The sequence below is a fragment of the Tasmannia lanceolata genome, unplaced genomic scaffold (assembly GCF_043159265.1).
Source record: "Tasmannia lanceolata isolate RefF3 unplaced genomic scaffold, GAP_Taslan_0.1 ptg000013l, whole genome shotgun sequence".
NCBI classification, from domain to species: Eukaryota; Viridiplantae; Streptophyta; class Magnoliopsida; order Canellales; family Winteraceae; genus Tasmannia; species Tasmannia lanceolata.
Genome location: NW_027518690.1, coordinates 7075708 through 7185516, shown reverse-complemented (window position 1 = coordinate 7185516; position 109809 = coordinate 7075708). Strand labels below are relative to the sequence as shown.

The 109809-nt window shown below is 38.1% G+C and overlaps 5 protein-coding genes, 5 non-coding genes and 1 pseudogene across 16 annotated transcripts; 3 read left to right on the top strand and 8 right to left on the bottom strand.

Annotated features, from left to right (window-relative positions):
- Positions 1 to 841: 841 nt before the first annotated feature.
- LOC143889649 (heat stress transcription factor B-1-like) lies at positions 842 to 3531 on the bottom strand. The gene is made up of 2 exons (XM_077393931.1): positions 3034 to 3531; positions 842 to 1761 (listed from the first exon to the last, which is right to left on the bottom strand). Exons 1-2 carry the CDS (start codon positions 3235 to 3237, stop codon positions 1171 to 1173), a joined length of 795 nt encoding a protein of 264 aa, XP_077250046.1. The 5' UTR covers positions 3238 to 3531; the 3' UTR covers positions 842 to 1170.
- Positions 3532 to 12207: 8676 nt separating this feature from the next.
- Positions 12208 to 28302, bottom strand: LOC143890749 (cold-regulated protein 27-like). 2 transcript variants are annotated; one of them, XM_077395432.1, is made up of 6 exons: positions 27971 to 28094; positions 26258 to 26357; positions 24098 to 24307; positions 23711 to 24008; positions 12732 to 12853; positions 12208 to 12615 (listed from the first exon to the last, which is right to left on the bottom strand). In XM_077395432.1, exons 3-6 carry the CDS (start codon positions 24296 to 24298, stop codon positions 12514 to 12516), a joined length of 723 nt encoding a protein of 240 aa, XP_077251547.1. In that variant the 5' UTR covers positions 24299 to 24307; positions 26258 to 26357; positions 27971 to 28094; the 3' UTR covers positions 12208 to 12513. The 2 variants fall into 2 exon arrangements, with proteins under 2 accessions (XP_077251547.1, XP_077251546.1); XM_077395431.1 differs by lacking the exon at positions 26258 to 26357 and having other exon boundaries at positions 27971 to 28302.
- Positions 28303 to 31161: 2859 nt separating this feature from the next.
- Positions 31162 to 33947, top strand: LOC143890748 (photosynthetic NDH subunit of subcomplex B 4, chloroplastic-like). 2 transcript variants are annotated; one of them, XM_077395430.1, is made up of 6 exons: positions 31162 to 31387; positions 31473 to 31520; positions 32250 to 32409; positions 32511 to 32566; positions 33481 to 33552; positions 33751 to 33947. In XM_077395430.1, exons 1-6 carry the CDS (start codon positions 31172 to 31174, stop codon positions 33880 to 33882), a joined length of 684 nt encoding a protein of 227 aa, XP_077251545.1. In that variant the 5' UTR covers positions 31162 to 31171; the 3' UTR covers positions 33883 to 33947. The 2 variants fall into 2 exon arrangements, with proteins under 2 accessions (XP_077251545.1, XP_077251543.1); XM_077395428.1 differs by having other exon boundaries at positions 32211 to 32409.
- A 1257-nt stretch (positions 33948 to 35204) lies between these two features.
- Positions 35205 to 38777, top strand: LOC143890747 (thioredoxin-like 1-1, chloroplastic). 2 transcript variants are annotated; one of them, XM_077395426.1, is made up of 4 exons: positions 35205 to 35575; positions 36857 to 37039; positions 37689 to 37853; positions 38307 to 38777. In XM_077395426.1, the coding sequence occupies exons 1-4, from the start codon at positions 35384 to 35386 to the stop codon at positions 38520 to 38522; spliced, it is 756 nt and encodes a 251-aa protein (XP_077251541.1). In that variant the 5' UTR covers positions 35205 to 35383; the 3' UTR covers positions 38523 to 38777. The 2 variants fall into 2 exon arrangements, with proteins under 2 accessions (XP_077251541.1, XP_077251542.1); XM_077395427.1 differs by having other exon boundaries at positions 37689 to 37827; positions 38307 to 38438.
- Positions 38778 to 51567: 12790 nt separating this feature from the next.
- On the bottom strand, positions 51568 to 55809 carry LOC143889648 (large ribosomal subunit protein P1 pseudogene; annotated as a pseudogene). The gene is made up of 2 exons (XR_013254878.1): positions 55653 to 55809; positions 51568 to 52135 (listed from the first exon to the last, which is right to left on the bottom strand). The product of XR_013254878.1 is annotated as a large ribosomal subunit protein P1 pseudogene (transcript).
- Positions 52398 to 52471, bottom strand: LOC143891476 (small nucleolar RNA Z267). Its single transcript, XR_013255358.1, has one exon. It is a non-coding gene; the product is annotated as a small nucleolar RNA Z267 (small nucleolar RNA).
- On the bottom strand, positions 52811 to 52896 carry LOC143891480 (small nucleolar RNA R44/J54/Z268 family). Its single transcript, XR_013255362.1, has one exon. It is a non-coding gene; the product is annotated as a small nucleolar RNA R44/J54/Z268 family (small nucleolar RNA).
- LOC143891479 (small nucleolar RNA R44/J54/Z268 family) lies at positions 53362 to 53445 on the bottom strand. Its single transcript, XR_013255361.1, has one exon. It is a non-coding gene; the product is annotated as a small nucleolar RNA R44/J54/Z268 family (small nucleolar RNA).
- LOC143891477 (small nucleolar RNA Z267) lies at positions 53712 to 53771 on the bottom strand. Its single transcript, XR_013255359.1, has one exon. It is a non-coding gene; the product is annotated as a small nucleolar RNA Z267 (small nucleolar RNA).
- Positions 55810 to 68906: 13097 nt separating the features above from the next.
- Positions 68907 to 80104, bottom strand: LOC143889647 (KH domain-containing protein At4g18375-like). Of its 3 annotated transcripts, none has more exons than XM_077393929.1 (8): positions 79981 to 80104; positions 75633 to 76235; positions 72770 to 73192; positions 72224 to 72481; positions 71537 to 71806; positions 70256 to 70329; positions 69962 to 70033; positions 68907 to 69014 (listed from the first exon to the last, which is right to left on the bottom strand). In XM_077393929.1, the coding sequence occupies exons 1-7, from the start codon at positions 80080 to 80082 to the stop codon at positions 69988 to 69990; spliced, it is 1776 nt and encodes a 591-aa protein (XP_077250044.1). In that variant the 5' UTR covers positions 80083 to 80104; the 3' UTR covers positions 68907 to 69014; positions 69962 to 69987. The 3 variants fall into 3 exon arrangements, with proteins under 3 accessions (XP_077250044.1, XP_077250043.1, XP_077250045.1); XM_077393928.1 differs by lacking the exon at positions 68907 to 69014 and adding an exon at positions 69088 to 69607; XM_077393930.1 differs by lacking the exons at positions 68907 to 69014; positions 79981 to 80104 and adding an exon at positions 69088 to 69607.
- Positions 80105 to 102124: 22020 nt separating this feature from the next.
- TRNAR-ACG (transfer RNA arginine (anticodon ACG)) lies at positions 102125 to 102198 on the top strand. Its single transcript has one exon. It is a non-coding gene; the product is annotated as a tRNA-Arg (tRNA).
- Positions 102199 to 109809: the final 7611 nt, after the last annotated feature.

The following is a 109809-nucleotide window of genomic DNA, read 5'->3' as shown; positions in this document are numbered from 1 at the left end:
TTTCCGTTGAAATATTATTTTCTTTCCCCCCAGATCTGAAACACCCCCTGCTTGGATTGAAGTACAAATATTTCTTGCGGAAAATGTTTCCCCAAAAAAATTTATGTTTCTATAATTTTGAGGGAAATGATAAATCTATAAAATTTGACGCCCACACCAATTTGTTTCCACGAGTTCGGTTTTTTTCTTTTCGGTTCGGTTCGGTTTTTTTTTTTTTTTTGGAAATTCGGTTATTCGGTTTTCTCAAAAAAAAAAAAAAAAAAAATTATGGATGAAAACCATTTTTTTCCAAAAAAAAAGTGCTATATGTGCACTCCGTAGGATGATCAAAACCGTCCATTTGATTGATCAAAACTTAATTAGGTTGTGCTCAAAAAATCATTTCGATCGGATGATCCTAGCCCTCCGATCCAAATAGAGATTTTGATTTTTTTTTCCTTCTTTTTCTCCCACAATTCTGTTATTCAGTTATAACCGAATAACCGAATTTTTATTCGGTTCAGTTTCTGATAATTTCGGTTCGGTTTCAGTTACCGAAATTTGGTAACCGAAATTATTTCGGTTACCGAATTTCGGTCTATTCGGTTCGGTTTAAACCGAATAACCACCCCTAGAGGCAAGGTAAACAAGCCATGTCCCATAGAAACAGATCAAACAATCCTATCCATTGGATCAACTGAATTGACCGTTGATCTTTTGGATCTCCCATGATGAGTAATAATTGGAAACATATTTAACATGCAAAGAGATTTATAAATCCTAAACATCTGACCAAAGTTAACTTCAGATGGACAATTATATAATGAACGGCCAATATTCAGCCACAATCGAAGATGAGATATCCTTGTAAAGACATCTTTGTTGCTCAATAAGTACACAAAATAAAGTATAATATAAACACTTGTATATGTCTTAAGAAACCAAAGTTAACTTCAGATGGACAATTATATAATGAACAGCCGATATTCAGCCACAATCAAAGATGAGATAGAGGGAGTAATTAACCCTTATAAACACATCTTTGATGCAGAGTATCATATAAACACTTGTATGCCTTAAGAAAACTAAGCCCATTTGAGCTCTAAGCTGTTTTTCATGGATGGTTGCCAGGAGTCTTTACTCTTTGGCCATTTCTAAGCTTTTTACTAACAAAAGATTTAAGGAAAAGAACTAAGTAGCACAGGGTGCGTACGTGCGCACCACCTCAATTGTAGACCTTTCCTCTCTCCCTCTCTTCTTCTTATTCTTCTTCTCTCCCCCTTCAAACCCTTTCAACCACACCCCAAATAACTTCAATTTCTCTTCATTTTCTTCTTCTTTTTCATATGGACCCACATAGTGATCTGGGTTTGAATCTCCACCGTTGATCATGATCCCATTAATCTTCTCCTTATCAACGTGTTTTGAGAGAAATGTGAAGAGCTCCTCACACTGCTTCTTGGTCCGAGTCAGTTCCAAGCTGAGGGCAAGATTGTCTTTTCTCAACTTCTTGTTTTCGTCTGATAAATTGGAGACTTGGGTTGTTGTCTTAACGCCCGAAACATTGTTTTTCGGGGAGGATGAGGTGGAGGAGACTTGGCCTTGGTCCGAATTCGACGTAGGCGAAGGTGGGCCGTTGGATTTTGTGATGGTGGGAGCCTGCGCCGTTGATGCTGCTGATGCTGATTTTCGACGGTGGATTTCGTAGAGGAGGGCTTTCTCTCCCCGGCGGAAGAAATCGTTCGCGAATTCCCATCTGTCCGGCACAACCTTTCGGAAACCCTGCGTGACGTGTCTGAAGAAGCCTCTTAGAATTGATGATACATACGTACACGTATTTGAGCAAATACATAATAGATATAGTGAGGAAAGACTTGAGGGCTAGGAATATAACACAGAACATGACATTAGATAAGAGAGAATGGAAGAAAATAATCCATGTAAACGAACCCAACTAGTGTCTGCAGGATTAGACTTAGTCAATTTGAGCCGGGTATATCCTTTCACCTTCTTCATGAAAATTTTCTAAATGATTCATTAACCGGCCCCAACTAGTTTGGGTCAAAGGTTTAGTTGAGTTGAGTTGTATACTTATGGAAATGATATCGACACAACAATGTTTTTATAATTGCACAAACACAGCTTGTCTTTTAATTCTTAATCGGCTAGTGAGAGCTTTCTGGAAACTGTAATAACCTCTGACTCGATACCCTGAAATTATTTTATATGAAATATTGCTTTTCCATGATCCCATGATTTGTATTCCCTAGACCCAAACACACCGAACATATAAATAGTGTTTTGCCAAAAAAAAAAAATTGTATTCCTTACAAGTTAATCAAATGTTGGAAAATTCAGTTTCTACATAAACAAATTTCTTGGAAATTTTATCTATAAGCTGTTAGGTACGTACTCACTTGATTCCAAGTCAAATTGGATTGCTGAAACCATGAATCAGAATAGAATGCCTTTTCCGATTCTATTGGTAACATAATGGAAATTTTTGTTTATTATTAGTGGTTACAAATTAATATTTTAATTAATTTTTTTATATTTTCACCTGCCTATCGATTCTCTGGAAACAAATTAGAAAATGGAAAAGGAAGGTGGGTCCTTCTATGGTCCAAAAATAAAAAAATTGAACGGGCTTGTAGTGGGTGGCAATATCATATCCGAAATCTTTCTGCTAAACTGCACCAAGTGGTGCACGGAATTACCCTAAGCTCATACATCTCGATCGGAAAAGAATCAATAGAAAAAGAAAGAATCAGAATTGATCGATCTCTTTCTCGAAACAAATAAAAAGGAAAAGAAAGATAAAACATAAATCATCGATCAACTAACATCCAGATAGATTACATATGAGTCACATATATCGCGTACGTTAGCTTAGCCTGATGCCTAAGAAAGAAATGATATATCCACCCACTTTTCAGCACCTTCTTCTTTTTCTCTGTCTTTTTTTAAAAAAACAAGACAAACTAAAGATGCTCGAAATATGATACCCACATAAGAGAAAAAAGAAAGGAGAAAGAAGGAGAAGAAGTAACTTACGTATGTGTTAAGCTGGCGAACAAAGCTTGAGAAGTTATTGTGTTTGAAGTAATTTGGAAGCAAATCTCTTGCAAACTCAGCTGGTTTCCACACCACAAAATTCACCCCACTTTCATTCCACGATATAATAGAATCCAAGCTTGGATCTTCCACTAACTGATAAGTTTTCATCAAAAAAGGAGCAGTATTACATCTACTCCCCATTTCTCTTCTTGAAAATGGAAAAAGAAGAACAAGAAGAAGGGTTTTTTTTTTTTTTTTGGGTTATTTTTTTAGAGAGAGAAGAGCAAAAGGGCTGTTAAGAACTCCCAATCCCAACAGTAAAACCCACAAACAAAACCGAAATTCATCAGAATCTCTAATGAAAAAAAAAATTAGATCAAAGCAAGCCCTCTCCTCCTCTCATAACAAAACCAAAACTCTCCGAAGAAAATTCGAAACCATGATTATAATTCCAATCTGCGAGAAGATAATTTCTCTTTTGTCTACCAGATTTATAAATAATCAGAGACCCACAAAAGGAACACAAGGATGCTTTCTAAAAGTTCCCAGAAATAGAGAGAAATAATAGATTAGAATTAGCTCAATATAAAGAAAGAGGATAAAGAAGGCGCTTTTGTTGAATTATATTTGTCGTTTCTAAGAAGCTTCCACAAAACAGTACTTATCCGACGGCTGTGACTGACACACGTATCGTAAAACTATTCTATCTATCGTCCCCGCACGTTTGCCCTGCTTATTTTTCTTCTCTATCGTTTTTCTAAACTTATAATGTTAAAAGAAGCTTCGGCACTTTTGTCCACCTAACTCCTTTTTCTCTCTCTAGAATTTTGGAATTTTCTCACCGGTGAACTTGACTTTTGTGCAAAGCTTTTTTGTATGATAAAGATGTGTATCTATACGATGAAAGGCCTTATAGTCCATTATTTTTCAGAATAGGTTGCGACCCAAAAATCATTTCCATAGGCTGATCCTAACCATCTGATCTATAGAGGGTTAGGATCACGCCTCTAATGTGCGGTCCCTCTATAGACCAGAGGTTTAGGATCAACCTGTGGAAATGATTTTTGGGGCACAACCTATGGACGGTTTGGATCATCCTATGTTGTGGGACTACAACGCAATTCATCATATAAAGACTCAAATTTCCTTTGCTAATTAAACTTGTAATGAAAATTCCATACAATTTTTTGCCAGTGAATCAACAGTTACGGCTTCACGGCAGAAGTACTTTCTATATTTCAGATAACGTCGGCAAAACCCAAATGTTGACTATGAGAGCCTACAAAGAAATCAAGTGTTTTTTTTTTGTAGTCTCCTTTTCACTTTGATACCCAGGAAGAGGAAGTTTTCCTTTGAAGTTAATTTAGCCTTGAATTTGTCAAGGCAGTTACGTAAGTTATAGGTCATTTGCATGTTAATTTTATTTCGTGATAGTAAGAAACTCTCTCTTGTTGGATTTCATATAAATAGGGAACTTTATATTTTGTGAGACTCTTTGGTTTTATCCTTTGACAAGATAACTTTCTAATAGAGGAGAACGTATGGGAATTTTGTTTTGGCTTCTTTCCTGGGAGAGGTAAAGAGAGTATTACGGCTAACACGAGAAATGAAGATTTGTGGATATTTCTACCCTCTCTTGTGAGGAAAGTTGATGAGGAGATCAAAAGCTTCTAGATTGTGGATCTCTTGTGGGCTAAGGTGAGATTGGGATCTCTTGAGGAATCAAGAAGAAGAACGGTCAATAGGAAGAGCATTGATGGTTGGATTACGGGTGCAACTAGGGCCGGGTTGGGTCAGGTTGAGGCCAACCCTAGCTCAACATGAGATAGCATTCCCTCAACCCTAACCCAACCCGAACCTCGGGATGAGAATGGTCAACCCTAACCAAACCTGCCTGGAAATCTCTCAACCCTAACTCGACCCATCTAACCCGTTCTTTTTTTCCAAAAGAGGTTGGATTGGGTTCAAGTTAGCCTCGAACAAAAATAGGAAAAATACAAACAAAACATAACCTTAAGATTATAAAATGGGCGATGATAAATTTGCATCCCACTTTAATGCTTTTTAACGTCGATTCATGTTAAAGGGGTGCGAATTTATCATTCCCCTTTAAAAATCACAATAAAATTAATTAGAGGATGGAGGTCAGGTTCAAGTCGATCGGGTCAAGTTGCCCAATACCTCAACCTTAACCCAACCCGAAATTAAATGGGGTTTGGCTTCTCCCAACCCTGACCGAAGAAATGCCAACCTAACCCGAGCCAAAATTGGGTTGAATACATTGGGTTTGGGTTAAGCTCAACCCAAGTTGCACCCCTAGCTTGGATCCTAGACGGCATCCAAGCATATTGGGTTTGTGTCTTGTGTTATATGGTGAAAGCTTCTTGAAATCCTCTTTTTTTTTATTGACCACATAGTGAAATCTTCTGAAGTTTTCTCCCATGGGTGAAACCACACACTGTAGTGAGTTATCTGGTGTAAGCACATATATGCTATGTGCTTTAGTTGTGTTTGTTTTGCACTTCTTTATGTTTGTTCTTGCAAACCTAGTTCGGCAAATGTTGCATATTGTTAACACACAAATCTGGAAACACGCTTTTGTGTTTGGACTATTAATTGGTCCTTGTAGTAGGTTGTTTGTGGCCTGAATTTATAAAAGTGGTATCAGAGCTTTGGGTCTACAATGAAGGTGATAATTTGGAGTACAAAGTTTGAATTGGAAAGATTTTATGGAAAGAAAAGTTTTAATCTGTGATAAGTCAATGTTAGAGATTTGTTGGTTCAACAAGGACCGCATAAAGCACTGTTAGGAAGGTTAAAAAACCTGGAGATATGTCAGATGGTGACTGGAATGGCATGGATTTGAAGAACATAAGTTCTATTCATTTGTCTTTGGGAAACGATATCAAATATCATTTCATGTATGAGAAATCTAAAGCTGATATGTGATTGAAACTTAAGGGCTTGCACATGACAAAGTCTCTCATAACCAGGTGTAATTGAAACAACAACTCTACACTGTGAAGATGAAGGAAGGAATCAAACACTTGAATCCATACAACAAAATCATTTGTCAATTAGCAAATATTGATGACAAAATTGATGATGAAGACAAGGCCTTGATTATGTTGACTTCTCGACTTCCATCAGATGAACATCTGGTCACAACTCTACTTTATGGTAAGGTTACTATACAAGTATAGGAGGTTACAATTGCACCTCTTTGTAATGAGATGAGAAAGAGGTCAACTGGTGAGAAGCAAGCATAAAGTTTAGTTGGCAGATGTAGACCAAAGGGAAAGGAAAAAGGGAATAATCGATGCATGTCTATGTCAAAATCAAATACAAGAAATGGCAAGAGAAAATGTTTCTACTATCGTAAAATCATATATATATGAAGAAAGACTACTGAAAAGAAAAGAAAGATTTGAAAAAGAAATAAGGAGAGTCTATGTAACATACAAGTGTGGCAGAAGGAAGTTCAGATGAGGATCGCGGCAAGATGCTCACCATCGCATCATGTATTGATTGTTAACATGACGCATGAATTCTTGATATAGGGTATTCTTTTCACATGAGCTCACATAGACATTGGTTCTCTAAATACGAGCAGTTGAATGGTGGCTCGATTTTGATGGGAAATGACATTTCAAGCAAGATAATTACGATAGGTGAAGTGAAGATAAAGATGTATGATTGAACTATTAGAACCTTGATAAGAGTGAAACATGTTCCAGAGCTGAGAAAATTTTGATTTCTTTAGTATTTTAGACTCCAATGGATGCTAGTATACTGGAGATGATGGAACTCTGAATGTCCTAAAGGGTTCTTTTGTTGTTATAAATGCAGAGATGGTTAAAATTGTCAATATTAGTTTTTGAAAAATACAGTGGTCGGTGGAGAAGTCATTTCTACAAAATAAGATGGTGTGACTGATTTGACACAGCTTTTGAAAATATTGTTAAGGCATAAGAGTTAACAAGGCTTGAGAGAGCTCAATAATAGAGATCTACTTAAGGGTGTTAAGAGTTGCAGATAGACTTCTGTGAGCATTGCATCTTCAAGAAGTAGTGCAGGGTGAGTTTCAAAACTTTAATTGATCGAGGTTAAGGCATTTTAGATGTGTGGGGACCAGCCCCAATTACTTCAAAGGCCGGTGCCTCTATTTTGTTACATTCGTTGATGATTATTCTAGAAAAATATGGATTTACTTTCTACATAGAAAATAACAATAGAAAACCCTGATTAAGAAGCAAAATGACAAGAAGGAGAAGTGTCTGAGGATTGACAATAGAGGAGAATACAAGTATTATGAGAGTTTTGCAAGGGAGAAGACATAGTTCACCAATTTATTATAGCAGAAACTCCGCAATAGAATGGAGCTAGAGAACAACTTAACATGACTCTTCTTGAGAGGGCTTGGAGTATGTTGCGCAATGTTGAATTAGAGGACTTCTAAGCAAAAGCAGTTAATACAACAAATTATTTGGTCAATGGGTCACCTTCAAAAACTAATTAGATCCACCTATATACATAGTAATTAGTTATATACTGAGGCCTAAATAGAGGGCCCAATAGTTGGAAAGACAATGTACCCACATTTATGCTAATTAATGATCTACTAGTAGGTTTAATAAAGATGTAGGCCCCATCATCCAAAAGACTAATCAAAATCACATGTATATTAAGAGGAATTCTAGACTGAAGGGAGCCCTTGCAAAAAAGAGGTGAAAGGGCTCTCCAATTGGTTGCACATCACCATCATGCATTAATAACGGCTGAAAAGTCAAACATGATGGTGATGTGCAGCCAATGGAGGAGCCCTTTCACCTCTTTTTGCAAGGGCTCCCTTCAGTTTAGACTTCCTCGTATATAGTTTTATAATAGTAGGGCCTACATAGATGGCCTATGTCCAAAAACAGTAGAGTTCCCCGTGTATATTAATCGCTAATCTACTCATTGGGCTAAGATGGAGAGCCCAATGGCTAAAAATCAATGGGGTTCCTTTATGGAAATGAGTTACATACTAGTGAGGCTCACATAGAATATATAATTGTCAAAAAATAACGGAGTCCACATTGTACAAACCAATAATCTATTAATAGGGCCCACACATATGGTAACGAGCTAAATACTATTGGGACCCACTAAGAGGGTATAATGGTAAAAAAATAATGATCTACTAATAGGGCTCAATAACATATCTTCCCAGATGGAAAGGAAAGCCAAATTGGAGGTATTATCATATGGACCTTTCCACTGTAGAAAGCATTTCCTATCGCAACAAACAAAGGAAAGTTATGAAAACATGAAAAGGGTTTTCTTTTCCACTAGTTTCGACTACTTTCCTGCTAACCAAACATTCCAAATGGGAGCCATCTGCCATGGGAGTATTGTGTTAGGCTATAAAGTTAGGGCCATGTTTGTATTGCCACAATCAGGAATCAGAATCGGATTCTGATTATGTATATACTGATTCTGGCATTTGGATTGACATTGTAGGTGTAACTTGGACGGAATACTTGTCAGAATTTCGGGAGTATTTTGACACCTGCCGAAGAGGTGGTATCCTTTAATTACTGATTCTAATGCTTACCCAAATAGTAGAAATGAAATTTACATTCCTTTAAATCTGGAAAAAAGCTGGTTCCGATCACTACATGTAGGTTTTATTACTTTTTTGTCTTTAGGGCCTCTATATAGGCTCCACTAATATGTAGCCCATTAGCATATATTCAGGTCCCATTACACATAATATAATACTGAACATAAATGAACTGTTTATTTTTATTTTCAGATAAAAATCATCCAAACAGGAGAAATACTTTTCTAGTAAAAGGTTTTCCCTTTTAGTCATGTTTGTCGACCATGAAAAATTATTCAATGGAATATTAGTGCACCCAATTGTGTGAGAGGGGCGGACAAGGAGGGAGAGGAAGAGAATTGAGTTGGCAAGCAAAAAAATCCCTAGAAACTAGTTAAAAAATTACCTATTCAGAAGAGAAAGTCTAAACTGAAGGGAGCCCTTGCAAAAAAGAGGTGAAAGGGCTTCCCCATTGGCTGCACATCACCATCATGTTTGACTTTTCAGCCGTTATTAATACATGATGGTGATGTGTAGCCAATAGGAGAGCCCTTTCACCTCTTTTTTGCAAGGGCTCCCTTCAGTCTAGAATTCCTCATTCGGAATTGTTTTTTTTTTTTTTTTTCCGTGGTTTCTAGGAGATTTCAATGCTTTGCTTACTCCGAGCATCTCAAGTTTCTTCTTCTCCTTCCCATCTCTCACATATTTATTGAACTAAAAGATTACAACTAGTCCAACGAATATTCCATGGAATATTTTTTCATGGTTGCCAAAAATGTCTTACATATTTATTGAACTAAACAATCAAAACATTTTTCAAGAAAAGTAACGAAAAGGGAGTAATAATAGATGCAAGGTCTTATTCCTGCTTATGACTCATTAGTCAAACTTCCTTTTTCATTTTACTTTTTTTTCGTTTTTCTCTTCATGTGGTGTTTATTCTTCTCTTAATGGGTCGGTCAATAAGTCAATGTCTATGCTACAAGCAAATTAAAACCGAAATTACTCTGCCAAACAATGCAATTGCCTTTTGAATTCCACTAAAAGAAAGCTTCCACGTGCAACATGATGAGAGAAAAGAAACGAATAAACATCATTTCAGTGTCTTACTATACCCACTAATTCTACTATAATATTATAGGAAGGACATGGTGTTTCCACCCCCTCTTTTTTTGTCACTTCCACCCTATCAATCATTCACAATTTTTCTCTTTATTTATTTTAAGCTCTTTATTTGATTTGTTGAGTTATAAGAACCTATCAAATAGCTTACAAAATAAAGAGACAGGCGGAACAAGCATAGCTATTTTATCCGTCCCTCATTAATTTACAATATATTAAATTTGAGGAATGATATATGCAAGGGCCCTCTTTATGCAAGGGCAGGAGAAGCGCCCTTGAATAGATCCACGTCATTTGCATAAAGATGGCCCTTGCATCTATCATTCCTCTGTTAATTTTTATAGATATTGTCTTTATATTGCCTAATTGGAACGAGACGTATCTCTAATATTTTTTTCCTATAATCTTGGTTGGCCCAACCCCAGCTTATCTAACAAAAAGATATAATAATAATAATAAGGGATTTGCTAGTGTCCATTGCAAAAGGCATTTCGCGGATGGCTGTTTGCTTGTGAGAGCAGCCACAGTGGCTCACTTTTCAGCAGATTTTGTCTTCATTCACTATGTGGCTGCTCTCACGTATAACATGACATCCGCGATGGACTAATAATAATAATAATTTGTTGTGAAAAGAGGTTGATCACAAATAATCCTTTCTAGAAAATAGAAATCTACCAAGAAGCCACTCATCTTTAAGGGAGGTCCCTAAGAGCCCTTTCTTTTGCACATGTCAAAAAATAAATTAATAATTATTTTTGGGCAGTGATAAATCGACTCCCTAAATGGATAAATCGACTCCCCATGTGTCTATCTCTCTCCTCTTTCTATCTCTAACCTAGAGGAGAGAGAAAGACACATGGGGAGTCGATTTATCACTTCCCTTATTTTTTTATGTTAGAATATTCTTACTTTTATGATAAAATGACAAATATATTCTTACTTTATTATACTTTTAACATTAGGGTGGCTATTTGGGGTTATCCTGAAACAAAGGGTTTCTTAATATGGTTTTCCAAATGTCTATAAGAAAATAAACTTAGTGAAGTGAATGTAATGAAACTGATGTACCTAATATTCAGGGTGCAACTCGAGCCGTGTTGGGTCGGATTGAGGCTAACACTAGACCGACTCGAGATATCATTCCCCTAACCCTAACCTGAGCCAAAATTGGGTTGGGGAAAGCCAACCCGATTTAATTTCTGGTTGGGTTAGGGTTGAGGCCTTGAAACCGGGTTGGCTTTCCCCAACCCTAACCCTCCAACTCATGTTGAGGGAGACAGAGAGGGAAGGGGGTACTTCCTACTGGAGGGGAGAGGTTGAGGAGCAAAGAGGGTGAAGGAAACTGCCAGATCTGTGGATTTCCAATTACTTATTTCCACAGCATATTTGGAAATCTGATTTTATTCACTATCAGTTGCTTATTTGGAAATCAAAGGATTTGATCCACATCAAAATCACAACACAGAAAGGGCTGCAAATGTGATAAATCCGAATTAAAATCTTCACGGCATCCAAACGGGCCCTTAGGGAAATGATATCCCCCCAAACGGATAAAATCCCCCCCTTAACGGTTTCTGTGAGAATGGGTCACTGCTGAGGATAAATTCACCCCATTTAACGTTTTTCTTTGCCTTTAAAACTTGACAAATAACGTTAAAGGGGAGGATTTTATCCGTCAGGGGGCCGGGGGATATAATTTCCCTTATGTTATTGTCAAATTATCTAACTTTGTTATAGAACCCCATGAGTTGTTCTAGCTAAGGGTTCCTCAAAATTAAACGGATTGAATCAAATCAAGAATAAATTTAGGACACGGGGAGAATCTGTATGAAGGCTTGTCTACTTCTAGGCTTCTTCAAACTCTTTCTCTAACTCTGTTCATTTGAGCTTATTGGAAATATCATGAAAATTAAGCTATAATGAAATTTTTCATTTTCAAGGGTAGAAATAAATAAGAACCAACAAGAGTATATGTGGGGGACTTCTCTTACCTAACTATGCAAAACCTTTCACCTACTGGGGCTGCTCTGACATGCAACAGCCCATCGAACGCGTCCATCGCATAAGGCATGTATATTTATACCCATCCATTTTAATCTGCACAAATGTAAAGGTTAGGATGATCCTATGGAGCTGATTTTTTGTGCACACCCTATCTATGCAAGGGCCTATCAAATGAATGCTTTGCATCATCCAAATCAGGTTAGCCACATGATTTTTTGAGGGGCAGCGCAGATAAGTTATCTGCGCTACCCCGCAGAAACAGTTTTCCCTATATAACCTTCACAAATTGAAGGATTAGGATGATCTTAAGGAGATGATTTCTCGGGCACACCCAATGTCAGGGCCCATCATATGAATGGTTTGGATCACCCAAGCAATGTGGGCCCAACGTAGTAGAAAATGAGAGCCCTTATATATAGGGCTTTATTTATCTGGTCGACTATATCTTATAGATATGTATGTAAAAACGCTCCAAGGATTTATAGGAAGCCACCAACTATCAGCATCCCTCACAGTGAGATGATTGAAATGCAACAGTGATCAGTTCATCCAACTAGTGTTCCTAATAACAGCTCCTAATAGCATTTAACTATGGCCATTTCTCATACTGACCGTTCGTTGCTTGGTTTCGGATGTGTCGAACTTATCGTCTTCCCAGAGGTCATGTTGTGATCAGAAAGCAGCATAATTTTGTTGCAATTGGGTTTTCTTCCGCTCCCATTAGTTGAGAATAGTTGTTCTAAACCAGCATCTGAGCATCCTCTCCTTCATTCAGCTACTGGTCTTCTATAATCTCGATCTTTCCTTCTTTGAAAAGTATAGTTCTCATTGGGATTCGCTGTTATTGGACACTGCCCAAGTGGAACGACCTGAAATGCAGGTAAAAGAATACCCAAAAAAAAAAAAAAAAAGTGAGATTTTCCAACACCCACATGACGAAACAAACTTATAATTGTATGTAGTGTCTAATGGAACAACGAATTACTTGATTTTTGCCAGAAACATCAGCAACTCTAGTCCTCGCCCTTTTCTTCCTGCATGGATTGCTTAAGTTTTTCCCTTTATCACTGCCACAGCTTTCATCCACAAAGTTCTGATCTGATACCTCTGCAGAAGCCCAAATAGATTAACCATTTTTAGCCAAAATTGAGCTATAATATAACATGACAGGGATTATAGAACATTTTTCTTTGCCCCACTTATTATCAGCAGCTTCAACATTCAAAAAACCATCAATTATGGTAAAGTAGACTTTATATCCATGGAATGCCCTTCACAGACTTTTTGAGGAAGCGTAAGGCAGAAAAGAAGAGGGATTTTGTCTCTAATGCCATCAAAGATGCATAAATGCAGATATAGGAGTAGGGTTTGCTCATGATTCATTTGAGTTGTTTTAATCCACAGCTTCGTAGTATCAGTATATGTAGTCTACAAATTGTGTGCAGGCTTCCAAGTGTTTATACTGGAACACTTTCAATACATATGTTGGGATCCTATGTAATTTGTCAAAATGTGCACCAAGACATATTTAAAACCCATGTAAAAACAGAGTAAGACAGAATTTGTTAAGCAGTTGAATGAAGTTATATCCAGCTGACATAAACTAAAGACACGGTTTCAAATGTCACACCCCAAAACATTGTTTTTTTTAAGTAAGGTAAATTAATTACAGAAATTTATTGATGGATGAAACCAAATTACAGCAGTTCACTGGGCCGCTTTCAGTAGCCCACTTCCGACCATCAATCACTGATTACTACTCTTGGTTGGATTTTTTCCTACTCCTTCCTTTGCAAGCCGATCGGTCACATTATTCGCTGATCTCATATGAGTGAAGTCTGGATTTAGTATCCGGCAAGATCCCAAATTTCTGAGATTATGTTGGCTAAGTTCCACGACCCTGGCGCCTTTTTGCTTGCCCATGACAAAATGTTTGCAGATTCCCCTTCAATGATTAATGGTAATCGCAGTTCTTTTAAATACCATTGTGAGCCTCATCGGAGCAATTTTGCCTCCGCCTCATTGGAGTCGCAGACCCCAACTGGTTCGGACCAGTCCCAGGATTCTTTAATATGTTTTAAACTGATACTTTATGATCCTTTACAGATTTATTATCTGTAACAGATTTATAATGTCAACAGTTTTTATCCTATGATATCCTATAGATCTTGATTACCATTGTTAAAATCTTGTTCTGGCTTGAACATTGCTTCCCATCCATCAGTCGATAACCTCACACATTTCAGACCTTCCATACATTCTGTTAAAATTCTGTGTATGAAAAGTTTAATTTTGTGAACTGTTCAGGCGATTAACTTTACCATCAGAGTCCTAAGCATGACCATGAAACTATTGATTAACCTTTCCCATACTCTGAAAATGCTACCATTTGAATTCCAGGTTAACTGTTAAAACTACTAATTATCATTGTCATAACAGTCCACTTCTCCCACCTGCAACAGTCTTATCATTAGATCGCCAGCCCTGTCTTTGGACTTGACTAACATGTTGTCTACATATACTTATACCTCTTAAAACATGTCTTTCATACAGATTTATCCTATCCCTAAGCCACCCTAGACCTGTTCCCTTAATCCTGACAGTTTAATCAACCCAAATCTGAGCATAAGACCCTAAGATATCCTTACACTTGATTGTCCTACATAGGGTATCAGAGCGAATTATATGTCCCTTCCTTCGATCATCCTGCATTAGATAAAAGTTCATCCCTCGAGCTCTAGATGAAGAAGCATACATCTTGTCCAGGACAAGCCAAATTGCACCAGATGTGTCGAAGCCAATAACATGCGCAAGGGATGTATTAGAGAGCGAGGAGATGCTCCAGCTCAAGATGAGCTGGTCTTCACGAAGCCAGGTCTGAAAGGAGGGACTCACTGTACGGGGATTCTCGGAGATCTAACACGGGAGATGCATTGGGGAGGGGGTAGCATTTAGTGTTGCCCGAGACAAAACCAAAAAGACAACGAACGCAAAGAAGCAGAAGGAATTGTGGTCGCCATAGGAGATGCTTAGTAATGTCTATTTTGAGGGGGATGGGATGATGGGCGTCTCAAAGGATTGGACTGAAACTGATGCCATGAAGACTGAAGGAGTAGCAAGTAGCGTGGAGGTTGTCGTGTAGGATGAGTCAACCATGTAGAGTGATGATGGAGAAGGAAAGTGGATAGAGAATAGCATGGAGGTTTCTCATGCCAACAATGAAAATACCAGTACTCGTAGTAGATCATGATACAACTGATGCCAAGTAGAACTGTTGACTACGATGACAACAAAAAAAAAAAAAAAGGGCGGCCCAGTACACGAGGCTCCCGCCATTGCGGGGTCTGGGGAGGGCTAGATGTACGCAGCCTTACCCCTGCTTTGCAGAGAGGCTGTTTCCGTGACTCGAACCCGTGACCACCAGGTCACAATGGAGCAACCTTACCGTTGCGATGACAACAGTGAAAGGTAAAATTCTGGCACTGCTCATGGCAAAGAATGTGTGGCTGAGACAAGGTTTCCTGGCAGAGATAACAGGTGATGTCCCTGGAGTTCTAGAACTAGAGGAGATATGGGAGTTGTATCTTATGAAAATACAACCTAATGACGAGTGTATCTATTTACTGCAATGAACTTGGTGGAAGGTGCTCCAGCTACTTTGCACACAACCTTGGTGGAAGGTGATCCAGCTACTTTGCACACAACCTTGGTGGAGGTGCTGAGAAAAGGGGTCTGGTGGAGAAAGAGCGGATCACATCGATGGATCATGGGAACTGGAGCCGCGACCATTATGGAGGCAGAAACAGGGAAGAACGGGTAGGCGAGAATCAGACCTAAATGTCTGATACCATGTAACGAGAGATGGATGCTCACCATGATGCCCATTTCAGACCCCATTCTCTCCATTTTATCCCTATCAAGGGACGATGATCCCTCAGTCGAATCAACCCCCTGAGTGGACTTCACCATAGCCTCCTTAATTTTTTGGTTTAATTTGCTATCTCTGTTCTCTTCGATTCGGTTCATTGGAACGAGAGATGGATGCTCACCATTGTATATGGGCCAGCAAAGGCAAGGGATCGAAGTGATTTATGGCCGGAATTGATGATGATTAGGGATAACTGGCAGGGTCCGTGGATCGTAGGGGGGGATTTCAACACCATCAGGTTCCCATCCGAAAAGAATAAACCGGGGAGGATAACCACCAGTATGCGACATTTATCTAATTTCATTCAGGACGGACAATTGATTGATTTACCCTTGGAAGGCTCTAGATACACTTGGTCAAATAATCAAGAATCTCTGGTGAAGAGTAGAATTGATCGCATCCTCGTATCGAGGAGTGGGAAGAGGTCTTTACTAAAATCTTCCAGAGGGCTCTTCCAAAACCCACCTCGGACCACAACCCTCTTCTATTGGAAATCTCAAATTACTCGGGGGGCCCAAGACCTTTCAGATTTGATGTGGACTAATGCGAAATCCCAGGGTTCGATGACAGAATTAGTGGGTGGTGGAAGGAGTTAGAGGCGGATGGTTGGGAGGGATATAAGTTCTCTAAAAAACTGAAAGGGCTAAAGATGAAGATTCGGGAATGGCAGAAAGTCGAAAATGAGAGGGGTAAAAATAGAAAAGAGGAGTTACTGCAATCCCTACAATCTATGGAAACCAATGAGGACACCAATCCACTGAACCCATCGGAGAAGGAGGACCGAATTCGATTGAAGGAAGAATATGAGGAAATCATACGGAGGGAGGAGATTAGGTGGCGGCAGAAATCTCGTGCAACCTGGCTGCGGGAAGGTGATCATAACTCTAAATTCTTCCACAGAATGGCAAATGTTCGTAAAAGGATTAATGCCATTAATTGCTTAAAAATGGGGGATAATTTGGTTGAAGACGGAGAAGAAATCAAGAATCTCATCATCTCCTTCTTCACCAAACTGTACTGCAAGGAGTACGACTGGCGTCCTAAAGTGGAGGGGCTGAATTTCAGATCTACATCGAGAATACAGGCTGCTGATTTGGAAAGGGCTTTCAATGTTGAAGAAGTCGAAGCTGCAATTTTTTCTATGTCAAAGGACAAAGCACCCGGCCCCGACGGATTCCCCATTGCTTTCTTTCAGAATTACTGGAGCATCATTAAGGAGGATGTCATGGCTGTGCTACATGAATTCCACAATCGAGGTACCTTTAATTGGGAAGCTAACACAACTTTCATCACATTGATCCCTAAGAAATGTGGTGTCCTTGGTCTCAAGGATTTCAGACCTATTAGCCTTACCCATAGTATCTCCAAAATTATTTCCAAAGTACTTGCCAGACGTTTGAAATCGGTTATGGGAGACCTGATATCGAAGTACCAAGGAGCATTTGTAGAGCGGAGACAGATTCTTGACGGCGTACTCATCGCCAATGAAGTCATCGCTTCGGTTAAGCGGGGTGGGAAAGGCGAGCTGTTGCTAAAGATCGACATTGAGAAAGCCTATGATCACGTAGGGGATTTTCTGAGTTTCATAATGCGAAAAATGGGATTCGGGGAGAAATGGTGTGGATGGATCCGAGCGTCAATATCTACAACATCTTTCTCTATTCTGTTGAACGGATCAGCAGAAGGTTTTTTCAAGAGCAGCAGAGGATTGAGACAAGGTGATTGCACCTTATCTTTTTATCATGGTTGTGGAAACTCTAAGTCAAATGATAAAAAGAGCGGAGGAAAAGCTATACATAAAGGGACTGAAGGCTAGTAACAATTCAGAAACCATCACTCACCTTCAGTTCGCAGATGATTCGCTGGTCTTGATCGAGGAAGATGAGGAAGCGGTTCGGAACATAAAAAGATTATTCAGATGGTTCGAAACTGTATCGGGACTTAAAATCTGTTAGAAATGAGATTAGGGTTAGAAGAGAGGAAGAAGAAGATGAGTGAAGGATGGAGAGTCGCCACTAGGGAGCTCCTCATGAATATGATGTATATATAGGCCCAAACTAGGGCAACAACATACAATGACTACAATACCCCTAACTAATAGAAGTAATGTCTAAACTAACCTAATACATTATTCAACACTCCCCCTCAAGCTGGAGTGTATATACTATGAAGCTCCAGCTTGCTACAAAGAACTACGTCAACAACTTAAAAAGTACAAGAAGCTCATGCACATCCAGCTTAGTATAACACTCATCCTCAAGCTGGTGTGGTACATACATAATGAAAAATATAAACAAAAAAACAAAGGCCACCATGAACAACATCGAGATCAATGTCCATCAAAAGAGTAGCTCCCCTGAAGTTGCACAACAACGAGAGCGATCAAATAGGGCCTCTCCTTGAATGAGAGCATGGTGAATATATCCGCATATCGAGGGCAATGGAGGCACCATGGCAAGAACAACTACAATTCAGCAAGCAAAAGGGGCACACCAAAGGTGCGCGCAACGAACATTGGCGAAGCAGCACAACGCCAAGTGAAGAGGATAGCAACTGATGGGGAAACCATCATCTGGAGACTAGGTCGACGGCATGAACATCGTCACCTGAAAAGATAAGACAATAGGAAGAGAATAACCAACCAGCGATGGGGAAACCATCGTCTGGTGACAACGTCGACGGCATGAACATCGTCACCTGAAGATAAGAAGAGGAAGATAACCAACCAACGATGGGGACATCATCGCCTGGAGACAAGGTCGACGGCATGAACATCGTCGCCTGAAAAGAGCCGACCAACGATGGGGAACCATTGCTCGGAAAGGAGAGGTCGACGGAAAAAGACAGTCGCCTGTAAGAGAGCCGACCAACGATAGATATGGAAGCCATCGTCACCTGAAGATAAAAAGAGGAAGATAACCAACCAACGATGGATATGGAAGCCATCGTCACCTGAAGATAAAAAGATAAAGATAACCAACCAACGATGGGGACATCATCGCCTGGAGACAAGGTCGACGGCATGAACATCGTCGCCTGAAAAGAGCCGACCAACGATGGGGAAACCATCGCCCGGAAAGGAGAGGTCGACGGGAAAAGACAGTCGCCTGTAAGAGAGCCGACCAACGATGGATATGGAAGCCATCATCACCTAAAGATAAGAAGAGGAAGATAACCAACCAACGATGGGGACATCATCGTCTGGAGACAAGGTCGACGGCATGAACATCGTCTCCTGAAAAGAGCCGACCAACGATGGGGAAACCATCGCCCGGAAAGGAGAGGTCAACGGGAAAAGACAGTCGCCTGTAAGATAGCCGACCAACGATGGATATGGAAGCCATCGCCCGGAAAAGGAGGAAGAAGATAACATGAAGAGATAAGGCATAAAGCCGAACAATACGAAGAGATATGAAAAACAAGACATAAACACAAGATAACACTCCCTCAAGAAGACAAAGACAACACTAACAACACTCCCCCTCAAGAAAAGACAACAAAGTGGACAACACTCCTAAGAAAAGACACAAAGAACTACATGAAAACACTCCCCCTCAAGTTGCAACGAAAAGAATACAAACAAAGCACTACACCGCTTTCGGACATTTGATCAAACACTTGGTGTGCGCCGTAGAGAAGAAGACAAAGGAAAGATGACAAACAAGGCACCACACCTCTCTTAGACATTCTATCAAATACTTGGTGCGCGCCTTGAAGAACTACATAAAAGACATAGAAGGTAATAGAAAGAAAGAGATGATAAGAAGACGACAACAAGACAAGCACAAGAGAACAACAAGAAACAATACAAGACAACACTCCCCCTCAAGTTGAGGCCTAAGGCCTTCAACTTGAAACAAAAATAACACTTTCAAGGCACACATTTCATCAAACACTTGGGTGGCACCTTGACGATAAGATGAGAAATACAAAGGCCATAGGCCAAAAAAGCTATAGAGAAGAGAAAATAAAGAGAACTTTGGAGTGGAGAACCCAAAATGGGTTTACACAAGTAATACAGACATGATTTTTGTTTTGTTTTGAGATATACGATAAAGGGAAAATGGGTTAAAAACAAAATGGGTTTTACGAAATGAGAGAGAAAGAGTGAGATTTCTAGGATATAAAAATGTTTTTTTTTTTTTTTTTTGGTACTGTAGAGGGTTACTGTAGCGATTTACTGTAGCGGTACTGTAGCAGGTTACTTTAGCGGGCTACTGTAGCAGTTAAAAAGGGTTTTAAAGACAAGGAAAGAGAGACACTACGAGAGAGATATTTTAAGGATTTGAGATTTGAGGGAGAAACTATAGAGAGATAAAGAGAGGAAAACAAGATACGAGAGAGATACGAGAAAAAGGGATGATGGCATGGAGGGAGATACTCTTCTTCTTTCCTTCTTGAAGGATCAGCCCATTGGCTCTGATACCATGTTAGAAATGAGATTAGGGTTAGAAGAGAGGAAGAAGAAGAGGAGTGAAGGATGGAGAGTCTCCACTAGGGAGCTCCTCATGAATATGATGTATATATAGGTCCAAACTAGGGCAACAACATACAATGACTACAATACCCCTAACTAATACAAGTAATGTCTAAACTAACCTAATACATTATTCAACAAAATCAACTTTAGTAAAAGCGTGGTGGCCGGAATAAATATTGCCGAGGAAAGAATTGATCGATATGCTCAAATTATAGGATGTAGCTCTGGAACCCTCCCCATATCATACCTGGGACTTCCGCTGGGTTTTGGAATTCCGTCTATTGCTCAATGGGATCCGGTGTTGGAAAGGATGGAGAGAAAACTTGCCACATGGAAGAAGAAATATATTTCTTTTGGGGGTAGAATCACCTTAATAAAGGCGGCGTTAGCTAATATGCCCGTATACTTCATGTCACTATTCCGTATTCCTTCGAAAATTGCACAAAAAATTGAGAAGCTGCAGCGTGACTTTCTGTGGGAAGAAATCGAAAGTTCTTAAAGACCGAAACACCTGATTAGTTGGAAGAAGGTCACTAAGTTGAAGACACATGAAGGTCTTGGCATTGGAAAAATAAAGCTCTGCAACAAATCTCTCATGGGATCGTGGCTTTGGAGATATGGAGAGGATAGATATTCTTTATGGCATGCCGTTATCAAGGACAAATATGGTAGAAATGTGGGCGAGTGGTCTGTCAAGAAACCTAGTGTAGGAAAGGGATCCGGTGCTTGGAAATCAATTGCATCATCTTCGGCGGAATTTGAAGCTCCGACTCGATTTCGAGTTGGAAACGGAGAGGATGTTCGTTTTTGGTTGGACTTATGGGTAGGAGATAAAACTCTGAAAGAGGCTTTTCCAAAACTGTTTTCATTAGCTACAATGAAGGACTCTCTAGTGTCTCAAAATATGAGTAGGAACACCGAAGGAAGATGCGTCTCTTGGGACATCAGGCTACGCAGAGATCTGAAAGATGATGAAATTGGCGATCTGGCCGAGCTCCTTACGCTGCTTGAAGACCAATATTGCAGAGATGTACCGGACGAGCGTGTATGGGTCCCTGAAGAACATGGTGGGTTTTCCGTCTGATCTTTTTTCTCTGCTTTAAACGATGGAGGGAAGAAAGCTTCTAGTCGAGCCTGCATTTGGAAGTCAAAAGCACCCCCAAGGGTCACTGCCTTTGCTTGGACTGTTGTCCACAAGAAAATAAACACATGCGATCAGTTAAAAAGGAGAAGTATTCAAATGGCCAGCAAGTGTGTACTGTGCAACAACGCTAAAGAATCAATCGACCATTTATTACTTCACTACCCATTTTCTTTTCGCTTGTGGAATGGGCTGATAAAATCATTTGGAGTGAAATGGGTGTTCCAAAAATCTATCGGCAAGGTGCTATCTGGTTGGACGGGCGGAGCTTTTGGGGAAGTGGGTCAGCTGTTCTGGAAACTGCTTCCATTCGCAACAATATGGTCCATTTGGAAAGAGAGAAATGAACGCGCCTTTGAAAATAAAATTAGGTCTGTGGACAGGATCATCATTGAGGTCAAAGTCCTCCTTATAGCATGGGCAAGAAGCATTAGAGGAGTCTCTTATGGAACTAGTTCGATACTAAAGCACTGGAATGCAATCATTTTCGAACGGAAGTTCACAGAAAAGATAACACCAAAATGGGAACCTCCGGTGGAAGGATGGCTAAAATTGAATTTCGATGGAAGTGCTATGGGTAACCCGAGGCCGGTCGGCATTGGAGGCATTATCAGAGACGACAAAGCCAGAACGATCATGTCGTACTCTAGCACTTGGCAAGACGGATGCAAATGAAGCGGAAATTAGAGCACTCCTATTTGGCATTAAATGGTACGCCTCCAATCTCTCAGGGCCCCTTGTAGTCGAGGGGGATTCAACTAATGCGATTGTGTGGGCCACCGGCAAATCTAAGGGACCATGGAGACTACAGAACTATATCGCTGAAGTAAGGGACCTTGTACAGATTGTCAGGCCTTCGATCGTTCATAGGAGGAGAACAGCGAATCTGATGGCAGACGAATTGGCTAAACAGGGTGTTACTTTGGATACAACGTGCATCATTATCCCGTGAAATGTAATGGGGTGGGGTCTGGGTAGGAATTACATCCTGAATTAATTGTTAGATGTACTGGGCTGATCAGTCCTCTTTCTGTTTTTAATCAATAAAGTTGTTACCTTTCAAAAAAAAAAAAAAAAATTTTTGCAAAAGAAGTCTTGATCTTGCTTGACCTGGGAGATATTATATGCATGTATATTTATTCAGGAGGAGGATGAGATCCCAGTGATCAGCATCAAAACCAGTTAGGAAAGAGTCCTAACTGGGATGAGTACAAGGATAGAAATATTGTTCTATCTAGAGGCGTGATTAACGATTGGAGATATATGATAATCATGTTGGATCATTCATTCTATCTTTAGCAAGAATGACTCACTTTATTAGTGAAAAGGTAGAGAATGGTGAGCTGACACCAACACACATCTCCAATATTTACTTTATTGACAAGATGAAAATGTTTAACGGAACGCATCATCTTGAGGAGTTTTGGAGATTTTATTATACAAGACATAGGGCCATCTTTAGTCATTGTATTTGTAATTGAAATATAGGTGATATAATAGTATCCTTTTTCTACTGAATAGAGAATACCCCGTGTATTTTGTGTCTCCCTTCTCATTCTTTCTCTTCTCCTTCGCTTCAACACTTCTAAATTTGTAGTTTTTTTTCGCTCTTTGCTAATTGCTAATACAATACATGTACTAGAAGATTGAAAAAGGAATTTGCATTGTAATTCTTCTGAAAACAGTTTCAAGCCTTCAATATGTGACTGGATCCACGATCTGAGGATTGAAAATGCTCATTCCTCATCTCAGCAATAGATTATTTGACAGAATCAGTATGTTAACATAAATACAAAAAGAGACAACCAAAACACGCTTATTCCCTGCTATTGAGTAGAGACAATCAAAAGACACTTATTCCCTGCTATTGAGTAGAGACAATCAAAACACACTTATTCCCTCATATTCCAGTCTCTTTGTCTAGAAGATACTACATTCTTTTAATACTGAAGCTAAATATAAAATGGTTAAGTTGAATAATTCTCGTCTCGAGTAATTTCAATGTGTAGTTGAATCAAGTTAAATAGTGATCATAATTCATAGATGAAAAGTTAACGTTCAAGCATTATTAAGTTATTCCTTCACAATAATTTATTAACTTGAAATAGTTTATGTTAGTGTTTAACAATTACTGTAAATAACTTTCTCATCTACTTTGACTACATGGAAAACTGTGGTCACAATAATTATAGACTAGTAACGTATGCCTCTTAAAATTATGATTCGTTCAATGGTACCTAATTTGAACAATGTGGGCACTAAATTCAGCCCGAAAATAAACAGAACAGAACTGTAATCACTAAGCAATTGGATGAAGAAAAATGGATACTTGAAGTCCAATTGGGGACGTGGAAAGGAAGAAAAGAAATTTCATCAAAGATATTAACAACAACCCAAGTTGTAGCTGAAATCTACCTGTAGTGCTGCTAACAGAGTCTTGATTAATGCTAGAATAACAAGCAGAAAATTGCTTTAAGCTTGTTGGGAGTTCACAGGTTGTGGTTGCATTTTTCCGCCCTTCTATGTGAATTGTTTCACCATTTTCTTGCAGTTTGAGTGATGTCACTTCTAGCCCTTTGCTAGAGGAGGCTGACCTGAAGTGCTGGATCCACGGGTTTGCTAAAAGAACACGAGACTCATTTTCAGTGTCTAGCCAAGTCTGAGCCTTTTCAAACTCAGGTTTCTTCCAGAGGCCGCAGCAGAAAACCTTAAACTAGAAAACGATAACAATGCATTTAGTTAAAAGAGGGATTAGTTTATGAGAGAATTGTGGACAGAAAATATAAGGATTTGATTGCGAACCTGGCCAGAAGAGGATTTAGTGTTGGGATTTGAAGGTGATGACTTTCGATCTAGAAGTTTCTGTCTTCTTGAGAGCCAATCATGCGAATCCATCAAACGGTGCTCGTAATTGTGTAACTGTTTAACAAAGGATGCTTCTATGGAATTGAGATATGATCTGTGCTTCTCATCTGTCCATTCATTGGGCAAAGATTCTACCATCTGACGGCCCTGATATGAAGGTTCCATCAGTCAAAACCAGAATTTTCTCATCAGCATTGAATGATGCACGTGGCCAAGTCCCAGTGTTTCAAAATGCGGATGCAGCTTAAAATGTGTCCAAAACAAATCCTACTCGACTCGGGGCAATGCGGTCGAGTACTTGGCTAACCCGGCCAAGTAATCGGTTAATTTGGCTGAGTACTCAGCAGAGTCAAAGGGGTTTTGATTGACTTTGTACGGAAAAATGCGGAATCGGAAAGAGCACAGGAGTCGACTCGGGCAAGTCAACAATGATGCAGGGAAGTTTTGAAACTATGGGTCAAGCATTTCGGTTTCTGGTAAATCAAAGAACAACATAGAAGAACAAACCAGTGACCAGAAAAACATATCATCCAACTGAAAGTGTTGGTCAAGTTTCCATATTAGTTCGAGGTGAACTCCACTTAAAGAATTCAAGGAACAATATCCTAGATATCCACTATGTTTGCAGCACACTAAATGGAGTTATGAAGAAAAGAACAATAGGTTGAAGAGATTCTTTTATTGGCACATCAAAAAATTATCACAATGACTGATGCAACACACAAATTTAAAGAAATCTCTAGCTTAGGCTATTTTTCTTCTGATCGATCTGCGAAAAATGCATTAATAGAAAGTCACAAGAAATTTTTTAAGTATAACCACATTAACAAAAAAAAGGTCCGGAACATATAGCACATAATCTTTGAAAATGAATAAATATTGATCAATAAAAAAACTGAGAAACACAACAAGTAACAGTAAGTTTGCATCCTTAATAAGTAATCAATTGCTTTATTCGAAACGATGTGCACCAGAAAGGTCTATAATAATATGAGTAACAATAACGAGAAAGACCAATTTCACAACATCTAATATCCGTTCTCAAATAGTCAAACCAAGGTTTACACCATAGTTACCAAGGTGGGAGACGAATTTGGGAAGCGAAATGTGAAATGGAAACAGGAAACACAAGGAAAAAATATAGGGAAACGAGAAATGAGAAAATGATAGAAAAAGAAACGTCTTCAGAAACGCAGTAGAAACGATTTAGAAACAATAGTGAAACGTCAATGAAAAAGGAAATGAAACACAGGGAAAATACAAAATATATGGTTTTGTATATTTAAAATTTGTTAATCTCAAATTTGTATTTGAATATTTCTTATTCTTATTTTTAATTATAATATATGTTATTTTTTCCTTTTTAATATCTATTCCACAATTTTTTGGTGTGCTTTTTTGCAAAACGATTTTCGTAAGTTTGAGTTTTCCATACATTTCTCTCGCATTTCACAGATGTTTCTCACAAGTTTTTCATTTGTTTCCCATGCGTTTCGGAAATGTTTGCCATTTTTTATCACGTTTCGGAAACATTTTCGAAACGTGTTGTAGGGTAAACGAGTTTCCCACTCACCCAAGGAGTTTCCGGCTACTATGGTCAAGGTTTAAAATTTCGGTTTTGGTACCGGTTTCGGACCAAGGAATTTCGAAATTTCGGTCAAAATCTGGTACATAACCCAAAATGATTATTTTATTTAATATTAAATTTTGGACAAAATTTCGGTAAAATATTAAATTAATATTTAAAAAACAGTTTTTTTTGGTCAAATTTCAGAGAAACCGAAATTTCGACCGAAATTCCGAAATTTGAGCCGAAATAAATGACCGTTTCGGTTTTGGTCAATTTCGGTATCGGTCTCCACCGAAATCCGGATTTCGGTCGAAATTTCGGATTTCGGTCGAAATTTCGGATTTCGGTCGAAATTTAAAACCATGACTATGGTTTACACTAGCCCAAGATCCACAACCAAAGTGGAAGAAGAACAAATACCAGCAAAATATACTCCAATATATGATAGAAAGAACAACACTACATGATAAGAATAATAAAAAGGAACGTATAACCATTCAAAAAAAAAAGAATAATAAAAAGGAAACCTTCAAAACAAGGAGAAAATCTGGAGCAAGTTGGCACTTTGCTTCACAACACAAGCTTGCACACAAAAGCTTCAATGGAGGTCTTCCTACTGGAGAATCTCTACAAAAACGAGCAAATGGAGATTGGTTTAGTTAATGGAAAGTGGAGAATTAATTACTTCGGTAAGTGGTAGTGGGCAAGGAAAAGTGGAGACTTAAATGCAGAGGGAAGTGGTAGTGGGTTTAGAGTTTCAAGTAGAGTTTGAATTTGAAATAGAAGCGATTGAAATAGGAGGGAAGTGGGAGCGGAAAAGATGGAGCAAACATGTGAGACTCACACATGTGCAAGCTAGGCCTAGGGGTGTAAAATTCGATTACCGTCCGCATCCGAATCCGTTTAAAGCGAATATTATCCGAATCCGTTTCAAGCGGATATTATCCGAATCCGTTTATGAGATATCCGGCTCTTAGCGGATGCGAATCTGGTAAATGGAACATCCGATCCGTTTAACATCCGAATCTGAGAAGTAAATCCTTTTTTTTTATTATTAATAATATCATTAATATTTATTTTTAGTAATGACACACCATCTTTTGTTTCTATAAGAAAAATGAATATTCTTTTTAGAAAAAATAAAATAAAAACAAAAATAGCCCAAACCCATTCTATCAAAATAACCCAAACCCATTCCATCATATACAAAAAAAAAAAAAAACCCAAAGACCACTACCAACACTATCATCCATCCCCATCCCCTCCCTCTCTCTCTCTCTCTCTGCCTTTGTTTTAAAAGGAAGAAGAGGATCTCATATATTTTAGGGTTTGAGAGTTAATTTTGTGAAGAGAATGTAGAGGTCTAGTTTTAGGGTTTGGAAAATTCATTCGAGTAAGTAGGAGAAAAAATATAAAGTGCTGCAATAAAATGTTCGAATTTACCGGATAAACGGATACGGATAATATCCGAATTCGAACAATATCCGACGGATACGAATTCGGTAATAGTTATTAAATATCCGTCGAATCTGAATCCGAATCCGAATTCGGATAGTGTATACTATAATCGAATTCGGATATAGCCATATCCGCTTCGAATTCGATCCGTTTACACCCCTAGCTAGGCAGACAAAATGACCAAAATGCCCTTAAATACAAAATTACATTTTTGTCCTCACTATATCTCTCAAAAATAACATTAAATAAAACTAAGCTAAATTAGCTTCCAAAAAATACACTATAAAATTTAACAAATAAAAGATCTTGATGATAATTGTGTTGAAAAGTGATGTTTTGCAAATTCCACTAAAACTTAAATAATCTAATAAAACCATGAAACACAAAATATTAAAAAAAATAATGATAATAAGAGATTAAAAGATCTTGTACCATAGCCAACCCAAAAAAAAAACAGGAAACCTACTAATATGTAGCTAATTCCTCAAGAAAAACTTGAATTCCTAATAAGAATGATGAACCAATTCAGATTCTCAACTCATACCTAAAAAACCCACATATTTCAATAACTACATAAAACTAACCCATCATCCATCTTCCATTTTCGACCCCCAAAAATGTCCCAATAAATCCTCACCTTTTTTTATGTATAATAAACCCCAAAAACTAAAAGCAAGAAAAGAAAATTAATCAATGCAAAACCCAAATGCCCAGATCGATTTTAAACAAAACCCATAAATTCATTTCATTTGCAGAACCCAAAAAAAAAAAAAAATCATTACCAAGTTCCCCTTATCTTCCAGTCCTGAAAAATCCCTCAAATTGTTTTCTCCATCCGTACCGTTCATTGCTTGATTTGAATGGCCAAGATCTCCTTCCATTTCTTCCAAAATCTTCTCCAAATTCTGTAAAAAAACAAAAAAAAAAAAAATCTTCCCAAAATGCTTTGAAAGAAAAACCCAATTTCTATGTTTTGGACCCTTTTTCACCTTCTTGAAGAAGAAAACGTGAAAAGGAAGAGAGGGGTTCGGGCCAAAAAGTCCTTCCACATGGCACAACTTTACACGTGGAGACACGTCAGCTGCTTGCCACGTGGGCAGGGTCGATAATTATTAATAGATATTTTCACCAGTGGAAGATCTTTAGGAACAAGGGATGATGTGTGCAGACCTTTTGGGGCTTTTTCTCGTGTATGATGATTGTTTCACCCCCCCTTGTAGGATGACGAGCCTCACTTTTTATGTGATTTGACGTCAGAAAGCGTTAAAGTCTGCCCACAATTCCGTTAACAGTGGGGCGCATAATCCTACAAGGATGGTGAAATTGGTAATTTCGTAAGATACGGTTCAGGAAGGTTCCTCACAGCTCTTCCCTTTTGGATAGCATGACAACCAATTAAAGGGGTGTTATTTAGAGTGTGTTTTGATTGTGGGAATCAGGAATCACATTCCAATTCAATTCCGATTCATTTTTAAATGGAAAATTGATTCCAATTCTATTATTTATGTAAGTACTAGAATTCATCTAGAGAATCAATCGTGATTCTGATTCTAACGTTTGGTACAGTCTAGACCAACGTCGTCGCGGAATCATATTATCAATAAAATATTTTATAAATCATTGACTTTCTTTTTTTTTACAAAAATGTACAACAATAGGGCAGTGATTCCCCCCCCCCCCCCCCCCCCACCCCCACCACGTTTTTCGTTAAGTTTTAGAGGTCAAGGAAAATGTTAAAAGCGGTGAATTTATCCTCGAGCAGTGAACCATTCTCACGAAAAACATTAGAGGGAGGGGGAGATAATAGCAAAATCAAATCCATTACCGTAATTTCACTCGAATAGCAATTTAAAGGCCATTTCAATGACTAGGCATTAAAACACACATGGCATATGCAATAACATGCTTGATCATCACATTTTTCTTGACTAGTGGCACTTTAGTTATTTTCATGACTGAGAGGTATTCTGCTCAGTTTTACCCGATTGGTGAATTTTGATTATTTTTTATTTCATGGAGGTATTTTAATCATTTTCCACAACTTAGAGGTATTTTTCTAATTTTTACCCAATATAGGAGTATTTAAGTTATTTTTCCATAACTCAAGGGCAGTCTGGTTATTTTTACTGATATGGGGTATTTGATCATTTTTATGTGTTGGGGTTATTTTAGCCATTTTTCATGACTAGTGATATGCTGCTCATTTTTACCTGATATGGGGTATTTTGATTATTTTATACCATAGTGCTATTTTAGTTGTTTTCCACGATACAAGGTACTCTTATTATTTTTACCCAATATGTGGTATTTTGATCGTTTTTATGTTATAGGGGTATTTTAGTCCACGAATGAAGGGTATTTCTATCATTTTGCTCGATATGAGGGTTATTTCTGTCATTTTCAGTGACTTGGGGTTGTTCTGGTTATTTTTATCCGTTACGAGGTACCTGGATCATGTCATGGGGGGTATATTTTCCATTTTCCATGACTAGGGATATCTTGGTCATTTTTCATAACTCAGGGAGTATCGTAGTTATTTTTACACGATATGAGGTATTTGATCAATTTTATATCATGTGGTGATTTTACTTATTTAGCATGACTAATTGGTATTTTGGTCATTTTTACCTGCTATAGCGGTATCTCCGTTATTTTTTATGACTCGAGGGTATTCTAATTATTTTACCCTCTATGGAGGTATTTTGATCATTTATGTCATAAGTGTATTTTATTCATTTCCACGACTTAGGGGTATTTTGGTCATTTCACTTGATATGGGTGTTTTGGCCATTTTCCATGATAAGGGGTCTTCTGGTCATTTTTACATGATTGGCATATTTTGATCATCTTTTTATGTCGTAGGGGCATTTTAGCCATTTTCATGTGGATTTGGTCAAGTGCTCTGGGAAGAGATTTAACACAATTTTTTCTCTCCATTCCACGAAACAAAATACCACCCCTTAGGGCGGGAAACAAAAAACTCCAAAATATTCCCTTGTTTTGTCCAATCAAAGTCAAGTATCATTTTCCATTCAATTTTGCAAACTAAACAAAACATGGAAATCGCCTAAATTGGAATCGGGTACCGATACCGATTACCGATTCTGGCAATCCAGACGCACCCTTTGGATAATCTTTAGGGTAATTTTGGAAGAAGTTGTTTTATTTCTCATATGACCGACTATTTATTTTAAATTCGCTTTTGGAAATGCACGGTAAGAGGCCCTCTTCTTCTTCTTTTTAAAATTTTTATGTCTTTTCATCGCCACCATTGTCGGCGACTACCGCTAGAACTCGGAAGAGGAGGAAGAGGAGAAAGAAAAAAAAGAAGAGGAAGGAGGAAGAAAAAGAAAGTAAAACTCCTAAAAAGTGACTTCGACGACAAATTCTAAAACTCTTATAATTTCTCCACTTAAAATTTGTCCAAACTTAAATTCCTAACAAAAATGAATGACAAGCTATTTTTAACAAATAATAAAAATAAACACAAAATTAACTAAAACACTTAAGCTTTGTGATCAATGTGGGCCATTGATCTGGTCACCGTCCTGATCTGTGGTAAATCTGAGGTGATCGACGTAACATCTGATGGCTTGGTGGATATGATCACGACTTTGAAGGTATTGGTTATTGATCTGTGAGATCCGATCAATCCGATCGTGGATCTGGATCTTCTGACCTTTGAAGGGCTGAGATGCACCTGCATCACCATCATTGTGGGCCATGGCCTTAATCTTCTGCCACACCATCCTTCTCTGCTCGTTGATCGACAATTTAGGACCGTCCAATCAAAGAGTTTCAATGATGTTCGGTGATATCCCCACCAAATCCACGATTTGAATCCTGGTCAGGATAAAGACAGGAAAATGATGCCTCTTACAATTCCCTTCTCAGATTTTGAAATGTTGGGACTTAGAAATGTGGGGGCACATTGGTCATTTTACTAGGAAACAATGTTATGGATTGCATTTCTTTAGGTGGAAATGCTTGACGTCCAAACGTTCTACTTATCCTCTACTTCTAAGCAGAACTCCAGGCAAAAGAAAGATCAAATTCCCTCCAAGAAAAAACATACCCAAATCTTTCTCCAAGTCAAAGAAATGGCAGAGGCAGTGGTGGGTTTTACCATGCCCAAGCCACCTACACACAATCCTGCTCTTAATGCAACAAAAATGGAGATGAACCCATTTCCAAAAACAGTAATCTCCTCCTCTTTCACAGTTTCTTTAATCTAATTCATGTCAATTCTTCATTTCCAAAATGGGTTTTGTTTGTTCTTTGCAGAGGATGACAAGGTGTTCAAGTTCCAGGTTGAAAACTGGCTGGCTTCAGGTAGATATTTGACGAAATTCATGACTCAAAGCTATTTGATATTCTGAATCCCTATGATTTCTGTAAAAATTCCCCATATTAGTTCATGGATTTGATATCAAATTATTGACAATTACATGTAAACACTATGCAAATTAGGTCCAGTTTGGATTGCAGGATAAACATTTCTTGAGCAAAAATTTTCCTAGGAAAGTTCTATCTATGTCCGCGATTCAGATGGAAATGATAAATTTTAGGACATAAATATCAACTAAAAGTCCCTCAAACTAATACTTGAACCATTCAACTTGGACGGTTCAAGTTACTTCTTCCATGTGTAATCAATATCAGAGCATGAAATTCATGGCACTGATTTCTGTAAAATTCACCTTATTAGTTCATGGGCTTGATCTCAATTTATTGATAATTACATGTAACCACTATGCAAATTAGGTCCTGTTTGGATTGCTGATAAACATTTCTTGAGCAAATAATTTTCCTAGGAAAATTCTATTTGTGTCCACAATTTAGATGGAATTGATAAATTTTAGGATAAAAATACAAATTAAAAGTCCCTCAAACTAATACTTGAACCAGTCAACTTTGATGGTTCAAATTACTTCTTCCATGTGTAATCAATATTAGAGCATGAAATTTTCAGAAGTTTTTTCTTTTTTAAACATTTCAAGAAAATTCTTGCTATCCAAACAGGGCCTTAGTTTACATCTCATGAAGGATGAAGGATTGCAGGTTGAAGGGATCAGTAGAGAAAGAGCCTCATCATTAAAGGTAAAGGCTTTCCCAGACTTGCCACTGATGGCAGTTATAGTTGAGCATGTTGAGGGACAAAGAGATCTTGTCCTCCATAAATCAGTTTGGCATCTCAATGATGAAACTATGAAGAATGTTTGTAAGTCAACTAAGTTTTTTTCTTTCCTTTTCTCTTTCTGTGAACTGTGAAGAGGTGATTAGATGTTGGGTTGTTGAAATATCTTATGATTGCCACTGCAGATACTATGTACGTAATGTTCACTTGCTGGGGATGCTGTTTCTTTGGCTCCGCAAAAGTAAGCACTTTGTTTGTTTTGTTTGCCTCAAGGACTGCTATTTTTTTTTTTTGAACGATGATTATATAAATGAAAGGTCAACAAACGACGTGGTCAAAGACTGAGGTGGTCACCTGGCGGATTACAAGCACATGAAACCGAAAAATAAAGTCTATGTTGAAGCATAAATGATTAAATAACACTCTCTAACAGCTTAAGCTTTTTGAGTAACTTGTTGTTTCACATGGTATCAGAGCAATTGCCTCACGGAAGGTCCTGGGTTCAAAATCCAACAACTCCAAGATATTAAAAATCGACGTGTACGGCAAAAAAGAGGGGCCACACGTGAGAGAAGTGTTGGAAGTATAAATGATTAACAACACCATCTCTAACAGCTTAAGCTTTTGTAGTAATTGGTTGTTTCACAGTCTACAAACAAAAGTGTCCACAATCGAAGGACACAATCCTGAGAGTCCCTAAGACAAACTCCCTAGGGACGCCCACTCAAGGAGGTGGAAAGTCAAATATTTGGATTTCCTCTCTACTAGATCCTTCGTGAGCAAGCCTATCTGCCTCTGCATTGTCTGATCTCCACACGTGAGCACGTCCCCCTCAACGTGTCCCTAATCTCATCAGTGGCATCTGAGAACCCCCACGGGCATTGGATCCCGTTTCTCACTCATCTGACAATGTTCAAGGAATCTCCCCCAATGGTCAGATGCTAAAGCTGGTCCCTCGACGCTACTCGAATACCACATAGGAGAGCCCTGACCTCCGCCTCAATAGCTCCCATCTCTCCAATGAATTCTTAATGTCTGCACGTTGGCATGCTAGTCTCACATGAGAATACAAAAATATGCTATATGAGCAATGGAATTTTCATGCATGCTTGATTCTTGATTTACTAGTTAGTGATAAAGACAAACTTGGTGTAGGATCCATTTTATGATGGGGAACAATACAGGAGTGATGGAGGAGATGGAACAGGGCATTGGGTTTATGAGAAGGTATTCTTTCTGTCCCTTTACAAGTTAATTTCATTGATTTATCTGTAGAATAAATACCGGGATAAAAAAAATTATGTTTCAATCTAGTCATGTGCTATAAATTTCGGAGTAAAGTTTGAAAGTTGAAAAACAAAAGAATTGAGAGAGTTGAGCTTAAGATTTATAAGTAATGACAACAAAGTGAGTTTGTGAATGCAGCAAGAAGACATTGAAGAGAATGCGAGATCAGAGTTGTGGCGAGAGGAGCTGATCGAGGAGATCGAGCAGAAGGTCGGAGGGCTAAGAGAGCTTGAAGAAGCAGGCAGGAAGGAGGAAGAACTTGTCAAGTGAAAATGGCTTAACAGAATCTCTTCCATCTCTCACAATCTATCTACCCTTGCCTGCAACCTCCAAAAACAATTAGGAGATGAACATACTTACTGTATATATAAACTCCATTTTATATTCAGTTATTGTTTTTATCTACAAATTATAATGTTTCATGTTTGTGTTGCTGATGCAAAATATCTGTATGATTAAGCACTGGAAAAAAATGGTGGATAGCTCAATAATCACAGAAATCAAAGGGATTTGATCCATTAAAAAAATAGTAGAAGTCTAGTCTATACTACCAACGTTGATCAATCGATGAATCATAGTTACTTGGTTCTGGATTTTCACTTCTTGTTGATCAAAGCTGATAAGCTATTGGAATGCTCTGAAATGATCTCCTCTGCCTGCAAACCAACCTGTGATCATGTTACCTTCCTACTAAATGTGAGATATCTTCTACAGTTCCACAGGAGACCATTCCAGATGCCTTTGATGCAGTGTTGGAAACAATAGCTAGGTTGGAGACAGTCAAGAAGAAAAACTGAAGATATGAAATAATGAAATGGTGCAAGGCAAGTCAATTAAGACTTTATCATAGGGGGGGCATGTTTGGAAGCCATGCAATTTTTTTCCATGGAATATAAGTTTATCAAGTTGTGGGAAAAGGGCAAGTAGAGGGTGAGATAGGGAGAGATTATAGATGGCATAAGAGAGGAGATGATGCCAAAAGGCTGAAAAAAGGAAAACACTTTATTTTGGTATCATATCCTCACTCATGCCCTCTCAATTCTCTCACTCTCCCCCTTCCCTCGATACCACTTGGTAATCTAATATTCCATGAAAAAAAATATCAAGGTTGCCAAACATGGCCTTTTAGAATTTTATTGCTCAAGTTATTCTCACTGGAATAAATCCCCCAAGATACAATGCCCAGACACCTACGAGGGCTACACCTCATGAGCATTAGTGAACCAGTAATGCCCACACATAGACAATGTATGAGAGAAACAATCTGGAGGAGGAATGAAAATAACATTGGAATTTGTTGTTCTTGTGAGTAGGACTGGTCTTTTAGTATTTAAAGAGGGGTCAAAAAGGTTATTGCAATTCCAAAAAGCTCTCAAAAAGCAATTAAAAAAGAAAAGGATTTAAAGACCCCACCACCACTCTTCCCTTCTTTTATTCCCACTTCTCCTCTTTGCCTCCTAAGCTTTGTATCCTTCTTTAAATACTTTCTTTCCCAAAAACAGTATTAAAAGAAGGAATCTTTCTTTCAAATCTCATGTTTCTGCTTAAAGCTGACTGGTTTCTTGAGGGAATGTGAATTGGATTTCGCTGGGTTCTTTGCTTTTCTATTGTTTTTTGTGTTCTTGAACATCTCTATTTCAAAGAACTGTCCAAAAAACAAGAAAATTTTGTTAAAATCCTCCATTCTTATACAAAAGAACCTGTTCTGAAAGGAAAAGAGAAGTGGGTTTTGGATTTTTGATAGAGTTTGAGAGGTCCTCTTGTTTAAGCAATGGCAGTTTCTTTGAGAAGCGGTTTTGACATTTCTAATTCGAGTGAATTTGGGTTTAAGAAGAAAAGATTCGCTCCATTTTCTTATTCTGAAGGCTTTCAAAAGCTTATTTTGAAGAGCGATTTTAAGGGAAGACAAGTTGTCCTTTCAGAAGAACAGAGCTCTAGAGGCCATGCAAATTTCGCCATTCATGTATGTAAGATTTATTTTTCTTTTTGGCTACTGATATCCACACTACGTTGTTTTCTTATAATTGCACTGATTTACTTTGTCTTTTTCTTCTAAAATAGCTTGTAGGATCTTTTCTGGGAATTGTGATAACCTTTTACAGTTGAGTAAATATAAAAGACAGGGTGACTTAGTGCAGTTATTTAAACACTATCAGTAGCCTTCTTTTTTCTTGATCTTTATCTATCTGAGAGCAATGTTTTTCTAATACCTATTTTTGGATATAGCCTATCCCTGCCATTCAATTGTTTTTTTTTTCTTTTCAAATTTGCTTTCTTTTTCTTTTCAGTTTTAATCTCTATGTTTTGATCTGATTTTTGTTTAACTTAAAACATCCCCACTTGCTTTCTTTTTCTTGTTTTGTGGTGTGGTGTTTTCTCTCTCTCTCTGAGTTGCATTGCAATGCACTTTTTTGGCCTTTTCTTTCCCCTGATATCAATGTGTTGATTCCTTGTTTAAGTTCATATGTTTTCTATTGTCTACCAAAAGAAGAAGAAAAATCCGAAGTCACTGATTTTAATTTGTTGAAGTTTCTTGAGATAATCTTTTCCTTAATTAACCCTTGGAGATTCGATTCGCTCTTCGATGAAGTGTTTGATCGGATTGGGTCATCGCCCATAGTTTTCCAACATGTTAGAAGATCCGCTAATTCGGTGGCGGATAGAATGGCGAGAGATGGTGTCTCCAAAGAAGCATTAGCTTTATTTGATCCTCTCCCACCTTGATTTTGTTTAGATTTTCCTCTGTTGTCTATGTCTCTTTTACTCTTTGTATTTGACCATCTCGGTCTTTTTTTGCTTAATATATTTTTGGCTATCATTAAAAAAAAAAATTCCTTAATTTACTAATTGATCAGATCCACTTTGGTCCTGTTTGTTTTTGGATTTTGAGAACTGATTTTGAGTCCAAAACAGGTTATTGGACCCAAAATTACATTTATGCCCTGTTTGTTTGGGATTATGACAACCGATTGCCATCCCCCAATCTGATTATTGGACCCAAAGTTACATAATTAATTTTGGGTCCAATAGTTGGATTGGGGGTAACAATCGGTCGCCACAATCCCAAACGAACGGGACTTAATTTTGAGTCCAATTATCAGTTTTGGACTCAAAATCAGTTCTCAAAATCCAAAACAAACAGGACCTTAGCATTACCATTTTTGAAATCCATCTACGATTTTTCTAGCTAAATTTCATTTTCTTTTGTTGCACATTCTAAATCATGTATTTTCTCTAATTTCAGGCTAAGAAATTAATATGCATTAGCCGAGCTTTGCGATGGTGGGAAAAAAGCCCTAAACCCAACATGAAAGAGATCAAATCAGCGCAAGAACTCGTCAATTCGTTGTTAAATGCCGGTGATAATCTCGTTATAATCAACTTTTATCTTCCGGGTTGTGGGGGTTGCAAAGCTCTTCATCCCAAGGTAATTTTTGCTGAACAATTTTCTGTGACTCTTTACACTCACAAAAAAAAAAAAATTAAAAATATAAGGGAAATGATATCAGCAAAACCATGTTTTTAAAATTGCACTAACACATCCTGTCTTTTATTATTTAAAAAGCTGTCAAGGGTTACTACAGTTCCCAAAAAACTCATACAAACCAATTAAAAATGAAAAGACAAGCTGTATTTGTGCAATTATTAAAACATGATTGTGCTGATACCATTTCGCAAAATATAATATTCCTCTTTATTTTTCGGGATTTGCTAGGGAACATTGCAAAAGGCATTTCGCCGAATGGCTGTTGAATCAGAAAGCAGCCAGATAGGATGAATTAAATGAATAAGACAAAAAGTGAGCCTACGGGGTTGCTCTCTCATGCAACAGCATGTCCGCAAAATGCCTTCTATGATGGTCCCTAGCAAATCCCTTAATTTTCTGGTTCATAAACAAAAATATTCCATTGAATCATCATAAAGAAATCAAATCTGAGGTATGTGATCCCAAGTCCTCAGATATGAGAGACTACGAAGCATACTCAGAACACAAATGGGTTCTTCAAAGATCTCCATTTTGAGTTCTCTGAAATGAGATTTATGGGAAATTTTCTTATGTTTTTCTCTTCTTACAGATCTGTCAGTTTGCGGAGTCCAACCCAAATATTCAATTTCTCCAAGTTAATTGCGAAGAACATAGATCAATGTGTTGTAGTCTCCACATTCATGTACTGCCTTTCTTCAGATTCTACAGAGGAGCTCAAGGCTGTCTATGTAGGTTCAGCTGCACAAATGCAACTGTAAGATATGATCCATTCGACAAATTCGTGGGCGCAAATTTCTCAAATTAATCAAAATATGAGATTTTATTTGATGTGTGGCCTAATAAACCCGTAGTTTTCAAAATGTACGGTACGTCCCACGCCGTAGGATGAACAAAACCGTCCATTTGTTGGGCCCCAACGTGAATAGGTAGTGCCCCAAAATTCATTTCCATAGGATGAAACTACTCTAGATCGGAGTCTTAGGATCATCCTATGGAAATTATTTTTGGGGCACAACCTAATAGGTTGTGACCCAACAAATGGACGGTTTGGATAACCTATGGCGTGTCCCGTACCGTACTTTTTGGAAAATACAAGTGGCCACACATTAGAAAATCTCTCAAATACTACACGGCCGAATTTTCTTTTCTTTTTATTGCTTTTAATCTAGGCATTTTTTGTTGATAACATTCATCTGTTATTTTACAGATAAAGAAATTCAAAGACGCATTAGCGAAGCATGGGAGCGACAGATGCAGCCTAGGACCAGCGAAAGGTCTAGAGGAATCTGAACTATTGATTTTAAAAGAGAAGTTTGGTGTACAAGACACAAATACCTGCAATTCTTCCAGCATTATAGACAATCCGATGGAAGAAGAAACTGAAGAAGAAAATGCAGCATATCCAGTATCAATTTTTCTATAATGCTTTATCGCAATTAATTTGGCGTTAAAGGGTTCCTATTTTTTTTTGGCCACTTGTTTGTAGTGTACATATCTGTTTTTGGTCATTCCTAACCGGACTTTCAGCTTTTTTACTTAAGCCGGCGGGGATTTTTCAATCTGTATTTGGATGGTATGAACTGATTTTAGAGTGGTTTTTATGGTAGGAAATGAGATGGTGTTAGAAAGCAATACATACTACTGAAAGGTGAATCTACACTCTCTTGAATTGTCTTCATTTTGGTTATGGGAATTAACTTAGATTCTACTGCATTTAGTCATTTTTTAGTGAAAAAGGTGAATTTCAGTGGAGTTTAAGGTTATAATATGCAATGTCCGAATTAAATTGCTGATTGCTTAACTGGGTCAAACCAATTAATAAGCTAAACTAGAGCAAAGTAGAGCGTAATTCAGTGTTATATTTGTTGAGTTGGGTGTCTTGAATTCAAACCTATTTAGGGTCCGAAATATTGTGTGCTATCCAGATTAGGCCCGTTTATTGGTCCGGGAGCGAAGCCCCCAGCCCGTTTTATGTGCTTTTGGCCCGATAAGACTAACTTATGGCTTGCTTTATATAAAGGGGCTTTTAGGGCATATTTCGTGAGCAAGTCTTGAAAAGAGGGTTGAGAGCTCAAAAGAATAGGGAAAAAGGGTGTGTTAGGGTTTCTAGTGGGTTTGGTAAGAGAGAGACTGATCTTCTCTTGTAATCTCTAAATCTTATAGTGGATTTTCTCGTCGCCCCTGCCGTGGAGTAGGCTTTTGCCGAACCGCGTAAATTTTTGTGTCTTTGTGTGATTGCTTATGTTTATTCTTTCGTTTTACTTTGCCATTGAAATCACATATTGCTATTTGGGGTTTTTCACTACAATATTTATTTCTCTAATTCTATGGCATGTATATTCCTGTGAAATTCGTCTACAATATGGGCTCAGAGATATTAGGGGTATTTTCATTAATTGAAAATCACATATTTGGGTATTTGGGTGAAATTTTTATGAGAAAAGATTGTCAATCCCAAACTGATTATTGGACTAAATGTACATTTGGTTATCACAATCGATTTGGACTCACAATCAGTTCATCATCTAAAACAAATAGGTCCTAAGTTTGGGTCCAATAATTAGTTTTGGAATTTGGAAATCTAAGGAAATCTCAACTGCAAATGTGAGAAATCCAAATCTAAATCTTGTGGGTATCCAAACGTGGGCGTGGCCATAATGTCTAACAATTTTGATTTGGATTTTGCATACAGATTTGTCACGGGGCTAAATTTTTCACGTTCCAAATGCCCGGTGATGGAACTGAATCTTCCAGAGTTAATCTCAGCCAACCCACACCCAATGCACAATTGAGGCTTGCACAAGAAAGGGACAACAGCGCACACAGAGGTACAACGATTTAACGTGGTTCAGCCAACACTTGCCCACCTCCATGAGCTACTAGATTATGGCACTTGGGATATCTCTCCCCCCAAGCCAATTTTACAACAGTACAAGGGACTTTCTCAAAGACCCAACAACTAACCCTCATGGGCAATCTACCTATGTAAAGGCTACATTTACAATTGCCTCTTAGGCTAATTACACAAGTGCATCAGTTAGTTACATACTTACATCCCACAACCTTCCATGAGAAGAAACCATGATGCTCATCCCACAACCGTCCACTTGCATTAGCCTTTCCGCACCAAGGCCTTTTGCCCATGGCCTTAGCCCACCTTGATGCATCTTGTCTTTTGCCTTATTGGCAAGGGTGCAAGGTGCCGCCACAAGCCAATGCCCGTGCGAACAAATAAAGGCACTCACATATAGCTACTCGATCAGCATCTATTAGGTTGTGGAAATGATATACTTTACCTCCCAATCGATATGCTTACCCTCTTTCCCTAGCAATTATATAACTAAAGAGACACAAAATCACAAATCAGTCAATTGAAAATCATACAGTAAAACTTTTACATGCTAAAAAAAACCTCCATTAATTTATATGGCAGTGTAATTATTTTACTTGTATGTACAGTTTGGATCAGATCACCTGCTTACATGCTAGTGATGTGGGTTTGAGGTCACATGCCAAAATTAGATGCCATCCACTTGTTCTAGTGCTACAAACAATAAATCATTTGAATTTTCTAGGAAAAATGACGACATGTTTATCACCACTGGCCAAGCAGTTAGGATGATCTCAATCGACAAGACTTGGAGTGGCCCACCAAATCAACTATACTGATCACAAGATATCTTTGCCAAATGTACGGTGGGAGATCATCCATTCAACATTTTCTATGTTCTGAAAGTATTTTGTTCAAACCGTTCCAGAGACAGAGAGAGAGAGAGAGAGAGAGAGAGAGAGAGAGAGAGAGAGAGATGTTGTTGCTTTGAAGATGATATTGACAGACATGAATACTAAGTTGCTTTGATGAAGATATTAAGATACTTAAGTTGCTTTCCATATACACTCAATTGACCATGCAAAAAAAAAGGAAAGAAAGAAAGTTAAAGCAAGTAGAAAATCATGACCATGACTGTTTGAGTGGTAGCAAATAAGGGAGGGGGTCCACGAGACAGCAAGACAAGAGAAAGTTTAAGGTGAACTGCACCAAAAAACACTTGATCTTTTCACTTGGGAAAACCTGCAAGAAGAGATATGAAAAGAAAGAAAAAGAGCAAGTTCCAAGATATTTCTAGCAAGCATATAGATCAAATGTTACATAAATAAAGATCTTTAATTGGAAATTTTTAACTTCCAGGCAAAGCACCCCCAAAATGTTTTAGACTGTTTCATTTGCAAAACTTGCAAATGGAGGGAAGAGGAGGAAAGTTTGGAATGAAAAAGGCAAGCTACTAGTAGAACTCATATCATGCATAGAATAGATGTCACAAAAGAAAACTACTCTCAGATTACCATAACCATAAAATAGTACTAGAGTCTAGAAATTCACCAAAGATATGAATGAAAAAAGTTTCAAGAGTAGAACTGTGCAAGTAGTGACATACTGCTTATCGTGTATATTTGGCACTGAAAAAAAATGTAGAAATTTATCCAAGACACACAAGAAGGAAAATTCATAGAATGGAAATGTTTAGCTGCAATGGAAATCACAATATATATATATATATATATATATATATATATATATATATATATATATATATATATATATATATATATAGAGAGAGAGAGAGAGAGAGAGAGAGAGAGAGATGAACTAAAAGTTTGTCATCCCATCCCACCATCACCACCATATCATCACAAGGGTCTAGCATGAGAAAAAGAGGTAGAAATGTAGCCAAGGACCACTTGCCGGTTAGTTTTTTTCGTTTCTCTTAGGCATGGGTGCCAAAAAACCATTAGCCAGCACAAACCCAAAAAGGTTTTTCAAATGTTTGAGAAAAAAAGAGGGATAAAATAGACCCACTAAGGAAAGATTTCCGGCAAGTCATCCTTGGCTGCACCTTAAAACCTCCACCCCACATGCCAGACCTTAGATGAATAATAGAAATAAAAAAGTCATGAAATCCACACATTCCACATTCATTTCCCTCTACATAATGCAGTCTTTCCAACCAATCCCAAAGGAGAAACCTTCTATTCCCTACAGATAAAAAAAAAAAAGAGACAATCATATCTCCCTTTTTAATGCAAGAGAATATTGCCCCAAAGAGAAAGATTGGGAAAGAGAATTCCATCGGACTAAAGAGATTCTTGACAGAGAAATGGACGAATGGGGCTTGAAGGGAGATGGTGTTGGGATTTGTTTATAAAGAATTTTGTTGGGGGAAATGCCAACGAAGGTATCATTAATACTTTCTTGTATGGAATGGGTGCATGCAAAGATCTGTGTGATTTGGGTTTTTGACCAATGGGGTAAAAGAGGAGGGATTGGGTGGTGATTTGAAGGCTTCATAGACTTAGATTTGACGTTGCATTCAGAGCTGAAACTAAGGGAGATTTAGCCTAAGGAACTGTACCCTTCACCTACTTATAGCTTTTCTTGTCCCATTACACTTCCTACCTGTTGACTTCCTTATGCCTATATTAGGGTGCCTCTAACAGTCATTCTTAGTTAGTTAATTCATCTTTCCTCTGATGATCTTATTTTTACTTATGATACAATAGGAAACTAGACAGAGCTTCTGCTCCTCTCATACTTACTCAACTAACAGTCATTATTCTTGGGCTGCCTCTAGAAACATGTGTTAATCAGTTTTTTGGCTTTTAGTTAGATGACTTCCAATTTTTTCTTAATATAATTGACTAAATCATTAGCAACAAACCTAGAAATTAAGGCTTTGTTTGGATGCCAATTGCACTAGATCCTCAAGCAATCACTAAGCAAAAAAATGTACTTCTTGGATTACTTCGTATGTTTGTTCACCTAACACTGAAATCCTTAAACATTACCGGACAACAAAAATGTATAATAATTGCATGTCTAGTGACGTGATGTCACTTCTTTTTCCATATGAAATATCTCAAGAAAAGACAAGATTTCATAGGTAATCCTCCTCTCCTCTCTCTCTCTCTCTAACATTTTTCTCTCTCTATCTCTCCCTCTCCTGGTTAAGTTGCATCCAAACATCTTAAAAATCATGGTTTTCCCAAGGTTTACATAGCACCCAAAATCCTGCCTCCTGCCATAGACTTTACTTCCCTAATAAAGAATGCTTAAGCATCCGAACAGATTTTAAAAGTTTTCCCAAGTATTTAGTGTGAAAACAACCAATTACTCCAGAAGCTTAAGCTGTTAGAGTTGGTGTTATTTAATCATTTATACTTCAACAATCTCCCTCATGCATGACCATCGTTTGGGTTGGCAGTAGAAGTGGAGTTGAACCCAGGACAGCCAATAGGCAATGGCTCTGATACCATGTGAAACAATCAATTACTCCAAAAGCTTAGTTGTTTCACAGTAAGCTCGGAAATTCTTAGCCTTATATTATTGTCCGAAACTTGCATTAATTATGATTTAATATGGTATAGTTGATGAATGATTTCATGATTCACAGTAGCAAATTGCAACAATATCTGAAAACATTTCCCAAGTTGGTCCGCTTATTTTTATCTTTACTAGATGTTTTTATGATAAACTAGATGATTTTTATTAGGAATCCTAAGAACAGGATTAGGCTGTAGGGAGTTTCCAACCTGGGTGTTATCCACTACTTGTTCTTTGATGTTTTATTTTTACCTTCTAAAATTAAATATAAGATTTAGCTAAGTTAAATAAAATTTTCATGGGGATTTAGTTTGGTTCTTATGGATAGTTTTGGTCCATTTGAGTTGTCAAGTACCTTTTGTGACCTTATAAGACTAAAGTAGTGTTTACTCACAACGTATTTTTTGTAACCTTACAAGACTAAAAAAGTGTTTACTGTCAAATGTTTCAGCATCAGTCCCCTATACAAGAGTCTTTAGAATATATAATCCTAATATAAAAAGTGCGACCAAAGAAACTAAGGAGGGGATGCCAACTTTTCCCTACGTTGCCCAAGAAGCCATTAAGTATAAGAAAAGGTTTTGGAAGATCGATGGAAAGACAGTAAAGCTCAGTACAATTACTAAATACCAAACATGCCGAAAACAACCCTCTAGAGGAGCATCCTTTTGTAATTTCATTGGGTTCTGAGAGAGAGAGAGAGAAACTTGTAAAATTTAAGTGGGTTTTCTCGTGAGGCAGAGACAACAATCTACGTGAAATCGTAAATGAGAGAGCTTGTGAAATTTAAGGCTTTATTTGAGTCGGCTTTCTGCTTAATGAAGAGATATACTCGTGGTCTCTATATGTGAAATCATAAATGGGCTTTTTAGAGAGAGAGACTAGGGGTGTCAATGGATCCACATTGGATAGGATCCACCCATGTCTTAGTCACCATCTATTGAATCAGAGAGAGAGAGAGAGAGAGAGAGAGAGAGACTAGGGGTGTCAATGGATCCACATTGGGTAGGATCCACCCATGTCTTAGTCACCATCTATTGAATCTGAGAGAGAGAGAGAGAGAGAGAGAGAGAGAGAGAGAGAGAGAGAGAGAGACTAGGGGTGTCAATGGATCCACATTGGATAGGATCCACCCATGTCTTAGTCACCGTCTATTGAATCTCTTATCGGTCAAATCAAGGTCAGGACCGTAGTTTTAAAACTCCCCCACGTCATCGTGGACTACCCCGAGTCGACTCCCTTTTACCTTGGCCTCGTTCCGTATTTTGACCTACAAATTTAATAAAAACTCATTTGACTCTCTTGAATTATCTCCACATCAACCGAGTACTCGACCGCATCATACCGAGTAGACTAGGATTTTCTTAGCCGCGTTCTATGCCAATCCGCATTTGGAACAAAATCATAATGTTCTTCGGATCCGATTTCCTATGCATCAGTCATCTTTCATTTTTAAATTGGACTGTCCATCATTGTTCTAGTAGGTCATACTTACGTTTTACATAGTGAAAATTCTCATTAAGAGGATGTGGGATAGGGCGAACGAGAGCGAGAGCGAGAGCGAGAGCGAGAGCGAGAGCAGGAACAGTAGCTACAAGAGTGAGCTGCTAGGTTGGGGACAAAGTGAGCTAGTGACTTAGGGTCAATGGTTAGAGAAGTAAGAGATGAGGGTCATTCGGGACATGAGAAATAAATGAAAAAAATTATGAACTATTCTAAAAATTTGCATATGCTTTATTTTTACTAAATTACCGCTAATACTTGTGAAGTTATAAAAAATTAAAGCCCCAAATGTCCATCAATCCTGGCAATATGTTTAGATCCTATCCGTTTAAGTTCGGATTCGGATGGTCCATCAGATCACCTCAGTACATTGACAACCTAGAGATTCTTATGAAATTTAATGTGGGTTATTTAGGTGGGATTTCTCCCTTCTGTGAAGACACGTGATCAATGTGAAATCGTAAAAGGGCTTGAGAGAAAGAGAGAGAATATTGAAATCTTACTTGAGCTTTTGGATGAGAGAAAAGAGACCTTTCTGAAATTTTATTTGGTTTTTTCTCTTTAATCGAGAGACATATACATACTCAATAATGTGAGATGTGTGTGGTGTGTGGTGTGTGGTAGGGCTGCAACTCGAGCCGGGTTTTACCTTACTCGCATCGACCCGACCCGAAAATAGCCTGGGTTGGGTTCAGGTTTCATGGGTTTCGGGTCGAGCCGGGTTGAGCATTCAAAAGCCCGCATGAATCTCGGGTCGAGCCGGGTTTGAAGGGGCCCGACCCGACCCGACCCGAGTTACATAAGTTATAGTATGTACATTTTTTTCTATTGTTAGGTAAAAGTTAAAAGTGAAAACTCACGCACCCACTGCTATTGTATGTGAGTGTAATTTCTGCTTCTATGAGTTGAGTTGATCAAGTGTTTGATTCAGCATTGTTTGATTGTAATTACAACATTGTTTGATTACAACATTGTTTGATTCAAGTGTAATGTGAGTGTAATTACATCATTGTTTGATTCAAGTGTAATGTGAGTGTAATTTCTGCTTCTATGAGTTGAGTTGCCTTGCCAAACAAGAATTTTCCTTAAAAAATTGCGTCAATATGAAAAAACCCGACCCGACCCGAACCGACCCGAGATTTATCATGGGTAGGGCCGGGTTTGGGAATCGTGGGTTTTCCGAAAAAAAACCCGACTCGCCCGACCCGAGTTGCAGCCCTAGTGTGTGGCATGGGCTTCTTTGCCTTAATACTCTAGCAACAAGCCCCCTTAACACTCGTAAATAAAAAGAAATGAAAGAAACCCCTCGTTTTGATACATCCACATCTCAATTATTGACAATTTGTCACTAATATTTGTTTAATACCAAGCAATTACTGACAAATTGTCACTAATATATGTTTACCATCATTAACATCGAAGATTAGGTCAATCTTTAAACCTAGAAATAGTGAATAAAAAAAATATAAAGTGACCCATTCAGCAGTGAATGATGCATTTGGATTGCCGGAGTAAGGTGCTGGAATCGGCATCCTATTCGGATTCTGCCCGAATCTGGCATTATGTTCAGAAAATTGGGAAAAAAAATCAGGAGATGGAAATGGCACAACCCTCTAATATTCAGTCCTTCAATATATCAGAGGGTTAGGATCAACCTATGGAAATGATTTTTGGCGCACAACCTATTTAGGCTGTAGCTCATCTGATGGACGGTTTGGATCATCCTATGGTGAAGGTCATACTGTACTTTTTAATAATGTGAGGAGTGCGAACATCAAAATAAGGTAGTGATGATATCATTTCCCTAGTTTAACTACACATTGATCTAATGATTTTAATTGTCTGATCAAAAGACTTTTTCACATTGAATGTTGATTATAGTTCAATCTTCTCTTTATTACATTACTATATGGCCGTTTGAATAATGTTATCAGTGTGATTTTTTGGCTATTGCTCATTCATGGCCAGGCCAAATGGATGAACGGTTCAGATAACAACATTAACCTCTACCTCATCAGGTGTTGAGGTAGGGAGAAAAGAAGAAAGCATTTAACAAAGGATCCTTTACTAAAGGCAGACATTGAAGTAGGGAGAAAAGAAGAAAGCATTTAACAAAGGGTCCCCTTTACTAATTAAAGACATTGAAGCTTGAGCCTGTCCCTTACTAAACCCATGTCTTAAAAGGACAAAAGTGGTTCTGAATTTTGGAAAACTCCCAAGAGGGCATGATGCAACTTAAGAAGGGCTAGAAGGCTATTATTGAATGATGATGAAAAAAGTTGCATGTGGTCACCTTCCTCCCTCACTTCCCACATTTATTTCTTCAAACAGCCATACACTATTAGGTGAATTTCATTCAATTCTTAGACACAATGTACTAATGGTGTGCAAGACAAATGCTTTTAATAGTCCCCACCATATTTCTACATTGAAGAGGGCATTGAATAGGGGTCTTAAATTATCAATGGGCTTTGTGGGCCCAACCCCATGTTAGGCTGACTGTGGGTCTCACTTATATGATCACAGGAATGTTGGACCCACTCAAATGTTGGCCTGGTATGACTTGGTTAGGGCTTACATTGCTCTCTTCATTTTACAGGTGCCTGCTGATTTTGGCATTAAATGTTGAAAGGAAAATGCTAGACAGATGGTGGTTGTTAGGCTCGTTCCTAACTGAACACTGTGTGGGCCCAGTTTGAACTCCATCGTTAATTCATATTGAATTCGGTGAAGGAGGTGGAATTTTTGTGATAATAAAACCTTCTCTATCTCGTACTAAAAAATTGAACTTGAGGATTTTTCCTCTAGCAAGACAGAAAATCTTGCTTCTTTTTATTTCTTTAATTCTTCTAAATTATTTCATTACAATGTAAAATTCTTTAGGGCCCTGTTTGGATACCTCATGCATTAGTATTTTGATTTGGATTTGAGTTTTGGATACAAAACACATCAATCATCTTCATGATCATGTTTTAAGAGAGAGAGTGAGGGAGGGAGGGATGCCTCGCTTGCCGGAGCAACGATGGTGACGGAAGTTGCCACAAACGTTGATTTCCAAATAATGTCTCGCAGAAAAGATTTGAAAATTGGAATTTTTTGCACTGTTGTTACTGATTTGGAAATTCTAAGGATCTGATCTAGTTCAAAATATCAACTAAATCCAAATCTAAATCTTGATGGTATCCAAACGTGGCCTTATTTTCTTTAGCATTATTTATTATTCATTCCTCCTTGGAGCCATGGGAGTTGAATTTTAGACGTTCCCCTAAAAAATCGGAGAATAACTACTTCAAATTTCAAAGGAATAGTTCTTGAAATCGTATCATCTCTTATAGATTGGAAATCTTTGGTTTTCTAGCTCTAAGCACATCTCTAACGCATTCATCATTGGTCCTGCTTGGGGTGACAACTATCAAGTAATAAATGATAAGATGAGATATCTTCAACATCCCACTAGTTTAATGGAATTACATAAATCTGCTAATTTTATGTGTTATTTAGCTTGATAGAATTCATTTAATTGTTAGTAGCTTCTTTCAGCATGGTTTAGCTGAAGAAAATAGTATAATCATCTAAGAGATATGTATAAAATTCTAGAGCAAAACTAGTTTCTTTCCAAACCTTCTTTTTTTATAGGTGGGTTCTGTCAGTGGGACAATACGCTGGCCATGTTGACAGATATGTGATATGAGGAACTAGTTCCGACACCGAGGGCAGTCAGTGTAAGTAATAACTTGCTTTTTGGACTAAGCCAACGACCTTGAAGTGGTATTGCTTTCGGTTCACTGTATTCAGTAATACCTTATGATTGTGACATTCTTTGATATTGTAGACCATGCTTCCTATTACTTTACTGTACTCATTGCAAATATTTGATCCATATTAGCCCATTTCATGTGTAACTTTGTACCCTGTTTTGTTTACCTGATTGATCACCTTTGTTGCTAGCATGCTTGACCCAACTGTTGTAGTACGTCATTATGTACTAGGCTTCGGCTGACTGCGGCTTAATAATTTCATATTTTAATCCCCGTGGTGCAGACGAGGGAGCGGAGGTGTGACATTCCTTCGCTATTTCTTGGCTCTATTTAATTTTTTGAGAGTAAGTATTTTGTGGACAAATGTAATGGAAGACGTTTTATTGTTATTTTGGGCGGCAAGAGAGAGTTTGAGATTGATTTAAATGACTTATGTAATACCTTATTATAGCTTTAGAATTTATTGCCATTGATGGTTATGGTACTGTTTTGCTAGCCTTGTATACTTGTGGAGGTTTCTTGCGGGTATACAGCATTGTCATGCCTCAAGCCATGAGTACAGGTTGGGGGCGTGACACAAAAAAAGGATACCTACATGATTTAACGCGGGGGGGGGGGGGCGGGGGGGCGGGGGCGGGGGGGAATGTAAACATAAGGCCCTCTTCGTTTTAGATTATGACAAGGGATTGTTACTCTAAAACCAATTGTTGAACTCGAAATCACCTCTTGCCGGACGCGATCAGGATTGTGAGCCCCATACCGATTACTCGACTCAAACATAATTTTGAGTCCAATAATCGGTTTGGCACCCACAATAGGTTGTCACAATCTAAACCCAAAAAAGCCCTGTTTGTTTTAGATTGTGATAACCAACTGTGAGCCCTATTACAACCAATTGTGAGCGCATTTCACAATCTAAAACACACAGGTACAGGGCTCACAATTGGTCGTCTGGCAGGGCCTAAAACGAACATCACCAGACTGCTGCTCCAAGCAATAAAAGCATAAAATGATGACCTTAAAAGTGATCCATCTATGAAAACATCTTGAGTCCAATAATCAGAATGTGGCTCACAGTCAGTTGTCATAATCTAAAATGCACAGGCAGGTAAGCAAACAAAAAAAAAAATCAATTGCCAAAAGAAACACCCATTTACTCTTTGAATCCACTATCTCTTTACTTAAATACAACCCCCTTAAAGTACCAGCATGACCTTTTTGGGAATATGAAATATTGAGAACCAAGATAAACTCCCCTTCTGATTGGTCTCATTTTCTTGAGAAGAACCATGTAGGATGAGATATCACTTTCTATCAGTTCAACCCAGAACTTAAAAAAAATAAAAATTAGAGGGTTTTGAAGCTAAATCCCACTACTGCTTTCCATGTTTCTTTCCTTTTAGTTATCATTTAAAACTAAGATATCAGTCATCACCATATGTTGGTTTGACTGTTTGACAAAATCAAGAAAGAAAGCAAGATTTTGATCACCCAATTGAGCCTTGTTTGGATTGCAAGAAAAACCACTGATGAAAAAGTTTTTCCTGAGAATTTTTTTATTCCCATGATTTAGAGGCAAATTATTTTACTATTGTTAATTTGGAGGGATATTATCATAAATTTAAGGTCTCCCCAAAGTCAAACTTGAACAGGGCTGGTTCAAGTTATCTCTTTTCATGTGTTAAAAAAAAGGTAGGAAAATTTAGAAATATTTTCCTTTCCAAACTTTTCTAGAAAATTCCTGGAATCCAAAAGGGGCATAAAGGTCTGCTCGGATTGCAAGAATTTTTTGGAAAAGCTTGGAAAGGAAAAACTTTCTAAAATACTTCTTTTTACACATGAATAAACACAACTTGAACCAACCCTATTCAATTTCTATTTAGAGGGACATTCAATTTATGATGATATATCCCTCTATATTAATCATATAATCATACTTCCCTCTAACCCTGAGAAATTTTTTTTCCATGAGGAATGGTTTTCTAGCAATCCAAACAGGGCCTAGATATAAAAACACAATGGAATGAAAATCAACCATAACCACCGTATCTTGATTATTTTTATTTTTATTTTGAAATATAACCACCATATCTTGATATCAAGATAAAAAAAAACCTACAAGAACATAAAATAGAACAGACTGATTGGGGAAACCTAACACCATGCCAATAATCGGTAGTGACAAACAAAGTCAGTCATCATTCGTCCGATAATACGTGCATATGATACATCATTGGTAAGTTCTTTGAACCCACAGTTAAACAAAACATTTAGGCCTATAAGAGTACCATAATGTTCTCCAAATGAAATTATGTTCAACTACTCAAACCTAATTCGAATTGGTTCTATGGATATCTTGGAAATGCATAACATACCAAACAAGTTCAGTGAAAGTAAGGGAAAAACAAACAAAAGAGACAGAGAAATAAGATAATAGGTAAACAATGACACGAATACAAAAGGGATTCAATAAGGCATGTACATAAGTCACCAGGATACAGTACAAGATGAGGCCTGTGTGTGGGAGAGATGTCCCTGTCTGTTCTATCATCACTTGTACACACACAAAATTCACAAATGGATCATTAGAATGTGAGGAGTTCTAAACTGAAGGGCGCCCTTGTAAAAGGGATGAAAGGGCGCCCCCATTGGTTGTAAATCACCAAAGTGCACTAAATGTTGATTGACTTTTCATTCCATTTAATGCACCTCGCTGATTTACAGCCAATGGGGGCACACTTTCAACCCTTTTTTGCAAGGACGCCCTTCAATTTAAAACTCCTCTTAGAATGTACATTTTAACTTCATTAATTTTTTGCTCATGCCACTATAAAATCAAGTAACAAATTCAACACAAAAAACTAAAGATCCAACAAAGAGAAACATGACACCCTTAAACTCCTTCAAATCTCAGTCATAAACATACCATCATTAAGAAGAAAAGTTCCCCCAGAGGCACTAACAAAATTACCAGAAACTAATCCTAATCCTACATCCGCAATAGAAAGAAACACCAAAAAACTAATCAAATAGGCTGAAACCCATGTCATCATCACTTTCTTCTTTGGGCTCTTCCTTTTTCTCTTCGGGTGGAGGCGGAGCAGCTGCGGCAGCAGCCCCACCACCACCTCCTGCCGGAGCAGAGGCCATAACTGGTGCTCCTCCTCCACCAGAGCCAACATTCATGATGAGATCGTCCACACTCATCTTTTGTAGGAGCTTTGCAAAGAGGCCAGGCCAGTAGGCTTCGACCTTCACTCCAGCCGCATTCACCAAGGCAAGGATTTTCTCGGCGGTGATGGGAATGCCATCGTCGTGGAGGATCAGAGAAGCGTAAGTGCAAGCAACCTCTGAGATAGACATTGAAGAAGAGAAAGATATGGATTGGTAGTCTTCCTGCAAAAGTTTTCAAGACCTTTATCGTTAGAATGTAGATTGAGGTTGCAATAGAAGTCATTTTAGATTGCAATTAGCAGGTGAATTGCGGACAAAGATCGCAGTCCAAATTGGGATTTAAAGATAAAACAAAGCGCACCTTAAAAGATGAAGATTTGATTACAAAAGTGACTAAGGAGAACAATAATTGCAATCAATAGTGCAATTCGTACAAGAAGGGAAAAGACTCTTTCGGAGAAATAAAAAAGAAAAATGAAAAGAGCAAACGCCTCAGAGAAATTTCTTTTCAGAGTGGACAGACACTCAAAGTATATTTAAACCCATCATAGGCACTAGAGGAATTAAACTTAGAGTAAACTCAGGAAGGAAGGTGCAGGTTGGGATTTTTTATTTTTTATTTTTGAATGGCAACGACCCAATTCAATTATAATTTGACAACAGAAATAAAATTAGGTAAAACAAAATAGCCAATGTCCAACAAATGGAAATAAAACAATAAAATAGCCAATGTCCAACAAATGGAAACAGCAAATAAGCTAAAACAAAATAACCAAATTCAAGAGTAGATCCGACCAATCCCGTATAGACGGGAGGGAAAAAAAATCCAATTATGAAGAATTTATATAATGAATTATTAATCATTACTACATAACTGTCAGTATAAAATGATCATTTTTTGCGCCAGAGAGATACCAAAAGACCAAGCCATCAATGTCAACAAGAGTGCTGACGTCCCTATCTAGTTTATCATCATTTGCAGTTTCTTTTCTATTTTCTTCTTTTCCCCTAGAGGATGAACAGAGATCAAACCCATAAGGCCATAACTATAAGAGCAACACATACGTCAAAACTCAAAACCAACGAGATTAACATTTCAAAACTTGTCTCAGACTCTACAAGTTTTTAAGATTAAAAAAAACCACATGTAGTCCAAATTCTCAAGTTCCAAGTACAAAACTTTTCAATTATTTGGCAATTTTTTCTAATTTTTAAAGGCTCAGTCCTGTTTTGAGATTGCTCAATCAAGTTTTTCAATCTCAACTACTGATTTAGTTAAGCCAAGACATAGGATTTTAGAAAACTCTGAGAAAAGGCTATAAATATGGACAGAATCGCTTTCTATAGGAAGAAATGGAATGAAAATATCACCAACCACAATGAAGCGAATACAAAAGGGTTTGGGTGAAGCAAATACAGAAGTGACCAGGATACAGCAAGATTAAGTATATGCATCAGAGAAATTTCCAAGATGATTCATCATCCCCCATAGAAGTGCAGATCTCCCTCTCTGTTTTGTCATCAATTGCACAAATAAAAACCCACGAATGGAAAATATCATTTGACTGTACACTAAGGATGCAATTGAGGCCATTATAGATTGCAGTTAATGTGTGCACTGCAGAACGAAATTGCACCGCAAATTGATTTAAACATACAGCAAAACACCACACTAAAATATGATGGTTGGATTACAAAAGTGACATAGATGAGCATAATAATCCAAATTCATGTTGCAATTCAGAAAAGAAGAAAAGAGAAATAGTTCATAGTAATGGAAAAGCAAAAGAAAAGAAAGCAAATGCCTTCTTTTCATAGTGGACACTCAAAGTATATTTAAACCCATCATAGGCACCTGAGGAATTCAATTAGTGTAAACTAACGGAACATGCATGTCAGAAAAATTCAGAATACAAAACAATTAACAACCAAGTCAATTATAATTTAACAAATATTATAAATAATTTATGTCACTAGGTACAATAAATAGCCAATGTCCAACATATGGATAAAACAAACAAGCTAAAACAAAATAACCAAACTGAAGAGTAGATCCAACCGATCCCATGTACACAGCACAAAAACCTCAAGTAATGCAGAATCTAAAGGTTGAATTATTCATCAGTATAACATTATCACAAAAACTTCATTTTTTTCGAAGGGAGATGTACAAAGACCAAGCCATCACAGTCAAAAAGAGTGTTGACGTTCCTGTGTTGATTATCATCATTTGCAGTTTCCTTTCTATTTTTTCATGTCAAAACCAAGAATTAACACTTACAAAACTTGACTCAAACTCGACAAGGCTGTTTAGATATATGGATTTTATAATCCGGGATTTTATTATCCAGGATTGTAAAACCCTGGATTTTACAAGCTAAAATCTGATTTCATAACCTAAAACCTGGATTTTAAAAGCCTAGGCTTGTAAAATCCAGGTTTTAGCTTGTAAAATACAGGATTTTAAAATCCTGGATTATAAAATCCATGTGCCCATACAGGGTGTACAAGTTTCTAAGATTAATAAGAACACATGCTCGGGTACAATTTCTGAAGTAAGTTTTTCGATTACCGGGTGATGTTTTTCTAATTTTACAAAGGCTTAATCGATTTTTGAGATTGCTTGATCTAGTCTTTCACACTTGACATATGCTAGTGATAAAATTAAGCCAAGACAAAAGACTTTAGAAAACTCGAGAAAAATCTAGCAATTGTCTAACATCGTTTTCTATAGGAAAAACAGGAATCAAAATATCACCAACCACAACCAAATATAACTGTACATGGAAACAACCAAACGTCTCTAAGAAAACATAATTTCATAATAAAATGCAAAACCCAAATGCCTCTGATCAAGTTCTTTTCATGGTAATTACTCAAAAGTAAATTTAAACACATCATAGACAGCAAAACTGGATTTTCCAATAACCCTATGAGAACCCAATTCCATACACAATCAAATGAAAGGAAACAACAAAACATCTCTAAGATAGCATAATGTTATAATAAAATGCAAAACCCATCATCAGATCAATTTCTTTTCATGGTAATTACTCAAAAGTAGATTTAAACACAACATAGACAGCAAAAGTGGGTTTTTCAACAACCCTATGAAAACCCAATTCCATACACAATCAAAAGAAAGGAAACAACGAAAAATCTCTAAAATAGCATAATGTTATAATAAAATGAAAAACCCAAATGCCAGAGATCAATTTCTTTTCATGGTAATTACTCAAAAGTAGATTTAAACACATCATAGACAGCAAAACTGGATTTTTCAACAACCCTATGAGAACCCAATTCCATACAGAATCAGAAGAAAGGAAACAATGAAACATCTCAAAAATAGCATAATGTTATAATAAAATGCAAAACCCAAATGCCTCTGATCAAGTTCTTTTCATTGTAATTACTCAAAAGTAGATTTAAACACATCATAGACAGCAAAACTGGATTTTTCAACAACCCTATGGGAAGCCCAATTCCATAAACAATTAAAAGAAAGGAAACAATGAAACATCTCTAAGAAAACATAATTTCATAATAAATGCAAAACCCAAATGCCTCTGATCAAGTTCTTTCCATGGTAATTACTCAAAAGTAGATTTAAACACATCATAGACAGCAAAACTGAATTTTTCAACAACCGTATGGGAAACCCAATTCCATAAACAATTAAAAGAAAAGTTGAAAAAAATTGGCTTTTTTACGGGGGAAGGAAACAAAGAGAGATTACCTTGGGTGAACGAAGCAGAAGGAACAAAACTGGAAAATTAAAAAACAGGGAACGATTAGGAGGCGGAAAAGAAGAAGATAGTGTTTAGGGTTTTTTTTCCTGACGTTGAGTGGCGTTTTATATGGAGATTGGATTGTACGCGAAATTTTTTTTAGGGGAACATTAGGGCAAAGGGGCAAATATTTACACCTTATATTTTGGTAGATACACCCATTTCTTTCAATAGGCTAATATTGGCACTACCATGTTTTAATTATCACTCTTTTTGTCTTTTAATATTTAATATTATACACCCATTTCTTTTTCTTTTTCTTTTTGAAAAGGATTGACACCCATTTCTTTCAATAGGCTAATATTGGAACTACCATGTTTTAATAATCACAATTACTCTTTTTGTCTTTTAATATTTATAAACCGCTGTCAATGGTTGTTATTCCAAAAAGCTTTGAGAAGGCAATTCAAAAAGAAAAGACAAGCAAAGTTAGTGCAATTATAAAAAAAATGATGGTGCCTATATCAGTAGCCTTTGAATATAGCCAAACGATGGAAAACCCATTTTCCTTAGAATAAATTTTCCAATATTAATTACTCTTTTCCAAGATAAATTCCCCAGATCAAAACAGCAAGGAAAATTTGTCATGAAGGCACTGTTTCTAAAATGGATGTAAAACAAATTCTATGATCATTTTTCAGTTTAAAAATGAGTGTAAAATCTGTTTCTACGGCCATTTTAGGATGAAAGAAGAAGAGTAAATAAACAAAATTCTCACATTTGAATTCTTGTTGTGTAGGAAAAGAGAATGAGCACTTGTATTATAATATGGCAACTAGACTCACATGTATAATCATAAGTTATATACAAATGGGGCCTACGTGTTGATAGCGCACATGTTTACTATTATCGGATCTACTATTGAGGCTAAGATATCGACTATATTAACTAAGGGAAATGATATTTTCCACCCCCTTCTTAGCATTTCTTCACCCATTTGTTTGCTTTTTCTTGAACAAAACAAACAAACAAACAAATAAAAGGAGATGAAAATGGAACTATTTTTAGCAAAATACAAATAACATGGGGAGAATTTATATGATGAGTGGCCTTGAAAACACGTGAAGTCTAAAAAAGTAGGTACGGCTCACTTTTTTTTATGATCCAAACCGTTCATCTTTTTGGTCACAGAGTAAATAGGTTGTGCCCCAAAAACCATTTCCATAGGATGATCCTAACCCTCCGATCTATAGAAGATTCCACAAATGCCATTTTCAGATCAGTTCAGATCGGAGGGTTAGGATCATCCTATGGAAATGAAGATTCCATATAGCGGGGTCAACCATTCTATATCCAGGCATTATCCCCTCCAAAAATTCATGCATTCGGTGCGTCACAACATTTTACACCTCGTTTTTTATAAAGTTGGCCAACAATTTCACCCATGTTTTGATGGTATAGCTCCCAAAATCATTCAAAAGAAAGCCAATTTCTAAAATCAAATCAAAGGTTTCTACTTGAGATAATTTCCCAGCCCTTTTACACCCATGCACCATTTACATGGCATGTGTGGGGCCACCATTTTACACCAATGAATGGCCCTACTTTCCACACCCAAATCCATGCATATAGGACCCACCATTTGCATCATTTCATTGTAGCGGATCCTACCAACTCAACTTAAACCAAAGCAGTACAGGGGCAGCCATTTTATCCCTCACGTTTTGATAGTTTGGGCCTCGTATTTTACACCCATGCATAGCATGGGCCAAGAATGCTAGTGATAGCATAATAATTGACTTGATTTTGGGAGCCAAGAGAAAACCAAATTTAAGCCTTCCATATGAATAGTTCGGATCAACCATAGGTGGGCCCAGCATACACAATGCACAATAGGTTTGTTAGGGCCGTTCAACACCCCGGATTTGGCCCGAAGATTAGAAATTAGAGCCAAACATAACAGCAATTTTATTCCACAGATTGGTTTGGGTTCATTAAAAGTAAGGCCCATGCAAAATGGACAATACATTCAAAAATCAATACTTCTCTTGGCCAAGTTTGGCCACAAGTTATTCTTTTCCATCGAATAATAACTTGTCAAATGGTGTGTAATGGGTGAGAGGTGATGATGGAGACTTGACATAGCATCAATGAGGAAAAGATGCAACGTTGTAGAAAACATAGGGAAAACAAATTGTATTTTGAGGGGAGTTTTTGAATTCCTTGTTTTTCAGCTTTGTCTAACCCTCTCCTCACCCATTCCCTTCCAGGTATTTCCTTCCACAACTCTCCCTCACCGTTGGATAAGCTAATATTATATGGGGAAATATTTTAAGGTTACCAAACATGGCCTTAACCAAACTCTTACCAACTAATGAAGAATATCTCTGATGGAAGAAGAGGTGGAATGATATCATGAACCCTGGTCATTTTGGCAGGCCCAAATCCTGCCACCAGAACAATCTATTTGAAAAGTGTGTCATCTCTACAGTAGAGGAAAATGCAACTTTTCTAATTCTGCTGCCAAAACAACAAACTCTCATCAAAAGGAAGAGTAAAATAAGAAAGCAGAGAATAGAGTCATCCAATGCAAACTTTCACATGCAAAGGGTATAAAAACTGATTCTTACTCTGCCCATCAACATAGAAATAAAAACAATAATTTGTCATAGGAAATTAAAAGCACACCTGTTTTGATAATGTGACTCATTGCTTTGGTAAACATTTTTGTGATTGTCAGAATATTTAAGAGCGTATAAAATCTACTTAAGGAGTAAATTAAAGAGGCGTGTAGGAACTCCAAAGGCATAATAAAGTGATAGCAACTGTAAGAAAGCAAGATGTAAATGTAATAATCATGACTAAATAAAATCATATGATTTGTAAGATAGCAAGATGTGCATGTACATTTATCATGTCAATACTCAGACAAAGAAAACTCCTGTCCTTCAAAGACGATCCAATGTTTTATTGTAGGGTATGTTTTGCAACCATGAAAAATTATTCCATGGAATATTCATGGTCCCAACTGTAAATGATGAGCTGAGAAGGGGAGAGAAGTGCTGTGGCAAAAGTGGAGAGCGTGGGAAATCACTAAAAGAACTGTGGAAAATAATACACTATTAGGTTCTTTATCGATGTTTTCGGGGGCTTTTCATGCTCCTCATCACTCCCATCCTCTCAAGTCTGTCCCTCTCCGCCCATCTCTCCGCACTGGCCCTACTAATATTCCATGGGATATTTTTTTCATGGTTACCAAACATGCCCGTAGGGATGTACAATATACAGAATAGATAAAAGAGTAGAACAGAAAACTAATGTTCACAAAAAATGGCATGGAGAGGTCTTACCAACAATTAAGTGAAGACATACAATTTACAAAAAAAGCTAGTAATGAGTTTATTTATGATGTCCACACTTAGCTGCATGTAATTTAAAAAATAAAAACAGAACAAAGTGGAGCCACATTGTTCAAAGATCAAAACCACTGATTTGTTGGGCCCCAACATAAATAAGTTGTACCCTAAAAATCATTTCCATAAGATGATCCTAACCCTCCAGTTGCGAAACCGTATACAAACTTCTACAGGTAAGATGGTTAGGATCATTATTTGAAGATGATTTTCGGCCTATTCGACAGGGCACCCTCGTGTGGGAGATATCTGTGGCAGAAGCCAGAATCTCACGCAGGAGCCAGTCAAGAAATAGAAGGGATGGAGTTTCAAAGAGAATGGATACAGGGGAAGAACGGGTATGACAGATCACCAAAAAAAAAAGCAGTGTTTGGAGTTTTGGATACTGAGTTTTGGGCCTTCATACAATCATCATGACACGTCTGAGACCCAAGGATAGTGGAATCCAGGTCAAATGCTGTGGGTTGCTTAGAACACCAAGGCAAGGGTTTAGTCAGAAAGTAAGAGGTCCAATAGGTTTTTTGAGTGAGGTAACAGCAAAGAAGGCCAGCAATAGTGAGCAGAGGGCACAGGTGGCAGTAAGACAAAGGAACTAGTTTAGTAGTCATAGTGTAAGGATATGTATCTGCTGAGAATGGACAGGATATTGGTGAAAAGTGAACAAGGTCGACGTTAGGTGTCTTGACTGTCTCCTAAGTAATAAAGTTTTGCATGGTACGCAAGGATTGCTGGCAAAAGTAACCTGCAGAATGAAGTGTTCAAACATACAAATAAAAAGAATAGGAAAAATTTAAAGACATGTCTGTCTTAAGGATGTCCCAAAGAGCATTCTTAAAGTTACCTAGTACACTAAAACATAGGGATTTCTTTCTGTTGCCTTAAAAAAAGCTTCAAAACAAGGAATCAATCAAATTTTTTTTATTAAAAAAAGGCTCCTCAAGCATGCAAGGAGCCTTGAAATCATAGATTCAAAGGCAAAACTACAGTGCCACAGTTAAGCCTTAAAAACATCAATGAAAGCGGAGATTCAAAACAAAGTAAGAGGAAGTAGGGGCACTAGGACCCAAAATGCCCAACCAAAGATCCCATGAAAATTTGTTATCCTTAATCCAATCATTTAACAATTAAAGGAATGTTCAACAGACATGAAGTACACTAGCATCAGGGAAAAAAAAAAAAAAAAAACAAAGTTTGATCCAAGTTCGCCAACAAGTATGGCATTACTCATCGAAGAAAGGATTACCAAAATTTATTTTTAACTTAAAATAGGTCAGCTCACTATAATTGTTCCTACGCAAGCAAAATGTTACATCAACATATGCCTGACAGCTACAAATATAATGTAAACTAGTGCCAAAGAATAAAAAATACAACGAACAAAAAAAAATGAGGGAAATAAAGTAAACCACCAGGCTCCGCCCGGATGGTTCTCTAAGAGGGAAAGTCTTATGGAAGGAAAGAAATGCAAGGGTCTTCAAAGGCATAGCTAAGAGCACATCCTACTTATTTGTAAAAATGATTGCGCTTTTGACATCATGGGCTAAATCTCTTCCTTTGTTCAAATTTGTGTCAGCCTATGATCTGTCTTTGGTAGAGGTGGAGAGAAGTTTGTAACAGTAGTGAGAGTAAACAGAAAATAGTTCTTCAGTGGAAGCCCCCTCCCTTAGGTTCTCTAAAGCTTAACTTTGCTGGTTCTAGCTTGGGTAATCCGGGACCCGCTGGAGTAGGGGGCGTTCTAAGAAATGAGTTAGGCGAAATTCCTTGGGCCTATTGGGACGGTGGATGCTACGGAAGCGGAAGTGCGTGCGTGCTGTGCATCAAGGATTGGAGCTCATTAGGAAAAATCGCCTCAATAATGTAGTAATTGAAAGCATTCTTCCAATGTAATTCGACGGCTCAAAGGACCTCAAAAACCCCCGTGGAGATTTGATAGATGGCTCGATGAAATGTTTGATTAGGTAAAGTCTATGGAGGTTGTCCTTCTTCACGTGCGTCGTTCCGCTAATCAGGAAGCGGATGGTTTAGCTAGAGTAGGAGTTTACAAGGACTCTATAGCTCTCTATGACTCTCTCCCGCCGTGATTCACTATTCTTGTACTTTTATATTGTTGTTCGCATTGTACTCTGACCATCTCGTCTTTTTATTAATACATCTGGCTACCATTTTCTAGAAAAAAAAAAAGAACAAGAAAAAGAGGGAAAGTGGAGGTGAAACCAATGCAAAGTAAACTTTCCGTAAGTTTGGTCGGTTCTCAAAAGTATAAGGACAAGTAGGTGCCAACTTAAAAAGTTAGGGGAAAGTGGATGACAACATCTAACCGACAAACTTAGTTTTTGGGGAAAACATGTTTTTCGAGGAAAAGTTGTACTTTTTGCTATTTTGAGACGAAAAGTGTAACGGTCTGAAAGTGGGAAAGTAGTCGAAGGAGTAATCAAAAAAAATTGAGGAGCCCCATACGTTGCAACTTGCAACCAAACAACTGTGGGAAATTTTCACACTTTCCATGGAAAGTGACTCAACTAGATGAAGCCTAAGTCTATAACATATAAAATAAAGCAACAGCAGAAGAAACGTCTTATTTTGTCTCTCTTTCTTTCTCTTAGGCTCTGTTTGGCTGTTTTCCTAGCGAGTGAAGTGGGGCCCATGTGAAGTAGAAGTGGAGTGGAACTAAAGTTGACTGGAAGTTGGGATATTTGCTGGTCAAAAGTGGTGGAAAATTAAGTGGAATGAAGCAAGGAGTCATTATAAGAACAAGTTTCCGAAGGGGGTGTCATTATCAAAACTAGCAAAAAGCTAGCATGACTATCAAATATTGAAGAATTCGAAAGACTTTTCAATGAGACAGTTGCAATTTCCACTTTGTCGAGTCCGAAAGTGGAATCAATGAAATTGGGTGCCAACAAGGCAAACAAGGAGCTGAAAAAGAATATTGCATTTTACAATGCAGAAAAAAGTAATGAAAAGTTGACTTTCAAGCAACTTTCACTCTAACATCTATGAGAAGTGATTTTTTCCTTGCAATCAAAATGTCAACTAGTAGTTTGCCATTCAATATATATATATATATATATATATAAAGGAAAAGGACTGTGAGCTTGAGCGTTGGAACCTTATGGTGAGCTTGAGCTCTCAAACTAATGAGGCCCACATTGTTAGGATGATCCAAAGCATTCACTAGAAAGGGCCTTACATAGATAGGGTGTGTACAAAAAATCAGCTCCATAGGATCATCCTAACCCATCCATTTGTGGAGGTCAAAATGGACAGACCACAAATCTGCCCATTTTTGCCCTCCACTTTTGGAGGGGTTAGGATGCTTCAATGGAGCTGATTTTTGGTACACACCCTATCTATGATAGGGCCTTGCAAATGAATGGTTTGGATCCTCACAGAAATTGTGGGACCCATGTAATTTGGTGTACTCAAGCGCACCATTTCCTATTAGAGCTTGAGCGCACGAACATATTCCTCATATATATATATATATATATATATATATATATGAGAAAACATTTTCTACACACTACTAGCTTAAAATACAGTGGAGGCCCACATTGTTTGGGTGATCCAAACCATCCATTAGAAAGGCCCTCACATAGATAGGATGTCCACAAAAAATCAGATCCATAGGATCATCCTAACCATTCGAACTGTGGAGGCAAAAAATGGACTAATTTGTGAAGGTTTAGACACGTCCATTTTACCTCCGCAAATCATAGGGTTAGGAAAGTGTGTAGGAACCGTTCTCTCTCTCTCTCTCTCTCTCTCTCTCTATATATATATATATATATATATATATATATATATACATATATATATATATATATATATATATACATATATATATATATATATACACAGAGAGAGAGAGAGAGAGGAAAGGGATCCTGCACATTTGTGCAGAAACAATGTGGGGGCCCACATTTTTTTGGGGTCCAAAGCATTCACTTGGAAGGCCCTTCCATGGATAGGGTGTGGCCCAAAAATCAGCCCCATAGGATCATCCTAACCCTGCGATTTGTGGAGGGGAAGAATGGACAGAAACATGGACACACAGTGTCTATCCATTCCCCCCCACACCCACCTTTGATTGGGTTAAGACGATCAAATGGGGCTGATTTTTGGGCCACACCTTATCCACGGAAGGGAAAACCAAATGAATGGTTTTGATCCCCACAAAAATGTGGCCCCCACGCTGTTTCTGCAGGTAACTTACCTGCACACGTTTATAGGAACCCTTTTCTCATATATATATATATATATATATATATATATATATATATATATATATATATATGAGGACAAGGATTGTATGCTCGAGTGTACCAAGCTTATGGTACGCTCGAGTGCCCAATCACATGTGGGCCCACTTTGTTAGGGTGATCCAAAGCATTCATTTGAAAGGCCCTTACATAGATGGGATGTGTACCAAAAATCAGCTCCATAGGATCATCCTAACCCATCCATTTGTGGAGGTCAAAATGGACAGACACTGTTTGTCCACAAATCTGCCCATTTTTGCCCTCTACGTTTGGAGGGGTTAGGATGATTCAATGGAGCTGATTTTTGGTACACACCCTATCTATGATAGGGCATTGCAAATGAAAGCTTTGGATCACCGCAAAAAATGTGGGACCCATGTGATTGGGCACTCGAGCGTACCATAAGCTTGGTACGCTCGAGCGTACAATCCTTTCCTGTGTGTGTGTACACACACACACACACACACACACACACACACATATATGTGTGAACTAATAGTTTCAACATATTTTGCAATTTTATTTTAACCACCAGCTGCCCAAATGGCAATGTTTTTCAACTTGCACTTTCTGTTTTAGGAGTGTGAAACCTCATTTTTTTTATAATGCCACCCACTTTATGCTCTTCAATTTGAAATTGGCACCCACATAAGGCTTCTCATTTTGATAATGAAACTCACTTTAACTCCTTATTTTGAAAATGAAACCAACTTTTATTCTACTTCACTTCCCTACGCAATTTGACAACCAAACATCCACTTTCAATCCCACTATCAGGGGCCCACTTCACTTCAACCCCTAGGATTGCAACCGCACAAAGTCTTGGGCTCTGTATGGTTGAGTCACTTTCCATGGGAGAGTGCAAAAGTTTCCCACAAAAACACTTTTTTGTGTTTGTATGGTTGGAAATTTGCAATCCCAGGGACTCCTCAATTTTAGGAATTTTCCCCGTCAGCTCGAACTTTCCCACTTTTGGGCTATTGCATAATGCACATTCTATCCCAAATGAGTAAGAACTAAGAAGTGCAACTTACCCTTACATAGCAAGCATGCCCTCAATCAAGCTTGATACGGGCACAGACTTTGCCTGGACTTTTGAATTGGCACAAACTTCCTGTACTTTTGACAACGACACACACCCATAGAAAGTTCACTTCCCATCGGTCTTACTTCACTTTAATCTCCTGGGAAAAAAATCAGAGAGAGCCTTACATATGAAGCCCTAGATTTGAAAACTCCTCCACATGAATTTCCCTGAATTTTCATGAAAATAAAAAATAAAAATTATTAAAGTGCTCCCATTAAGCTATTTAAAAAATAAAATATCTACCCTTTATTGGCAGTCACTTGCGAACCAATAATCTTCTAGCCACCAAAAACATAGCAAAAACAACTTGTTTAGCACAAAATTTGACCAATATGCTGTTGAATTGATGATGATCTTTCACTCCATTTCAACTCATATAACATGGTCCCACAGTAATCATCTAAAAATTGACAGAATTCTGAGAACACACAAATCATCTCCTTTTTTCCTTTTTCATTTTTTTTTGAACAATAACTAAGTTACTAAAATTTTACTAAAAAGCAGAAAAGTAAAGGCAAAAAAGCCCCTTTTTTCTTCTTGTCTTGATCCTTGTTCTTGTTATTTAATTGACGCATGAAACATTGATTTGCACCAGTCCCTCCTAGGGAAGAATTCATCCCTGAGTTCAAGGCTTCAAATACCTCCCATGTCTTCACTGTGAAGCCTTGTTACTCTTCCATTAAAACACATTGCACTAAAAATTTGGCCACATATCCATCATTATCCCCATCCATGTGTTTCTCAAGGAAGCAACCGATATCTTCTTCCCCTATGGAGACTCGATAAGGAAGGATGAGTCCACTGTCATCACTCAAATGCTCTAATAGTTCAAACTTATAAGCATTGCCATATATTTGCTTTTAACACCTTGCATGAACCAATGTGACAACGTTCCAACTTCGGATGTCTACTCAAAGGATTTCAAAACTTCCTCATAACCATGTCGACTTCTCCAAATCTGTCACAAATATTGTTCTCGGGAATTTCTCGGCAAGGGAAAATCACAGGATACATTAAAGTTTTTAAATTTTTTTCAGGTTTATATTGGGAAAAATGCTAAAAAATTATTTAAAAATATATAAAATATAAATATAAGAAAAAAAAAAATGAAAATATCGTGATAAAACGCTATATTTTTAAAATAATTTCTTTGGCCTTATGCTGCATTTATATCTTCAATCTTTTTTATGAACTTCCTCATGCAACTCAATCATGCATCGAGCCATTTCTTCTGCTTCCTCGATTGCATTATGCAAATCAGGTAAAGGAGTCAAGCTATATTAATGGCTTGGCTGCCTTCCATAGACATATTCAAATGGGCTCCTTCCAATATTGCGCCTACTTTAACAATTGTAAGCGAATTCAGCTAGGGTTGGAATAATATCCAATTGCTTGGACTTCAAATCAACAAGGCTTCTTAAAAGATTCCCCAAACTCTGATTCACCACTACTCAGAATCAGTGTGTAGATGATTGACACTATTTTATTGAAACAGAGTTCCAGATCACTTCCACAAAGCCCTCAACAAGTGAGAAACTGAGTCAATCAGCGGAAACGGTTTTTGGCACTCCACATCAACACAGGACCTCATTGAAATAAAGATTTTCCATGTTGGTTACCTCTAGCGTCATTGGTAGGTAAGCTGGGATCGAACCTCACCTCTAGTGTCTTCTTACAAGCAATAAAATGTGTTTATCTTATAAAATTGTTCAACAACTAATTCACCACCTCAGTTAGTGCAACTGTTTGTAGATGTTAGGCACGACCAAATTGGAGTAGGGTTCCAAATCACTTCCACAAGGTCCTCAAAGAGTATGAGAGAAACTCACAATAAGACGTAATGGTTTCTGGCACTCCATGTAGACGTGCGACAATTAGAACTTGACCAGATTTTATCTGTGGTCCGCATTTGGACACACATACATTTTCACACATAACTGTCTGAGGACAACTATTGCGGATTTCTTCTCACAATAATCATGATGGAGAAAGCACCAAGTCAAATCAAATGGATGAAAAATGGTGAATCAGAGCTGGTGGCAGCCCTCGGGATCGGAGTTGGTGCGATTAGTTGCTTTTCTATGTTGAGTGAATCGCTAAGGAAATGAAATAGAAGTGACAAATGCCTAACAACCAATGAGGGGATTTGAAATTTCGGATTTCGGTTGAACTGAAACCGCAATTTCAAGAAATCCAAAATTTCGGGTTTACCAAATTTCAGCCGAAATTTTGGAAATTTCGGTTGGATATAATAAAATATTAATTTTTGTTTATTACATGATTTCAGGATTTCGGCTGAAATTGGTTTCGGCCAAGGCTGAAATTGGGACCGAAGCCGAATTTAAAACGATGCTTGTAGTGCACCCTGTTCGGAAGATACTGTATCCTAGTCATCCTCCTTTCATCAACTTGGGAGTGAGCATGACAGGTTGGATGACTAGACCATCACCTTGGGTGTCTTCAGAGGTGATCTATTCTTCATTATCCTCTTCCTCAGCATATCACCATCTATATTGATACGACCATCCCGCAGTTTAGCTCTTCCATAAAACTCGTCAGCTTTATACTATGGTTTCCCAGATCGAAAACAAGAAAAGTGATGTTCGATAAATTGGGATGGAAATAGATCAGAAACGGTGCTAGTCTCCTCCTTTCGTCAACTTGGGAGTGAGCATGACAGGTTGGATGACTAGACCATCACCTTGGGTGTCTTCAGAGGTGATCTATTCTTCATTATCCTCTTCCTCAGCATATCACCATCTATATTGATACGACCATCCCGCAGTTTAGCTCTTCCATAAAACTCGTCAGCTTTATACTATGGTTTCCCAGATCGAAAACAAGAAAAGTGATGTTCGATAAATTGGGATGGAAATAGATCAGAAACGGTGCTAGTCTCCTCCTTTCGTCAACTTGGGAGTGAGCATGACAGGTTGGATGACTAGACCATCACCTTGGGTGTCTTCAGAGGTGATCTATTCTTCATTATCCTCTTCCTCAGCATATCACCATCTATATTGATACGACCATCCCGCAGTTTAGCTCTTCCATAAAACTCGTCAGCTTTATACTATGGTTTCCCAGATCGAAAACAAGAAAAGTGATGTTCGATAAATTGGGATGGAAATAGATCAGAAACGGTGCTAGTCTCCTCCTTTCGTCAACTTGGGAGTGAGCATGACAGGTTGGATGACTAGACCATCACCTTGGGTGTCTTCAGAGGTGATCTATTCTTCATTATCCTCTTCCTCAGCATATCACCATCTATATTGATACGACCATCCCGCAGTATAGCTCTTCCATAAAACTCGTCAGCTTTATACTATGGTTTCCCAGATCGAAAACAAGAAAAGTGATGTTCGATAAATTGGGATGGAAATAGATCAGAAACGGTGCTAGTCTCTCTCTATCATTTTGGGAGTAATAGTGTAATGAAATTCACAGCCCTCTTACCCCCCCCCCCCCCCCTTCCTCTTTTCCAACGGGCGACTAGATTACGAAGATGCCCTTCAAGGCTTTGGAGTGCTTACAGTACAAATACTGTAAAGGTTTCCCCATTCCTACCCATCTGTCATTTTTGGATTTTTTGAACTATGATCGAAGTGATACTACAATAATAGGTGCTGGCCAATTTGCCACCTTGATTGTGCATGGTAGTTTTCATGTGAAAAAACACTATGTCATAGTGGTCAAACACGTAACTTACTTTGAAGGCCATTAGATAGTGCTATCATCAAAACTCACAAGGTTATTGTAGTTTGCAGAAGTGGCTAATATTTCTCTAAGAACAATGTGTAGCGCATCCTCCAATAGATCCCAACACATGCTCCAAGTTCGGGATTTTAATTCTTGGGAACCAACAAAGGAGATGCATATTCACGGATGTGTCCCAATTTACCTCCACTCCAAACAAAACTTTAAAATGAGAGACGATATTTTTTTTGAAATATCTGACAGGTGCAGTGCTTATAGCAACAAGTGCTGGTTAAAGTTGATGTCAATCCAAGGCCAAAGGTCAGGAGGATCCAGGGAGTATCTCTAGACCGAGAGTGAATGTCTCATTTGACTTTTCAATCTACCGCTAGCAAGAAACGGGAAAAAAAAAAGAGTTCAATAAGAATCCAACAAAGAAATTGTGTTTAGTAAATTGGGAGCTATAAATAGGGGTCCTCACACAAAATGAACAAATAATTACGGAGAATAATAGTGGATGCAAATAGAGCAAGAACTAAAGAACGAAAGAAAGCAGATAAATCAACACTCCTAGCAGAAGCATACAGGAAGGTTACTTATATTATACCAATTCATCAAAATTCACAGATCAAATAAAGCTCATATTCACCTGGAGTCTTACCAAAGAGTGACCCTACCTGCTTCTCTTCTAAGGAAAAGCAATACTTCTGGGAACCTGCAAAATTAATTAGATACCATGCTTGAAACACTTTCAATCAAGGTGCAAATTGTACAATTTTATTAGAACATACATACATGGTCCATCACACCTGCCCCAATTAAGGATTGCATTTCTATAATGCCACCAAAATGATTTTGCTCCCAAAGTAGCTTTAATTGCAAATCTGGTGTCGTACTATAGACTCCACAAATGGCCTGAAAATGTAACAAAACAAGAAAAACACACCTACATTTTAACCAATTTGCAACTTTAAAATTTTCACTATCATAGCTAATCCCATCGCATAGCCATATATTAAGAAGGAGAAGAGTCATCAACAGCCACAATATATGAAGCTGATGGCAACATAATAATATTTCCACACTCAGTTAAAGCTATGTTTTCAACACAAGGCATAACTATGGCAACACCTAAAGTTTCAAGTCTCTACTACAACCTAAAATCCACGAGTTCCTAATAATGGACAATTATACTAAGGTCCAGCACACACAAAGTAGACCTGGCTTTAGTATTTCAGCTAACAAGCTTAGATCTGCAAAGGAAGATATAGTCATGGCCTCCAAAGTATATGGAGTTTTACTGAAAAGTGAATAAAGTTGCTGCAAAATATAAGGGTGGGTTGGGTACATAGGCCCTCGGGCAAAGCTCGGTAATATGGTGTCAAGGCCAGATAGCGTTGGTCCTCCTAATCAAAGCTTCCAAGATGGGCCATAAGTTTCTTCATCTGGTCTTCTGGTCTAGGCTTGAGGCTTCATCAAAAGTGGCAGTAGGCTGGCTCCGGGCTTCGCTGTTTTGATAGGATGGAAGGCAACAAAGGTAAAAAAGGATCATTAGAATTTTAAATATAGGTGGGCTGACTAGGTTAGACAGTAATATTTTCAAAATTTTGGTTAACATACATCTAAGCAACTTGTCAAATAATCCATAGGATAAGAGGAATGATAGAATGAAGGGCGCCCTTGCAAAAATTAGCTTCAAGAGAGCCCCTAATGGTTGATTTCTGCAAATTGCATTTATGGTACCATGTTGACTTTGCAGAAATTGACCAATAGGGGCGCCCTTGAAGCTGATTTTTGCAAGGACGCCCTTCATTCTATCATTCCTCGTAGGATAAATACCGGAAGGGAGAACAATGATCTACCTGAAGACCTTAATCATCGAGGAAACCTAATAACCATGATGTTTCCCATGGGAAACATTTTGACCAGATAACCTGATAAACAAGCTACGAGTCAGGGTCAAGAGGTAAATGAAAAAATCACAATAAAAATTGTCGTGTCCAAAATCAAGCCAGGAACTGTATAGAAAAATACAATAAGAAGCAATATTTAGCACAACTAAAAACATAGAAGTGAGAAACATGCTTCCTAAATACGCAAAATAAAATGTAAAAACACAATAATGAGAATTATCACAACAGAGAATTACATCTTACCCAGTACTAGCAGATCTGCCTCGGCCAGAGGAGTAGCCGCCATATCCTCCTCCATACCCACTACCTCCACCACTCTGCAGAGGAGAACAAGAAACATTTTAGCTCGCAAGAGGAAAATGAAAGAGACATGCCAACCAAGTTTTTTCATATTTTTAAGTAAACCAAGTTAGTCGTCGAGGCAAGAATAGATGTAAAACCGGAGAACAGAAAGAAATATAAAATGATCACCGAAGGACAATCCCAAGCTAAATGTCAGTAATTATGTGGCAATTGGGACTACATAACAATAATAATAATAATAATAACAATAATAATAATAATAATAATAATAGGAGTGACAAATGCAGGGCACCCTTGCAAAAACCAGCTACAAGGGCACTCCCATTGGTCCCTCTTAAGAAAGTGCATTTATGGTGGCACAGAAAAGCATGGAAATGGCGTAAACATGTATAACATTAAAGTTGTTCCCTTTAGATTTTTATTGTGAGTCCAAAACCTATTATTGGACTCAAAATTAAAAGTGATTTTGAGTCCAATAATCAGTTTTGGATTCAAAACTAAGGCCCTGTTCATTTTAGATTTTGACAACCGATTTTGAGTCCAAAACCTTAGAAGCAGGAATCTTCCCTCAGGGTGCCGCTCCCACCTCAGAACCTCGATTCGGCGCTCCTTAGGAAGGAGCTTCCAGGGAACGCGACCCCAAAGAGATGGGAACCTCTCTCATGACGCTCCAAGCCTGCTTTCGCTCCCAGCCTGCCTCTATTACTCCATAAGTCCTACCATCATCAACTTTCTTGCATCAAACTCCTTCAACTCTTCAAAGTACTTCATTGGAGCAAGCACAAAGGCTTGTGGATCTTCAAAACGTACTTCAATTTTGAAAGATACATATGAAAATGGTTAGAAACTATTATTTTTTTATGTACTTGAATTTTGAAAGATATATAAAGAAAATACTACATACACGCTCCCATAGCACTCCCAAACTTAGACTCTTCTAGACCCTCCCGCTTCCTCGCCCCTGCTCCCACCTCCGCCCCCGCTTCGTGCTTCTAAGTCCAAAACTGATTATAGGACCCAAAATCACGTGTAATTTTGAGTCCAATAATAGGTTGTCAAAATCTAAAATCAACAGGGCCTAAACGTTAATTTGAGTAAAATAATCAGTTTTAGACAGCCAATCAGTTTTCAAAATCCAAAAAATAGGGCCTTATTATTATTATTATTATTATTAATTTTTTAATAAACCCAATATCATAAACAGTGCAGAGAAAATGTGACCTGGGAACCACCATAGCTTCCATAGTTGTCAGAGGGAGGAACATCACCAGAACCACCATATCCTCCAGAATAAGAAGAGTATCCACTTCCGTGTCTTTTGCTATCTCTGCCTGCATACTTTGAACCATCTGAAACATCACTAGACATAGGGATGTAAGGAAGGGCTGCTGGAAATGCAGGCAAAGCACCCTCCCTTTCAAACAAATTGGCCTTCAACCGGGTCGTCACTTGTGCAAGAGCATCAGTAGCAACATTAATGTCTCCACTAATCTGCACAAAATTATCAATAAAACATGTAAGGAATTTTATCTGCCAAATGCAAATATACACCTATGTCACAAATATTGTTCTCGGGAATTTATCAGCAAGGGAAAATCTCAAGGTATATTTAATTTATTTTTAGTTTTTCAGGTTTATATCGAGGAAAATGATAAAATAAAATTATTTTTATATAAATTAAGAAAAAAATATAAAATATTATATAAATATCGTGATATTATCGCTATGAATGAAAATATCGCCATATTTTTAAATTCTTGGGATTATTTTGGGATTTTGTCGTTTTATCAAAATATAGCAATAAAATCGCTATATTTTGAAAATATCGGAGATATCTGTCACATAGATATACACAAGTCCAATCCCCTCGTGTGAATTCAACATATCTAAAGGCAACAATGTGTTTACCTGAACCATCTCATCGTCTTCAGATGCAACTTTTGGAAGATCTTCCTTTGAAAGTATACGAATGTTTGCTCTTGTGAGTCTCCTCATCTCAGAGATGATGGCCCCACCTTTACCAATAAGGCAGCCAATACGTGATGTTGAGACAAGTAGGCGAGTTGTGTATGAAGGTTCACCAGATTCCCTTTCAGTTTTTTCACTGCATCTGAGCTGAAGGCGAAGTGCCGCATTAATAGTTGGAGAGACTGGATCTTCAAAGTACTGAAAGGCAGACAATTGAGATGTTAGAAACATAACACAACAATGCCAGAGAAAATATAATAGATTGCAGGCAGAAAAATACAAAAAGAAAGAGATTGCAAAGCATGGTTTTAAATTTCGGCCGAAATGCTGAAATTTCCGAAATTTCGGATTTCGGTCCAGGCCGACACCGAAAGTACGCACTCAGTATCGGCCCAGATTTCGGCCAAAATTTTGCACTTCAACAAAAAAAATTACCGAATTTGGGCCAAATTTAACTGAAATTTTAAACCTTGTTGCAAAGCTCACCTCCAAGGCTGAGATGGATATAATACAGTCATCTCCCACAGCAGAAGCACTATCCACTTTTATAAATGCACCAGTCTCATGTCTGATTTGATTGATAATAACACCACCTTTACCAATCACACCTCCAATATTCCCAGTTGGACACACCAAACGAAGACTGAACTCCTTCCCAGAGCTTTTGTCCCTATGAGAAGGGTAAAAGTTATGTGACGACCAGTCTCCAGCATCACCTTTGTGTCCACCGTATGGTCCCATTAGTGGAGCTATACCAACGATTGGGGCCCCACCATTTGGACCCATAAACTGACCACTAGACTGATACACGTTGGAAGTGAGAAGGTGCTGTGATCGAGACGGGTTATCATGAATGCGAGATGAAACCTGATAAAGGGCCTTCTTTACAGCCGAGGCTTCCCCAGATATCTGACACCAAACACAATTTGAGAAAAAAAATTCGGCATTAATCAATAGATGTAATAGAAAAAACGGAGACATGAAAAACTCAAACACAGGAAACAGCTCTGCCCATCGATGCTAAATGTGGGATGATGTTTAAACAAGTTGCCCCAGAAACCCAGCATGAAAAAATTTCCACAAACATTAAACAATAATATTAAACATATTTTATTGTTTAAATTAATATGCATGCGTACAAGAATATTGACAAGTCTGTAACAATAAACAAAGAGTACAGAACAATACCAGAAGAAATAAAGTAACATGGGGTTTGTGCTGATAGCAGTACCAACATCATAGCGCATTTCAAGGATGTGTAACTGACTAGCATATCTTGTAAATTCAAATTTACAAGAAAATTTAAACTTAAGCTATGCCACAAATATCTACGATAATTTGAAAATATCGTGTTTTTACCGCAGCATTTTATTAAAACGACAAAATCTCGAAATAATCCCAAGATTTTAAAAATATAGCGATGTTTTCATTCTTATCATCCTTTTCAAAAAAATCATTCTTTATCATAAAATGTTGAATAATATCAAAATATTATCCCGATATTTTTACGATATTTTATTTTATACTTTTCCTTAAATATTATATTTTTATATGAGAGAACATTTCCTACACACTTGTGTAGGTAAGTTACTTACACACTACCTTAAAATTTAGGGGGGGGGGGGCACATTGTTTGGGTGATCCAAACAATTCATTTGAATGGTCCTCACATAGATAGGGTGTCCACAAAAAATCAGATCCATAGGATCATCCTAACCATTCAAACTATGGAGGCAAAAAATGGACTAATTTGTGAAGGTTTATACACGTCCATTTTACCTCCAAAAATCGTAGGGTTGGGATGATCCTATGGATCTGATTTTTTGTGGACACCCTATCTATGTGAGGACTAGACCTGGCAAACGGGTGGGTCGGGCCGGGTCAACCCGCGGGTGATGCGGGTGCGGGTCCACGGGTCGGTTGAGAAAATGACCCGCATTTTGGCGGGTCAAAATTTACGTGACCCGCGCGGCCCGCGGGTGGGCCGGGTCAACCCGCGGGTCACTTGCAAATATGCCGCAAATATGGGATTGTAATAATTATTTTGATTTGACAGCCTCTATTTTTCCCGTAATTGTCATAACCTCCGATATGTGATTTGGTATTTTTTTCGTAATTTTAAAATTTTATAACCCTTCTAGGTAATTTTTCATTCAAAACTTTATAATTTAGCTAATTTACTTTTTGTGGTGTAATGATTACTTTTTTACATTTTCTAGGAAGATTTTAGCAACATTTGGATGCGCGCATCTTTGCATACACAAAGGCCACTTGCCGAGAAATTGCCAAAGGAGAAGCTTGATAGCAAATTCTAATAAAATAAAAACCACATTTAAATGTTATCAACACTACTGGGCACTCTCACTTTATGTATGGCCCACACCATAGGATGATCCAAACCGTCCATTAGTTGGGCCATAGCCTAAATAGGTTATGCTCCAAAAATCATTTCCATAGGATGATCATATCCCTCCAATCTGAATGTTAGAAGGTTGACCCTAACCCTCTATAGATCGGAGGGTTAGAATCAACCGATGGAAATAATTTTGGGGCATAACCTATTTAGGGTATGGCCCATCTAATGGACGGTTTGGAACTTTGGATAATCCTACGGTGCAGGACATACCGTACTTTTTATAAAGTGAGGAGTTACTCATAAAAAACAAACAGCAGTGATGATAACATTCTCAAAAAGATTAAAAAATACTGTAAAAATGCGGGTGCCCGCGGGTTGACCCGACCCGACCCGTGTTTTTGCGGGTTGGGTCACCTGCGGGTTGGTTTTTGACGGGTCACGGAAACTTAGACCCGTGCCCGCAAATTTGCGGGTGGGCCGGGTCGACCCGCGGGCACGGGTCACTTTTGCCAGGTCTAGTGAGGACCATTCAAATGAATTGTTTGGATCACCCAAACAATGTGGGCCCCCACTGTATTTTAAGGTAGAGTGTAGGTAACTTACCTACACAAGTGTGTAGGAAATGTTCTCTCTTTTTATATATGTTTTAAATAATTTATTTTAATCTTTTTTCCCGATTTAAAAAAGAAAAAAAGAAAAAAAATTTAGGGATTTGCTAGTGTCCATCGCAGAAAGCATTTCGTGGATGGGCTGTTGCATGTGAGGGCAGCCACGCAGACTCACTTTTCAACAAATTTTGTCTTTATTCATGAGGTGGCTGCTCTCACATGCAACAGCCCATTCGCAAAATGGCTTCTACAATGGACACTAGCAAATCCCAAAAATTTAATATATACCCAGATTTTCCCTTGCCGAGAAATTTCCGAGAACGATATTTGTGACATAGAACTTAAGGCATCAAATAAATCATGCAATATAAATGAACAACATTACCTGGAGAAGCTCATCACTACTCATGGCACAAGGAGGCAGATGTTCATTCTTTAGAATGCGGACCTGAGCAGCAGTCTCAGTGCGTATATTTTGAATAATCTGCCCTCCTTTCCCAATAATACATCCAATCTGATCCGACGGCACAAGTAGACGAACAGTAACATCACGAAAATCCGGATTAGTGTCTTCTTCCGGCAACTCATCGGCAACAATCCTATCATGTATCCTGAAGAGAGCATCTTGAGCCGGGCAAACAAGCTCGCCGGTATCTTCGAAGGCATTAGTTTCTTGGCTTGAACTGAAAATGGTTACAACACGCTCCTCACACCCATGTACGGACTCACCAATCCTTATCTTGGACTGACTCTCTTGCCTAAGTTGCTTAACAATCTCACCACCCCTCCCAATTATGCTTCCTATTTTTCGACCCGGACACAAGTAACGGTAAACAGTGTCATCCGGCCCAGGAGCGTATTCTTTCTCATCACCGGGATTTCTTCTCTTAGTTCCTCCATTGTCAGAGTAGTCAGGTTGAGCATGGGACCGTTTACCATAGTTATTTCGCTGCCCAGCCATGATGTTAAAATGCCTTGATATGCACTCCTGGATCAAGCATTTGTGACATAAAACCATGTATAAGGAACGAGAGAACTGAAAAATAAGCATACAGTGCTTACATCAAGTGTAACCTTAAAAGGGTGGCATATAATTTATTTATTTTTTGAATGGTCAAAAATTTCATTACGGAAAGGTGACCGAGATGGCCAAATACAAGCAAGAGAGATAAAACAAGAAAGATATACAGATAAGCTTAGCAAAACCTATAACCAAAGGAGTGGAAAATCTCAAGGCAGTAAAAAATCGAACCACTAAAAGGTTAACCCTTTGACCAGGGAATGGGAGAACACTTCGAACCCCATTCCTAACAAGTCGATCCGCCACCCCGTTGGCAGATCTCCTGATATAGCGGAAAGTAATTCTCAAGTTGCCCACAATGTCTTTAATCCCATCGAAAGACTTGCAAATCTCCACGGGATTACTTGCAAATCTCCACGGAATTTGCTGAGTAATGTTATCAAATAATATGAAACTGCTCTACAAAAGTATGTAAGACCCTCAGCTACTGACTTGACCAATGCAGACACTATGCAGAGCATAGCAAGCTAATTTTTTAGCCAGCGCCCAGGGGCAGAGCCATAAATTTGCTCTAGAGGGGCAAAGAAGGATTTTTATACCGTAATCAATAAATTATTATAAAATTAAAAATTCAAATTATTACACAAATTTCAATTCAATTTGCTTTTAATCTTAAAAAATCATTCACATTTATTAAAAGCTCATGCTGCAAAGAAAACTCATGAGATTTTTACAATCAACCCTGATTTTTTCTTCGTTTATGAGCAAGATAGTTACACAAACTAAACAGATATGAACACAGATTTAAAGTCTATAATTCTTTTTTTTTTTTTACGAAATGATAATTTGCAATCTATAAATGTCAATAATATATCTCTTATATCTTATGTATTTTCAAAAAATTAATGGAAAATTCTCGTTCTATGTTGTTATATATCTTATATCTTATGTATTTATAGAGTTTCATATATCTCTTACAATTAGGATCAGTAAATGCCAACCATTCAATCAGTAAATATTGCCTCGTGTCCAAGTAGGATAATTTGAAATTAATATTATCTATCAATGGGATGTTAACGCCCTATTTCTTTTGGATTTGCGAACCGACGGTCTAAAAAAGATAATTGGAGCCAAAACTAAATTAATATAAATTTTGAGTCCAATTATCAGTTTTGGACTCACAACTTTCACCTCATTGAAAGAAATATGAACCTAGAGATTTTATATGGTGACTGCTGAGATGACCCAAACCTTTGATCTGTAAAGGGTCTGCACATTACATAAACCTCTATAGATTGGAGGGTTAGGATCATCCTATGGAGATGGTCTACATTGTAGAGCCTATTTATGTTGTGGCCCAACAAATGAACGGTTTAGATCATCCAGTGAAGTAGGCGCACTGTAAATTGTGAAAAATACTAAACTTTACAGGCACTTACCCTATAAAATCTCTCTCTCTCTCTCTCTCTCTCTCTCTCTCTCTCTCTCTCACCTTTCTATGTTTTACGCCTGAATAGTCAAAATCTCTCTCTCTCTCTCTCTTCCTTGGTTAGGTTTCCATATAACGCAAAACAGTCCCACCGAAAATTTTGGGCTTTCCCAATGAAAAACGCTGCCAGCATTCAACACCAGATAAATTTGGAGAAAATTTAGCACGTCTAAAGTCCAAACCAATGAAAACTCGTAAGGCATTTGTCGAAAAAAAAAAAACTACTAATTCCAATGCCAAAAAATCGCATAGAACTAACAGTATCGAAAAAATCCCAAATTTTTAGGGGGGCAATTGCCCCCCCCCTCGCTCCCCCTGGCTCCGTCCCTGCCAGCACCGGCCACTCAGCCAGTCCCCGATTATTAAAAAATCCACCTAAAATGCAGTAAACAAACTAAATAGTACATAACATATCATGCTGAAATACCCAAAAGATCTCTTAACTAAGTAAAAAAGATTGCTATGAAAATGAGATATGAGCATTTTGTAAAGCTCTGCTTCAAGCTAAATTTTTATCCAACTTCAGCCACTTATCCAGTCCTCGATTATAAAAAACAATCCACCTAAAATGAAGTAAACAAACTAAATGGTACATAACATATCATGCAGAAAATACCCAAAAAATCTCTTATCTAAGTAAGAAAAAGTTGCTATGAAACTGAGATACAGACATTTTGTAGAGCTCTGCTTCAAATGTTAAGGCCCATGTCTGTCTAATTTTAAACAGAAAAACAGGGTTTGCTAGATTCATAAAGATTTCTCAGCATAAAATCATGAAGATGACACTAAATCCAAGGTCCAAACTGAGTAGCCAGATATTTTAGACTACTGACCACCATGTGCAAGACATGATGGAGCCTAGCAACTAGCACCCACCATAGTTCGCAAAACGTGATTCGGCAAAAAGACGGAACAGGAAATTCAAGTTTAGCATTGGTTCAAAAAATGTATTAAAAATGGAAACATCAAAAAATACATTTTAAATTTTGTCAATTACAAAATATAGCAGGAGTAAAGTTGGAAAGTTGACCAAAAAACGAATGAATACATTTCAAACATTCTAAACCTGTTTTAAATGTTTTCCTCAAAAAACAGAGTTTCTTTTAGTGCAAACAAATAAAAAGCGTTTTTTCAAAAAAAGAAAAAAAAATAACCATCTTGCCAACTATGGTACTCGCACATCTCTAAAAACATAGGTAATTAGGGATCGAAGATGCACCACTGCTGTCAATTTCGAATCAAATAGAGTATTTCAGATAGAAAACTAGAGATAGAGGTGGGATCTAGAAATCTGTTCAGACTTCAGATTTCTAGCAAATCACTAGCGAAATACCAAAACTTTCTTATAGAATGTATGAAAATAAAACAAAATGAAATGTACCTTATGGACTGTATGAAAATAAAATAAAACAAAACACTAACAAAAAAAGGCCCCCTGATCCCAACCAGCAAGTCATGGACCCAGATGTAACTTATGGAATGTATGAACCCAGATGTAACTTATCGAATGTATGAAAAGAAAACAAAAGCACCCCATTAAAACCTAATAAACTGAGAGTTTTTATATGGTGTAAAGCCCATATAGTCCCGTATTTTCCGAAATGTACCATACCCACACCATAGGATGATAAAAACCGTCCATTTGATCGGACACAACGTAAATACATTTCACCCTAAAAATCATTTCCATAGGATGATCCCAACCCTTAGATCTACAAAGGTTTCCATAATACTCCGTTCATCAATAGAACGAGGGCTAGGATTATCATATGGAAGTGATTTTTTAATTACAACCTATTTACGTTACGGCACATCAAGTGGACGGTTCGGATCATCCTAAAATGTAATCCGTACAGTATTTTTTGAAAAATACTGGACTGTAAGGGCATACACCATATAAAATCTCAACAAACGAAAGAAATAGCAAATGAAATAAGAGAATGCATCTTATTCAACCATTAGCATTTTCAGGAACTTCAATCGACAATAGAACTTATAAAATACAAAAGGGATCTGAAAATCGAACAAAAAAAAACGATTAAATTGCTAAATTTGTAAAGAGAAAGAGTTAAATATATGAAAAAACTAGGGTTAATGTAGATCTGAAAAAAAAAAACTAAACCCTAATAGAAATGTACGAAATCGAGATCGTTCTGCAGAGCGGAAAAGTAAGAATACAGATCATTATAATAGAGAGTAGATCGCACGGATTAAAGATTATACCTTGAAGAGATTTTCCTCAAACCCTAGAGAGAGAGAGAGAGAGAGAGAGAGAATGAGTGAGTGAGTTATCTTTGGAGAGGCCTTATGTGCGGGTTCGAGCATTCTAGGGTTTTGACTCGAATTTACCGAAAGAGGTCTGCTTTTTAGACATAATTACTGATATAGCCGATAATGGGACTGTTAGATTAATTTTATGGCGATGATTTGTTTCGCCCCTACTTAGGATTATGCACACTTCTTGTAACCTGAATTGTGTGTAGACTTTAAGGCTTTCTGTTTTCCGACGTCAAATCACGTTAACAGGGTAGCGCATTATCCTACAGAGGGGCGAACAAATCATAGACTGAAACTTTATAATTAAATGTTATTATTTTCGTAAGACGCGGTTTCACGGGACGAGAGGTGGAAGCTCTAGTAAGATTTACTTTTTATGGGCCAACTGGCCAAGTGATATATCATATATATATTCGCCCTTTCTTTACTTGGGCAGCCCTCTTGACTGGATTTATGCATGGTTTTAAATTTCGACCGAGGACGGTGGGGACCGTAACCGAAATTTGGTGAAATTAGAAATTTCAGCCTAATTTCGGTCCGGAATTTCGAACTTGAGTACCAAATTTCGACCGAAATTTCGGTTTTCCGGAGGTCCAAAACCGGTACCAAAATCGAAATTTTAAACCTTGGATTTATGACAACTATTTTACACTAGAGGTAATTGTCCCAAGTAAAAAAGGGGCAAATATATCATTTCCCTTTTTCTAGTGGCTCCATCTAGACATTTTCAAAGAGGGAAGCAATATATTCACGCCCCCTTTACTTCCCTAGGCCAGACCCCTCTAATGTATTAATGACCATGGTTTTAAATTTCGGATTCGGCTAAAATTTCGGATATTTTAGCCTAAATCCCGAATTTTCAGGCGATATTTGGTATTGCCGCACAAAATTCTGTTTTTTTAGGACGAAATTTCGATCAAAATTCTTTAACGGAAAAAAAAGTATTATTTTATTCGAGACGAAATTACCGAAATTACCGAAATTTGGAACGAAATTTCCGAAATTCGAACGAAATTTAATTTCGGTTTCGGTACCATTTCATTTCATTCCATGTTGTTTATTTTTTAATATTTTCCCGAAATTTCAGCCGAAATTCGGTTGAAATTCCGTATGAGATAAAATCTTTTTTTAATTGATTTCGATAGATTTCGACTAAAATTTCAGTTTCAGTGGGGACCGAAATGCATTCAGAAACTAAAATTTGAAACCATGTTTATGATACCCTTTTACACTATAAGTTCTGGCCCAAGTAAGGAAAAAGTGTGAATATATCATTTTCCTTTCAAGAATACTCACAGTAGTCAAATAGAAAAGTGGTTTATAAAGTTGGGAGTGCCATTATAAAAATTCGAACTACAAGGCACTGATAGGGCATAAACACGACGGACCGTTGGATCCCACCACGTGTCACCCATGCGGCGGAAGAACCTAATCATGATTAAAAGAGACCTTAGTACACGGTAAGACCACGTGATTCTACCACGTGTCACCTTCCCGCCTCCAAAAACTTCATCATCATGATTATGGGCAAGATTACACAACAAAGCCACACACGAAGGCACTCTCTGAAATGATAAAAAGGTCCACGTGGCGCCCCTTAAAGAGGATTTGCATGCGAGATCAAAGTATAAATACACCATTAAGTCCCTAAGAAGGAGAAAAACGATTCGAGAAAAAGAAAGGGGATTGGATCCCATCCTTTCCCCCCTTCCAACCCGGCCAAAGGAAAGGAGCTACTCTAAAAAAAAGGCACCATTAAAGGAAAGGACCCTAAGCAAGAGAGGAGAAGGAGGTGCTGGACGCCTTATTCCCTTCGCTCCCCCCCCCCCTTTTTTTTCCTACCCACTGCCTTTGACCCGTCCGCCCTCCCAGATATCAGAGAAAGAACCTACGTATTGGTCTCGGTAAACCTGATCATACCTAAGCCATTTCTTGTTGTTTATTATATTGTTGGTCCGGAATCTGACTTGGGTGTCAAAGTGGTCGTCCATGACCCACCCTGGACCTCCCTGACCCCTCTGTTTGTGATTGCAGACCCCAGCGGAGGCTCTCTACCCACGGCGCGATCGCAAACCCGGATTCCGACGCCATCAGGCACTGTTTGTTTCAAATTGTGGCATCCGGGATTGTGAGCCCCCAACCAAAATTTTGAGTCCAATAATCAGCCTAGGGCTAACAATTGGATGTCTCAGTATGGAACCCGCAGGACTGGTTAGTTACTTAGATACTAGAGGAGTTCTAAAATGAAGGGCAACCTTGCGAAAAAGAGATAAAAGGGCACCCTCATTGGTTGTAAATCACCAAAGTGCATTTAATGTTCTTTGACTTTTCATCATTTAATCTATTTGGTTATTTACAACCAATACTAAGGCAAATTAAAAAAGTACAAGCCAATTAGAAAAGTGGTTAATAAAGTTGGGAGTGCCGTTATAAAAATAATGGAACTATATTGACCTTTAAAGGCAAATTACAAAAAAAAAGAAAAAACAAAAAAAAAACAGAGTAAAAGTAAAGATTGGAGTGCCATTGTTGAAACAAGAAAGTGAGGATGTCAATTTGGTATAGTTAACTGGCTTTCAAAGATGCTTTAATTTCTCGCGTGCAAAAAAAATGCATTAAATTGGAATAATTTTATTTGCAAATAAAAAATTATCAAGGTGGCATCCAAAGAGGCCCAAAGATTTTGTGACAATATCTAATTCGCACTTGGGCCTATATCTAATTCACATTTGGGTCTTAAACAATTAAGCTGTATCAATGGTGTATATTCAATCACAACTTTTGTTGAAAATGAACATCTCAAATTAGGATCTGGCCTGGTTAAGACCATTTTTTGGATATGATTAGACTTTGGGCCGTGCCCATTTATACATCTAACTATGTTGTTTCTAAGACCATTTTAATTATTATTCGCAAATAATCATATTCAACTCCAAAACCATTGGCGTATGGCATGTACATGCCAAATCAGAATCATTCCATGCCCAGTAAACAAACCAATATCCTGTGATTGAAAGATGCTCTTACTCTTAAGAACTCGATATTACTCACATCTTGATGTATATTCATCCTTGAATCTTTCATTCAAGTCTAAAATTAACTGGGACAGACCTAATAGGCCCATCAAGTAACATAACCCATTTCACCATAATTATTGACTCTTTCTCTCCAATTTTTATTTAAAAGTGTTGTGCTGAGTTCCTCCTGTTAGGAAACCTTAGATCTCACAAGGATCTCTCGTGAGATACATTCCAATTAAGGAAAATGGCAGCTAACCATTCTTTCCTCTTGTATTGTTAAAGGATTGGCAATGTTTCAATTAGTTTCCATCTATAATCTGTATAGCTTAAATCACTCCACATTTGACCATTTTCATACTGTAAAAGATCAATGTAAATATGGCATTTGCATCTTCTTAGGTCCCAGATGATCAAAGCTTTCTCGGATGCTGATTGGGCGGGGTCTCCAGATGATCGTTGCTCCACCACTGGCAGTTGCATCTTCTTAGGTCCCAATCTAGTCATGTGGTCCTCAAAGAAACAACTCACTGTCTCTAGATCAAGCACGGAAGCTGAGTATCGTGCGGATCTGTGTTGGCTTCAATCTTTGATGAAAGAATTAGGCCTCTATGGATCTTCCCGTCCAGTGGTACACTGTGATAATCTAAGTGCTACATATATAGTCTTTAACCCTGTATTCCATGCCTGTACGAAACACATCAAGGTCAATTACCATTTTATACGTGAACGTGTTGCGCGGGGTCTCTTACGAGTACAATATGTTGCCTGCATTGATCAAGTGGCCAATGGTTTTACGGCTTCCATTCATTTCATCTGGTTAGAAAGAAATAACAGAATCCATGGAAAGAAAGCTAGACACAAACAGAACATTCTAATGGAAGTCCTTAGAAGTATAAGAACCAGATGTATTTACCTTAAGTTAAACAGTTCAGGCAATGCAAATGACATAGCTTTAGCAAATGCTTACAGCCTTCCTTTATTGACGCCCAAAAAGATTGAAAGGTACTGTGTTTGGGTTGCCCCCTGTGCAGGTTGCACAAAACTGAACTCTGATGCTTCTTTAAGTGACTTGGAAGCTTCTATTGGTGGACTTCTTCGAGCAATTGATGGTTCAGTCATAGCCACGTACTCTGTCCCCCGAGATCTTATGACAATCCATGAACTAGAACTCGAAGCAATTCTCCAAGGAGTAAAACTTGCAGACTCTTTGCATATTGATGATGTATGGATTGAGTCCGACTCCCTCTTAGCCATTAACATTATCAGAGGTCTGTTCCCCTGCCCTTGGAAAAGAAGAGGGGCTCTTGCTGACATTCAGGAGATTCTTCAAAAGTTCAAACGGTGGAAAGTCTCCCACATCTGGCGGGAAGCAAATAGAGCCACAGATCTGTTATCCAAAGCTGATTTCCCCATCAAAGGCCTTCATTTCAATGATCTCTCTATATCTCCAAATCTGGTTGATATTGTAAAGGAGGATTCCCTTGGAACCACCTATGTTAGATTGTAAATTTTTTTTCCCTCTTTGTATTCTGGTTTTGGGGTTTGCCTAACTCTGATTAATGATAAAAAAAGAAGAAGAAAAAAAGTGGCCGATGGTCTCACCAAAGGGTTACCTACCAAGCGTTTTTCTTGGTTTCGTGACAAACTTAATGTGTTACCACCACACATGAGTTTGAGGGAGGGTGTTAGGAAACCTTAGATCTCACGAGGATCACATGGATCTCTCGTGAGATACATTCCAATTAAGGAAAATGGCAGCCAACCATTCTTTCCTCTTGTATTGTTAAAGGATTGGCAATGTTTCAATTAGTTCATACTGTAAAAGATCAATGTAAATATGGCATTTGCCATCTATATTGTATGGTATCAACCCTATTAATAACAACAACAACTCTTCAAACACAAGTATGCAGAATTAGTTCATCTCCTTCTATTGTGTAACGAGTGGTGTGTCTCCCCCTCCCCCCCCCCCCCCACCACCTCTCTCTCTCTCTCTCTCAATTACCTACACCTAATTCTACACCTCCTACCTTTGATATTATGTAAAATTTATTATGAAAACTGAACCAGTTTTTAGTACTCAACTAACTTATTTGTTATTATGCAAGAAATTGCCTTACTTTACTGGTTCAAATCTTGATCCTGTGTGGTTGAATTGGTAATTTTGTGTATCTGTTCTAGTTTTAGAATACTACCTATGTGTTATTCTTTTTCCTGTTAAATCACCAATAAGATCATGCTGACAACTTCTTTACAATTTGCTAAGTAGCTTTTGGTTGAACAACATGAATTATACGGTTATACGATATATGTATGTGTATATATGTATCTTCCTCTTGAAATAATTATTATTCGTATTTGTAGAATAGCCTGTACGAGTAAACCACACACCAATCATTATTGTCTCTCTTCAAAAATTGAGCACTCTGTCACTTGCTTGTGCCATGAGAAATGTCTGGAAGAGTGCTCTTGCTATTTATCTAGGTAATCCACATTGATGTAATGAAAGCAAAGGGCCCACAGCAATGACCCAATGCCCCGAATAATCTACCCGTTTACCAAGTAGAGTCTCACTAAATCTTTCCTTTGTGCCTTCAATTACATCTGAAAATAACTTGTAAACTTGATTATGATCGCCCCTCATTGGTTGCTCGTGGATCCCATTATCAAGAAGTGTATCCACTACTTTTTCTACCAACTTCTCATTGCACATTACCAATTCCCTGGTGTACATCTACTTGTTGTTAATGGATCAGTAAGAAAATTTTCCTGGTTCATATACTTGCGGATAGAATCTGTGTAAAGGGGGCATCCTTGCCTCAGTCCACGACTCGCCTTGAAGGAATCTGTCTTAGAGTTGATAAGTGCCATTGATAGGGCAATCCAATATACATGCTTTGATCCAGTTTGCCATTTGTCGGGAGAGGACAAATTTGAGGAGAGTTATGAATATGAACACATGGTTCAGGATCGAGCCTCTAGCTCAATGGTCTAGGCTTTGTTCTCCTACATGTCAGGGGTTCAATCCCAGCTTACCTACCAAAAAAAAAAAAAAGAACATATGGTTCAAACGATCATAGGTGTTTGCCATGTCAAGTTGAACCGGTTTCTCTATTTCCTTTTTCAATTGGGAGAGATGGCTGAGTGGACAGCTTCTCTAAGCTGGAGCGAAGAATTGTCTCGCGAATGAACAAGGCCTATTCGAAGAAAGTAGTTGGGGAACTGTATCCATAAGGGTACATAAATCAGCAGTTGGGCAACTGTATCCACGAGCGTACATAAATCAGTCTTCTGGGAATTGGCAACATTGACAGAAAAGGGAAGAAAAGGGCGTAGGATGAAACTATTGTAGGTGTAGCTATAGTAGTCGTCCTAACATTTGGATCCCGTAACCCAGTTTATATTTCTCAATCCTTATTTAATCTACATTTATATTTATAATTTCATGTATGAATAGTTGACGTTTGCACTTTGTTTTTATAAATTCTTGGTAAAAATGGGTTTGGTATAATCAAAAGATAATTCCTACTATGATGTTACATAAAACTTCTGTGGAGCTAATAAGAATTAAGACTTATTGTCATTTTAGGACATGCAGCACGTAAAGAAGCCACTTTAACTGCATGAGTCTTTTCATCTTGTTATGGCAAGGTGGGTATCATGATCATAAACAGAGCATCAAAATTTGGGTATGCCACCCATTTCGAAGTATCTAGAATGTGCAGCTATACATGACTAGAAGTCACTTCTTCAAGCCTATGCTGTTACTGGAGTGACCTTTTATCTATCTTGCATTTTTTTTGTTCTTTCTCTTCCATATAATAGGAAGATCGAACGTATGGTTAAAGATTTGGTAAGCCAAATTGGAACCTAAACTGATTCAATTCAAGGCTGTCTTGAAAATTGGCAGTTTCTACATTTGTTTTCTTTACAAAAAAAAAAACTCAGCACATTCATCATCCCTTTGGTTGTTCTTGCTTTTTTCTCCCAAGTTATTTGTCCCGTCTAAAAAAGATAGGTAGAGTTCTTTCTCTTCCTTGTCTCTTGCATGGTTTTAAATTTCCGTCGAAACCGACACAAAATGACTAAAATGTTTCCATTTCTATCACCATCGAAACACACGTAGAAAGGGATGGTGAATTGCATAAATATTTATATAAATTTCATCATGCATGCGTGAGAGTACATGCCAGTAGCTTTTCGATGTTGTTAAACCATTATATATGTGGTTTTTTGTTGTATGATGGTTTTGCATGTGTATTTGTGCTTATTCTAGCACTTCCCGAAGTTCCATCTTAAATATCCATAATTTGCAAATGTTCATATATTTTCATAATTTTACAGGATTTCCACCGAAATTTCCATCTAAAACTGACATGTTTTCATCTCCATCACTACCGAAACGCGTACCGAAGCTGACACACGAAACCTTGGTCTCTGTTTCACCTTTCATATTTATAATCTTGTGCCTTCTGGGAGTCTTCTTGCCATTTTCTATTAATGATATCAGATAACAACAGTAAATGAATATTTTTCATTTGTATTGCCAGAACCAAAATACTTCGGTGGGGTTATCTTAAACCTCTATTTAGTGGAGATTCATTGGCATTCATTTCTTTTAACTGTCCATTTGTGGGCTTCTAGTTTAAGGGGCATGACCTATCCACAGTTAGGGCATAGCAGATCAGCAGCTTGGAATAATACGGCCTGGTATCATTTATTGTTTGGGAGCTGATATTTGCCCCCCTCTGTAGACACCCCATTTTGACCGAACCCTATTTTATATCTCTGGTTATCCGTTGCAACAGAGCATAGTATGGGATCCTTGGCCCACTTTCCTTGGATGGCGACTCTTCTTTGTTTAAGGTACGCCTCGAATCTGGGCTAGTCCCCGAATCGAGAGGTATCTCACCTTTGTATCGCCACTCATGCTGTGAGAGGCATTTTCTTTTGAGAGTTCCTTGGTAGAGCTCTCCATTCACGTGGATGATCTGTAGAGACCTTAGCGCGTGGGGCTCGTCCCTCACCGCCGCCCGCTCCCTCTCTCGGATCGGGGTCCACAGGCTGGCGACTCTGCTGGGGATATATATGTATATATGTATATATTGATTATTAGATTAGGGCTTACTCCTTTGTAATGTTTCCTTGTCTAATCCAATCAGTCATATTCTTTGAGATTTAGATTTGGTCGGTGACTTCTACTTGTCATCGCTATGACCATGGTTTTTTTTCTGATCTTTTGATCATAGATCTGATTCATACCTTGTATCATTTATCTATATTTCATTGATATTTAAATTAGGGCCTACCTCTTAGTTAGGTTCTTCTTCCTAATCTATCAATTCTTTCTATTTATCCATTATGTGGATAATTATTAGATTATTGGCTCTTTATCAATAATCTATCCCGTGATCTATTGTTCATAAAATTGATCCATGTTTTTCATTGTGAATTTACATTATTAGATTAGGGTTTACCTCTTAGTTAGGTTTTCATTCTTAATCTAATCAATTATCCCTATCTATTCATTCTTTTAGATTATGATCAGATCGATGGCTTTTAATCATCATTCTTATGGTCACGATCTATCCTTCGATCTTTTGGTTGCAAATTCAACCCATCTATAAATGTCGTCATTCATGATCAGTCCCTCATTTGATCACATCCCTCTGATGACCATATTCTGTTTTCCACTCATGAGCCTATCTTGCCACCATCATTTGAGTGCAAGTATCCTTGCTGGGAGTCCTATACTACTGAGTTTATCCATATACCCTTGAGATGACTTGTGGGGTCCCTTTGTGTGGCCGTCATGCTGCCAAATTTTACCCAACACATTTTCAGTGTGATCGCCATCTTTTGGGATTGTTGATGAGTCATGTGTTTATCTTACCATAATCCTTCTTACAATTGTTATGATGTTGGTTCTTATCCGAGGGAGAGATGTGTTTGTATTATCTCTTGTTTCAACTTGTGTATAACATTCGACAAGATTGCCTCATACTAAAGTTAGTGTTTGTCATTTCCATGACAGGAGTCAGACCTAACTGACTTCACCCATTTGTTGAACCAGTTTCCTTTCATTTCACCCAGCCAGGTCAACAGGACCTACACCAGGGTTGAACCCCCAGTTATGGACATCATGGAGGAAGGAGTGTCACCCATAACCTTTCAATGCCAGTTCATTTACCATCGAAGAAGTGTCCTGTTTTGTTAAGTTTGTCTTTCGTTGAGTGTACACCAACTTTCTTCTCTCAAAGTTGGTAAGTCTTATTGTGTCAATGTCAAACAAAAGAAAGAAATGTGTGTGTCATGTTTGTCAGTCGTGTTCATTCACAGTTTGTTGCTTCCATCCTTTGTCAAGTTCAATGTAAAGCTCATTGAGGCGTGTCGAAAAAAAAAAAAGTTACTGATGTACTTCAGAGTCTTCAATTCAATAAAGTTGTTCATTTTGTATCTTTGATGTTCTATGATTCACTCTTAGATCTAATGTTTAAACTAAAACTAAAGACACCCTTCTCGAATGAGAATGCAGACGAAATTCCCCTCGAGATCTGAAACATGATCAAACGAGAGGAAGAGCGTCGAGCGTAGCCACTCAAAGAAGAAATCAAAGCTGTTGATAGTGGTATTGAAATCCGAAACTCGGGAAAGATGGATTGGCAAAACTTTATCTTCCGAGGAGAGCGAGGAATTGATAAACCTGTTTATAGGGGTTTGAGGTAGTCTTGCTTGATCCTATAAGGATAAACCAGGTGAACGCCTTGTTGTTGTGAAAAGCAAGACTCATTCCGCTTTAGACACTCAGTCGAAAAGTAAGAATTTGAGAGGGATGAACATCAAGCATTAAGTGAAGCTGATGAAGACATTGAGAGATGACTTTCAGAAAAGAAAGCCATAGACTTGATCCCCAAGAAGAGCATTTGTGTTGTACATCTTGGTGGGATTTCAAGTCATCGTATTCAGATAGTAAGGACAGTTTTTATGTCCAAAAGAAAGAGAATATTCAAAAGAAAGAAAGGCATGAGAAAAAGAGACAGAAGGAGAAGGGAATGTGTCCCTAAGACAACATATTGGAAAAATCAAAGACCCAAGTGATGGAGTCTATGAGATGGATTGAATATCAGAATTGTCTCCAACATTTGGAGACTATTGAGAGCAGTATAATCTTGAGCATGAGTTCAAGATATTCGAGAAGAGCACAAGTTTAAGTGGAGCACCATGGTTGAAGTCTCGCTTGCAAATACCGCCAGACTCTAAAAAAACAAAAAAATAAAAAAATAAATTTTCAAAGTCTTGAACCTTAAACATTCAAAAGCTTGTACATCAAAACACCAGGAGGCCATCCTTGGACGTTTGAGCATTTATAGCCAAAATCCCAATGTTTAAAAATCCTTTTGTGAGCCCTTTGAGCCAATATTTTAAAACCAAATAATTCTTTCAACCACATTATAAACCAGGGGCATTTTGTGCACCTGAACTACGTCATGACCTGATCCCCAACTCTTCGGGGGTACGTAGGCAACCTGATCAATTCAGGTTCGGTCAAAACCTTTGGGATAAAAGCTAAATCATCCCTCTTCCAAAATTTTGAAGCTAAAAAGCTAAACCATTCTTTGTTAAACCCCAAAGCGAACTACGCGGATCTGATCCTCCATTTTTGGGGTACGTAGGTAGTCTGGCAAGACCAGATTCGGTCCAAATCGTTTGAACTTTTGATATCTAACCCTTTTGAACCCAAGCCTACCTATAAAGTTCTTCTGGTGAAACGAGCAAAGGTTCAAGGCAATTGAAAAACAAAAACAGAAAGAAATGAAAAGAGCGAGAGTCTGAAGACCCACTAGGTTGAAAACCCGAAAGGGCAGCCTAGAATCATGCGTTTGCTAAGTCGACAAGCAAATGGGTTGGCTTATGCGAAAATGAGGGTAGCGGTCTACTGGATTGAAAACTTGAAGAGGCAATTCAGTTAGGGGCGAAGACTTCCCAAAAAGTGAGCTGATAAGACATGGAAGGAGTTCCTCGATTATGGAGAACTCTGGCGTTTGAATAGTGTGAGAATTCCAGGCAAAAGCTGAGGCAAATGGTTTGCTGGACCAGAAACCAGGAATGCTATAATCATGAGTTCCCACCAGAGGAAACTCGAAGAGATGAAGAAGCAATCACTGCACAGGGCAGGATCTTGGAATCCAAGTAGTGTCAGTGAGACTTACTTTGACACCCTTTTTAAACTAGGAGCATTAAAACTGAGCAATCCAAAGGGGGTAATAACCATGACGGAAATACCGATGGAGGAAATTAATGCCTCTTGACATGGTTTTTGAAATTATTCTGAGAGCGGCTAGCCTTACCATTTAAAAATACACATAAGGTCTAAGGGTGAATCAAAAGTGAGTCAAGTCCCTTGAATAATGTACATTTTCTTTGATAGAGTCTTGGAAGTCTGTTCCTCATTCATATTTGTTTTCCTTCAAGGTCCAAGTCATCTGGCACTGGAAGAATGAGTGTATACTTTCTGAAGTGATAAAAATGAATAGACCCTGGTTTAAGTACGAGAGAAAAGCGAGAAATATCTTGTTCAGAAATGTTGAAGATGTCAAATTTCAAGCAGAAGGTGGTGGAAAGAGCGAACCTCAAATAGTGGTCAATGAAAGGAGAAGTCTTTGAGCTTAGCCATTATCCCATCTTTATTCCAAAGAAAGAACCTATACAAACCCAAATTTTCCTACCTATCCTGGTTTTACTTTCCTTGGGACTCTTGTTATGGAAGTACAATACACTAGGGGCATCTTTTATGACTTGCGTCATAAAAGATATCAAGCAAAAAAGGCAATCAGTGTCAATGTCTTCAGTAAGTTGAGATAAGAGATGTAAGAGTATATCTCGAACCAAACTTCTAAACTCCTTAGACGAGTCCACTCTCCTGAAGAGTCAACTTCCCAAGAAAAATCAATTTCCTCAGTGGAATCTAGAATTTGCTCCCCAACCTTCAAACCTCAGCATAATGTTTTTTACCTGTTAAAGAAGGGTCAATACATGGAATTTTCTTCAAGTTTCTTGAGTTTTATCTTCAGCAAAGATCATGCATTTTCAATCATTCTTGGCGAAGAATGACTTATTCACCTTGTGAAATCGATCAAAGTTGGTCATTTCTTCAATCATTTCAATGAATTTTCCTTTCATTTTAAAAAAATATTTCTGTCAATGGCTCCGCGATTTGGAGTTTAGTCATTTCTTTCACCATTTGAAAGATTTTAAAAGTTGTTTCTGCCAATGGCTCCGCGATTTGGAGTTTGGTCCTTTCTTTCACCATTTGAAAGATTTTAAAAGTTGTTTTCGCCAATGGCTCCGCGATTTGGAGTTTGGTCTTTTCTTTCACCATTTGAAAGATTTTAAAAGCTGTTTTCGCCAATGGCTCCGCGATTTGGAGTTTGGTCTTTTCTTTCACCATTTGAAAGATTTTAAAAGCTGTTTTCGCCAATGGCTCCGCGATTTGGAGTTTGGTCATTTCTTTCACCATTTGAAAGATTTTAAAAGCTGTTTTCGCCAATGGCTCCGTGATTTGGAGTTTGGTCCTTTCTTTCACCATTTGAAAGATTTTAAAAGCTGTTTTCGCCAATGGCTCCGCGATTTGGAGTTTGGTCATTTCTTTCACCATTTGAAAGATTTTAAAAGCTGTTTTCGCCAATGGCTCCGCGATTTGGAGTTTGGTCATTTCTTTCACCATTTGAAAGATTTTAAAAGCTGTTTTCGCCAATGGCTCCGTGATTTGGAGTTTGGTCCTTTCTTTCACCATTTGAAAGATTTTAAAAGATGTTTTTGCCAATGGCTCCGCGATTTGGAGTTTGGTCATTTCTTTCACCATTTGAAAGATTTTAAAAGCTGTTTTCGCCAATGGCTCCGTGATTTGGAGTTTGGTCATTTCTTTCACCATTTGAAAGATTTTAAAAGCTGTTTTCGCCAATGGCTCCGCGATTTGGAGTTTGGTCATTTCTTTCACCATTTGAAAGATTTAAAAAAAAAATGTGTTTTCGAGGTATTCAAGTCCGTTTTCACACGGCATTCAAGGTATTCAAGTCCGTTTTCACATGGCATTCCAAGTCCGTTTTCACACGGCATTCAAGTATTTCAAGTCCGTTTTCACACGGCATCCAAGTCATTTAAGTCCGTTTTCACACGGCATTCCAAGTCCATTTTCACATGGCATTCCAAGTCCGTTTTCACACGACATTCAAGTATTCCAAGTCCATTTTCACATGGCATTCCAAGTCCGTTTTCACACGGCATTCAAGTATTTCAAGTCCGTTTTCACACGGCATCCAAGTCATTCCAAGTCCGTTTTCATACGGCATTCCAAGTCCATTTTCACATGGCATTCCAAGTCCATTTTCACATGGCATTTCAAATCCATTTTCACATTGCATTCAAAGACCGTTTTCACACGGCATCCAAATCATTCAAGTCCGTTTCCACACGGCATTCAAGACCGTTTTCACACGGCATCCAGATTCATTTTCTCTTCAAATTTCAAGATCATTTACAATCAAATCTATCCTTTAATGTTTTGCAAGAGAGGCTATCTCGTCAATATGTACTGAGTTAAGAGTTGGAGAGAGGCTATCTCACCAGCGTTTGCAGAGTCAGAGTCCGGCGAAAGGCTATTTCACCGTATTATCTTTGTAAATATCATTTTCAAAAATAAAAATAAAAATTTGATTTGCTTCCTTTTTCGGGTCGGCCAAAATGGTTTGTCTGTTCAACTTTGACATTCGAGTGACAAGCACGCTCTGCCAAAGAGGGGCATCTGTAGACACCCCATTTTGACCGAACCCTATTTTATATCTCTGGTTATCCGTTGCAACAGAGCATAGTATGGGATCCTTGGCCCACTTTCCTTGGATGACGACTCTTCTTTGTTTAAGGTACGCCTAGAATCTGGGCTAGTCCCCGAATCGAGAGGTATCTCACCTTTGTATCGCCACTCATGCTGTGAGAGGCATTTTCTTTTGAGAGTTCCTTGGTAGAGCTCTCCATTCACGTGGATGATTTGTAGAGACCTTAGCGTGTGGGGCTCGTCCCTCACCGCCGCCCGCTCCCTCTCTCGGATCGGGGTCCACACCCTCATATAAAATTCTCTCATTGTCTGTTGACATCTTGTGGGGGATTCAAGGAGTCAATGATCGAAGTTTAAAATATAGGAATGCAGATACCAAAACAAGAGATGCGAATAGCCATTTCTTATTCCACTTCAAATAACTTAACATGGGTGTAAACACTTTGTAGGGAAATTCAGCAATACCATACAGTAGTTTGTCTGCTTCATCTCATTCAGATTCTAGTGAATATGAGCCCATCTCCAAGACCCATGTTCCTTCACTTCTCAACTTCTTAGGTCACCTTTCATTCATATCTAAACCTGTTAATCCTCTCTCCTTTTCAAACCAGACCTCCGAGGAAGAAGCTCATAGGCCAGTTTTCACCAGCAATTCAGACAACAGGCCAATCCCCAATGAGAACAGAATTTTACATTCTGATACGAAGTCTAGTAGAAGAGGGTTAGATAGTTCTAGCAGTGTTGATTTTATGGATGTTACTGAACATTTGGATCCCGAAAGCTTGGGATTTTCTTATAATATATCTGAAGGTTCCAATTGTTGATTTCCAAATGCAGGGTCTTGATGGACTGGATGCATGAGGAGATGGTTGATGTTTACAGCAGATTCTGCATATCCAGCTCTGCTGTTTGGGTATGTAAACTGAAAAACTGAAGCCAATTGCTTAAAACTAAATACATTGTTCCTTAGTAAGTGGCTCTCATGCTGTTTGATTAGATAAAGGCCAGAAATTTATCTCTATATGGGTTGAAGCCACAAAGCACTTGATTCATCTGTTACTGATATTATTCAGCTTAATCCTTAAGAACTATTGCTGGAATTTTAGTTAGTTTTCTCCCATATCAAGTAAATGGTTGCCAAAATATGGAAAAGAAGAAAGTAGATATAGCTACCATGTTTCCTCTTGTAAAGCTTATGCAGACCACTCAAATTTTAGCTCTTTGTAGTGTTGGGTTGAGACTTGAACACTAGCCATTAGATGGGTATATTCCTGTTCATGGTTTTATGACTTTTATCTCTTCTTTGAATGCCCTTAGAAATCTTCCATTGCTCAAAGATCAGATTTTCATCTGAAAGATCTACCAAGTCATGGTTAGTCTGTAAACCTAAGCTAGAAGATGAGTATTTGGTGTTGTAGTTCTACTTATTAATACACTTAAAAGGTATTATACTGTCGAGCGTTCTCATAAATGTGAAAGAGTTTTGGGGTATCTTTGGATACCACTGGAAATTATTTGCATATAATTTTACAAAGTTTTGAAGTTAAAATATTATTATTTGAAATAAGGATTTGGTTTCACGGCTCACTTTTGCATGAGAGCACAACCACCTCAGATGAATTAAATGAATAAGACAAAATCTGCTACTAAGTGGCTATTCTCTCTTGGAAAACTGAACCGCGAAATGGATCTCCTCAAAATTGCCTGGCAAATTCCCTTTTGCTTGCTCTTTATGCTCCCTTTGGTTGTCCCCACCCCCGTCTGTTTGGATGCCAGTTGCAAGGGATCCTCAAGCATTCCCTAAGCAAAAAAAAAGAGCACCTTTTGGATTACTAAGTGTGTTTGTTTTCCAAAGTAACACACAAATCCTTAGAGATTCTGAGATAACAAAAAAGGCGTAAGTGACATGGCGTCAATTCTTTTTCCATATGAAATATCTAAAAAAAGACAAAATTTCATAGGTAATCCTCTCTTTTCTCTATCTTTTTTCTCTCTATCTCTCCTTCATTTGATTAACTTGCATCCAAGCATAGAAAAGCTCATGGTTTTCCCAAAGTTTACATGGCATCTAGAATGCTTTAGCATCTAAACAGAGCCCAAGGGAAGTGAAAAAGACAAATTGAACAGTCAAAATGAAACATCTGTTCTTTTTTATTTTTTCACTTTTCACATCTATCCTTTTCACTTTCCTTTCCACCTAGGGGAGGCAACCAGACCAAACAGAAGGGGTAAAAATAAAAAATGCTGTTAAAAGGTGTTGAGATATCATTTCCCTATAAGGGCCCGTTTGGATACCCCTTGGATTTGGATTTGGAGGTGAATTTGGATTTTTAAATCCAAATTCGGTGTTTGGCAAGCCTTTATGACATCTGGATTTGGATTTGAGTGAAATCCACAAGATTTATAAATTCCTCATGCTAGTGTAATTTTTTGGATTTATAAATCCTTTCTGCGAGAGGTTATTTAAAAATCTAAATCTGACCCGTAAGGGGGTTAAAATGACCAAAATATACCAAAAAAGTGTTAAATGACTTAAGTACCCACATGACATTAAAAATTGATCAAAATGCATCGTATTAGGTAAAATGACTAGAAAACCCCCGAGTTAGGCAAAATGACCGAAATATCCCTATACCAGGTAAAAATGACAAAACACCTCGAGTCGTGCAAAATTACTAAAATACCCTTATGACATAAAAATGATTAAAATAACCTCATACAGGGTAAAATGACTAGAATACCCCAATATCATGGAAAATTACTAAAATACCCCTAGATCAAGTAAAAATGACTCATGGCTCATAAAAAATGACTAAAAATACCGTCATGAGATAAAAATGATAAAAATACGCCATATTAGGTAAAATGACTTGAAATACCCCAATACCAGGTAAAAATGACAAAAATACCCCATAGTCGTGCAAAATGACTAAAACACCCTTATGACATAAAATGATCAAAATAACCTCAAATAGGGTAAAATGACTAAAATACCCAAAGATCATGGAAAATTATCAAAATACCCCTATATAAAGTAAAAATGACCTTTGGCTCATGAAAAATGACTAAAAATACCCTCATGAGGTAAAAATGATAGAAATACGCCATATTATGTAAATGACTAGAATACCCCCGTGTCATGCAAAATGACCGGAATACCCCTATACCGGGTGAAAATGACCAAATACCCTGAGTCATGGAAAATGACTAAAACACCCTTAAGACATAAAAAATGATCAAAATACCCCCAAATAGGGTAAAATTACTAGAATACCCATGGATCATGGAAAATGGTTGAAATGCTCCTATATCAAGTATTTTAGGGCTTTTTGGTCTTGTTAGATTTCAAATTCAAATCCAAAGGGCATCCATAAAAAAAAAATAATAATTTAGATTTGAAATCCAAATCTATACGTGGTCATCCAAGCATTATTTATAAATTTGTGAATTTTAAAATTCTTGATTTCAAATCCATGGATTTTGGAAATCCAAATTCACCTCCAAATCCAAATCCAAGGGGTATCCAAGCGGGCTCTAAAGTAAATTGAAGAAAAAAGACCCAAGTAGAAACTAGTACATTTAAAGACAAGGGCGGAAATTGGTGGGGAAAACATCCATTCAAAGTGAGATTGAAATATCTTCTCATTGGAATTGTGAAATTCCTTTTAAATCAATAGGTGTTTACTTAGTTGGTAAGTCATCAATAGGGGGAAACACATATATCCTCAAAGATGGGCCCCTCACACTATACAACATGTGCTTTGTTTGGCTGTCTTACTCTTTATCTAAACAAAGATATGAAGGGTTTCAATCAAGGTACACATAGCCATCAAACCTTACAAATTTATTCCAACCAACTTGTGGTTCTTATATGGTGAGACTGCTACTACTAATGAAGAGCCCATGGAGCTTTCAAACTTTCCCTTTGAAGGCCTGCAGCATCTTTTGGCCCAGTCTTGAGAAGACCATCTTCTTCCTATTCATGCGCTTGGTTGGCTTTACGCCGAACAACCGCACATTTGGCATGCTATATGATCCTGCACTTAATCTTACCTGACATGTGTTATCCTTTGTATACCTAAATTCTAGCTAAATTGGACCCGCCTTCGATCGAACCTAAACACTAAACCCCAAACCCCAAACCCCAAATCCTAATACCCTAACACTAAGCCAATACACAGGAGTTCAATCCCTAGGATCAGATTGACATCACCCCATTATGGAAATTCCAACAGAGGTTAGGGAAAAAAAAACTAACAATTTAGTTAGTGACATATTGACCAAACAAATGGACCCTGATAATGGTGCTCTTGATTGGGCTATTGAGGGTCATGACTGAAATGGGCCTCCGACAAAAATGCTTTTGCTTTTTAGTTTTGAATGCTTGTATGAAAGGTCCTCTTTTGTGGTTCTTCCTACAGTCGTGTTAAAGCTATTTGGTATATATAATGGTCTAGCTTCTCATGTAGCCATGTGAGAGTCATGTGGGGAGGGCCATACTAGCTACTTCCTATCTTAAGTGGTGCGATGTCTTTAGCCTTACACTACTCGTTTCCCATTTGAAGTCCCAAGGAGCTAAGGTGCGTACAACTCTCTCTATGTCACATCTCTGTCAAGCATGGAAAACATCTTTCTCTAAGCAAATAACTTTCAACATACAACACTGTTTAATGATGTATAGGTTTCTTAATCATTGGAGAGAGAGAGAGAGAGAGAGAGAGAGAGAGAGAGAGAGAGAGAGAGAGTTGCATAAAGAAACCATCTCTTTTGATAAAACAGTTTAAATAAAAGCTAAAACAACGATAATCACAGTAATGTTAAACATCAATTATAGTAAAATGCACGTAAGAACATGAGAAATAAGAGCGATTTCAGTGTCGTAACAATGTTTTCTAAACATTTAGATAAAACCCAGAAGGTGGTGATTTGGAATTTAAGCGCGCAAAGACAGCAGAAATGGGATTACTGGTGAGATTAAGATTGCTAATTCTTGTGTTAATGGATGTGGGTTTCTTTGTGTCCCTCTACATATCACTATCTTATGATGAGGACTTATGTTTTATATTCAAAAGAGAGCATCAACTAGTGGCCTATGGATGGTGTGTAGCTGGATTCCTTTACTCAAGAAAGAGAGATGGACTCTTACTCTATAATCCATGTCATTCTCACAACATCTCTACGTATAGATTATCACAAAAAGAGGTGGGAACTGTACACTCTACTTGAGCTTGATTTCCTTGAAGGTAGATGGACTCTCACTCTATAATCGATGTCATGCTCACAACATCTCTACGTATAGATTATCACAAAAAGAGGTGGGAACTGTACTTTCTACTTGAGCTTGATTTCCTTGAAGGTTTTCAATCGTTTTCTATAGGCACTACTGTTCCTAATTATCTTTTGTAAGATGGTGCGGTCTTTACTTTGTTGTCAGCCTTCTGGTGCATGGACCACCTTATCCACATGTAAAAGCCTTTCATCTTTGTGGTTCAAGCAAGAACTATGCATGTTGCATGTTGCATACTCTTTGGTTTGGGGATCGTGTAGCCATGTCAAAGTGTGAAACAACCAATTATTCCAAAAGTTTATACTGTTAGAGTTGGTGGTATTTAATCATTGATACTTAAACATCCCCCTCATGTGTGGCCCCTCTTATTTTATTCTTTAGGTTGTCAGGATTTTTAATATCACGGAGTTGTTAGCTTTTGGACCCATGACTTGCCGTGAAGCAATGGCTCTATACCATGAGAAACAACCAATTACTCCAAAAGCTTAAGCGGTTAGACTTGTTGTTATTTAATCATTTACACTTCAATACAAAGGGTCGACATGATATCAGAGGGGCATATGTTAATGACAAAATCCGTTGAAAAGTAAGCCCATGTGGCTGCTCTCTCGTGCAACAGACGTTCCGTGAAATGCCTTCTGCGATGGACCCTGACAAATCCCATGTTATATTCAAGCATATTATTTTTAGGCTACTGATATTGGCACTACCATGTTTTGATAATTGCACACACACATGCTGTCTTTTATTATATAAACCGCTGTAAACTGTTATTACAATCCCAAAAAGCTCTCATAAGCCAATTACAAAAGAAAAGACAAGAGAGCTTGTGCGGTTATTAAAACATGGCAGCACTAACATCAGAAGCCTATTTTTATTATATATATAATATTATTTAATAGACTTTCATATATCAAATTTTGTATTTTGTATAAGGTTTAATCTTATGCATTGCTAGCGCAATGAGAAATGAGAGAATATGAGTTGTATCACTAGGTGTTCAATATTTTTAAACCATTACGAGTGCTTTTTTGGTCAAATGGTGGCTTTTGAGTGTGTCATTGTGCTTACTCGACTACTTCCTAAAGTTTCATCCTAAATTTCTATATAACTTGCACGTATTTTCAGGCGTTAATTCTTTTTTTTTTTTTGAACTACTTAAATACCGAAATGGATCAAAATTGGAATATGATGGCGATTCTAGTGCCTGATTTCGTAAATCCAAACACACTGGGACAATCCTAAAACAAGCATGTCCTGTTAGGACTTGTTAGCACTTTCATTGCTGTTTGGATTGCAAGAAAAACATTCTTTGGAAAAATTTCTATTTCCACTATTTAGAGGATAATGATGTGGCAATAGTTAATTTGGAGGGATATTATCATAAATTGAAAGTGTAATTTGGTTCAAGTTATCTTGTTTCAAGTGTAAAAAAGTAAGAAAATTTAGAGATATTTTCCCTTTCCAAACTTTTCCAAAAAATTCCTGCAATCCAAAACAGGGCTAGGGAAGTAATATAGTTGCCCTCTTTTCTTCCCTGGGCCACCCACTCTAGTGTAATTATAATTATGACTAGGGTTGCAACTCGGGTCGGGCGGGTCAGGTCTAATTTTTTACCGGAAGACCCAAGATTCGTAAACCCGACCCTACCCAAGATAGTTTCTCGGGTCGGGTCGGGTTTTCATTTTTTAGCGTGGGATAGTGACTAATTTTAAAGATTATAGAAAAAAAAAAAAAATCTTCACACAAAAAGTCTCTAAATTTATGTCACCAAATGTATAAAGATAAGAGGGACACTATATTGTCGCATAACAAACATGATGACCTCAATGAAAACAATTGTATCAATATGCTGGAAAATAATTTTCTATGTTATCCAAGAGATATTTAAGAAAGCCACAGTACACCCATATGAGTTGGGTCGGGTTTCGGGTTTTTGTTCTTTAAACCCGGCCCTACCCAAAATTGAGTCTAGTTTTCCAATTTAAAACTTGACCCTACTCGAGACCCATGATTTATAAACCCGACCCATGTTATTTTCGGGTCGGCTCGATGCGGGTCAGGTAAAACCCGACCCAAGTTGCACCCCTAATTATGACTATTATTTTTACACTACAAGGGGGTGGCCCAAGGAAGAAAAGGAGGCCAATATATCATTTCCCTTCTTTTCATATCACCGCACCTTGTCGGTGCACTCACGTGATCATCACATCAGTAGAAGCCGAAATAATTTGGGGCAGAATACCTTAAGGACCGACACCTCTCTATTTATATGTGTATAGAACAAAAATACCCCTCACCTGAGGAAGTGCAGTGATGTATGCAGCTGAGGCATCCTAACAGACCGAGAGATTTGAACCTTGTTCCTACATGACCCGATCAATTCGATCAGGCACTCGCCATCTATTTTCATTGCTCAACTGTTTGACAACATGAAAAAACCAAAAGCTCTGCCCTCCCTCTCTATCGATCCAAGGGATGGAAAGGCAGAGGCCTTTGGTGTCTCTTCCAGTCAAGAATTGGGGTCTCACAATCACTAACCAATATGCTTTTCTCTCATGCCTTTCTTCATTCATGGTTCGATATTCTGGTGTCCTAGGCGTAGATGAACCACACCAATCCATCCCGAACTTGGTGGTTAAACTCTACCGCGGTGACGATACTGTGGGGGAGGTCCTGCGAAAAAAAAGCTCGACGCCAGGATGATAAAAAGCTTAACACCTCTTATTCTTATTACTTATTCAAAAAGAAAAAAAAAATGAAAAATGAAAAGGTCGTCTTATTCAAAACCCCAATTATGACATCTCTTCTCTCCCACTTCACACCTCGGAACGCACTGTTCTTATAGAGAGAAACACGCTTTCACATCTTCTTAACCCGAAATATGAATGAGGAGAGGAAAGGTTCCTTTTTTAGGGTACTCCCGGGAACAGATCCAGTGGAGACGGGGTGGGGCCTGTAGCTCAGAGGATTAGAGCATGTGGCTACGAACCACGATGTCGGGGGTTCGAATCCCTCCTAGCCCACAACCGGCCCAAAAGGGAAGGACCTTTCCTTTACCTATGGGGGTAGGAAAATCATAATCGGGATAGCGGACCCAAAGCTATGGAACTTGGGTGTGAGTCTTTTGTCGAAATGGAATGGCCTTACTTTTTCTTTTTATTTATCGTGAATGATGGAATCATTCAATATAGTATGCCTGGTCCGAATCAGGCATATTTGTGTTTTACTTCCCGTAACTCTTCCTCAACCAGGCTTGGGCAGAATAGCAGAACAAATACAAGTATTAGTAGCATAGCAAAGCAAAAATGCGTTCCTCGTCATTAATATGTTTGCTCGCGGTAATTGTGGCCTCTCGGGAAAATCGACGACTGCATCTTTGATGCACTGCTAGTACATCATCTGAGAATTTGAAATTGGCTAGTTGTAAATAGCCCCAGGGCTGTGGAACAAAGGATTATCCCGGATCTACACCGAGGTATTGACGGGGATTCTCAAATATCGCAGAACATAATGTGATACGATGAGATAGAATGCAATAGAAACAAAGACAAGGAACATGTTACCTACTCCTAACGGTAAAAAAGCGAGCCGTTTATCATTACGATGTATGCAGCTGATAAAGATCGGTTAGTTTAGGCATCTTATCTAACTGGTCTTTTCGTTATAGATGAACGTTTGTTGTTGTAATTTACATCCATGCAATGCGGTTAGGAGGGCATTTTCAATGTTTTAATCCAATGAAAGATCCATATAAATAACACTATCTGAAAGTGATTGTGTTTTATATCTCATAGAAAGAAGAACACACATTTGATAATATTAACTGTTAGGCCTAAAATCGGTAACAGGTTATGGTAGGGCTGGGTGGTCCGAGCTAACGAGCCACGACTGAATGGCTGGTTGAGTCCTGCGCTGCACAGAGTACAGACAAGAAGGAAAAGGGTCAGAGGACCAACCCGGAGTGATACTCCGGACGGGCGCTTCGACACTCAAGTCAGTATGAGCAGGAGTGTAGAGCAATGTCCTGTTAGGGAGATACTCACCCTCCATCTTAGGGGATTTGCTAGGCAATTTCGCGACTCACTTTTGCAAGAGAGAACAAAGGTTGCTGTTCTCTCCTGCAAAAGTAAGCCGAGAAATAGCTTTCCGCGAAATTGCCTACCAAATCCCTCATCTTATATTTGCTTAGGCCCATTCCTTCACAATCAAAGCCATATTAGCTTCCAATATTTGTTGGCTCATTCTCTTGACTTTATACTAGTGATTCAACATTTAAATTAAGCATGACATTACGAAAAACAACCTGAGCTTCAAAAGAAAATGGGAGAATCTCGTCTCTATCAATAACTTCGCCATCAGTTTGATCTACTTGTCCCTCTGATCGATAGGGTTCAATATCACTAGATTCTCAGTGAAATTAAGAGAGAAATTGTCTAAATTCGCTATTTTCACTATCAATTACAAAGAAAATGACTTGGTAAAATACCCCCAAAGTGTCTTGCATTGGTGATTACAAGGACAGTTATAAAGTTCGGATTAGGACTCCATCGGCACGATAGTTATAAATCATCTCCATAGGATGATCAGATCATAACCCTCCAATCTGATAAGGGACTGCACAATTTAGAAACCTCTACAGATAAGAGGATTAGGACCATCCTATCAAATGAACAGTTTGGATACATTGGCTCAGATTTTGTCTTATTCATTTAATTCATCTGAGGTGGCTGCTTCTCACGCAATAGCTGTTCCGTGAAATGCCTTCTGCAATGGTCCCTAGCAAATCCCGAATTTTAGACATGGGGTTTGTAAGAAGCGATCGTGAGAACTTTTTGCCAGCACAATGACGGTTCATGATTGATACGCACACGCCCCAAATCAATTTCTCATTAAATATCTTGACCTCCGCTTTATTTTTCTTTGGGAACTTATGAAATCATTGCCTCGTAAAAGTCTGAAAGCAAATCATAAACTAATTTTCAATGAAAGAACATTCCACCTCGGATAGTGTTGAGCATGAAATTTGACCATGCCACGTGGCACAAGATCCGGCCAACAGCACAAGTAACATAGCAACAAATCATCAGAAGGAGACTACCTACAGGATCATGACGCATGGCACCACAGCCTCCGCCGAATCACTCAGCCACTTGTCTGAGCCGTATAGTGTCTCCCACAAGAAAACTCCTTGAGAGCTTACTGCCATCATGAATTGACATCGCCAAGATCTGCGCCAAATCTCAATTCTGCTGCACTAGAGTCAGCTTTAGCCAGCTGCCAATCTTTCACCACCAGATCTTCTATTCTGTTGAATCATCTTCCAGGATCGTACACGCATGCACCACCACGACGACATCTCCAGCGATATACACGGTCCACGTTACCATAACATCGCACCCAGGAAATCGGAACTGCTGCCTATACAGAGGGGGACCCCCTCCATTCAAAGTGACTCCCACATTCCCGTGGAAGAAGAGGAAAAATACAGGAGAACTCTATAACACAAAAAAAAACCCCTAGTGTTCTAGGGTCAAGGTAAGAAACCCCCATCCACTTGCTCCACCACCCTCTCCATTCTATTTATCTTTTTCCTCCTGATGCCTTGATCTGTTGAGTGTCGAAGGGTCCCCCCAAAGTTCCGACTCGGGGTGGTCCTTAACCCTTGTCTGTGGGTGCAGGACACAGGTCGAAGTACACTCCTCGGAAGAAGCATCGCCGGTCCAGGCCGTTCACACTCGGGTACAGATTCGAGCCCCATCAGATTGGTGCTTACATTGAGAGTGAATCCGCTAGTTGTCATGGATTGCTCCTAACATCCCACTTCCACCTTGGGCGCTAGAGATGGGGTGTGAATATGGAACGTGGGGTGAAAAACAACCGAGGGTGGTAAGGGCAACCCAATAGGGGAGGGGTGAATTGGGTTTAAAAACATTTTGCCAAAAAATGTGGAATTTAAAACAAAGGCAAAACTAAAATTTCAAACCACAAGAACAAAGATAAATCAAATGCACATAAGAAGATAGAGAGGGAGAGATAGATGAGAGTGCACCGGATTTATAGTGGTTCGGTCCAACCCAGGGACCTATTCCACTCAACCAAGATCTTTTTGTTGGCTTCACTACTCGACCTCCTTAATGGCAGAGATCAAGCCAATTACAACAGAAGAAAGCTCTGCGTCTCTGGCACTTGCTATGTGGAGATGGCTCTGTGACTCCAGACCACTCGCCCTTTTACTATTCGATCTTTGAAGGAAGAAAAACAAAATCCCTAAACAAAGGGTTACACTAGATAGAAAAGATGTACAAAGATAAGCCTCATTCCACTTCTTTGCTTAGAGATGAGAGAGACACTAAAACAAAATTAATCCACTGTTTAAAAATGTTCAAATTGAGTTTTAGAGTGTTAAAAGGGTTTGAATGGGTTACAGAACCCATATATAGTTAGAACAAAAAACTAGCCGTTTTAGGGGCAAAATAGTAAATTCTTAAAAGTTCCAAAAACTAGCCGTTGGAGCTCTAATGGCTAGAAAATTTGACTTTCCCGGTTAACCAGGGTATGGCGGTCGACCGGGGCTCATGCACTGGCCTTTTTTTATTTTGAACATAATGTTACTCGTGGTCGCCCAGACCTACCTCAGTCGACTGCACCTCAAGCGCTAGATTTTTTTTTTGAACAGAATTCTTCTACGATTGTCCGAGGTATGTCGGTTGACTGACCATGCTAATTTTGCATATATCTATTTTGAACAAAATGTGTCCAGTGGTCAACAGGGGTACGGCGGTCGACCGGACTAGCAAATTTTTGCAGTTTTTTGAGCTTTTGATGTTCAACTTTTGGGTGTGTTATCTAAGACTTGTCCCACATATTTTATTATGTTTTGGGACCCTAATAGACAGTGTTTGAACATAGTTATGTGCCTTTAACATCTCTCAAAAAAAGTGGAAAAAACAATCTAAAATGACTTGAAAGACACTTCAATCTTTACTTGAACTTCAAGGCTTCAAGTCACCTTCACTTCTTGGATCTCCAAATGCTTTGGCACTTCAAATGCTCTCCAACTAAGCCTCTAGGCCTTGATCCAAGCATCCTTGATTTGCATACAACCATAAATCTACAACTAAAGACAAGAAACACATTAGTGATCAAAACAAGATGGGAATGCCAAGGTGGAAATCATTGGGCTTACATGGGGTTTACGGTATTGTGCAGGGGGGGGGGGTGTACTAAGAAGGGTTATGGTATGAAGATGAGGTGGAATACGAAGAAGGGGATTACGGGATTTTTACCGCAAGGATATGGTTGCGTGGAGTGGTTTGGCCTTGGAAATGTAGGAGAGAGTTACGGCAAGGATAGGGTTGCGGATGGGGGAAAGAAGAAGAGAGAGGGTGATGCACGATGGAGACAGAGAGGGTGGGAATGCGAAAGAGGGGACGTGGTTAGGATGGGTAGTGGGTTAGGGTTGCGTATGGGGAATACGCACGACGTATTGGGGGTGGGCCGCGGGATGGTGGGGTCACGTGGCGCGAGAGAGTGGAGGGAGAGAGCAAGAATGGGAGATCTTCCTTCCTCTTTTTTTCTTTACCTTTTTTTTTTTGTTATTGGATCAGATATCCTCTGATACCATGTTATTGTGATGGAGAAGGTAGAGAAAAAGAATATGTGAGGGAGAAGATGGAGTCTCCTTAGAGAGCTCCCATATATATATATATATATATATATATATATATATATATATATATATATAGAGAGAGAGAGAGAGAGAGAGAGAGAGAGAGAGAGAGAGAGAGAGAAAAGTGAGAGAGAGAAAAGTGAGTCTGGTCTACCGACCAGAAAACCCACTCTACTCCTCCCAGTTTATAAGCCGTTAGATCATAAGTGAGTGATCCAAGCCATTATTTCTTTTGAGAAAAGATCGAATAAAATTTGAGTCTCATTCCAACGCTAAAAACGAACGAGGAAAACCCATTTCACTGCCCATTTGCAGAGCTCCTCGCCGCCCATTTGCAGAGACTCTCAAAACCCACACTCTCAAAACCCATTTCACCGCCCAAATCAAAACCCAACCCATTTCCAGAAAACCCACTAACCCATTTGCAGAGATTCTCTCAAAACCCACACTCTCAAAACCCATTTCACCGCCCAAATCAAAACCCAACCCATTTCCAGAAAACCCACTAACCCATTTGTAGAGATTTAAAAAATCAAAGCCGGAGCTGTGGGATCTCAACAGGTGAGAACCCATTTCATCTAAACCCATTTGGTAAATTTCTCTCCCAAATCAAAGCTTTCTTTTCAAAGCCGGAGCTCTCTTCTCAGGTCTTGGTGCGGCTTTGAACGTTGCAAAACCCAAAAAGGGTTCAACTGTGGGTTTTGATTTGGGCGAGTTTCCAGAGATTTTAAAAAAGAAAAAAGAAAGGGGTTTTGGCTTAGATCCCTCATTCCTCGTTCGTTTTCAACATTAAATCAGGTACTTTCTCTCTAACTCTCTCCTCTTTCAAGATCTCTCTCGGATTTCTTCATTTTTTTTCTTTTGAAGCCATCGATTGAAAGCTAGGTTTTTTTTTTCCGGAAAGATCTGTAGATTTTTTTGAAGCCATGGATTCCAGCTCGTTCCTCATTCCTTTTGAAAGATTTGTAGCTATTTCGAATTGAAGGTAAGGTTTTTTTTGGGTTCGAAACCCTAGCTGCTGTTTTTATTTTTTTTCCATTTGTAGCTGCTGTTTTGGTTTCGAAACTAGTTTCATCTTATATCCATTTGTAGCTGCTGTTTTGGTTTTGAAACTAGTTTCATCTTATACCCTATAATTTGGTATAAGATGAAAGTAGTGTTTTCCACTCAATAAATCTATGTTCATTTATTTTAAATTAAATGGCAGAGGAGGAACTAGGGCTTTTTTACAACTGGTAAGAACTGATTTATTCTATGTGCTCAGATGTTTTGATGTGGGAGGCCATGACTTTGATTTGATGATCCTGCCATTCTACTTTCCGAGTTGTATTGTCTTAGCTCATTTTTTTTATTGTCAATGAACATCAAAAATAGATTGAACTGGTTTTTAGAGGTTTTGACAAATACTCGGATGATCTCATCTTTCCGGTTCATTTCACAAGCTTTTTCCATATAGCTTGGTGCATGTTCTTATTTAATTTTGCAGGAAGCTAAAATAAATTGATGGCTTCATCTTCAAATAGTGATGGAAGGTCAAGTATGTTCAGAATCCCCGTACTTAAATGTAAATGTCAGAAGAAAGCTAGTCTGAAAATAGCCGAGACTGATGTGAATGATAACCAAGAACGGGTCTTCTACTCCTGTCATTTCAATGTAAGTAGAGATTGTTTAAGTGAAATTTTATTTCTTGGCAATTTCAAAGGTCGAACTTACATCTGTATAACGCGCAGGATGGTATTACTTGGAGGTGCAATTATTTTGTATGGGTGAATGATGTTTTAAACAAGCCGGAATTTGGGTGCCAGAGGGAATCCAATAACCATCAGAGAAGGTTGGGAGATGAGGTAGCCAGATTGAATATGTCGACGCAAGAGACGAAGGAAGTGGTAGCTGAATTGGGAGATGCATTATCCAGATTGGTTGGGTGCCAGAGGGAATCCAATAACCATCTGAGAAGCTTGGGAGATGAGTTATCCAGATTGAACATGTCGATGCAAGAGACAAATGAAGCAGTAGCTGAATTAAAGGTCTTGTTGTGACGCTCGAAAGTACTTGAGAATGAAAAGGGGTGGAATAAAGCACTTGGAGTTCTTGCCTTTTTGGTACCTATTTCAGGGTATTTGAAAATGAAATGACTATCTGTAGGAATACGTTGTAAAGAGTGTGTTTTTGTTCTTGTCTTCTTGTTATTTCTTGAAGTGTAGTAAGACTTGTCTTTTTTATTTCGAAATGCAAAGCTAAGTATAGGAATTATTTCAAGAGATTTCAAATATAAAAATATGTACTTCATGAACTCATTTTTTCTATACCTAAAGATTCAATTGGCTTTCCATTTTATGTCTTTTGATATGATTAAAAATAAAATGGAAAACTAGCTGGATGGCTTATTATATGGCTACTTGAGAGATGCCTAGTGTATCAACATCTTGGGAAAATGTGATCACAGAAATTATATTTGAATAAGAAGACCAAAACACCATTATCTATTGCACCTATGTTATCTTCCATCCCTTCCAGCCATTTAAGACTACTTCACTGGGGCTTCAACGAGGTTGTTCCACCTTGCTTGCACCTAACTGGGTGGCACGAAATAAGCTCTTCTATACTTTTTCCCACTAATATTTTAAAACGAAAATAACCGACCTCTTATCATTTTGAGGTGAGGTGTAGTTCAATGAAGGATCCAATTCATGTTGATATTATGTGGTGAGCCCAAGTCAAGTTTATAAAATGTTCCAAAATTTTCTAGTAGGCATCTTGAACTCTCATACTATACAGGCAAAACGATCGATCGTCATGGTCCCCACCACATGATTAATTTGAATGATCTGAACCCTTCATTTCAAGGGCCAGTGAATAATTGTCCATTTGAGAGCGGTTGATTGGATGCTCGGGATAATCAAAGCTCTTTTCTGTACTGTCGGATTCCTAGTTGGCATTGCAGCCATGATCATAGCTTCTGGGA

Excerpts from the sequence above, each read along its gene's own strand:
- LOC143890747 (XM_077395426.1), top strand. The coding sequence starts at position 35,384 with ATGGCAGTTTCTTTGAGAAGCGGTTTTGACATTTCTAATTCGAGTGAA. Across the intron at positions 35,576-36,856 it reads ATGCAAATTTCGCCATTCAT|GCTAAGAAATTAATATGCAT; the intron begins GTATGTAAGATT and ends CTCTAATTTCAG. Across the intron at positions 37,854-38,306 it reads TCAGCTGCACAAATGCAACT|ATAAAGAAATTCAAAGACGC; the intron begins GTAAGATATGAT and ends GTTATTTTACAG.
- LOC143890749 (XM_077395431.1), bottom strand. The coding sequence starts at position 28,069 with ATGGAAGGAGATCTTGGCCATTCAAATCAAGCAATGAACGGTACGGAT. Across the intron at positions 24,009-24,097 it reads CTAAATCCTCTTCTGGCCAG|TTTAAGGTTTTCTGCTGCGG; the intron begins GTTCGCAATCAA and ends ATCGTTTTCTAG. Across the intron at positions 12,854-23,710 it reads CTCTGTTAGCAGCACTACAG|AGGTATCAGATCAGAACTTT; the intron begins GTAGATTTCAGC and ends GGGCTTCTGCAG.
- LOC143890748 (XM_077395428.1), top strand. The coding sequence starts at position 31,172 with ATGCTTGACGTCCAAACGTTCTACTTATCCTCTACTTCTAAGCAGAAC. Across the intron at positions 31,388-31,472 it reads TGAACCCATTTCCAAAAACA|AGGATGACAAGGTGTTCAAG; the intron begins GTAATCTCCTCC and ends TGTTCTTTGCAG. Across the intron at positions 33,553-33,750 it reads GGCATTGGGTTTATGAGAAG|CAAGAAGACATTGAAGAGAA; the intron begins GTATTCTTTCTG and ends TTGTGAATGCAG.
- LOC143889647 (XM_077393929.1), bottom strand. The coding sequence starts at position 80,082 with ATGCTCGAACCCGCACATAAGGCCTCTCCAAAGATAACTCACTCACTC. Across the intron at positions 70,330-71,536 it reads GAAGCTATGGTGGTTCCCAG|AGTGGTGGAGGTAGTGGGTA; the intron begins GTCACATTTTCT and ends TCTCCTCTGCAG. Across the intron at positions 70,034-70,255 it reads GGCAGATCTGCTAGTACTGG|GTTATCTGGTCAAAATGTTT; the intron begins GTAAGATGTAAT and ends CTTGTTTATCAG.
- LOC143889649 (XM_077393931.1), bottom strand. The coding sequence starts at position 3,237 with ATGGGGAGTAGATGTAATACTGCTCCTTTTTTGATGAAAACTTATCAG. Across the intron at positions 1,762-3,033 it reads TTCGCCAGCTTAACACATAC|GGTTTCCGAAAGGTTGTGCC; the intron begins GTAAGTTACTTC and ends CACGTCACGCAG.